Here is a 125,308-nt window from a genome sequence, read left to right on the forward strand (position 1 = left end):
CCCATTTCCACACCTGAGACCTTGGGACAAAGGCCAAGGTCACAGAACTGACAGAAATGAGGCCACTTGTCTGGAATCTGATGTCAAAAGGAAAAGGATATAATACTTCCATGGTTCATAATATTAACTAAGTTCCTATCTTTCACCAATTTCTTGATGCAGGCCAGTGAAAAATATGCAGATTGTTGATCTGACCTGTCAAGGTCACTCCAGGGCAAAACCAGTGTTCCCAAATGAAAGCTCATATATGACTTCCTATTCATGGTTAATAGTAACTATGGCCTTATCTTGCTCCGTTTTTGAGATATACCGGTAGGCCATTGAAAATATGTGACCTAATATTGACCTAGGTCAAAGGTCAATCATCAAAACTATAAATATTCATTAAAACATGTTTTTCTATGGCAAAGGAGCAAGGCTAGCTCAAAGACCATGAAAAATAGACAAATCTCTGACTTTTTGCTATAGAGTCACTAATTGACAAGTTCAAGGTCATGTAACTCAGTGAAAATATGTCAGATCACTTAACTGATGTGAACTATTTCGAAGTCCCCCAAATAGGCTCTATGTACCCAATTTGGTGAAAATTCATGAAAAAATGAGGGAGGAGTAGCGATTTAATGCATAAGTGACCTTTGACCTAACTCTGGCAAAGGGCCAAGGTCAGAGGTCAAATGAGTGCAAAAAAATTAAGTTATAAGGGCCATAGAAGATGGCATGAAAGAATTTTGTCTAGCTTGTCCTGGTACTGTACCAGGTGGTCCCATTCATAGCCATTCCTGAAACTTTTATGAAGTCATAAAATGCCGTCATGCGGTCATGTGATGTCATGCATGATATTGAGATCACAGATGGTCACTACCTATATACACACCAAGTTTCATCCAAATATCTTGAAAACTGAGTGAGAAATGACCCTTGTTTAACTACTACTACTACTACTACTACTACTACTACTATGACGTGTACACTAAACCTAAGCAATTTTTTGATAAGGTGTTGTCAAAACATAACATTCACTCCATGGGGTTATAAATTGCAAAGGGGGTAGATGAGTTCTTTCTTCTTTAGTTTCTTCACTCCGTTGCTTCCATAGCGACTAATGAAGCAAACAATGATGTCATTATGTCCATCACTACTTAAGTTGGCCTCGTGGTTAGCATGTCCACTTCTTGATCAGGAGATTGCAAGCTCTACTCGTGGTCATTATCAAAATGGTACCGACTCCCAACTGATGAGGCACGCTGCAATGCAGATGTGAGTAGGAAGTCAAACTCACACAGTTACCAGGGGACTGGCCCCCCACTGTAACCCTAGCTATGTAATAGGCAAAAGACTGAGGGTTATGGAAATGAAGATTGGCACCACCCAGTGTGCTAAGTGCCTGGTTAGTACTGGGACGGGAGACTGCCTGGGAAGATCAGGTCCTGACATGGGAAGGACTTTGGCTTTTGACTGAAAAGTCTTTTCATTGGAAAGAGAAATCCTTCATTATGACAGCACGTGGATGCTTGACAATTGATCAGCCGGGCTCTCTTCTTGGGTTCTCCGATGTACAACTGATCTTCATGCAGGAGAGACAATAAACAACTCCTGTGCTGTTGCAGGGAGTGAGGATGGAGTGATGAGTGATAGAGAGTGATACTGATTCTTCTTCAATCTTTTCTACAAAGAGTCTGTATGGCTGCAGGGTTTCCAGCCAAGTAGGAGTCACACCTGATTTTGCTTGTTTAATAAATTCATCCATTCATTACCTCCAATCCACAGCCATATTAAGTGTGACTCCTCTTTGGCTGTAATGAAAGCCTGGAGCCTGGAGTTTTGCAGATAAGAGGGAAGAACCCTGCTTTAGAGACCGATTTTAGTGCCTGTTTTAGTAAATTTGCATCTAGAACAGTTACAACAAGTGTTGCCAGGCAAAACAAACCTCGCCTGGCAGCACTTATTTTATGCCTATATGTTGATAATGGTAATATTTCTCAATCATCAGCTGTCAGGTTACAGTCCTATGAAAATCCATGACCTTGAGTTTGACATTTCAAAGTCATTCAGGGTCAAAGGTCATGGTACCAAATGAAAGCCTATATGGTACTTCCTGTAAGTTGATAATGGTAAACATCTGTCTACCATCAACCCAAGTTACCGGTACAGCCCTCTGAAAATCTGTGACCTTGAGTTTGACCTTTCAAGATCACTCAAGGTCAAAGCTCATGGTGCCAAATGAAAGGCCATATGGGAGTTCCTATATGCTCATAATAGTAAATATTTGTCTATCGGCAATCATTTTTGAGTTCTAATAGAAAATATGTTATTTTGACCGAAAGGTTGATCTTTACAGCAGGGGCGATTTCTCAGAGACAACAAGGGAAGCCGAACTTCCCCTAAAATTCTCTCCCTGAACTACGGCGTCTATGACGTTGAATTCTCATTAAAACAATAACTTGCATAACATATGCCCAAGATTGTATTTACGTTCATAACTATCCCTATGTCATCCTGTAACTTATTTGAGTGATGTCTGACGAACTTGCAGTTTGCTACGAGAATCACCTTTGCTGCCAGGCTGTAACCTTTCTTATTTCAATGGGCTCTATGGACTGGCAGCCGGGTATCCATTGCAGTCTACGAGACGGCTCTGAACAGCCAATTTCGGCTAGTTGTTATTGGTTAAAATCGACAAAATCGTCACTTCCAGGGAAGCCGGGTATCTCTGGGGGTAAACGGGACATGGGAGGGCCAAGAAGCCGGGCTGATAAAGGATTATTGGAGGTGGTGTTTGAAAGACATGGGGAGGGCGGTCGCTGTACTTCGGCGAGGAACACGGTAAGAATGATCAGTCAGTCCCTAGCGGATGTCGAGAAAGTGTAGTCGTGTGCCAAAGTGCTGTCCGAATTTATTTTCATATAAACGTTTCTTCTCATTGATGTCTCTGTACATTACTCTGTAAATGAATGTAAATATTACTCGTTGTGCTCCGTTAACTTTCATCCATTCTATCAGTTTGATCATTCGTGAATTCACTCGTTTATTTCATTTGTAGTTCAATCAGCGTGGTTGTAGGCTAGCTTGAGCCTTATTGGGATCTGCAGTGCTAGCTGCTAACAGCTGGTATCTATCTGCTATAATGGCAAACGTCGTGGACATGCTTTTGTCAAAACGTTTTGACACTCTGCCATATGAGGAGAAAGTGAGAATTAAAAAGCAAGGCAGACCAAAGCCCAAGCTTAATCTCATTCAAAAATCAGCAGGTCATAACAGGTCTTTTCAGGGGTCTTGGTATGAAAATGTGAACTGGTTGACTGGGTCTCCTGTGACTAATAAAATGTACTGTTGGCCATGTCTTTTGATGAAGCCCTCTCAGGGAAATTTAGTTTGGTCAAAAGATGGGTTTGGGGACCTGGTGAATTTCAAAAGGGCTTGCAAAAGGCATGAAACGAGCAATGAGCGTGTCACTTCATGTGCAAGACTTAGCTGTCTGGGGAGGGTCAGGGTGGAACATGCCATCGATGAAGGTGCTCGTATAAGCACAACCAGCTGGTATGACAGGGTCACAGAACATTTTCTGGAAAAGGAGTGGAGGGCAGAATTTGTGTATAAATAGTGTGCATCATATAATGTTCATGAATCTGAAGTGTGTATATTGTTCAGTAATGTTAAGAGAATGGTGGGCTCTGTGTTATAGGTTATACCTGGGTATAATATTCAAGGTTCTGTGTGTTGCATAGCCTACCTGGTTATGAATTTCCAGACTGTGTTGCAGAAGATGTTCAAGGATGTGTTGCACAGCTGGGTGTTGTGTTAAAGACTGTGTTGCATATCAGGGTATGATGTTCAAGGCTCTTCATTGAATAGCCAGTGATTTTTGGATGTTTGATATTTTTGATTAAGGATATGAGGCACTAGCCTGGCAAGCCAGACGATAACATGAAATGTACAAGCAAAAATACTTTCTGCCACTAGGTGGGGTTGTCTAGTTCACTATGCTAATGGGGCACACCTTTCTAGGCTTTGATATCCGGCCTACAGGTTTTACGATGAATGCGTAAAATGGGCTTCCCCGTTTTAAAAACCAGCAGCCGCCACTGCTTTACAGTGACCTTGACCTTGACCCGATTACCCCCAAAATTTAATCAGGTAATATACGGACCATTGCTCACCTACCCTGAAAATTTGAAGTCAATTGGTGCAACCGTTGAGACGCTAGATTGTTAACAGACACACAAACAAACAAACAAACAAACAAACAAACAAACAAACAAACAAACAAACAAGGTCAAAGGTCATGGTGCCAAATGAAAGCCCATATATGATTTCCTATATGTTGATAATGATAAACATCTCTCTATCTCTAACTGTTTTCGAGTTAGAATGGAAAATATGCAAATATTAGCAATGGCCTTGACCCCCTCCCCCTCCGACATTTGACCTCCAACTGCTAAGAAACCTATTGCCGCTTTTCCATTACCAATGCGGCTGAGTTGGGCTGAGCCATGCCGTGCTGAGTTGGGCTGAGTTGAGCTGAGCGGGGCTGTTGGAGTTGCATTTCGACTACAACTGCGCTGAACCGTGCTGGCTGGAAGTGGGTGGACACATTGGGTGGAGTTAGCGAAAGTGGGTGGACGTCACGTGATGTTGCTAGGCGGTGCAAACAGTGACATCAGTGACCTTTTAAGCGGTAGTCTCACGACCCGGATAGTAAACAATAAACATGGAGGACATGGAGTCATTAGTGTTGCTGGTCTTGGTGCTGTGGCTTGTTGTCACCGACAACGCCAACAGATACTGGCAAGAGCGTATAGATGAGGCGAGGCGCATAAGGCTTCAGAAATTCTCGTAATTCGTAATTCTTCTTCTTCCGGGTTTACGGTGTTTACAGATCCCAGCGTGCTCGCGGGGCATGTGTGGGCATGTGAGGACACTCCTCCTCACCAATCAGTGCACAGGGGAGTGTCTGCTCACGCCCCTAGCCCCACTCGGCTCGGTTTGGCTCGCTTCAGCCCCACTCCAAAACCGTGCGAGTTTTGGTTGCTAAGCAGGGCTGAAGCGAGCTGAGTCGTGCTGCTCTGAGATAGTCGAAACGCGAGCCGTGTCGGGCTGAAGTGAGCTGAAGCGAGCTGAAGTGAGCTGAAAAAGGGTAGTGGAAAAGGGCCATATGAGAGATACCCCATCATGTAGCATATCACTGGAAACAGAATTGAAAGATGAACATTTCAGAATTGGTTTGAAGTACAGTGGTGCTTGAAAGTTTGTGAACCCTTTAGAATTTTCTACATTTCTGCATAAATATGATCTAAAACATCATCAGATTTTCACACAAGTCCTAAAAGTAGATAAAGAGAACCCAGTTAAACAAATGAAACAAAAATATTAGACTTGGTCATTTATTTATTGAGGAAAATGATCCAATATTACATATCTGTGAGTGGCAAAAGTATGTGAACCTCTAGGATTAGCAGTTAATTTGAAGGTGAAATTAGAGTCAGGTGTTTTCAATCAATGGGATGACAATCAGGTGTGAGTGGGCACCCTGTTTTATTTAAAGAACAGGGATCTATCAAAGTCTGATCTTCACAACACATGTTTGTGGAAGTGTATCATGGCATGAACAAAGGAGATTTCTGAGGACCTCAGAAAAAGCATTGTTGATTCTCATCAGGCTGGAAAAGGTTACAAAACCATCTCTAAAGAGTTTGGACTCCACCAATCCACAGTCAGACAGATTGTGTACAAATGGAGGAAATTCAAGACCATTGTTACCCTCCCCAGGAGTGGTCAACCAACAAAGATCACTCCAAGAGCAAGGTGTGTCGGCGAGGTCACAAAGGACCCCAGGGTAACTTCTAAGCAACTGAAGGCTTCTCTCACATTGGCTAATGTTAATGTTCAAGAGTCCACCAACAGGAGAACACTGAACAACAATGGTGTGCATGGCAGGGTTGCAAGGAGAAAGCCACTGCTCTCCAAAAAGAACATTGCTGCTCATCTGCAGTTTGCTAAAGATCACGTGGACAAGCCAGGCTATTGGAAAAATGTTTTGTGTATGGATGAGACCAAAATAGAACTTTTTGGTTTAAATGAGAAGCGTTATGTTTGGAGAAAGAAAAACACTGCATTCCAGCATAAGAACCTTATCCCATCTGTGAAACATGGTGGTGGTAGTATCATAGTTTGGGCCTGTTTTGCTGCATCTGGGCCAGGAAGGCTTGCCATCATTGATGGAACAATGAATTCTGAATTGTACCAGCGAATTCTAAAGGAAAATGTCAGGACATCTGTCCATGAACTGAATCTCAAGAGAAGGTGGGTCATGCAGCAAGACAACGACCCTCAGCACACAAGTCGTTCTACCAAAGAATGGTTAAAGAAGAATAAAGTTAATGTTTTGGAATGGCCAAGTCAAAGTCCTGACCTTAATCCAATCAAAATGTTGTGGAAGGACCTGAAGCGAGAAGTTCATGTGAAGAAACCCACCAACATCCCAGAGTTGAAGCTGTTCTGTACGGAGGAATGGGCTAAAATTCCTCCAAGCCGGTGTGCAGGACTGATCAACAGTTACCGCAAACGTTTAGTTGCAGTTATTGCTGCACAAGGGGGTCACACCAGATACTGAAAGCAAAGGTTCACATACTTTTGCCACTCACAGATATGTAATATTGGCTCATTTTCCTCAATAAATAAATAAATGACCAAGTATAATATTTTTGTCTCATTTGTTTAACTGGGTTCTCTTTATCTACTTTTAGGATTCGTGTGAAAATCTGATGAAGTTTTAGGCCATATTTTTGCAGAAATATAGAAAATTCTCAAGGGTTCACAAACTTTCAAGCACCACTGTAAATATGATGAATACGAAAAAAACGATTTTGACCTTTTTGGTGACCTTGACCTTGACCGGATGACTATCAAAATGTTAGAGGTTCTATTTGAGACCAATGCCCATCTATCCTGAAAGTTTCATGAAGATTGGTCCTGTCTCTAGCAGATGAGTCGAGGCTCAGGATTAAAAGGATGCAGGCTCAGGACTGTCCTGAATGATATATACATATTTTATCTCATCTCATTATCTCTAACCGCTTTATCCTGTTCTACAGGGTTGCAGGCAAGCTGGAGCCTATCCCAGCTGACTACGGGCGAAAGGCGGGGTACACCCTGGACAAGTCGCCAGGTCATCACAGGGCTGACACATAGACACAGACAACCATTCACACTCATTCACACCTACGGTCAATTTAGAGTCACCAGTTAACCTAACCTGCATGTCTTTGGACTGTGGGGGAAACCGGAGCACCCAGAGGAAACCCATGCGGACACGGGGAGAACATGCAAACTCCACACAGAAAGGCCCTCGCCGGCCACAGGGCTCGAACCCGGACCTTCTTGCTGTGAGACGACAGGGCTAACCACTACACCACCGTGCCGCCCACATATATTTTATATATTTTTTTAATTTATTTGAATAAATTTACTTCTATTAAAAGTTTGATCTATGAAAACGTTACTCTAATTATCCTAACGTTTTTAACCTTTTTAATTTTTGTGACAGTGATTCTGGAACTGAGAGTACAAACACATTCAAATCACTCACAGCATGCAGTGACATCATCAAGCAAATTTGGCAACACTTCTGGCCTAGGACTTTGTGACACAGACATAATTGCAGGAAAAAGGCTACCTGGCAAGTCAACCCAATAAACAGAAGTGAAGGTCCCATCAGAAAGCAAATTAGTCCAGGCGCTCAAAAGAGATTTCACAGTAATTTCCAGATAACCTTGCCACTTTTATAAATGTAGTGACGAATGTTATCCTTGCTTTCACATTCTGAACACTTGCATGACGTCCTTCCATGTATTTTTTGCTCTGTATTTCCGGACAAACCCAGACCATGACCAAGATAAAGCAATTACTGAAGACAAGGGCATTTCCAGATATTGAAAAGACCAAAGGCTAAGTCAAGTTTTCCTGGGGCTTGTATTTTTTAAAGGGAGACAGGTTGACGAGGTTATATCTAGCTTTACAAGAAATATTATTACCCACACATTCAAAGCTTATGACATCTTTATCGTTGATTTCTGCACTGCTCTTTTTAAATTTATGTCCTTCAGTTTCTCTCTCCTTATTATTATCATCATCAACACCCATAATGTCTCAGGAAACTGATGCATGCGTCAACTGAGTATTAAATATCACTGGTAAAATTTATCAAAATATATCATTTCTCACTCACATGTCTCTCCTTTAGGAACACAAAGACAAGCTATGTTATTATATTACAACATTCAAAGTCCCAGATGACATCCCATCTCACAAGACTGACCATATAAATATGTCTTCCAGGCTTCTTTCACACACGCACACACATAAATGCCATTTTCTCCAATGTATCCAGGCTCACTTGACTGCAGCAGCTCATGTGTAGTATCTGGACAACACAAATTTATGTTGACATTAATAGTGCATGGCAAAACAAAATGAAAACTACGTGACGTATCCCTCTACGTGACTAATATGCCAAAGGCTGGCTATGGGATGGTCGGCTGGCTGGTTCTGTGTAGGCTACGTGTAGCATTAAAACATGTGATTCAATTATGTCAGGGCAACTATTGGTGTCGACATGAACACAAATTGTTGTTGACCTGTTAAATGAACTTAGTCGGGGCAAATAGAGCACCACGGTAGATATTCATGAAACCACTTGAACTTTTGAGCTCGCCTGGCGCACTAATCATACAGACCCTACGCTGTAAATTTAACATAACGAGGCGACACGGAGCAGTTTTTTGCACATCAACATAATTAGATGGGTTACACTGTTGTTACATTCTATATATACACCCACGGCCGATGACTTACCGTCTGTTTTCATCTTGAAAAATCCAACAATAGTGGATTTTTTTTTAAGTCGTCTTCCAACCAGTTCCGAATGTTCTTATTCTATTGGCGGTTACCAACATTTTGAATGTGCACTATGCAGTGCTCAATGATGTCCCCCCCTTCCATCTTCGGACGCTGCAAGCCAATTTCCAATCTGTTTCAGTCAGTTGCTTTCTATTAATCAATCTCTTACTTTTTTGAGGGTGAAAATACCCGGGGCTAGGCTCAAAATACCCTGGGTTATAGCCCCAAGTGATAGGGCCTAATGACACCACTGACTGAATGAATTCTCTGGCACAGACAGATTTGATAGTGTACACTTCTTGTTTTTAAGAGCCATGCATGAAGCGAGAAAGTTAGAGTGTGTGGAGGATCAAAGAAAGTAAACCAATCAATATTTCATGCGTCTGAATCACAGCACAGCATGAGACCTCCTCCAGCTGTGTTTAACCATCACATTTTGACCAGCCCATGACCCCAGAAGGACCACCAGCAAAGCCATGACTCCAGCCTTTAATACATACAAAACCACTCCAATAAAAATGTATACAATATTATAGACTTAAAACTAAAACTCTACTGAAATCAACAATGGCCCTGATGCTTAAACTGCAGCTCTTTCTAAGGGTAGTATCTCACTGGGCCGCGACAGCCTGCGACTAGTTGGAGACACAACAATTGCGATAAAATATGCAAATTAGCAACAATTTTCACTGGGAATCACACTGAATTGATATTCGCATATTTTATCACAATTGCTGTGTCTCCAACTAGTCGCAGGCTGTCGTAGCCCAGTGAGATACTGGCTGAAGAACTCGCACTTCCTGTCTCACGGAAACTGACTTGAGAAGGGTTCGCGACGGCTTTGCGACACCAGCGACGCATTTGCGGCTATTTTGAAAGAAATTTTGTCGCACTAATTTTTGAACATGTTCAAAATTTCAGCGGCAAAGGAGCGACACTTTGCGACTCATGCGAGGAAATTGAGAAACCCCGCGAATGTTTCAAGACACTTTTGAAACTCACTCGCGAATGACGTTCGCAATTTGTCGCAAGCTGTCGCAGCCCAGTGTAAGAAGGAATGTGTAGAAAAATTACACAAATTTTTGTGTAACTCTCTAGTTTGCACATTGTGTGTCAATATGTCAGCTGTTTTACACATAGTTATGTGTAGTTAGGCGAGGTGGCCAAGTGGTTAGAGCGCTTGACCACTAAGCGAACAGTCCCCGGTTCGAGCCTCGCCTCGGATGGTGATCTGGGGCTTGCCTCCTGTCCACCCAGCAGTGAATGGGGACCTGGTGGAAACACTGGGGAAGCTAAAAAGGTGGCGAGGAAAGGAACTGGCCACCCTACCTCATCATGCCGACGGCCTAGACAAGTGTGCTCTCTAACAGGCACTCCCCGACATACGTACAAAAAACGTATATGGGACTCTTTGACTTTGACTATGTGTAGTTATAAAATTAACACTATCTGTGTATTTGTTCACAACATTCAATACAATGCGTGTAGATTGATTTGCTTTACACAGCACATAATTACATACTTACACATCTTTGTGTTAACCTTCCTGACACATTCACTGTGTTAAAATCATTAACACATTGAACATGCCAAAATTAAGACAAAACTCATCCACTGATGTGTAAGAGTTGAATACAGTTTGTGTCAGTTTCTAAGAGTTTAATATAAAATTGTAGAAGGGTAATGATAGGGTAATGATTTATATTCTTACCATCCGGTGACACCCAGATGAGGATGGGTTCCCTTTCGAGTCTGGTTCCTCTCAAGGTTCTTCCTCATGCTGTCTCAGGGAGTTTTTCCTGCCACTGTTGCTTCTGGCCTGCTTATTAGGTATAAATCTAAATCTGAATTTTTTTTTAGTACACCAGGGCAGCACAGTGATGGAGCGGTTAGCACTGTCGCCTCACAGCAAGAAGGTTCTGGGTTTGAGCCCAGTGGCTAATAGGGGCCTTTCTGTGTGGAGTTTGCATGTTCTCCCCATGTCTGCTCCGGTTTCCCCCACAGTCCAAAGACATGCAGGTTAGGCTAATTATCTCATCTCATTATCTCTAGCCGCTTTATCCTTCTACAGGGTCGCAGGCAAACTGGAGCTTATCCCAGCTGACTACAGGCGAATGGCGGGGTACACCCTGGACAAGTCGCCAGGTCATCACAGGGCTGACACATAGACACAGACAACCATTCACACATCTTCACATTCACACCTACGGTCAATTTAGAGTCACCAGTTAACCTAACCTGCATGTCTTTGGACTGTGGGGGAAACCGGAGTACCCGGAAGAAACCCACGCGGACACGGGGAGAACATGCAAACTCCACACAGAAAGGCCCTCGCCGGCCATGGGGCTCGAACCCAGAACCTTCTTGCTGTGAGGCGATAGCGCTAACCACTACACCACCGTGCAGGTTAGGCTAATTAGTGGCTCTAAATTGACTGTGAATGGTTGTTTGTCTCTATGTGCCAGCCCTGTTATGATCTGGCGACTTGTCCAGGGTGTACCCCGCCTCTCACCCGTAGTCAGCTGGGATAGGCTCCTGTGACCTTGCACAGGATTAAGTGCTTCTGGATAATGGACGGATGAATTTTTCATCAGTGCACCAGTGAACTGGTTCAAGGAAAACAATGGTACAGAAAAGCGAAACTGGAAACAAATGGTACTTTTATAAAAAGAAATACAACCAAAACCTTTTTATTTATTTATTTATTTATTTATTTTATGTAGCTCACTAGCTCAGAGCTGTCAAATTCAAAGTCCCTGAGCTAAATATTGCCTGCTGCCTCAATTCGTTCACTCTGCCCAAACTTGAAAACAATATTCCAGTCTGGACAATTCCAGTGTGAAATTTTGGGTATTTAACATTGGAATTGTATGTTATATTGTTAGCTGCAGGTCGAAGTCAGGCAGTGGGGGTATGTGGCAGTGAGGGTGTGGTCGAGCATCAGCTGTGAACAGCGAGGAGTCAGGGTGAATCAGCAGGTGGTCAGTAACGAGAGAGAGCTGCGTTCTCCTACGTGTGTGTGTGTGTGTGTTCACTGCAAAGTGAAATGAAAAAATAAAGAGCACCTTGAAATGTCACACCTGTCTCTGAGTTCCTCATTAACCCACCATAAAGACCTATTACAAACACCTTGCACAAGTCTCACAGACCTGTTGTGGACTAAAATGCTGATTAAAATGGATGTGTATGTACTATGTGTGCTGCATTTCTAAAAATCCAATTCAGTACTACAACCCCGATTCCAAAAAAGTTGGGACAAAGTACAAATTGTAAATAAAAACGGAATGCAATAATTTACAAATCTCAAAAGCTGATATTGTATTCACAGTAGAACACAGACAACATATCAAATGTCGAAAGTGAGACATTTTGAAATTTCATGCCAAATATTGGCTCATTTGAAATTTCATGACAGCAACACATCTCAAAAAAGTTGGGACAGGGGAGATAAGAAGCTGGAAAAGTTAAAGGAACAAAAAAGGAACAGCTGGAGGACCAAATTGCAACTCATTAGGTCAATTGGCAATAGATCATTAACATTACTGGGTATAAAAAGAGCATCTTGGAGTGGCAGCAGCTCTCAGAAGTAAAGATGGGAAGAGGATCACCAATCCCCCTAATTCTGCGCCGACAAATAGTGGAGCAATATCAGAAAGGAGTTTGACAGTGTAAAATTGCAAAGAGTTTGAACATATCATCATCTACAGTGCATAATATCAAAAGATTCAGAGAATCTGGAAGAATCTCTGTGCGTAAGGGTCAAGGCCGGAAAACCATACTGGGTGCCCGTGATCTTCGGGCCCTTAGACGGCACTGCATCACATACAGGCATGCTTCTGTATTGGAAATCACAAAATGGGCTCAGGAATATTTCCAGAGAACATTATCTGTGAACACAATTCACCGTGCCATCCGCCGTTGCCAGCTAAAACTCTATAGTTCAAAGAAGAAGCCGTATTTAAACATGATCCAGAGGCGCAGACGTCTTCTCTGGGCCAAGGCTCATTTAAAATGGACTGTGGCAAAGTAGAAAACTGTTCTGTGGTCAGATGAATCAAAATGTGAAGTTCTTTATGGAAATCAGGGACGCCGTGTCATTCAGACTAAAGAGGAGAAGGACGACCCAAGTTGTTATCAGTGCTCAGTTCAGAAGCCTGCATCTCTGATGGTATGGGGCTGCATTAGTGCGTGTGGCATGGGCAGCTTACACATCTGGAAAGACACCATCAATGCGGAAAGGTATATCCAGGTTCTAGAGCAACATATGCTCCCGTCCAGACGACGTCTCTTTCAGGGAAGACCTTGCATTTTCCAACATGACAATGCCAAACCACATACTGCATCAATTACAGCATCATGGCTGCGTAGAAGAAGGGTCCGGGTACTGAACTGGCCAGCCTGCAGTCCAGATCTTTCACCCATAGAAAACATTTGGCGCATCATAAAACGGAAGCTACGACAAAAAAGACCTAAGACAGTTGAGCAACTAGAATCCTACATTAGACAAGAATGGGTTAACATTCCTATCCCTAAACTTGAGCAACTTGTCTCCTCAGTCCCCAGACGTTTACAGACTGTTGTAAAGAGAAAAGGGGATGTCTCACAGTGGTAAACATGGCCTTGTCCCAACTTTTTTGAGATGTGTTGTTGTCATGAAATTTAAAATCACCTAATTTTTCTCTTTAAATGATACATTTTCTCAGTTTAAACATTTGATATGTCATCTATGTTCTATTCTGAATAAAATATGGAATTTTGAAACTTCCACATCATTGCATTTCGTTTTTATTTACAATTTGTACTTTGTCCCAACTTTTTTGGAATCGGGGTTGTACTTATATATGTCTATTTATTTATACATATTCATATATGTGTGTCCTTTTTTCAGACTGATTTATAATAACCAGGGGCGTCACTAGGAATTAAGCTTTACTGGGGCACTGCCCCCCCCCGACACACACACACAAAATGCCCCCCACCCCCGCACAATGCACCTTAACGTTCCTGTCCCCAGCCTATGCAAAGTGGATAATTCTCATGCTCTCGTGGATGAAGTTATGCGAGGAATAGGTCAACGAGATGGAAAACACATCCCAGTCCCCAAAAAATTTATTGTTGGCATTTGGGCTTTTAATGCATGCTGATGCTAAACGTGTCACCTCAACTCTCACGATTCACGAACTTAGCTGGTTAGTTATGACTGACTAGCACATAGCCTACAACCTTAATCTTACCTCTCTCACCCTCCTCCTCATCTGTCTCTGTTTCCCTGCCCCTGTCTCTGCTTCGTGAGAAGAATTGTCTGATATCCATCTGGAAAAGTCATTTAATATCGTTTAATTCGATGTAGTTTAATGGGTTTGTTAGAATATGGTTTGCTTAGTTTTGTTGCAAAAACTTTGCACTACCTTAATTCATCCAGAGCCCGTTCTCTGACTCATCCAAAGAGTAGACTCATCTCTCCAGTAGGCTAAATGGACTCATGGCACGCCGCACGCACGCTATGCTTACAGTGAGAATCTCCCAGACCAATCAGAAAATTAGTTAGAAAGAAGAGGCGATAGAAGTTTGAAACACACTCTGTCCTACAACTTACAGTAGATAAATGATCTGCCAAAGAAACTAGTTTGTTATGAAAATCTTTCAACATTTTCTTACTGGGGCATAGCTGATTTTTACTGGGGCACGTGCCCCAGTAAAAAAGGCCTAGTGACGCCCCTGATAATAACAACTTACACTACTGTTCAAAAGTTTGGGGTCACTTTGAAATGTCCTTATTTTTGAAAGAAAAGCACTGTTCTTTTCAATGAAGATCACTTTAAACTAATCAGAAATCCACTCTATACATTGCTAATGTGGTAAATGACTATTCTAGCTGCAAATGTCTGTTTTTTGGTGCAATATCTCCATAGGTGTATAGAGGCCCATTTCCAGCAACTCTCACTCCAGTGTTCTAATGGTACAATGTGTTTGCTCATTGCCTCAGAAGGCTAATGGATGATTAGAAAACCCTTGTACAATCATGTTAGCACAGCTGAAAACAGTTGAGCTCTTTAGAGAAGCTATAAAACTGACCTTCCTTTGAGCAGATTGACTTTCTGGAGCATCACATTTGTGGGGTCGATTAAATGCTCAAAATGGCCAGAAAAATGTCTTGACTATATTTTCTATTCATTTTACAACTTATGGTGGTAAATAAAAGTGTGACTTTTCATGGAAAACACAAAATTGTCTGGGTGACCCCAAACTTTTGAACGGTAGTGTATAATCAATAAGAAATTATTTATAATCAATTATAATGGAGGGCGGCACGGTGGTGTAGTGGTTAGCGCTGTCACCTCACAGCAAGAAGGTCCTGGGTTCGAACCCCGGGTCCGGCGAGGGCCTTTCTGTGTGGAGTTTGCATGTTCTCCCCGTGTCCGCGTGGGTTTCCTCCGGGTGCTCCGGTTTCCCCCACAGTCCAAAGACATGCAGGTTAGGTTAACTGGTGACTCTAAATTGACCGTAGGTGTGAATGTGAGTGTGAATGGTTGTCTGTGTCTATGTGTCAGCCCTGTGATGACCTGGCGACTTGTCCAGGGTGTACCCCGCCTTTCGCCCGTAGTCAGCTGGGATAGGCTCCAGCTTGCCTGCGACCCTGTAGAAGGATAAAGCGGCTAGAGATAATGAGATGAGATGAGAATTATAATGGATAATAATCAATGTATAAGTATTGCCTCAGTTCATTTTAATCATTGGCTTTTATATTGATATATTGCCCCAAAGTGGCTCTGTAGTGTGATGGATAGTGCATTGGACTTCTAAGTAATACTTGGTGGAGTGATTCAAAGGTTCTGGGTTTGAGTCCCACCAGAGTTGCCTGGGTTTGAGCCCAGTGGCTGATGGGGGCCTTTCTGTGTGGATTTTTGCATGTTCTCCCTGTGGGGGTGCTCTGGTTTCCCCTGCAATTCATGTTAGGTTAACATGAAGTGCCCTTGAGCAAGGTACCTAACCCCTGGGTGCTGTAATATGGTGTGTTAAATGCGGAGGATGACTTTCACTGTGCTTGAGTGACAAATAAATTCTGCTTAAATTGTTGATGTGTTACACCCTGATGTGACGTGTGTGATTATAGATCATTTTGCTTTAGTCCCTTAATAGCATGTCTATCTCAGATGAAGAGTCCATTCGTTCATACATATTCAGTAACCACTTTTTCTGAGTCAGGGAGGCAGTGAAGCCGGAGCTTATCCTGTAATGAAGTTCAGGTTTATAATCCTGAACATGTTATCAAAAATTGAAAAACAAACAAACAGAACCTAGAGAAACGGTAAGGTAAGATAGATACAGCATCCCTGTTCAGGGGCGTAGCTAGGATTTTTCAAAAGGGGGGGGGGGGGGGGGTCACACACTGACTGGCAGCCTGAGTACATTATGTAACAAAAAATAATTACCGGGCGGCACGGTGGTGTAGTGGTTAGCGCTGTCGCCTCACAGCAAGAAGGTCCTGGGTTCGAGCCCTGGGGCCGGCGAGGGCCTTTCTGTGTGGAGTTTGCATGTTCTCCCCGTGTCCGCGTGGGTTTCCTCCAAGTGCTCCGGTTTCCCCCACAGTCCAAAGACATGCAGGTTAGGTTAACTGGTGACTCTAAATTGACCGTAGGTGTGAATGTGAGTGTGAATGGTTGTCTGTGTCTATGTGTCAGCCCTGTGATGACCTGGCGACTTGTCCAGGGTGTACCCCACCTTTCGCCCGTAGTCAGCTGGGATAGGCTCCAGCTTGCCTGCGACCCTGTAGAAGGATAAAGCGGCTAGAGATAATGAGATGGGAATGAGAAAATAATTACCATTGCTAGTTTTAGGTAGCATAAACCCGGCTCTTCCATTATTGCTGTTTCTTCCATGTTTTCTTGATGTTGTGTTCTAGAAACAGCACACCAAAACTTAGCTTCGAAGCCACAAAATGCAACTTTGATGGAAAAAAAATATATAATGAATTAACCTTCAAGGTGACCAGGCTCCCAGGGCAAAGATGATAGCCATGAACTCACCTTCCATTTTACAGCATGCAGCCGACTGGGAGTTGCAGGTGGACTTGAGAAGGAAACTTATCTTTTCACAAGCGGTAGCAGTGACCTCACTCCGTCCTGACATGGTACTGATATCCAGGAGCACCAAGACCACCATCATACGGTACTAGCTGAACTTACCGTACCTTGGGAAGACAGACTAGCTATCTCACACCAACAGAAAAAAGCAAAATACCAGGATTTGATTGACGAGGCTGTTATCAAAGGATGGCATGCAAACACTTTTCCCATCGAAGTAGGCTGTCGAGGTTTCTCAGCAACATCGGTGCGCTACTTCTTGCAAAGGCTCGGCCTGGAGCCGAGGCACTTGAAGAAAGCCATCAGGGAAATAGGCCTGGCAGCTGAGACCAGTTCAAGATGGCTATGGTTAAAGAGAGCCCACAGTTGGAACCCTTCTGCAGGTGAAGGCTAACCACCCTTTGCTGCCCCACGCAGGCGAAGCGTACAGGTTAAGGGGCGAAACGCTAGTGAACCTGAGACACTTGCTGATGATGCAGAAGGGTTCTCAACATTGTGGGAGCACAGACCATCCTCTTACTTAGAAGTACCAACGTAGGGAGTTTCCTGTTATTCTCCAGCACCATCATCCTAGTAGCTTCAGGCTTGTAGCAAAGCATCTTTGATGTTTATCTCACCTAGCTTACCTCTCTTCATGTCAAAAGAAAGAGGAAAGTTTCGCTTGTTTTGACATGGCGAATTATTAACACAAGAGGAAATACTCGTAATTCGCAACTAAAAAGACTGCAGCTACACTGGCAACTTGACCATGCTTTCTAGTGCGATCGTATTGCGCTTGCGCAGAACTGTATCAGTCCTGCGCGCCTTGGCTAGTGCACCTGAAGGCGCACCTCGGGCTGGACGTGCGCCTAACAAGCTCCGGCAAACGTGCCGTTAACAAAGAACACCTGTCTTTAATCAATGAACTATGTTTGGGCTATTTAAGGACTGCGCCCATGCAAGGATGATGCGAAGTATTACGCCGCGTCTAGTGTGCCTGACTGAGCCTTGTTTCCTGTCCCTGTTCTTGTTGACCTCCTGGTTTTTCGACTCCTGTTTCTCGTTCCTTGATCTTGTATAGTTTTGCCTCTGATATTCTGTCCGCGCCTCGATTGACCTCCTGCCTGTTTCCTCGATTACAACTTTGCCTGCTGTTTCAGACTGTTTGCCTGTTGTGTGTTTTTCACACACTTTATGCTCATATCGCACTGTGTTATTTAACATATCTGCACTTACATCCGCCTCTCCCGCACACACTCTGACAAACTGGGTTTTCACGCCCAAACCACAGGAAGTCCATACAAGGTTATAAAAACCCTAATGAGGCTGAGGTGACAATCTAGTTTAAAAAAAAAAAGTTAGAAAAATTACAGTGGGCGCTTTTCTAATATTCTTATGCGGCTATGGAAAAATTTATAATAATAGTGACTTTATTCAAATTGCAATTAAAATTGAAAAACTTGAATTTACAATATTCAATACTCAGCAAAAATAAAAACTTGACACTCATTATTTTTCAAATAGTGTTTAGAAACTTTTCTTGAAAGAGTTCTTGTTGTGATTATGGTTAAATGCATTGTCAAGGGCATTACGTCACACATTCATTCTACTGGTCGGGCCTACGTAGCACGTGCGAGAGCACTGCACGCTAAAATCACGTTTCCACGTGACACAAGTGACGTGACCTATTGATACACGTGCAATTGATCTCACGGTAGCAGAGTAGAGTGTCATCTCAGAAAAACAAGGTTTTATGGTTAATTATTTGTTAATTTGCAATGCCATGACTGTCAAACATTCAGCGTGAACGTGCCATTGGCATGCTGAATACGGGAACATCCATCACTGACGTTGCGAGGGTTATGGGATGCAGTCGACAGACCATCCATAATCTCCAGACACGTCTCCATCAAACTGGCACCACAGGAACCACTGGAACCCTCCACAGAACTTGCAGGAGCTTGGTGCCATGTTGGTACAAATATGGCGGCGCATTCCCCAAGCTGTGTTCAGACGCATCATCCAATCCATGAGGAGACGTTGTATCGCAGTTGTGAACGCCCATGGAAGACACACCCGATATTGACATGATTTCATTAAGTTGTGACTCACAGTTTTTGATCATGGACATTGTCATCGCATTTCCGGTGGAACCGATTCCATGACAAACATGATCTGTATGCTATAGCATCTTTAATGACAAGATAATTGAATACAATCGTTATTTCAAACCTATTTTCCAAAATGTTCAAATTATTGACTTTGAAACGAGTGTAAAGTTTTTATTTTTGTTGAGTTTAGATAAAAATATATATAATACAATTAAAACTGTGACAATTCATTAGAAGACGGCATCCCATTTGCTCAATTGATTAGGAAAAAAGCTTGTCATGAATCTTTTCGTCTTGCAATTATACAGGTCGAAAGTTCTCGTTACGTAATGAGTATTTACGTGCATTTTTATTAGGTAGAGTCTTCCTATATTTTTACCAGTGTTCAATATTGATTTAAAAAAATTCATCGAGAAGGATTCGCATCTGTCATTCAACTTGGGTAGATTTAATTTATCTAATCGTTCGTTGTAGTTTAGTCCAGGCAAAATTATTTTGGTGGCTCTTCGTTGGACTTGTTCTATACGATCTTGCAGATAAGATGGCAGTGACGAGTGCCATACTGGACAAGCATATTCAACGATGGGGTGAACAAAACTGCAATACACACGACGGAGATCATCCAAGCAAACACCACTACGTTTTAGTGTTCTTAAGGCGTAGAGACGCTTGCTTGCTTTCTTGCATGTAAATTCAATGTGAGTGTTCCATTTGAGGTCTGATGACAGCCACACGCCTAAGAGCTTTGTTTCATTCACAGTTTCAAGGTTGTTACCATCTAGTTGAAGGGGTTGAAAATGAGGTGTCGACTTAGAAAAGGAAACAGTCAATTCTTTAGTTTTCTTGAAATTAATGCGCATTCCATTATCGATGGACCATTGTTGAATGCTATCTAGTTCCTCTTGAAGTGTGGATGTTCCTGATGGCGAGATAATTTCGAAGACGGTACAATCATCAATATATTTATATATAGGGACTCTGCAGGACATGTATGGTCCGACAAAGGGGGGGGTCACAGGCACCCCAGGACCCCCCCCCCCCCCCCCCCCCCCCGCTACGCCCCTGCCTGTTGTCTTTTCACAAAATTAATCCATGTAGAGCCTTTAAGTGTAACTACAAGGTACAATATTTTAACCACTGCATCATTTTAATGCTACAGTGCTCAGCGTAAATGAGTACACCCCCTTTGAAAAGTAACATTTTAAACAATATCTCAATGAACACAAACAATTTCCAAAATGTTGACAAGACAAAGTTTAATATAACATCTGTTTAACTTATAATGGGAAAGTAAGGTTAATAATATAACTTAGATTACACATTTTTCAGTTTTACTCAAATTAGGGTGGTGCAAAAATGAGTACACCCCACAACAAAAACTACTACATCTAGTACTTTGTATGGCCTCCATGATTTTTAATGACAGCACCAAGTCTTCTAGGCATGGAATGAACAAGTTGGCGACATTTTGCAACATCAATCTTTTTCCATTCTTCAACAATGACCTCTTTTAGTGACTGGATGCTGGATGGAGAGTGATGCTCAACTTGTCTCTTCAGAATTCCCCAAATAATTTCTTTACACCACAAAGGTGAAGGCTCCAAGATCAGCAAAGCTTTACTTATCAATCAGAATACTGTAGCAAAAGTGATACAAAAATTTAAGAAAGATGAAACTGCAACCATCTCGCAGAGACATCCAGGTCATCCACGGAAGTTAACACCTCGACAGGAGCATCTTCTGATGAGAAGGGTTGAAGAAAATCGGCATGCAAGTTCACTGCAGTTATCTAAAGAAGTAGAAAGCCAAACTGGGGTGACTATTTCCCGTGACACAATACGGCGTACGCTGCAGAGGAATGGCATGCGTGGATGCCGTCCACGAAAGAAGCCTCTCCTAAAGCCCAGGCACAAAAAAGCCCGCCTAGAGTTTGCCAGGGCCCATGCTGACAAAGATGAAGACTACTGGGACTCTATAATCTGGAGTGATGAGACCAAGATAAATGTTTTTGGAACTGACGGCTTCAAAACTGTATGGCGTCGCAAAGGTGAGGAATACAAAGAAAAACGCATGGTGCCTACAGTGAAACATGGTGGTGGCAGTGTCCTTATGTGGGGCTGCATGAGTGCTGCTGGTGTCGGGGAGCTGCGTTTCATTGATGGCATCATGAATTCAGACGTATTGCTCTATACTGAAAGAGAAGATGCTACCATCACTCCATGGCCTTGGTCATCGTTCACTTTTCCAACATGACTAAACACACATCTAAGGCCACTGTTGGATTTCTGAAGAAGAACAGGGTGAAAGTGATTCAGTGGCCAAGTATGTCTCCTGATCTGAACCCAATCGAACACCTATGGGGAATTCTGAAGAGACGAGTTGAGCATCACTCTCCATCCAGCATCCAGTCACTAAAAGAGGTCATTGTTGAAGAATAGAAAAAGATTGATGTTGCAAAATGTCGCCAACTTGTTCATTCCATGCCTAGAAGACTTGGTGCGGTCATTAAAAATCATGGAGGCCATACAAAGTACTAGATGTAGTAGTTTTTGTTGTGGGGTGTACTCATTTTTGCACGACCCTAATTTGAGTAAAACTGAAAAATGTGTAATCTAAGTTATATTATTAACCTTACTTTCACGTTATAAGTTAAACAGATGTTATATTAAACTTTGTCTTGTCAACATTTTGGAAATTGTTTGTGTTCATTGAGATATTGTTTAAAATGTTACTTTTCAAAGGGGGTGTACTTATTTACGCTGAGCACTGTAACTGCATGCAGCTGGAGATAATTAGCACATTAGAGAGAAACAACACCTTCCTGGAACACTTTGCCTTAAAAATGTAGAAATTGGCAACAAAATGCTTGACTCGTGCCATTTTCAAATCAATCACTGTGCTACTTTCTATCTGTGTGTTTATGAGCCAAAAAAATCACAAATTGTTTATTCCTAACATTGTAGATTTCCTCCAATGAGTACAAACTCAGAATTTTTTCTCTCCAGAATTGTTATTAATAAAGTATAAATATATTTTCAAATATATCAGAAATTAAAAGGCAACAGTTAAAACATTACCAACCACCACTACTCATTTCCTTGTTTGTCAGTAGTGAAGAGGGAAAAACTAAATGGGGTAATTAAAACACAACAGAACATCTTGTTATAGGAAATTGATCAAGAACAGGGTGCTCTGATGCCCTGACAGTCAGCCCAAAGTGGATTATTGTCCAATAACAGCATATTTTTCCATTTTCTAATACCAAATAATATTTTCATTAAAGCTCAACGTGTACAGTGAATCTGCTTATAGCTTAATGGTTAACTCTGCTAAACTACAACCCCGATTCCAAAAAAGTTGGGACAAAGTACAAATTGTAAATAAAAACGGAATGCAATAATGTGGAAGTTTCAAAATTCCATATTTTATTCAGAATAGAACACAGTTGACATAGCAAAAGTTTAAACTGAGAAAATGTATCATTTAAAGAGAAAAATGAGGTGATTTTAAATTTCATGACAACAACACATCTCAAAAAAGTTGGGACAAGGCCATGTTTACCACTGTGAGACATCCACTTTTCTCTTTACAACAGTCTGTAAACGTCTGGGGACTGAGGAGACAAGTTGCTCAAGTTTAGGGATAGGAATGTTAACCCATTCTTGTCTAATGTAGGATTCTAGTTGCTCAACTGTCTTGGGTCTTTTTTGTCGTATCTTCCGTTTTATGACGCGCCAAATGTTTTCTATGGGTGAAAGATCTGGACTGCAGGCTGGCCAGTTCAGTACCCGGACCCTTCTTCTATGCAGCCATGATGCTGTAATTGATGCAGTATGTGGTTTGGCATTGTCATGTTGGAAAATGCAAGGTCTTCCCTGAAAGAGACGTCGTCTGGATGGGAGCATATGTTGCTCTAGAACCTGGATATACCTTTCAGCATTGATGGTGTCTTTCCAGATGTGTAAGCTGCCCATGCCACATGCACTAATGCAACCCCATACCATCAGAGATGCAGGCTTCTGAACTGAGCGCTGATAACAACTTGGGTCGTCCTTCTCCTCTTTAGTCTGAATGACATGGCGTCCCTGATTTCCATAAAGAACTTCAAATTTTGATTCATCTGACCACAGAACAGTTTTCCACTTTGCCACAGTACATTTTAAATGAGCCTTGGCCCAGAGAAGACGTCTGCGCTTCTGGATCATCTTTAGATACGGTTTCTTCTTTGAACTATAGAGTTTTAGCTGGCAACGGCGGATGGCACGGTGAATTGTGTTCACAGATAATGTTCTCTGGAAATATTCCTGAGCCCATTTTGTGATTCCCAATACAGAAGCATGCCTGTATGTGATGCAGTGCCGTCTAAGGGCCCGAAGATCACGGGCACCCAGTATGGTTTTCCGGCCTTGACCCTTGTGCACAGAGATTCTTCCAGATTCTCTGAATCTTTTGATGATATTATGCACTGTAGATGATGATATGTTCAAACTCTTTGCAATTTTACACTGTCGAACTCCTTTCTGATATTGCTCCACTATTTGTCGGCACAGAATTAGAGGGATTGGTGATCCTCTTCCCATCTTTACTTCTGAGAGCCGCTGCTACTCCAAAATGCTCTTTATATACCCAATCATGTTAATGACCTATTGCTAATTGACCTAATGAGTTGCAATTTGGTCCTCCAGCTGTTCCTTTTTTGTACCTTTAACTTTTCCAGCCTCTTATTGCCCCTGTCCCAACTTTTTTGAGATGTGTTGCTGTCATGAAATTTCAAATGAGCCAATATTTGGCATGAAATTTCAAAATGTCTCACTTTCAACATTTGATATGTTGTCTATGTTCTATTGTGAATACAATATCAGTTTTTGAGATTTGTAAATTATTGCATTCCATTTTTATTTACAATTTGTACTTTGTCCCAACTTTTTTGGAATCGGGGTTGTAGTTCATGACTTTTTTTTTAACAATCTTTATTAATAACATGGAGTATACACACAAATGAGTACAGTAAGTACATAGTATAAGTGTATACAACATTAATACAGAAACATACATTCATCATAAACATAAACATGCCAGGGGTCACAGCAAAACAGAAAGGAAAAAAAGAAAAAACTTATTCAATGAATATTTTGTAAAGCTTACCACGATCGTATGTTTTAACAGCTTTTTTTATTTTCACAATCAGATATTGAGGAGACATATTGTTTCACTATATGCAGACAGTTCCAGAAAATTTGGCTTCTTGCCTGAGAATTTAGATTTGTGTATGTAAAACTTAGACAAAATAATAAGCAAATTAATCTGATAACACTGTGAATTTAATTTCTTATCAAATTCAGTGTAGCCAAACAAGACATTTTTCCAGCATAAATTAAACTGAGGGTAAATATGATCACTGATAAAGCGTGTCAGTTTGCCCCAAAGTTGTCTGGTGTGTGGGCACCAAAATAAATGGACCAAGGTTTCGTTAACAGAGTCACAGTGGGTACAGTTCACATCAATGTCTTTCTTGAGCCTCTGTATATACTGATTAGTTGGGTAGAACCTGTGGAGCATCTTGAAGGATATCTCTTTGACCTTGTTAGTTAACAAAAACTTGAGGTAATAGCCAGACTTTTTCCCAATTAATATCTCCGACAAAGGTAGACCAATAGGATATGGCAGAAGGTGTACTCACAATGTCCTGTTGAAATAGTTGACGAATAAATTTATTCTTATTTTTGTTATTACATGTGAGACAAGCTTTCCCAATGGCGGTTTCAGTTACTGTTAGTGATATGGGCAAATTGTTGTGTATATTAGGATTTTTAAAAAGTGAGATGATGCCCGAAGGTACAGTATCAAAAACAATAGAAAAATCCTTTGGAGTAACAGGAATTCCATAACGTTGCATAAATTCACCATAATCATAAAGACGCCCATGATGGTCAAACAACTGGCTCAGTAGAATAATATTATCATCAAACCACTGTTGAAAGAAAATAGATTTGTTTTTATACAAGATATATCTATTGTTCCAGATAAAGAACCTATGGGGAGTGAAGTTCATCTCATCTCATCTCATTATCTCTAGCCGCTTTAGCCTTCTACAGGGTCGCAGGCAAGCTGGAGCCTATCCCAGCTGACTACGGGCAAAAGGCGGGGTACACCCTGGACAAGTCGCCAGGTCATCACAGGGCTGACACATAGACAACCATTCACATCTACAGTCAATTTAGAGTCACCAGTTAACCTAACCTGCATGTCTTTGGACTGTGGGGGAAACCAGAGCACCCAGAGGAAACCCATGCGGACACAGGGAGAACATGCAAACTCCACACAGAAAGGCCCTCGCCAGCCATGGGGCTCGAACCCAGACCTTCTTATTGTGAGGCGACAGCGCTAACCACTACACCACCATGCCGCCGGGAGTGAAGTTGTGTTTGTAAATTAGACACCATGCTAGAAGCATTTGTTTCTGGAATGAAGAAGATTTAAGGGGAAGTTTGTCAGCATTATAAGCACATAGTAACAGAAATTGGAGCCCACCAACTGAAGAGAAAAGTTTGGGGTCACTTTGAAATGTCCTTATTTTTGAAAGAAAAGCACTGTTCTTTTCACTGAAGATCACTTTAAACTAATCAGAAATCCACTCTATACATTGCTAATGTGGTAAATGACTATTCTAGCTGCAAATGTCTGGTTTTTGGTGCAATATCTCCATAGGTGTATAGAGGCCCATTTCCAGCAACTCTCACTCCAGTGTTCTAATGGTACAATGTGTTTGCTCATTGCCTCAGAAGGCTAATGGATGATTAGAAAACCCTTGTACAATCATGTTAGCACAGCTGAAAACAGTTTCGCTCTTTAGAGAAGCTATAAAACTGACCTTCCTTTGAGCAGATTGAGTTTCTGGAGCATCACATTTGTGGGGTCGATTAAATGCTCAAAATGGCCAGAAAAATGTCTTGACTATATTTTCTATTCATTTTACAACTTATGGTGGTAAATAAAAGTGTGACTTTTCATGGAAAACACAAAATTGTCTGGGTGACCCCAAACTTTTGAACGGTAGTGTAGTGGGGAATAAAGTTCCATATGGAGGTCGGACACTTAAGGTAATGCTTAATCCAATTAATCTTGAAGGTGTAATTTAGCGAGGTGAAGTCCAAGAGATTAAGGCCACCTTTACTGTATTCATTCCTTAACACAGATTTTTTTAAGATAGTGAGTGCGGTTTTTCCAAACAAAGTCAAATAAAATTTTGTCTATTGCTTTACACACATGGCTCTCAACTCCTAGTGATAAAGCAGCATACGTTAACCTTGAGGTACCTTCAGCCTTTGAAAGGAGTATTCGACCTCTTAAGGACAAGTCACGTAAAAGCCACTGATTAAATTTCTTTTTGGTTTTATCAATTATTAAAGTGAAGTTATTATGACACCTTTGGGATTCATTTTTATCAATAGTGATACCTAAATAAGTAACAGTGCTCTTTATTGGGATATTACAGATTGAATCAACACAACAATCTTTTATAGCTAATAATTCACATTTTTTTTAGATTTAAATGAAGACCAGATGCTTTGGAAAATTGTTTAATGATCTCTATAGCTAAAGGTACTTGAGAGCTGTTTTTTAAAAACAGGGTCGTGTCGTCTGCCAGTTGACTAATTAAGACATTTCCATCAGCTACTGTATAGAAATACCTTGCAGATTACTACACTTGATATGATCACACAAGAGTTGGGCAGTTAGTAGAAGTAGTATGGAGATATTGGGCAACCTTGCCGAACACCACGTTTCACGGCAAACCTAGGAGATGACCCATATTTGAGTTTGATTGAAGAGTTGGCATTATTGTATAGAGTTTTGATGGCATTACAAAAGAAATCTCCAAAGGCAAATTTTCTTAATGAGTCAAATAGAAAACTATGCTCCACAGTATCAAAGGCTTTAAAAAAGTCTAAAAATAGCATGAAACTGTTATCAGAAATAAGGTGTGAGTAATCAAGAATGTCTAAGACAAGTCTGATGTTGTTGGCAATGTGTCTGTTGGGCATAAAACCTGACTGCGTTTCATCAATTAGAGTACCTAGTACTTTTTTTGATTCTCTTAGTAAGAGTTAAAGCTAGAATTTTATAGTCATTATTTAGAAGGCAGATAGGATGCCAGTTGTCAATGTAGAGGGGGCCTTTGCGTGGTTTAGGAATTAAGTTAATCAAACCTTGGTGCTTGAAAGTTTGTGAACCCTTTAGAATTTTCTATATTTCTGCATAAATATGACCTAAAACAACATCAGAGTTTCACACAAGTCCTAAAAGTAGATAAAGAGAACCCAGTTAAACAAATGAGACAAAAATATTATAATTGGTCATTTATTTATTGAGGAAAATGATCCAATATTACATATCTGTGAGTGGCAAAAGTATGTGAACTTCTAGGATGAGCAGATAATTTGAAGGTGAAATTAGAGTCAGGTGTTTTCAATCAATGGGATGACAATCAGGTGTGAGTGGGCACCCTGTTTTATTTAAAGAACAGGGATCTATCAAAGTCTGATCTTCACAACACATGTTTGTGGAAGTGTATCATGGCACGAACAAAGGAGATTTCTGAGGACCTCAGAAAAAGCGTTGTTGATGTTCATCAGGCTGGAAAAGGTTACAAAACCATCTCTAAAGAGTTTGGACTCCACCAATCCACAGTCAGACAGATTGTGTACAAATGGAAGAAATTCAACAACATTGTTACCCTCCCCAGGAGTGGTCGACCAACAAAGACCACTCTAAGAGCAAGGCGTGTAATAGTCGGTGAGGTCACAAAGGAGTCCAGGGTAACTTCTAAGCAACTGAAGGCCTCTCTCATATTGGCTAATGTTAATGTTCATGAGTCCACCATCAGGAGAACACTGAACAACAATGGTGTGCATGGCAGGGTTGCAAGGTGAAAGCCACTGCTCTCTAAAAAGAACATTGCTGCTTGTCTGCAGTTTGCTAAAGATCATGTGGACAAGCCAGAAGGCTATTGGAAAAAAGTTTTGTGGACGGATGAGACCAAAATAGAACTTTTTGGTTTAAATGAGAAGCGTTATGTTTGGAGAAAGGAAAGCATTGCATTCCAGCATAAGAACCTTATCCCATCTGTGAAACATGGTGGTGGTAGTATCATGGTTTGGGCCTGTTTTGCTGCATCTGGGCCAGGACGGCTTGCCATCATTGATGGAACAATGAATTCTGAATTATACCAGCAAATTCTAAAGGAAAATGTCAGGACATCTGTCCATGAACTGAATCTCAAGAGAAGGTGGGTCATGCACCAAGACAACGACCCTAAGCACACAAGTCGTTCTACCAAAGAATGGTCAAAGAAGAATAAAGTTAATGTTTTGGAATGGCCAAGTCAAAGTCCTGACCTTAATCCAATCGAAATGTTGTGGAAGGACCTGAAGCGAGCAGTTCATGTGAGGAAACCCACCAACATCCCAGAGTTGAAGCTGTTCTGTACGGAGGAACGGGCTAAAATTCCTCCAAGCCGGTGTGCAGGACTGATCAACAGTTACCGGAAACATTTAGTTGCAGTTATTGCTGCACAAGGGGGTCACACCAGATACTGAAAGCAAAGGTTCACATACTTTTGCCACTCACAAATATGTAATCTTGGATCATTTTCCTCAATAAATAAATGACCAAGTGTAATATTTTTGTCTCGTTTGTTTAACTGGGTTCTTTTTATCTACTTTTAGGACTTGTGTGAAAATCTGATGATGTTTTAGGTCATATTTATGCAGAAATATAGAAAATTCTAAAGGGTTCACAAACTTTCAAGCACCACTGTACTTGCAGGTAAGATACTGGAGAGTAAACTTTCATTAAATACTTGTAAGAGAAAGGGTGCTAACTGCTGGGAAAATAGTTTATAGAATTCAGAAGATAATCCATCTGTTCTGGGGGATTTGTTATCTTTTTTCTATTTGAGATAACGGAAGATCGCAAGAATCAATATCTGACTCATCTAGATGAGAGGGGGCGGCACGGTGGTGTAGTGGTTAGCACTGTCGCCTCACAGCAAGAAGGTCCTGGGTTCGAGCCCCGTGGCCGGCAAGGGCCTTTCTGTGTGGAGTTTGCATGTTCTCCCCGTGTCCGCGTCGGTTTCCTCCGGGTGCTCCGGTTTCCCCCACAGTCCAAAGACATGCAGGTTAGGTTAACTGGTGACTCTAAATTGACCGTAGGTGTGAATGTGAGTGTGAATGGTTGTCTGTGTCTATGTGTCAGCCCTGTGATGACCTGGCGACTTGTCCAGGGTGTACCCCGCCTTTCGCCCGTAGTCAGCTGGGATAGGCTCCAGCTTGCCTGCGACCCTGTAGAAGGATAAAGCGGCTATAGATAATGAGATGAGATCTAGATGAGAGGTGTGTTGTAATGAGTTCAAAAATGATAGTCATTTTCAGAATATTCAGATGTATATAATTCTTTGTAAAAAGTGGAACAAAAGTTGGATATGATTTTCACATCATCTGTTTTATTATTATTAATAATCAGTTCATTAACGGTGTTTAATTTCGCTTGACATTTCTCCAGATTAAAGAAATATATGGAGTTTTGCTCTCCTTTTTCTAACCATTGTTTCCGAGATCTTATAAAAGCTCCTTCTGCCCTTCTCCTATAGATCACATCAAGTTTTTCCTGTAAATTATACAGTTTTATTTTGTCTTCTTCTGTTAAGGTGACTGGTAAAGGTTGAGAAAGTAATGAGATATCAGAGATAATGTTTTGTTCCTCTCGCTTCCTGATTTTAGCTAGATTGCTCCCAAACACTCTCAAATATTTCCCTGATTCATATTTAAATAATTCCCAGTTTGAACCAAATGAGTTATCTATTTTTGCCTTATTAAAGTAGAAGTTTATGAGCCGAGAGATTTTCATTTGAACTTTATCATATTTAAGAAGAGTATTATTGAGTTTCCAATGTATCGCTTTGCAGTTTTTAACAGAGGGGAAAAGGTTAATTGAAATATGGATGGCTTCATGATCACTCAATGGGCAGGGAGTAATGTTTATCGCAACATCTTTTGGAAATTAACCTAACTCTGCTTTAAACTTCTCCAGAACTTTATCCCTGACCTGTCTGGTGAGTTCTTTGGTCTTCATGATGCTGTTTGTTCTTCAGTGTTCTCTAACAAACCACTGAGGCCTTCACAGAACAAGTGTATTTATGCTGAGAGTAAATTACACACAGTAGGACTCTATTAACTAATTAGATGACTTCTGAAGGCAATTGATTGCACTGGATTGTATTTAGAGGTATCAGAGTACAGGGGGCTGAATACTAATGCACACCACATTTTTCAGATTTTTATTTGTTTAAAATTTTGAAGACCATTTATCATTTTTGTTTCACTTCACAATTATGTGCTACTCTGTGTTGGTCTATCACATAAAATCTCAATAAAAAACTTTCAAGTTCGTGGTTGTAAGGTGGAAAAATGTGAAAAAGCTCAAGGGGTATGAATACTTTTGCAAGGCACTGTATTTATTGCAATCGGATTCCAAATACTCTTTAATTCTGTTATGAATCAGAAAAAAAATTATAAATCACAGCACTTTTTTAATTTTATTTTTTAAAGTACTTTCATCGACTTCAAGAATGTGACACACAGATCGATCCATAACAGTTGTAAATGTCACTTAATTCCATAGGGTGTCGATAATGGTGGACACCGGTGAAAGTGATCACTACTGTTGACACCTCACGTGACTTCTCAAACGCGTGTTTAGATACGAAATGGCGACTGATAAATGAAACAAAGTAGGTTTCGACAAGGAGATCATGAAATATCGGTGAATTTGATCAGTAAAAACATGTCCATGATCTTTCCACCACCATGCTTACCTGCGATGATGGCGTCCAAGTTTTCCTCAAATCACGGATCGTGCTTAAAAAAAAAATTTCGTCTCGGGTAACAAGCCGTGTCATCACACGACAAGATCAAAGGGCGAGGAGGATCTTCCGGTTGACTGATTAATCAGTAATAACTTGTGACCGAAACTCACTTTTGTGAAATCGTTTTTTATTGGTAAATCTGAAAAGGTGTCGATAATTGTAGCCGATGCTCTAGTTATTAATGAAAGATTGCAATGTATAAGAAATATCGGATCGTTTAATAGCCTGGTCGTGCAGGAACTCGCCGTGATCATCGAATGTGTGATCCGACAATCAATTATTTCATTTTGCTGCCTATAATTTTTGATGACGCTGCTTTCATTTTGCTTTTTCTTTCCATTAGGGAAACCAGCTGATCTTTACAATTTTACAGATCCAAACTGGGCTCCAACACAAAATATGGGCCAGAACAAAATCAAAGATGGTACTAAAGCGGGAGCTTGAAATATGAGGCTTACAGAGCGCAGAAAGAAACGCAGAATTATTGAAGAACCTTCCCAAATGATCACGGAGTCAATCGAACAAGATTCATGCCAATCCCCGACCTCAAATACTACAGCCTCTTCGCCCGGTGAGTGCTTTTTTAGAACTGTTATACAGTGTGTGTTTTCATTTGCAAAGTGTTCACCCGGCCAGAGAAGTAAAAATTTATAAGCCTCCACTGCTACCTTTTCCTGGAAAGGCTGTTCAGTGAGTTAAAATAAGTTATGTTTTCGCTTGGAACATTGTTTACATACAGTGGTGCTTGAAAGTTTGTGAACCCTTTAGAATTTTCTATATTTCTGCATAAATATGACCTAAAACATCATCAGATTTTCACACAAGTCCTAAAAGTAAATAAAGAGAACCCAGTTAAACAAATGAGACAAAAATATTATACGTGGTCATTTATTTATTGAGGAAAATGATCCAATATTAAAAATCTGTGAGTGGCAAAAGTATGTGAACCTCTAGGATTAGCAGTTAATTTGAAGGTGAAATTAGAGTCAGGTGTTTTCAATCAATGGGATGACAATCAGGTGTGAGTGGGCACCCTGTTTTATTTAAAGAACAGGGATCTATCAAAGTCTGATCTTCACAACACATGTTTGTGGAAGTGTATCATGGCACAAACAAAGGAGATTTCTGAGGACCTCGGAAAAAGCGTTGTTGATGCTCATCGGGCTGGAAAAGGTTATAAAACCATCTCTAAAGAGTTTGGACTCCACCAGTCCACAGTCAGACAGATTGTGTACAAATGGAGGAAATTCAAGACCATTGTTACCCTCCCCAGGAGTGGTCGACCAACAAAGATCATTCCAAGAGCAAGGCGTGTAATAGCCGGCGAGGTCACAAAGGACCCCAGGGTAACTTCTAAGCAACTGAAGGCCTCACTCACATTGACTAATGTTAATGTTCAAGAGTCCACCATCAGGAGAACACTGAACAACAATGGTGTGCATGGCAGGGTTGCAAGGAGAAAGCCACTGCTCTCCAAAAAGAACATTGCTGCTCGTCTGCAGTTTGCTAAAGATCACATGGACAAGCCAGAAGGGTATTGGAAAAATGTTTTGTGGGTGGATGAGACCAAAATAGAACTTTTTGGTTTAAATGAGAAGCGTTATGTTTAGAGAAAGGAAAACACTGCATTCCGGCATAAGAACCTTATCCCAAATGTGAAACATGGTGGTGATAGTATCATGGTTTGGGCCTGTTTTGCTGCATCTGTGCCAGGATGGCTTGCCATCATTGATGGAACAATGAATTCTGAATTATACCAGCGAATTCTAAAGGAAAATGTCAGGACATCTGTCCATGAACTGAATCTCAAGAAAAGGTGGGTCTTGCAGCAAGGCAACAACCCTAAGCACACAAGTCGTTCTACCAAAGAATGGTTAAAGAAGAATAAAGTTAATGTTTTGGAATGGCCAAGTCAATGTCCTGACCTTAATCCAATCGAAATGCTGTGGAAGGACCTGAAGTGAGCAGTTCATGTGAGGAAACCCACCAACATCCCAGAGTTGAAGCTGTTCTGTACGGAGGAATGGGCTAAAATTCCTCCAAGCCGGTGTGCAGGACTGATCAACAGTTACCGGAAATGTTTAGTTGCATTTATTGCTGCACGGGGGGGGGGGGGTCACACCAGATACTGAAAGCAAAGGTTCACATACTTTTGCCACTCCCAGATATGTACTATTGGATCATTTTCCTCAATAAATAAATGACCAAGTATAATATTTGTGTCTCATTTGTTTAACTGGGTTCTCTTTATCTACTTTTAGGACTTGTGTGAAAATCTGATGATGTTTTACGTCATATTTATGCAGAAATATAGAAAATTCTAAAGGGTTCACAAACTTTCAAGCACCACTGTATGCCTTATTGTTTGGTTGTATATCCTCCAACATGGTGGTGGTCAATGACGCAAGTAGTTTTGGTCATGTGGTTGTAAACGAAGAACTGAAAAGAACAGTTTTACCTTTTGATTGTTACAAAGTGCTGGCACTGGAGACTCCTTCAAAGAAAAAAAGCAAAATATGTCTCCTTATAGGAAACGTCACCATATCGGTGACTTTATATACAATTTTTCAATCTGTTTGTGGACCATCCTGTATGCAAACCTTCATGAATTAGTTATTAGTGTAGAAATGATAACCTTTGAATAAGGACATTAATACACAGCTGTAATTTGGAAAATAGAAATAAGATTAAGGAGAGTTTTTTTTTTCCAAAAATAACTTTTAGTGGTCTATGGCAGCGCTCTCAATGCATTCAACTTCCCATGTAATTCTGTATGGATTAAGTGATGTGAAGTTTGTAGGCATACAAGGCTGTGATATAAAGTTTAATCCTAAGCAGTGGTATTTATCAAGTTCTGATCACAAAGCTGACAAGGCCACAAGTTTTAATGCACGGATTATCCAACTGTCCATCAAACAGCTTTGCCATGCGATCAGTGTGGCGTAATGATTATTTTATCTTGGTGAAACAGCACTAGGCATTCCTGAATGCCAGTTTGATTTGATTATTGTGATTTCTCGGATCAGAACAGCTTTTGAGGCGGTATTAAGATGGAACGCTCATTTGTGATCTAGATCAGCATTTCAAAGCGCCATCTAGTGGGCCATGAATTTTTTTTCCCAAGTTTAAACTAATTTTTTTTACTTGTTGTAGGGTATAATTGCTGGGTTGCATCTGACATCACATCCGCCTCATTAAGCTTCGGTCACACTATAGCTCGCGATGGGTTATCAATGAAAATAAGGCATTTTGGCGGTGATGCTCAGCGATACACACGTGAGCCAAAAGCTGTGGTCACACAGCAGGTGAACACTTGACTGTCATGCCTTTGCGCGCTTGAGTCTGCTGCAGCTCGAGCGGCCGCATGGTCTCTTGGGACCCAGTCGTTATGGGAAACATCTGATCCTGATTTGAGCGCAATCGACACACACAGATCTAGACAGATGCTGATTTCATTGAGGCTTTGTGAAGTATTATCATTATCACGGTCATGTTTTGCTTCTAGCGGTTTTAAATCCTCTGCTTTATGATTCTGTTTTGCTTTCATTTTTGTAACCATCACGCCTGCTAATAAACAAACTTCCTGCACTTTGTGCTGTCTACTGCCGTCTATCTGGTAGTGTCTTGATCCTCGGATCTTTAGCCCAGCCACATAGAAAAAGTTGTTCTCCTCCGTGCTCTTCCAGGTTTTCGTCTGTGTGTCCATGTAGAACGATGTCTGTACCACCAGGTAGTTTGAGATGTCGGGGAACTCAATGGATGGATAATTTTCCAACTTGTAGTAAAAATCCTTCTTTGTTAGCGTGTAAGGATCTAATCCCATTGAGTGGTTTTTATATCCACTTCCTTTGAGTGTACTACTTGGTTTTAATAACTTGCTTGTTTGCTGAACACAAACATGGCAATAAGTTCTTGTGTTAATGGACCAGACTCCACTTTTGGATCATTAATCCCTTTTGACTGAGAACGTCCTGCATGCATGGTTTGTCTTCTGGCACATCCATACAGTTTTAAATACAATACCAGTTTGTTTTTATTGCACTTATTTAAATCCTGGGCTCCCATCTGTAACAGGGAGTGATGTCGCATCCCATTAATACACTTTACAGTAGATTATTAGATTCTAATAGAATAGATGAGCTAAAATAATTGGGGATCTTTTTTAATGGGCCCTGACTTGTTACAAGTCTGAATAGGCGGGCCTCAAAGCAGAAAAGGTTGAGAACCCCTGATCTAGATGATGTCTCTTGACCGACATTCAGAGATCGTCATCCGCCATGCAATAAACAGTGAACAACAGCATGAAAGGGTGTTCAGTACTAAAAGTAAAACCCTGAAAAGGCATGAAAGAGACATTAGTATTCGAAGAACACAATGGGTAACAAACCTTGTGTGGTTTTGACATGAGGAGCCTCTGCATAACGTCAGCAGTTTCAAGAGTGCTCATCAAGCCTACGCAGCAGCTCAACCCACTGATCGGACCAATCGTTGCTGAAATGCCCACAGCTCATTAAAAGGTAAGAGATCACAAAAGACCTTTTACACTCCTCTACTCCTACACACAGGATATAATGGTAATTGTAATGTGGCACCTAGGGCTTTAATCCCCCCCCCCCCCCCCCCTTTTCTGTTCAATTGGCGCAAAACTGAATAAGTTGTAATGGAACAGAAGTGCAACAAAGTCCAAGTATGTTCTGTAGACGTAATGGTATAACTCAGAGTAGAGTAGGATGAACCCAGTAAGATGGTTAAATTAAACAGCTTAACCGAGCAGTTCTTCATTGTGTACTGTAAGTATTCAATTATTATAATCATAAATTTTTGGTCCTTCCCACTACAGCTCAAAATCTGGTTGGTTAATTCATCTGTCACTTCCTACATAAACATACACCGCCATGGCCTTCTGTCCCAGCCAAGGGAGTAACTTTGAGTTTGACTTTGGTGGGGACACAAAAGTGATCCAAGGCAGAGCTTCTGAAAGGTGTTTTTTTTCCATTAGCAATCATAATTTCATGTCATGCAGATCTAATAGGTTAATAAGGGCAGCCATGGCCTAATAGTTAGGGAGTTGGTCTTTGGATCCCAGGGTTGCAGGTTGAAATCCCACCCTTACCTCTCCATCCATGGCTGAAGTGCCCTTGAGCAAGGCACCTAACCCAACATTGCTAGAATCTGATGATTTATTACTTTTACACCACACAATTCCTAATTTGTGTTTAAGCAGTCGTTCTGTCTCTTCCACTGAAATACATGAAAATAAGAATTAAAAACTTTAAGCATTTTTAGCATTAAATATTGGGTTTTTTTAATTCAATATCTGTATTGTTTGACATTGGAGGGGGGGGGTGTCTCAAAATTCACTGACTGCCTTATTGAGACACTCATAAATAGGTGCTACTGGTGGCATTTTCTATTCTGTAATTAAGCTCAAATTTAGTTAAAATGATATTTGGATATATAATTTAGTGATTGCCTATTATAGCATGATTATGATTACATTAGTATTGCATTTGTAGTATACCCCCCATTTTTTGTCTTTTTGTTGCCCCTCCATTTTCCATATTATGTCTTTTTGTTGCCTGTTTCTGTGTTCGTAACGTGTGTTATGATTTTCACTGCAGATGTGCTTGTGACTTCTTTTATGTTCATGCTGCAGTTACCAATATTCGTCTGTAGGTGGCAGTAAAGGACCATGGATTTGTTGTATCTAGCCTAGCCTAGTAGTAGTAGAAAGAGGTCTCTGTAAAACGGTGAACGCAGCAGACTCAGCAGCAGACTCAGTGGCTGTCACGCTGTTGATTCTGAAATGCAAGTTGCACATCTGCATGGCCATGCAGTAGCCTACATCTGACTACTTACATTCTGTAAAACCATTAGGTCTATAAATTTAACATTCATTCATCGAGGATATTATCTAACACCAAGTTACATTGCGCCAGCATTCCTTTTCTCTGCAGCTATGCAATAGCCTAGCTCTGATGCGTCCTGTCACGTTGCTAAACCTGCCTAAGGAGCTGCAGCAATACTTTTATGAAGGGTTTCCATACATCAAAAGGATTTTGTTGAGTTTTTAAAGCTCGACGGAAACCCTGCACTTACATTCTTGACTTTGAAGAAGAATGAACGAATGTCTCGTTTCTTGGGAGGGGGGTCGTCGTCCATGATACTCAAGTCAGCATGTGAGTCGCATGGACATCGAAGTCCAGCTCAATTTGTAGGCTGACGGAGAGTGGGGCTGCGTGGGGTAGGTCAGGTGTGTACGTGTGAGATACGGGGGGTTGATGGGCGAGTAGTCACGGCTGCTGTGGGAAGTGTGCTGCTTTTACAGCAGATGGAGTGACAGCTGGGATAGCCAACCATGTAAGTTAGCGAGAAACAGGTAGCTAATCAGAGAATGATATCTACCTTAGAGGGGGGATTATTAGCAGTGTCATACATTTAACCCTTTGTGTGCCATATAATCATTGCTCAGGTTAGGACATTGGTTTTATTGATCGTGATTACACAGTAGCGGCTGAATATTGGTAGGGACACGTCCCTAGCGTCCCGACCCAAAATTACGCCCTGGGTCCCGGCAATGAAGTCCGAACCAATGAGTGAGCCGGCTCTAAACTCTTCTCAGCCTAGAGACGACAAACAAACAAACAACAAAAAATCTCACTGGATAACTCGATTTTAATGTTTTCAGGACAGTAACCCTTTCATTTCTGAAACAAATTTAATAGAAAATGAGGCCGAATTAGAAGAGAATAATTATAATGAAATTATGAAGGAAATTAAAGGAGAACTGAAGGCAAATTTTATCAAAATTCTATTTATCTCATTTTATTAAATATAGGAACGCATTTTTGATCGCTATTTTGTCACTGCGGGTGGCACGGTGGTGTAGTGGTTAGCGCTGTCGCCTCACAGCAAGAAGGTCCTGGGTTCGAGCCCCGGGGCCGGCGAGGGCCTTTCTGTGTGGAGTTTGCATGTTCTCCCCGTGTCCACGTGGGTTTCCTCCGGGTGCTCCGGTTTCCCCCACAGTCCAAAGACATGCAGGTTAGGTTAACTGGTGACTCTAAATTGACCGTGAGTGTGAGTGTGAATGGTTGTCTGTGTCTATGTGTCAGCCCTGTGATGACCTGGCGACTTGTCCAGGGTGTACCCCGCCTTTCGCCCGTAATCAGCTGGGATAGGCTCCAGCTTGCCTGCGACCCTGTAGAAGGATAAAGCGGCTTGAGATAATGAGATGAGATTTTGTCACTGCTATAGCACGTTATGAGTGTTTGAAATATGCTAAGTAACATATCAGTCCGTATGTCAAAGCAATGGCCGTAAACGAGGTTTGTTGAGACCTTTGTGAGACGTCGTAGGACGGAAGTAAAACGTACAGTGGAAATCAAAGTGACCAACATCTGCCAACGTTGTCAAAAGACGCGCGCGCGGCCTCTTTCGAATGCTGACGTAATCAAGCCGGAAGTTTTGTTTGTTTTGATAGCAATCAGGAAAGTTTGAAAAAAGTAGGCAGTAATCGTCATTTAAACTTGTTTTCGTGCAATATTTCGTTTGGAAAACAGTTTTCAAAATGGTGGTGCTGACACGTCACGTTTTGAAGTCTCGCACAAGTCTCGTGAAGATCGCGCGGAGAAGTGACGCCTGCCGTGGACCAAACGAATTAAATTCAACATGGCTAAAAACCGAATAGGCCGATAAGTATAATATTTAATTGCAATTAGTTGCCAATACGAGTCACGATATAAGGTTACTAAAACAGAAAACGTAATTGAATAACACGTTAATTAAGAAATAAAGCAAGTTTAAAAATGACTTCAGTTCTCCTTTTGAAATGCTGATGATATGTTTCGGCCTTCTCTGAAGGCCTAGAAGGCCCTGATGGTTCCCCTCTTTTAGCCTACAGTATGTTATTTATTTATTTATTTATTTATTTATTTATTTAATCATTGTGCGTAGGATGTCTGGAAAATGGGATGCCTGGATTCTTTCCTCTGTCTCCGTGTGTTGATCGCCCTGTCATTCATTGTTCTCCAGAATAAATTTTGACTGATCAATTCTTCACCTCCTCTGCATCTATTAGCCACACAGAGACTTTATTATTAGAGTAACTGACTGATTATTGTCGATTACACACACTCGCCCCAGTATTTTTCACTCGGACTTAAGTATTCGTTTTCCTGTGTAATTTACTTAGTTACTTTTTAAAATCAACATTGACAGCTACATATAGCAGAGCGAGCTGGCACCCTGCTGCTAATCCCTTGCAAAATCCTTTACCCTGTTGTTTTTTTTTTGGTGTGCCTGGCTCAGTTTTGGCTGAGCTCAAGTCCCAGCTCTAATAGGAACTGTTCGCCACTGGTATATAGAGAACGTGTGATATTCCTGACAACATACAGTGGTATACAAAAGTTTGGGCACCCCTGGTCAAAATTGCTGTTACTGTGAACAGTTGAAGATGAAATGATCTCCAAAAGGCATAAAGTTAAAGATGACTCATTCCCTTTATATTTTAAGCAAAAACTATTTTTTATTTTCATCTTTTACATTTTCAAAATGACAAAGGAAAAGGGCCCGAAGCAAAAGTTTGGGCACCCTGCATGGTTAGTACCTACTGTAGTAACACCCCCTCTGGCAAGTATCACAGCTTGTAAACACTTTTTGTAGCCAGCTAATAATCTTTCAGTTCTTACCTGGGGCATTTTCACGCATTCGTCCTTGCAAAAGGCTTCCAGTTCTACAAGTTTCTTGGGCTGTCTTGCATGCACTGCTCTTTTGAGATCTATCCACAGATTTTCAATGATGTTTAGGTCAGGGGACTGTGAGGGCCAGGGCAAAACCTTCAGCTTGTGCCTCTTGAGGTATTCCATTGTAGATTTTGAGGTGTGTTTTGGATCATCGTCTTATTGTAGGACCCGTCCTCTTTTTAACTTCAACTTTTTTACAGATGGTGTGATGTTTGCTTCCAGAATTTGCTGGTATTTAGTCGAATCCATGCTTCCCTCAACCAGTGAAAGTGGCACAGGGCACATGGCTGCAACACAACCCCAAAGCATGATCGATCCACACCCGTGCTTCAGAGTTGGAGAGGTGTTCTTTTCCTGGAATTTGGCACCTTTTTTTTTTTCTCCAAATACACCTTTGCACATTGTGGCCAAAAAGTTCTATTTTGATTTCATCAGTCCACAGGACTTGTTTCCAAAATGCATCAGGCTTATTTAGATGTTCATTTGCAAACTTCAGACACTGAATTTTGTGGCTAGGACGCAGGAATGGTTTTCTTCTGATGACTCTTCCATGAAGGTCATATTTGTTCAGGTGTCGCTGCATAGTAGAACAGTGCACCACCACTCCAGGGTCTGCTAAATCTTTCTGAAGGTCTTTTGCAGTCAAACAGGGGTTTTTATTTGCCTTTCTAGCAATCCATTGAGCAGTTCTTTCAGAAAGTTTTCTTCATCTTCCAGACCTCACCTTGATCTCCACTGTTTCTGTTAACTGCCATTTCTTAATAGCATTACGATCTGAGGAAACGGCTACCTGAAAACACTTTGCTACGTTCTTGTAGCCTTCTCCTGCTTTGTGAGCATCAATTATTTTATTATTCAGAATGCGAGGGAGTTGCTTAGAGGAGCCCATGGCTGTTGATTTTAGGGACAAGTTTGAGGAGTCAGAGAATTTATACAGCTTTGAAATCTGCATCATCTGACCTTTCCTAACGAAGAATTTGAACAAGCCACAGCTCAATAAGCTAATTAAGGTCTGGAACCTTGGTAAAAGTTACCTGAGAACTCAAATGTATTGGGGTGCCCAAACTTTCGCATGGTGTTCCTTTTCTTTTGTCACTCTCCAATTGTACGAAACAAAAATAATACACAAATCTTGCAGAAAACGCTGAAAAGAAATGTCGTCTTTACCTTCATGCCTTTTGGTGATCAGTTCATCTTCTGCTCACTTAACTATTCACAGTAACAGACATTTTCAGTAAGGGTGCCCAAACTTTTGCATGCCACTGTACATGGCATTAGACTAAAGATTATTAACTTGATACCTGACCTAATAAGGTACACATGACTATATGTCTTACATATGGAAGCTGCGAGAGGCCCTTCATATAATCCTTTTTTATTCACCTTGTTATCCCGAGATAACGACATAATTCATTCAGGATCTCGAGAAAACAACACAACTAATTCGAGATCTCAAGAAAACAAAACCGTTATTTCGAGATCTCGAGAAAACAAAACAATTATTCCGTGATCTCGAGAAAACAAAACAATTATTTCATGATCTCAGCCGGATCACTGTATCTCCGTCGGTAGAGACGAAGCCGGGCCAGTCTTCTGCGGAGGTGCCGCGGACTAATTTTGAAATTATCCCTTATTAAAAGACTTAATACAATCTCTCCCTGCGTCAACCCCTGATCAAAATATTGCCTTATTAAGTGATCGATTATTCCAGACATTCTAATGACCAAAGTTGCGTCTATACAGAATGAGAAATAGCCCCAAAGTCAGCATATCACAAGTCTCTTGGCGCACCTGAATGAACCATTTCTCAGCTGTTTACTCAATAATTGTTTTGTTTTCTCGAGATCTCGAAATAACGGTTTTGTTTTCTCGAGATCTCGAATTAGTTTTGTTGTTTTCTCGAGATCCTGAATGAATTATGTCGTTATCTCGGGATAACAAGGTGAATAAAAAAAAGGATTATATGAAGGGCCTCTCTCGGCTTCCGTACTTACAGTACTGTAGAAAAATCTTAAGCACTTTTTTTTGAAGTACAAACTTTATAGATTTTTATTTTATGCTTTCTACATTGAGTCAGTACATAAACATTTTAGATTTCCACACCTTAGTTTTCCAGCACAAAATTAAATGTTACAGAAAAAGGTTTGCATGTCAGTAAAGAAAGCAGCATATTACGTAAGAGACTCTTTTCACACAAGAAAACATAATGAAGGCTGCTGGGTTTTGGTGCAAAATTAAGAAGCGAGTGTGACGGTCAAAGTGTCCAGAAGAACTGTGGCCGGTTCTGCAAGATGCTCAGTAAAACCTACAGCTCATTTCCTTATCCAACTCCACACACTGAACCTGAGACAACTTTTTTTTTTAAAGCACAGGGATGTCACACCAAATATTGCCTTTGTTTTACTGTTCTTTATAATCTCATCTCATTATCTCTAGCCGCTTTATCCTGCTCTACAGGGTCGCAGGCAAGCTGGATCCTATCCCAGCTGACTACGGGCGAAAGGTGGGGTACACCCTGGACAAGTCGCCAGGTCATCACAGGGCTGACACATAGACACAGACAACCATTCACACATCTTCACATTCACACCTACGGTCAATTTAGAGTCACCAGTTAACCTAGCCTGCATGTCTTTGGACTGTGGAGGAAACCGGAGCACCCGGAGGAAACCCACGCAGACATGGGGAGAACATGCAAACTCCGCACAGAAAGGCCCTCGTCGGCCACGGGGCTCGAACCCGGACCTTCTTGCTGTGAGGCGACAGCGCTAACCACTACACCACCGTGCCGCCCCTGATCTTTATAGTATTTATTTAAATGTAGAAATGGTTAATTTCATTAATTTTCATGGCATCTTTGCTCTACAGCATTTTTGTCTGCGCCTACGACCTTTTGTACTTGTACTGTACATGAAAATAATGATAGTTTGACATGAACGTGACCTAATAAGGTACGCAAAACTATGTCTTGTATTCAGTACAATGCAAATGATTGTACTGAAGCTGCAAAATTACGACAGTGAAATCATTTATCGCAGTTGTATCTTCCATTTACAGGATTTTCTTCTAATTTATTTATTTTATTTTACTTTTTTGCAGATTTGTAATCGAGTTTAAGATGCACAGCGCCCTCTAGTGACTGAACTCAGCAGCCTTTACACAAATTGGTGTAAACTATAAATTCAGTTCTCAAAAGTTTTAAGAGGGGCAAAAGTAAATACTAATAATTTAGGGTTATACCATCTGCTGTGATATTTGATGGTCTGAAAAGCTGCAACAATTTGGTCTAATTAAATGAGCACCAGGCAATTTCATGGGACGATGCCCTATTCCTTATAAGGCTGGTTTTCAGACTGCACTGCACATCATGCTTTCAGTCATACCTCCACAACTAGCTTATGTTTTAGAATCGAGAAACAGAAACGCATACATTTTTAAACATTTTTTTTTTGGGGGGGGGTCCATAAATATACCTGAAGTTAGTTTTGGAAATGCCCCAAGTTAGCAGAATATTATAGGCTACATAATTCATAGCAGTCCCACACTTCTAAGTAAATTATTGATTATGTAATTGTCTTCAAAAAGAAGACCTTGGAACACTTTCCTTTATGCATTAGTATGTCTTAGATTAGATCCATATAGGTAATATCGGGGAAAGAAAATGTCAAGTATTAAAATAAGAATAACAAGGTAAAAATAGATAACGAAGCCGTCCTGAGAGACAATCTTTTGCCTTCGGGTTTAAGTCTGTGCCATTAAAAGGGATGAAATTAAACAATCATTAATTCTGTCTTTGAATAATATTACATTTGTTTCAGTGATTTCATACAGGGAAAAAAAACCTCAAACTTCTTCCAGATTAGCTTATTTAAAATCTGAGACAGATAGAGATCTATTATATTAAGTTATATAAAATACATATTTACAGTATGATGATGGATTGTAAGTTGTGTGATAACAGATCCAGATTATAAAATCTAACACGAAATCTGGACTGCCGGTGAGGGTTATTAAAGTCCTGATGTCTTTCTTCACACAGGCACGTACAGTATGCTCTCACTCTCTCTCTCTCTCTCTCTCTCACACACACAGAGTTGTACTGCTATCTTTGTGGGGCTTCACTGACAACACATTCCATAGCCTCTTTAACCTTAACCATCAACTAAATGCCTAACCCTAATTCTAACCTGAACCCAAAAACTAAGTCTTCACCCTCAAACAACCCTTTGAAAAAGTGAGGACCAGCTTTTCCCAAAAATGTCCTCACTCTGTTGGTAAAAAACATATTCTGGTCCTCAATATGTAGCAAGTACAAGTTCTCATTCTCTCTCTCTCTCTCTCTCACAGACCTGAATACACACACACACACACACACACACAATGAAAAGACAATCTCTAATAAGAATCCAGCTGGACCCATATTGTACAGTGGCCGGGAAATGTAAAACAAAATTCATCTCATCTCATCTCATTATCTCTAGCCGCTTTATCCTTCTACAGGGTCGCAGGCAAGCTGGAGCCTATCCCAGCTGACTACGGGCGAAAGGCGGGGTACACCCTGGACAAGTCGCCAGGTCATCACAGGGCTGACACATAGACACAGACAACCATTCACACTCACATTCACACCTACGGTCAATTTAGAGTCACCAGTTAACCTAACCTGCATGTCTTTGGACTGTGGGGGAAGCCGGAGCACCCGGAGGAAACCCACGCGGACACGGGGAGAACATGCAAACTCCACACAGAAAGGCCCTCGCCGGCCCCGGGGCTCGAACCCAGGACCTTCTTGCTGTGAGGCGACAGCGCTAACCACTACACCACCGTGCCGCCCCGTAAAACAAAATTACATTAGCAAAACTTTTTTTTTTAAACCAAGGACAAAAGAAATTTACATCTTAGAAAACAAATTGACAAGATGCGAAACGCTTTTATGAGCACTGAGACGAATTTACAAGTGGCGGAACACTTTTACCAGTCCCAAAACAAATTTACAAACGAAAATCCTCACAGAAGGGGAATGTACCAAATGTCGCAAGCGACCCGGAAGTGATAGAGTGAGCGGTCAATTCGTGTCGTCTTCTATGGAGTTTACGGTGACGGAACGTCGACTGTGACCAAATGATGTTTTACTCCTTTTGTGGAAAACGCACAAACCGCTTTAACGCAGCTTTGCTTTTCGTGTGGACGGTCTCTAGAATTTTTCAAGGACACGGACCAGACAGAAGGAACAAGACAACACGAATTGACCGCTCACTCGATCATTTCCCACCCACCATACTTCTGGGTTGCTTGCGGCATTTGGTACATTCCCCTTCCATGAGGATTTTCGTTTGTAAATTTGTCTCGGCGCTCGTAAAAGTATTTCGCGTCTTGTCAATTTGTTTTCTAAGATGTCAGTTTGTTTTGTCCTTGGTAAAAAAGTGTTTTGCAAAGGTGTTTCACATTTTGTAATTTTGTTTTGCACTTCCCGGCCACCGTAACATTGTCCTCGTGAATTGTTCACACAGGAATGCCACCATTAAGGGGAAAGAAATGTCCTAAACCTTAAAACACTAAGAATCCCTTCTAACAGCCTTCATATAATGTCTTTTCAGATCATTTGCACAGTTTTAATACTGAGGCATGGCGACAAAGAGCAAGCAGATTTACAAAGGCAACGTTCATGTGATTTATGTAATGAGGGGAAGAAAAAAAAAAACCTCCACTTGCACTCCGTTTTCATACCTGTGTAAACTCCTCTCAAACCGGGTTTCGTCTTAATGGTATTTAAATTAATGTGAAGATATTTTCAAGACAACAAAGCAGTCCTGTTTCGGTTGCTCTGAATAAGTAAGGGTGGCTGATTACAAATATTACATATAAAATGCTTGTAAATTAAAATGACTGAAGTTAGACGCGTTTTCTGTGACGTCTAGATAAAAACCGCAGTTGTTTAGCTGTGTGTCACTGTGGCATTCGTTGTGTGTGTGTTCTCATTAACCCCAATCTGTCCTGTTAACTAGCAGGGGGTTATCAGTAGTGCTCCGAGATCACTGTATTCTCTTTCACACACCTGTTTTAGAGGAGGGTTTTTCAGCCACACATTTTTCCTGACACACTCCTAACAAAACAAGCAGTTTACAAAGATTTTGGTAATGCTAACAGTGAGTTTCATCACAGCTGCTGGTGGTTCACACTAGGGCTGAACGATATATTGTTATCGTATCTATATCTAGATATGAACATTCAAGATATTAATATCGAAAAAGCAACGATATAGATTTCCCCTCCCCGCATGTACAGCTCTGGCAGTCACAACAAACATCATTTTTACGATTGCCCTTGAATGCACCGCTAAGCCCAGCCAACCACAAACCTTATTTCATGCTTGCTGTGGATCGACAGCTGAAGCCAACCAATGACAAACATATGAGGGCGGGAGTGAGGGAGACGGAGACTGACGCGCGCGCACACTACAGACACAGCGGGGAAATTAAAAAGAAAGAAAATGAGTGTGGAAGATAATGCGGCCGGTGGCGGTGCAGAATCTGACTTGGTGCCAAAACATAAATCATCCTCCATTATTTGGAGGTATTTCGTATTCAAAAAGGACGATGTTAACCAGAGTGAGGTGTTGTGCAGGTCGTGCTTAGCAAAAATTGCGACGAAGCAAGGAAGCACAACAAACATGTTTCACCACCTGAAACAACACCATCGCGTGCTGCACGAAGAGTGTATGACAATGAGAGAAACACCGGGGACTTCTCAGTCAGCCCAAAATAAGCCAAAGCAAAGTTTGATTGCTGATGCGTTCAGTAGCGTTACGCCGTACGAGTCGACGTCCACCAGACATAAAGAAATTACAGACGCTATAACATACCACATTGCAAAAGACATGGTACCTGTGTACACAGTCTCGAAAGAGGGCTTTAAAAAATGGTTCGGACGCTGGACAAGCGTTATAAAATACCATCCCGCACACATTTTAATCAAGCGGCCATTCCGAAACGCTATAATGAGTGCAAAATGAATGTTGAATCCGAGCTCCGTGAAATCGATCATTTCGCCACAACCACAGACCTATTGTTAAAGCAGAGCTGCAGGAAAATGTTTGATTTGTAATTTATTTATTCGTAATTTATGTTAATGTTGATGACTGGCAGTGAGTTCTTAAAAATAAAACTGCATTTTCCACATTTTTTTGTATTATGATGTTTGTATTTTTCTGAAAAATGCTTGGTTTTCACCGAACCCGTAGTCATATCGTATCGTATCGATATCGATATCGAGATATCTGGCATGAATATCGAGATATGAAATTTTGTCCATATCGTTCAGCCCTGGTTCACACACACAGTACAAGAACTACTCCAGTGTAACGGAGAGTGTATAAGGACACATCGGAGGTTGAACTGAAGAGGGCTTGGGGCGTTTCAGGGTCAGTGTTTTGTACTCGATGTTCTACAGCACAGCCTGAGATCTCTCTTTCGCCTTTTCCTCCTCCCGCCTCTTCATGGCCTGGATCACTGCCATCTCTTTTGCCTCCTTCTTCTGATTCCTGGCCTCGAACAGCAGCCTGGCAGGCGAAAAAGTTTGCTTTGTGAAATGTTTTTTTTTTTTATTTATTATACATAAAAAGAAGCCTTTGTAAGAAACCTTATGAAAGCAGTGCGTATTATCAAAGCTCTTCTGTTCATGGTGCACTGTGGACCGATGTCTATTATGCATTGGTCTGATATTAGTATTACATATTAATTTACTACATATTTAATGAAACTTTAATAGTCTTTTTAAAATATGAAATGGAAAAAGCAATTAAATTGCAACTTTTGAAAATTAGCTTAAAAAAAAAAGCTAAATTCTAAAGAATTACTTTAAAAAGTCAACAAACAAGATTGAACAATGCCCCAAAATAAAGGACAATTATTTCTTATGCAGTGTAATTTAACAGGTGAAGAAATGTACGAGTATGCCAAGACAGAGCAAAACATGAACATTTGAACTAAACTCTAAATAGTGTTTAAAAAAAAAAAAGAGAGAGGAAGCACACGTGTCTCTTCTTAAAGTCCACTATATGGCCAAACATTTGTAGACACCTGATCAACACGCCCATATTTGTTGGCTGTCCATCGCGAGCGATGATGACTGCTTCACTAGGATGCACAGAAATGCAGATGGGCCATGAGGCTCGCCCCAGACTTATTCTCCTCTCCTAATGAAGCACCTTGCACAGTAAGGTAATACAAGCAATGTCGTGCCCCCATCGTGTTGTCTCTTTGGACCTCCAGACCTGATGCCAAGTGGTGCACAAAAGTGCCACAGACCTGATGGGTATGGAAGTTGCCACATAGTGACAACTGACTTGCCGAGTGATGCCACCCGTAGGCCATTTGAGTGGCTCTTCCACATGCCATCTGGTGGTGTGCCATTGACCCTGTTTGGTTTATCTGCCACACTGCACTGAAAAGTGCCCTGCTGCCAGCGCCTTATTGGTGATGTACTATTTAACCCAGGCAGGTGCTACCACTCCGGGTCAGAGTGGACCTGAGAGCAATGGTGATTAAGGAGTAACTCCACTTTCCCCAATACTCAAGTCCTCCTGGACCTGAGACTCACCACCGGTTGCAGTTTAAAGTCATACCCAGGACTACATCATCACACCCATATGTGCTTTTCTGAACATCCATCCTTTTAACCTCCATTCTTCTGGGAAGCTTTTCCATTAGATTTTGAAGTGTAGCTGTGGGGATTTGTGATCGTTCAGCCACAAGAACATTAGAGAGGTCAGATACTGGTGTTAGGTGAGGAGGATTGGGGCACAGTCAGCATTCCAGTTCATCCCAGTGGGGTTGAGGTCTGGGCAGGACACTAAAGTTCTTCAATGTCAACCTTAGCAAACCATGTTTTAATGGAGCTCACTTTGTGCACTGGGGCATTGTCGGGCTGGAACATGATTGGACCTCTTAGTTTTACTGAAGGGAAATTTTAAAGTTACAGCAGACAAATAAATTCTGTATGATTGTGTGCTTCCAACTTTGTGGCACCAGTTTCAGTCAGGTCTGGGAACTTTTACTCATATGTGTAGTGTGCATATCTCATCTCATCTCATTATCTCTAGCCGCTTTGTCCTGTTCTACAGGGTCGCAGGCAAGCTGGAGCCTATCCCAGCTGACTACGGGCGAAAGGCGGGGTACACCCTGGACAAGTTGCCAGGTCATCACAGGGCTGACACTTATGGCCCTTTTCCACTACCCTTTTTCAGCTCACTTCAGCCCGACACGGCTCGCGTTTCGACTACCTCAGAACAGCATGACTCAGCTCGCTTCAGCCCTACTCAGCACCCAAAACTCGCACGGTTTTGGAGTGGGGCTGAAGCGAGCCAAACCGAGCCGAGTGGGGCTAGGGGCGTGAGGAAACACTCCCCTGTGCACTGATTGGTGAGGAGGAGTGTCCTCACATGCCCCGCGAGCATGCTGAGATCTGTAAACACCGTAAACCCGGAAGAAGAAGAATTACGAATTATGAGAATTTCTGAAGCCTTATGCGCCTCGCCTCATCTATACGCTCTTGCCAGTATCTGTTGGCGTTGTCGGTGACAACAAGCCACAGCACCAAGACCAGCAACACTAACGACTCCATGTCCTCCATGTTTATTGTTTACTATCCGGGTCGTGAGACTACCGCTTAAAAGCTCACTGATGTCACTGTTTGCGCCGCCTAACGACATCACGTGACGTCTACCCACTTTCGCTAACTCCACCCAATGTGTCCACCCACTTCCAGCCAGCACGGTTCAGCACGGTTGTAGTCGAAATGCAACCCCAACAGCCCCACTCAGCCGCGTTGGTAGTGGAAAAGCGGCAATAGACACAGACAACCATTCACACTCACATTCACACCTACGGTCAATTTAGAGTCACCAGTTAACCTAACCTGCATGTCTTTGGACTGTGGGGGAAACCGGAGCACCCGGAGGAAACCCACACGGGCACAGGGAGAACATGCAAACTCCACACAGAAAGGCCCTTGCCGGCCATGGGGCTCGAACCCGGACCTTCTTGCTGTGAGGCGACAGCGCTAACCACTACACCACTGTGCTGCCCTAGTGTGCATATATATCTTTTTATTTGTTTCATCTTTTGGTATGGCTAGTTCTGTTTAATTCCCAGACTTTTATGATTTATAGAAGAGTAAAAAAAAAATTGGTATGGTAACTGGCTAAGCTGCTAACAAACTAGCTCAATTTCACAGAAGGTTGTGACAGCAAGATATCTAGACCTACACATCGTGTGTATACTGCCTCCAACCACTTACAATGATAAAATAACAAGCTATAAACATTTGTATTAAAGTTTTACATAAAATGGTTATGGAGTCTATCACATTCAGTGAGATTTGATTTGCTCAAATGTTGAATAGTGATGTATTATCAAGTATAATATAGATTTTAATGAAATTTTATGGGAGGTTGGGGTTTTCCCATATAGTTAATTGTCTCTGACTCTAAGTACAAAGACAAAGTTGCATCACCTCTAATGATTTTGTAATAATAAATGTGTCTTAGATTGCAAAAGTAGGATGATTAGTAAATGTGAAGTTTACGGGTGTACGATATTTGCCCTTTGTAAAAAGGATCTCGCACAGTGAGGAAGGAATACACGATGGATGGTGAAGCAGTAATAGTGTACGTTTACTGCTTCTCTCTGTAGAATTCATATAAATGCTAAATCTAATGACATCAAGGCATTTGAGGACACGCATCATTACTGGTGTATTGTTGGGGAACTAATCCCTGTTAAATAGTTACAGCAATTCAAGTATTTAACTGTAAGTATCGATTCACTCCAGGGCCTAATCTAGGAATTTGAAAATAGGGGACAGATCCCTCACTAGTTGTAGAAACAGGGGACAGAAAATATTAACATGGGTAAAAATATCCCTCATTTGTTCCAGTTAGTGGGGACAGAAAAATAAGTAATACATTGGTAGATATTTTCAAGAGTACATCTATAAACAGAACACTTTTATTAATCTTTACTTTTAGAATATCATTAACATAATACTAAATTGAACTTTCAACAAGAAAAATTAAACAAATTACTCAAAAAAAAAAAACTAGCAATCATGTAGAATGTGTAAGATTACCAGGACTACAAAAATGCAGAAAAATAGGCTTTACTTATCCAAATGCACCTGTTGGTTCAAAAGTTAAAGTGCATAGAACCTCACAGCACAACATGAAGTTACCTTAAAATATAATATAAATGCCTCAGCTTTCATGTAAGAAAAAAAACTATTAATACTAGTACTGTGTGCAGGCAGTCTCTCCTGAAGACTAAATTAAACAATAATTATAAACTAATAAAATAAATGGCTCAGGCTTCATAGAAGAAAAAAAACAATCTGAACAGAATCTCACAGTATGATGCTAAAGCTGCCTAAACAATGGAAAATAAAAATACCATTTTGGCAAAAATGTTGGCATCCATTAATTTCTTGTATTAAGTAAAAAAAAAAATAAAGTGCACACAGTCCTTCACTGTAAACATCATGCAATGTTGCCAGATACTGCTGACGTTTTCCAGCCTAAATATGTTCAAAACCCGCCAAAATGCACTTAAAACCGCCCAATCTGGCAACACTGCGCACATGCTGCTTTTCTTGAACGTATACACGGAAGTAAGGCGGAAGGTAGTTTGTCGACATCACCGCAAGACGACGCCAACGATTGGTCAAATTTGCGGGAAAGTTGCGGTGATTGGATAGAATTGCAACACCGCCCTGAATTCACGGGGATTGGTTGAATTTGCGTTGATGTTGCAAATCGCGAAATCCTGGAGGGTCTGAATGTTATGTTTGGATGAGACAGAACGATATGCCATGTGCTTTTGGGTATTTTTAAAACACTTCACACGATTGGTTGAGATGCACTGTCTTCCGGTTCAGTGACCAATGATATAATAGTTCACAAAACTGTTTTACCCACTAAATAAACCATTCGGAATACTTCGGTCCTTTCCGATATTTTCCGATTGGTGTGTAAGCAACGCTATATTTACCGCAGTGCTTGCTAGCTGGTGCTGACAAATTGACCGCACAAGATTCAGTAAAACGCGACTACACACTCTCTACTTATAAATGCACGACAAAATGAATAGATACGCGATATCACTCTCGTGCCCAAAAAGTGGATGTGCGACAGACAGATAAAAAACGTGTATTATCATGTATTACGCGCCCTAGATTAGGCTCTGCACTCCTCTTCAGTAATCATTTTTGGTCCGGGCAGCAGTACCACAGCATTTCTACCAGGACAGTTTTTATCCACGAGCAGTGCACCGACTGAACTGTTAATTGCTCAATTACTGGACTTATAATTACACTGGGAAGTCAGCTACATACCAGGCAGGCACTTTCAATGTACTACACTGCTCTGCTCACTTACCATTTAATTTATTATTATTGTTGCTTCATATTTTTTTTTCACCAATCCTTTAATCCTTTAATGAAAATACTCCTAAAAACAGCATACACTATACTAGGAGGGAAAAAAAAAACTTAAATAAAAATATAAATAAAATATATAAATATAATGGTCAACAAAATCTATTTACAATATAATCTAAAAACATATAAAATACTTGCTTATGACGTAATGGCTGCAAGAGCAATGGATTTAAAATTATTTAAATCATTTATAGGTAAATTATTCCATGTTATCGTCCTTGGATAAAAAGAAAACTTAAAAACATTTTGATGCACTGATTTGATGAAAAGGACGAGTGTTTGGTAGTCTAGTAGCTCTTGTAATTTGACGCACTTCAGGAGGGAAACAAATGCCAACATGTCCATTTAAGATCTTGTAGAACATACTGGCTTGAAAGAAAAGTCTGCGATCTTCAAGAGAATCCCAACCAAGACGCTCTATCATTGGAGTCACATGGCTAAAACGAGAACAGTCATTGTAGATGAATCGTGCAGTGCGACGCTGGACCATTTCAATTTGGTCGATACTCTGCTTAGTACTCGTATAGGGGTTCCACGCACTACAACCATATCTGAGCTTTGGACGCACCAACGAACGATAGGCTTGATCTTTAACTTTTGGATCACATCCACTAAGGATACAACGCAGTAGCCCAAGAGTTGAATTTGCCTTCTTGCAGATGTTATTAATATGCTCATTCCAGCACAAGGTATCTGCCACAGTGATCCCAAGATATAGTGCTGAAGAGACTCTAGAAATAGACTGTCCATTTAAAATGTATTGGAACTCAGTAGGTACTTTCTTACATGTTACACCAAGATGATAGCATTTCTTCACGTTAAAATTGAAATGCCAAGTTTTTGACCATAGAAACAACTGATCAAGGTCATCCTGTAGGGCCCAGCAATCTTGTACCTCACGAATTTCTCTATAAAGGATACAGTTATCAGCAAAAAGACGAAGATTTGATTTTACCGACAATGAGATGTCATTTATATATAACAGAAATAAAACAGGCCCCGGGCGGCACGGTGGTGTAGTGGTTAGCGCTGTCGCCTCACAGCAAGAAGGTCCGGGTTCGAGCCCCGTGGCCGGCGAGGGCCTTTCTGTGTGGAGTTTGCATGTTCTCCCCGTGTCCGCGTGGGTTTCCTCCGGGTGCTCCGGTTTCCCCCACAGTCCAAAGACATGCAGGTTAGGTTAACTGGTGACTCTAAATTGACCGTAGGTGTGAATGTGAGTGTGAATGGTTGTCTGTGTCTATGTGTCAGCCCTGTGATGACCTGGTGACTTGTCCAGGGTGTACCCCGCCTTTCGCCCGTCGTCAGCTGGGATAGGCTCCAGATTGCCTGCGACCCTGTAGAACAGGATAAAGCGGCTAGAGATAATGAGATGAGAAAACAGGACCCAAAATCGAGCCTTGTGGGACCCCAGAAAGCACAGGCTTAGTAGAGGACTAGAGACCATTTATTGAAACTGATTGGGTGTGATTTGTCAGGAAAGCCTTGATCCACTTGAGCATGTTCCCTCTAATCACCATAGCATTTACATTACATTAATAGCATTTAGCAGATGCTCTTATCCAGAGCAACATACAACATACACAAAGCAGCCTGGGGAGCAGTTGTGGGTTCGGTGCCTTGCTCAAGCCATTCCTACTGGTCCAGGGAATCGAACTGGTGACCTTTTGGTCCCAAAGCTGCTTCTTGCTTCTCTAACCATTAGGCCATGGTCTTACTCAGGCACATAATCCTTCTTAGTCACTTTTTATTGTACTTTTTACTGTATTGCACTCAGGCTTGTAGTACTTGAGTCCGACTCGTGACGTGACTTGACTTGGACTTGAGCACTGATGACTCGGACTAGTGCATTAACTGCATTCAGACTTGTAAATTGGAGTTGAGGACCCGGATTTTTTTTCTTTATTTTTTTGTAATATGCCATAATAATTTGGCACAAGATATTTATATCGACATTAACTTTTGTACTAATTTCATGCAAGAGTGTCACATCTGCATGCCCTAGTGAACTCTCTCAGGCGCGCTCCGTAAACGACTCGCACCTGCATAGAATTAAGGCGTAATCAGTGCGCTTATGTGAAAATGCACTTACTTTGCGAAGTATTGAGTTGCGTTGCTGACACACTGCCAAGCCTTATTTCCTTGTTTGGTTTCCTGATCCCTTATTTCCTGCTTCTCGTCTTTGATTCTGTTGAGTCTATGATGGCCTGTTTGTGCCTCGCTCGACCTATCGCCTGTTTCACCATTTTATGATTTTGCCTGCCATTCTGGAGCGTTTACCTGTCTTCACTTGTATTAATAAACACACTTGCATTCATCTCTGACAGAATACTTCACACTCCCTGACAAAGAGAATGCACGTTCACCTGTTCATACATCATGTTCAGGAACAAACTAATGTTAATGGCGCTGAAACAGCCACCGTCAAATGGTGCGGTTGGAGTCTTGTTCTCAACTCAAAATTTTTTTTTTTTTAATATAAATGACTGACTTGACTCGGACTTGAACACTGGGGACTCCAGACTGGACTCGGACTTGAGGTTTAGTGACTTGACTACAACACTGATTGTGCTGTATTGTACATTTCTACTGTATTTTATTATTTAGTGTTTAGGATTTATGTTTAGAAGTGATACTGCAGGAGTAAGTATTCTGTTGTGCTTGTTACACATGGCAATAAAGACTCTTGAATCATTTTATCCTGGTGGATCCAGATATTGGGAACACTAGATGCGAGGTGGGGACACACTCTGAAGAGCTTGGCAGTCCATCGCAGAGCACCACGCAGACACGTTCACAGAAATAATATTCTTTCTTTCTTTTTTTTTAATGGAGAAATACTTCTCAGTATTTCTCTCCTGAGTGCACGCTGGGACGAATCAGTGTGCACTGCTACTTTTGGCACATAGCCGTGTTCACAAACATACAGAATGTCAGTAAAAACAAAGAAGAAAACCCACCTGTTTTTTATTATCCTCTGCACAATGTCATCGGTGGTAAGTGTGTTTCCACTGTCTACAATCCGTAGTATACCTTTCCTCCTAGGTACCTGTGCAAAAGACCAATACACACATCCAAAATATGCATAAACAGTTCAAATGTTGACAAGCTGAGCATTAAAACTTGTCTGTGAAGGTTCTCAGTCAGTCATCGAGGTCATAGTAAACTGTAGGTGCTATAAAAGGCAACTGGACTTGCTTGAAATTCTCGAAGACATTTCACTTCTCATCTGAAAGGCTTCTTCAGTTCTGTCTGACTAATGTGGAGTTCCAGGTACTTATCCTTGAGTGGACCAAAAGCAACCCTAAGGAGGGTGGTTGAGTCATCCTATAGGTGTAGGTCGCTGGGGGCCAGGTGTGAACGGGGCTGGCAGCCTAGAGGGTTGTTAGGGTGATCTGCTGGTCATTGGCGCTGTCTGCCATCATATGAGTCATTGAAGTCAGCTGAGGCCCTGTCCACACGGCAATGGATTCAGGTGAATCCGATACAATTGTTTATCGTTTCGGCCTGGCGTCCACACAGCACCAGCGTTTTGGGTGTCCCAAAACGAAATCTTTTGAGAACGGGTTCCAGAGTGGAAAGATCTGGCAACGGCACCATTGCGAAGTCGTCTGGATGAGTAGAACGGATTTGTTTACGATGACGGCACAACCACATGTGCTTCACGCCGGGTAGAAGTGTAACGAACTCGATGCGAGTTGTCAACAAATCCTATAACTTGGTTCATGAAATGCGCTTACGAAATATTTTCACTGTGAATATTTATTGTGTAATGGTGCAAAGTGAGAGAGAGAGAGAGAGAGAGAGAGAGAGAGAGAGAGAGAATAGCCCTTAGGGCAGAGTCAATCCCGCCAGCAAAAATAGGGAAAAAAAGGAGCGATCTCACCTCTTCAGATATTGGTTTAAGTCCTACAATACATTCCTTAAAAAGGGCGTAGAAGAACAAATTAATCCATCAACGTGTAGTATTCAATTTATTCCGGACCATTAAAGACGCCGCCTTCCGCGTAGAATCATACGTCATCCTCGCCGCCATATTGGATGGGTCAAAGCGGAGAATAAAGATGCCTCATTCATGTGCTGCGTTTAACTGTACCAACAGGTTTGCCGTCCAAACGAGATCACGTGGGATTACCTTTCACAGGTGAGACTGGAAAAATACTTTTCATTGTATTTGGTCATTATAATGTAATTTTACGAACAGATTTTTCTGACTTTGTGGCTAATATGAAGTCTCACGCATAATAGTTTATGCGCATGCGTCCTTACTTCTTCTATTGTTCTGGTGTCTCTGAAGGGACCGTCTTACAGCGCCCCTAGAGGTGTGGCATGTGTATTGCATCGTTTTCAGCAAGCGTTGCATTGCCATATGTACCTGATATTTTACTGATCCGTTGCCCATGTGGACGCGATTTTTTTTAATAACATCTCGTTGCCATTGTCGTGTGGATGTAGGCTACATCCACACGACAACGGCAACGAGATGTTATTAAAAAAAAATCAATGAAAAGTATTTTTCCAGTCTCACCTGTGAAAGGTAATCCCATGTGATCTCGTTTGGACGGTAAGCCTGTTGGTACAGTTAAATGCAGCACATGAATGAGGAATCTTTATTCTCCGCTTTGACCCATCCAATATGGCGGCGAGGATGACGTATGATTCTACGCGGAAGGCAGCGTCTTTAATGGTCCAGAATAAATTGAATGCTACACGTTGATGGATTAATTTGTTCTTCTACGCCCCTTTTGAGGAATGTATTGTAGGACTTAAACCAACATCTGAAGAGGTGAGATCGCTCCTTTTTTTTCCCTATTTTTGCTGGCGGGATTGACTCTGCCCTAAGGGCTATTCTCTCTCTTTCTCTCACTTTGCACCATTACACAATAAATATTCACAGTGAAAATATTTCATAAGCGCGTTCCATGAACCAAGTTATAGGATTTGTTGACAACTCGCATCGAGTTCGTGACACTTCTACCCGGCGTGAAGCACTCACAGTCATGTGGTTGTGACGTCATCGTAAACAAATCCGTTCTACTCATCCAGACGACTTCGCAATGGCAACGTTGCCAGATCTTTCCACTCTGGAACCTGTTCTCAAAAGATTGCGTTTTGGAGCACCCAAAACGCCGGTGCCGTGTGGACGCCAGGCCGAAACGATAAACAATTGTATTGGATTCACCTGAATCCGTTGCCGTGTGGACAGGGCCTGAGTCTTGGTGTGGATGTTTATTCAGTTTTCTGGGAAGTGTGCTCAGACTGCATTGTAGGTGGCTGATAAGTGGTGTCTCAGACCACCTCCTCTATTTAGTGATAGTCGTTCCTGGTTGATAACCCTAATGACTCGCATGATGGCAGAGCGAGCCAACAACCCATGGATCACCTTAATGACCCTCTAGGCTGTTAACACCATTCACACCCGGCCCCCAGTGACCTACACCTATAGAGATCTTGCAGTCACGTGACCGGAAAGTACACAGACGCCATCTTGTCGGTAAAAAACACCGCTGAATACTGCTGCACTCGTGTACAGAATGGATCAATTTCAACCGACGGACTACATGGCTCATTTTTCTAATGAACAGATAACTAGATATATGTCTAAAATAAACGATCTACAGATTAGTGACCCTTATGGTTTACCGGACGGAGTTTTCACGACCGTGTCAGTGGATATGGAACTGCCAGCGGAATACCCAGACGTGTATAATTACCTCATTAACTTTCCCTCGCTGTTCAGTGGTGAAGCACTGCGTGCTTATAAATCTCTGGACAGTTATCTTTACAGAAATTCAGGATTTGTCAGCCCCCGTAAGATGTGGCATCTTGTAAACAAGAAAATAATCCTCATTGGATGGGTAAGTCACTTAAGTATTACTAGTACTGCACTGACCAGCCGATTATAGAATAGAATAGAATAAGGTAATTCCAGCTGTAATTCCAAATCGTCCGTTTTGTTTACCATGGATCTGGCATTGGAGAGGTAGAGGCTTAGCACTGAAGGTTTGAGTAGCTGTTTTCTGAGCTTAGTCAACAGGCCGGCTCTGCAGCCTCGCTTTTGCTTCCGCTCCCGGCACCGCCTCCTTCGCTTTGCTTCCGATAACAATCCACGGAGACCCCGCTGGTCTCGCTATCTCGTCCGGAATGTTTTTTTTTTTTTCCTCGTCCGGAATGTTGTGCATGCAATGGAAATCGCTACAAACCGTCATTTTCTGCTGGAAACCAATGTCCAGTAAGTCCATATGGTTGTAGTGGATATTGAAGTCCGGTACAGATGAACAACACGCAAAGATACACACAAAAAACATAAAAACCGTGCACAGGTAGGGAGAGCTTGTAGCCGCAGCCGTTGTAGTAGAATTGTATATAGTAGGGTTTTCCAGAAGAAAAGGTAGAAGTAGAAGCAGAAGTAGAAGGCGGAAATATGGCGTTTGCCCGACAAGATGGCGTCTATCACAATCTGGATCGGCTGTGACGTCACATGCAAGTGCTCCATAGGATGACTCAACGACTCTCCTTAGAGTTGCTTTTGGTCCACTAGAGGATAAATACCTGGAACTCCGCACTAGTCAGATAGAACCGAAGAAGCCTTTCGGATGAGAGGTGAAGCATCTTCAAGAATTTCAAGCAAGTCCAGTTGCTGCCTTTAGCACATACAGAGCATTTAAAAGTCAATGTTAAACTATGATACTCTGCTGTAATGAAAATATTACTCAGACCTCATGTTAGAAATGTGTGTACAGTATAGTAAATGTATTTATAGATGACTTACTGGGTTTATTACATCTGTCAACCTTTGTTGGAGGAGGTTATGTTTTCGCCGCTGTTTGTCTGTTCCCAATGTAACTCAAAAAATACGAATACGAACGAATACGAATACTTTATTGTCCACAATGTGGAAATTTGTCTTCAGTTTCACCACAAACATTTAAACAATTAAACATTAAAATCACAATACACGGGCGGCACGGTGGTGTAGTGGTTAGCGCTGTTGCCTCACAGCAAGAAGGTCCGGGTTCGAGCCCCGTGGCCGGTGAGGGCCTTTCTGTGTGGAGTTTGCATGTTCTCCCCGTGTCCGCGTGGGTTTCCTCCGGGTGCTCCGGTTTCCCCCACAGTCCAAAGACATGCAGGTTAGGTTAACTGGTGGCTCTAAATTGACCGTAGGTGCGAATGTGAGTGTGAATGGTTGTCTGTGTCTATGTGTCAGCCCTGTGATGACCTGGCGACTTGTCCAGGGTGTACCCCGCCTTTCGCCCGTAGTCAGCTGGGATAGGCTCCAGCTTGCCTGCGACCCTGTAGAAGGATAAAGCGGCTAGAGATAATGAGATGAGATCACAATACACAAATCAAGCATTCAAGCACTACATTTTGTAAAAACAGAAGAAGAGAAAACTAAGTTATTATAAAAATACATTAGCACTCAAAAGAGTGTTTAAAAGAATGAAATAGCTAAAAAGTAATAAATATCAAATATAATAATAAATAAGTAATCAGACCAATAAAAAGGACTGGGGTGAATTAAGTAAAAATCCCTGTATTATTTATCGCCCTTAGTCCTTTTGGGACGAAGGAGTTTTTAAAGATGTTCTTTTTAGCGCTGGGCACTCTAAAACGCCTCCCAGAGGGTAGAAGCTCGAATTCACAGTGGAGCGGATGGGAAAGGTCATTTATGATTTTCCTGGTTTTGTTTAAAATCTGTTCATCATACATTATACTTAAGTGCTTTTGTGGCTTTCCTATTATCTTTGTGGCCATATTCACTAGTCTCTGTAGCTTATTTTTTCTCTGCATGTTCAAGTTACCATACCACATGATCATATTAAATGATAGAATGCTTTCAACAAGGTTTTTATACACTGTTTGTAGGATGTCCTTGTTCACACCAAAGTTTTTGAGTCTACGGAGTAGGTAAAGACGTTGTGAGCACTTTTTAAAAATAAAATCTGTGTTTTCTTTAAAAATGAGTTACTGTCTATAAAAGTGGCAAGATATTTAAAATCATTCACAACTTCCACTGTCTGTCCCTTGATGATTATTGGAGATAACAGGTCCTTATCATTTTGAATGACAAGTTCTTTAGTCTTACGTTCATTTCTAAAAAGCTATTTTGGCACCATTCTTGAAGAGATGATGTATGGCAGGCGTAGGCATATTCTCTTTCCATATCACCCTGCTGCAGTAGACCAACCAGAGCCATGTCATCAGCATATTTAAATAACCTAAAATGTTCTTGGATTTTGAATTCGTTCGTATATATAGAGAACAGTAAAGGAGGTAAAATGGTGCCCTGCGGTTCCCCAGTATTCAAAACAGTGAGGTCTGACTCAATATTCCCCAAAATAACCCGTTGAGGGCGGTCAGAGAGAAAATCCCTAACCCAATGAATTATTCCACCATTAACCCCTAAACCAGACCTGGGCATTTTCCGGCCCGCGGGCCGCATCCGGTCCTTTGGTTCATTCTGACCGGCCCGCGTAAGGTTAATTAGAAATTACAAAATAAACGTATTTTCTAGTTTTACCTCATGCATGGACTGAATGTGCATTGCTTTTATTTTGAAGTTGTGTTCAACAAAAACGCAATGCGCGTGACATGAACATGACATGAAATCCCACGAAACCTAATCCCGCGATAACTACTTCCGTAATTTGTCCAGACCAACCACAAACTTGTACGTCATCCTTCAAACGGTCCAGCCAATCACATAGTGTGACGTCACCAGCAGGCGCCGGAGCCGATCTGTAGATCTGATCCCTACACCGAATCGACTGATGATCATCTGTCACCTGTGCTTCGCATCTCCACCTCAGACATTCAACCTGACTCTGATGCACTCGTTAAAGACCAACAGAGACTAGATTTCTCTCACTGAACAAATAAAAAACACCAAATGAGGTGATTAGACTACAAATGTGGGCATCATTATTATATGATGTATCTTGTTTGATATTTGGAGTAGAAAGACAATATTGTGATGTCTTTATTGTATTTTGGGGTGAATGTGACTGAAAAAAAAATGGTACAAACGCTCACATTTTGTTAACCATTGTTTTGGGAAATTTGATTGAATAAATGACATTTTTTGTAAGGCAACCTCGTTTTTTCCATACTCTTACCAGTCTTAGCAGCTTGTAAAAACAATGATATTTATTGCTTTATATAAAGAAATACAATTAATATTATGCAGAATTTAGTTCAGCCTTATGGTCCGGCCCTCCACAAAATTTTCTGTTTCTCATGTGGCCCCATGGAAAAAATAATTGCCCACCCCTGCCCTAAATCAACAAGTCTTTGCAACAGTACATGAATTTGCATAGAATTAAAAGCAGATGTAAAAATAGTGATGAAAATTTTGAGAAAAGATGGGCCAAGGACCAATTGATTTAGATTTTGATGCAAATCCGGATATGTGGATCCAGAATTTTTTTTTTTTTTTGGTCTGTTTCCAATGTAACTCTCATAGTGAACAGATTTTGATGAAATTTGGTGTACAGGTTTAGTATTATCCAACATTCAAGCAATTTGATTTTGATGTTGATCCAGATTCGTAAACATCTGGACGTTCTATGTGGCTTGGTGGAGGTATCTACTCTACCAAGTGCCCTTCTCATTGGTATATTGATGATTTCAGTAAGTGGTGGTATATATTTTGAATGAGGTGTCAGAAAATGTGTAGTATAAATATAATAATAATTTTTCTTTGCTGCATGTAGCACCTTCCCTAAACGGTTCTTCGTTGAAGCGTGTTCATTTATTGCATGAGCAGTTGGTAAAACAGAAACACCTGGTGGTCTTACTGAAGATGAGCTAATGTGTGATCTGGGGAGATATAATGGGCTGGGAATGGCGGTGATTTAAATGTGGTGAAAAAGGTAAAAGAAACTGTTGTTCAGACACTGAGTACTCACAGCATAGGGGTCTGAGCCATCTCTGTCTGGAAACACTTCCGTCTTTCCGTGACAAACAAGATCCACCTGCGCAATGAAAGGATTAGGCAAGTTCTCGAGCTCAAACTGATGTAGCTCTGCACACAATCACTGCAATGCATAGATCACCCATAAATAGTTGACTCATACTTTGAAATGGTCCAGCAAATCCTTTGAAACTGTGTATGGGGCTCCAATCACCACCTCTGAGACATGCTTCAAAAAAGGCAAACAATCACAAATTAAAAATGTCATTTTATTAGTTCAAATAGATAAAAGTAACAAAAATGGCCCTAACAAAGCTAGTGTGAGAGGAGAGCAGACTCACCCGGCAGGCCAGAACGCTCAGCGTTCTCTCATGGATGTTCATGATGGGATAATTCTTTCCTTTGTAACGGTTCACCTCCTAAAAAGGGGGGGGGAATCGTGTATACCATTCCAGTGTACATCATACTGAGTGTTTTTATAAAAGGGACTGTTACTGCATGAAAAACAATATTACTACTATTTAATAGGGATGAGCGAGTACAGCATTATCTGTATCTGTATCTGTTAACCATAAAAATTATCTGTATCTGTATCCGTACTCGGAGTGGGCAGTGCCTAACCCGGAAACGGGCGGGCTTTAACCCAGAAGTGGGTCTGGTTGTCTTGAAACGGGCGGGGCTTTAACCAGTATGTTATTTTAAGCATGCAATTGATATGGGTTGTATTGGTTAGCGCTATCGCCTCACAGCAAGAAGGTTCTGGGTTCGAGCCCCGGGGCCGGCGAGGGCCTTTCTGTGTGGAGTTTGCATGTTCTCCCCGTGTCTGCGTGGGTTTCCTCCGGGTGCTCCGGTTTCCCCCACAGTCCAAAGACATGCAGGTTAGGTGAACTGGTGACTCTAAATTGACCGTAGGTGTGAATGTGAGTGTGAATGGTTGTCTGTGTCTATGTGTCGGCCCTGTGATGACCTGGCGACTTGTCCAGGGTGTACCCCGCCTTTCGCCCGTAGTCAGCTGGGATAGGCTCCAGCTTGCCTGCGACCCTGTAGAAGGATAAAGCGGCTAGAGATAATGAGATGAATGAGCATCAGCATTGAGCTTCAGATCAATGGTTTTGATCACGATAGCAAACGAACTATTTACAGAACAAGTTTTGCAACAATGAATACAATACATGCAGTTGCAATAATGAAATGTAATGAACAAGAGTTTTCATACTCAACATAACTTTCTTTTTTTAATTTTTAATTTTTTTATGATCAGTGTGATTTTTTTTTTTTTTTTGGTTCTCATCTCATCTCATTATCTCTAGCCACTTTATCCTGTTCTACAGGGTCACAGGCAAGCTGGAGCCTATCCCAGCTGACTATCGGCAAAAGGCGGGGTACACCCTGGACAAGTCGCCAGGTCATCACAGGGCTGACACATAGACACAGACAACCATTCACACTCACATTCACACCTACGGTCAATTTAGAGTCACCAGTTAACCTAACCTGCATGTCTTTGGACTGTGGGGGAAACCGGAGCACCCGGAGGAAACCCACGCGGACACGGGGAGAACATGCAAACTCCACACAGAAAGGCCCTCGCCGGCCACGGGGCTCGAACCCGGACCTTCTTGCTGTGAGGCGACAGTGCTAACCACTACACCACCATGCCGCCCTGTGTGTGTGTGTGTGTGTGTGTGTAGCATAATTTGTAATACTCATACCACTACTGCCTTTATTTTTACATGAAATTACAGCAAGAAAGTGTCAGACACTCAGTGTGTGAAGTCAAAAAAACTGTTTTTAACCGATGGTTAAAAAAAGAAAAAAAAATCTCCGACAGGCAGAGACGCAACGCGAGTCGCTTTCTACCAAGCACCACGTCTGAACGAACCCACGTTTACCAGAACTCTACTGGTTATAAGTACAACCCCGATTCCAAAAAAGTTGGGACAAAGTACAAATTGTAAATAAAAATGGAATGCAATGATGTGGAAGTTTCAAAATTCCATATTTTATTCAGAATAGAACATAGATGACATATCAAATGTTTAAACTGAGAAAATGTATCATTTAAAGAGAAAAATTAGGTAATTTTAAATTTCATGACAACAACACATCTCAAAAAAGTTGGGACAAGGCCATGTTTCCCACTGTGAGACATCCCCTTTTCTCTTTACAACAGTCTGTAAACGTCTGGGGACTGAGGAGACAAGTTGCTCAAGTTTAGGGATAGGAATGTTAACCCATTCTTGTCTAATGTAGGATTCTAGTTGCTCAACTGTCTTGGGTCTTTTTTGTCGTATCTTCCGTTTTATGACGCGCCAAATGTTTTCTATGGGTGAAAGATCTGGACTGCAGGCTGGCCAGTTCAGTACCCGGACCCTTCTTCTATGCAGCCATGATGCTGTAATTGATGCAGTATGTGGTTTGGCATTGTCATGTTGGAAAATGCAAGGTCTTCCCTGAAAGAGACGTCGTCTGGATGGGAGCATATGTTGCTCTAGAACCTGGATATACCTTTCAGCATTGATGGTGTCTTTCCAGATGTGTAAGCTGCCCATGCCACACGCACTAATGCAACCCCATACCATCAGAGATGCAGGCTTCTGAACTGAGTGCTGATAACAACTTGGGTCGTCCTTCTCCTCTTTAGTCCGAATGACACGGCGTCCCTGATTTCCATAAAGAACTTCACATTTTGATTCATCTGACCACAGAACAGTTTTCCACTTTGCCACAGTCCATTTTAAATGAGCCTTGGCCCAGAGAAGACGTCTGCGCTTCTGGATCATGTTTAGATACGGCTTCTTCTCTGAACTATAGAGTTTTAGCTGGCAACGGCGGATGGCACGGTGAATTGTATTCACAGATAATGTTCTCTGGAAATATTCCTGAGCCCATTTTGTGACTTCCAATACAGAAGCATGCCTCTATGTGATGCAGTGCCGTCTAAGGGCCCGAAGATCACGGGCACCCAGTATGGTTTTCCGGCCTTGACCCTTACACACAGAGATTCTTCCAGATTCTCTGAATCTTTTGATGATATTATGCACTGTAGATGATGATATGTTCAAACTCTTTGCAATTTTACACTGTCGAACTCCTTTCTGATATTGCTCCACTATTTGTCGGTGCAGAATTAGGGGGATTGGTGATCCTCTTCCCATCTTTACTTCTGAGAGCCGCTGCCACTCCAAGATGCTCTTTTTATACCCAGTCATGTTAATGACCTATTGCCAACTGACCTAATGAGTTGCAATTTGGTCCTCCAGCTGTTCCTTTTTTGTATCTTTAACTTTTCCAGCCTCTTATTGCCCCTGTCCCAACTTTTTTGAGGTGTTGCTGTCAAGAAATTTCAAATGAGCCAATATTTGGCATGAAATTTCAAAATGTCTCACTTTCGACATTTGATATGTTGTCTATGTTCTATTGTGAATACAATATCAGTTTTTGAGATTTGTAAATTACTGTATTCCGTTTTTATTTACAATTTGTACTCTGTCCCAACTTTTTTGGAATCGGGGTTGTAAGTACAAACTGAAATAAAAACAAACTTGAAGGTGAAGAAACCTGAAACGTCACCTGAGTGACTGAGGGAGAGACACAGAGCTGTTCTCTGTGTGAATGAGCAGAGCGGTGTGTGTAGGAGAGGGGCGGTGTATGTAGGGGAGGGGCGGTGTGTGTAGCGGAGGGGCGCTGTGACGCTGTGTGAGTGAGCAGAGCGGTGTGTGTAGGGGAGGGGCGGTGTGTGTAGGGGAGGGGCGGTGTGTGTAGGGGAGGGGCGCTGTGTGAGTGAGCAGAGCGGTGTGTGTAGGAGAGGGGCGGTGTGTGTAGGGGAGGGGCGCTGTGTGAGTGAGCAGAGCGGTGTGTGTAGGGGAGGGGCGGTGTGTGTAGGGGAGGGGTGGTGTGTGAGTGAGCAGAGCGGTGTGTGTAGGGGAGGGGCGGTGTGTGTCGGGGAGGGGCGGTGTGTGAGTGAGCAGAGCGGTGTGTGTAGGGGAGGGGCGCTGTGTGAGTGAGCAGAGCGGTGTGTGTAGGGGAGGGGCGGTGTGTGTAGGGGAGGGGCGCTGTGTGAGTGAGCAGAGCGGTGTGTGTAGGGCAGGGGCGGTGTGTGTAGGGGAGGGGTGGTGTGTGAGTGAGCAGAGCGGTGTGTGTAGGGGAGGGGCAGTGTGTGTCGGGGAGGGGCGGTGTGTGTAGGGGAGGGGCGGTGTGTGAGTGAGCAGAGCGGTGTGTGTAGGGGAGGGGCGGTGTGTGTCGGGGAGGGGCGGTGTGTGAGTGAGCAGAGCGGTGTGTGTAGGGGAGGGGCGCTGTGTGAGTGAGCAGAGCGGTGTGTGTAGGGGAGGGGCGGTGTGTGTAGGGGAGGGGCGCTGTGTGAGTGAGCAGAGCGGTGTGTGTAGGGCAGGGGCGGTGTGTGTAGGGGAGGGGTGGTGTGTGAGTGAGCAGAGCGGTGTGTGTAGGGGAGGGGCAGTGTGTGTCGGGGAGGGGCGGTGTGTGTAGGGGAGGGGCGGTGTGTGAGTGAGCAGAGCGGTGTGTGTAGGGGAGGGGCGGTGTGTGTAGGGGAGGGGCGCTGTGAGAGTGAGCAGAGCGGTGTGTGTAGGGGAGGGGCGGTGTGTGTAGGGGAGGGGCGCTGTGTGAGTGAGCAGAGCGGTGTGTGTCGGGGAGGGGCGGTGTGTGTAGGGGAGGGGCGGTGTGTGAGTGAGCAGAGCGGTGTGTGTAGGGGAGGGGCGGTGTGTGTAGGGGAGGGGCGCTGTGTGAGTGAGCAGAGCGGTGTGTGTAGGGGAGGGGCGGTGTGTGTCGGGGAGGGGCGGTGTGTGAGTGAGCAGAGCGGTGTGTGTAGGGGAGGGGCGCTGTGTGAGTGAGCAGAGCGGTGTGTGTAGGGGAGGGGCGGTGTGTGTAGGGGAGGGGCGCTGTGTGAGTGAGCAGAGCGGTGTGTGTAGGGCAGGGGCGGTGTGTGTAGGGGAGGGGTGGTGTGTGAGTGAGCAGAGCGGTGTGTGTCGGGGAGGGGCGGTGTGTGTAGGGGAGGGGTGGTGTGTGAGTGAGCAGAGCGGTGTGTGTAGGGGAGGGGCAGTGTGTGTCGGGGAGGGGCGGTGTGTGTAGGGGAGGGGCGGTGTGTGAGTGAGCAGAGCGGTGTGTGTAGGGGAGGGGCGGTGTGTGTAGGGGAGGGGCGCTGTGTGAGTGAGCAGAGCGGTGTGTGTAGGGGAGGGGCGGTGTGTGTCGGGGAGGGGCGGTGTGTGAGTGAGCAGAGCGGTGTGTGTAGGGGAGGGGCGCTGTGTGAGTGAGCAGAGCGGTGTGTGTAGGGGAGGGGCGGTGTGTGTAGGGGAGGGGCGCTGTGTGAGTGAGCAGAGCGGTGTGTGTAGGGGAGGGGCGGTGTGTGTAGGGGAGGGGCGCTGTGTGAGTGAGCAGAGCGGTGTGTGTCGGGGAGGGGCGGTGTGTGTAGGGGAGGGGCGGTGTGTGAGTGAGCAGAGCGGTGTGTGTAGGGGAGGGGCGGTGTGTGTAGGGGAGGGGCGCTGTGTGAGTGAGCAGAGCGGTGTGTGTAGGGGAGGGGCGGTGTGTGTCGGGGAGGGGCGGTGTGTGAGTGAGCAGAGCGGTGTGTGTAGGGGAGGGGCGCTGTGTGAGTGAGCAGAGCGGTGTGTGTAGGGGAGGGGCGGTGTGTGTAGGGGAGGGGCGCTGTGTGAGTGAGCAGAGCGGTGTGTGTAGGGCAGGGGCGGTGTGTGTAGGGGAGGGGTGGTGTGTGAGTGAGCAGAGCGGTGTGTGTAGGGGAGGGGCAGTGTGTGTCGGGGAGGGGCGGTGTGTGTAGGGGAGGGGCGGTGTGTGAGTGAGCAGAGCGGTGTGTGTAGGGGAGGGGCGGTGTGTGTAGGGGAGGGGCGCTGTGTGAGTGAGCAGAGCGGTGTGTGTAGGGGAGGGGCGGTGTGTGTAGGGGAGGGGCGGTGTGTGAGTGAGCAGAGCGGTGTGTCGGGGAGGGGCGGTGTGTGTAGGGGAGGGGCGGTGTGTGAGTGAGCAGAGCGGTGGGTGAAGGGGAGGGGCGGTGTGTGTAGGGGAGGGGCGCTGTGTGAGTGAGCAGAGCGGTGTGTGTAGGGGAGGGGCGGTGTGTGTAGGGGAGGGGCGGTGTGTGTAGGGGAGGGGCGGTGTGTGAGTGAGCAGAGCGGTGTGTGTAGGGGAGGGGCGCTGTGTGAGTGAGCAGAGCGGTGTGTGTAGGGGAGGGGTGGTGTGTGTAGGGGAGGGGCGGTGTGTGTAGGGGAGGGGCAGTGTGTGAGTGAGCAGAGCGGTGTGTGTAGGGGATGGGCGCTGAGCAGAGCGGTGTGTGTAGAGGAGGGGCGGTGTGTGTAGGGGAGGGGCGCTGTGTGAGTGAGCAGAGCGGTGTGTGTAGGGGAGGGGTGGTGTGTGTAGGGGAGGGGCGCTGTGTGAGTGAGCAGAGCGGTGTGTGTAGGGGAGGGGCGGTGTGTGTAGGGGAGGGGCGCTGTGTGAGTGAGGAGAGCGGTGTGTGTAGGGGAGGGGCGGTGTGTGTAGGGGAGGGGCGGTGTGTGTAGGGGAGGGGCGGTGTGTGTAGGGGAGGGGCGCTGTGTGAGTGAGCAGAGCGGTGTGTGTAGGGGGGGCGGTGTGTGTAGGGGAGGGGTGGTGTGTGAGTGAGCAGAGCGGTGTGTGTCGGGGAGGGGCGGTGTGTGTCGGGGAGGGGCGGTGTGTGAGTGAGCAGAGCGGTGTGTGTCGGGGAGGGGCGGTGTGTGTCCGGGAGGGGCGGTGTGTGTAGGGGAGGGGCAGTGTGTGTAGGGGAGGGGCGGTGTGTGTAGGGGAGGGGCGGTGTGTGTAGGGGAGGGGCGCTGTGTGAGTGAGCAGAGCGGTGTGTGTAGGGGAGGGGCGGTGTGTGTAGGGGAGGGGCGGTGTGTGAGTGAGCAGAGCGGTGTGTGTAGGGGAGGGGCGCTGTGTGAGTGAGCAGAGCGGTGTGTGTAGGGGAGGGGCGGTGTGTGTAGGGGAGGGGCAGTGTGTGTAGGGGAGGGGCAGTGTGTGAGTGAGCAGAGCGGTGTGTGTAAGGGAGGGGCGGTGTGTGTAGGGGAGGGGCGGTGTGTGTAGGGGAGGGGCGGTGTGTGAGTGAGCAAAGTGGTGCATGTAGGGGATGGGCGCTGAGCAGAGCGGTGTGTGTAGAGGAGGGGCGCTGAGCAGAGCGGTGTGTGTAGGGGAGGGGCGGTGTGTGTAGGGGAGGGGCGCTGTGTGAGTAAGCAGAGCGGTGTGTGTAGGGGAGGGGCGGTGTGTGTAGGGGAGGGGCGCTGTGTGAGTGAGGAGAGCGGTGTGTGTAAGGGAGGGGCGGTGTTTGTAGGGGAGGGGCGCTGTGTGAGTGAGCAGAGCGGTGTGTGTAGGGGAGGGGCAGTGTGTGTAGGGGAGGGGCGGTGTGTGTAGGGGAGGGGCGGTGTGTGTAGGGGAGGGGCGCTGTGTGAGTGAGCAGAGCGGTGTGTGTAGGGGGGGCGGTGTGTGTAGGGGAGGGGGGGTGTGTGAGTGAGCAGAGCGGTGTGTGTCGGGGAGGGGCGGTGTGTGTCGGGGAGGGGGCGCTGTGTGAGTGAGCAGAGCGGTGTGTGTAGGGGAGGGGCGCTGTGTGAGTGAGCAGAGCGGTGTGTGTAGGGGAGGGGCGCTGTGTGAGTGAGCAGAGCGGTGTGTGTAGGGGAGGGGCGGTGTGTGTAGGGGAGGGGCAGTGTGTGAGTGAGCAGAGCGGTGTGTGTAGGGGGGGCGGTGTGTGTAGGGGAGGGGTGGTGTGTGAGTGAGCAGAGCGGTGTGTGTCGGGGAGGGGCGGTGTGTGTCGGGGAGGGGCGGTGTGTGAGTGAGCAGAGCGGTGTGTGTCGGGGAGGGGCGGTGTGTGTCGGGGAGGGGCGGTGTGTGTAGGGGAGGGGCGGTGTGTGTCGGGGAGGGGCGGTGTGTGTAGGGGAGGGGCGGTGTGTGTAGGGGAGGGGCGGTGTGTGTAGGGGAGGGGGCGCTGTGTGAGTGAGCAGAGCGGTGTGTGTAGGGGAGGGGCGGTGTGTGAGTGAGCAGAGCGGTGTGTGTAGGGGAGGGGCGGTGTGTGTAGGGGAGGGGCGCTGTGTGAGTGAGCAGAGCGGTGTGTGTAGGGGGGGCGGTGTGTGTAGGGGAGGGGTGGTGTGTGAGTGAGCAGAGCGGTGTGTGTCGTGGAGGGGCGGTGTGTGTCGGGGAGGGGCGGTGTGTGAGTGAGCTGAGCGGTGTGTGTAGGGGAGGGGCGGTGTGTGTCGGGGAGGGGCGGTGTGTGTAGGGGAGGGGCGGTGTGTGTAGGGGAGGGGCGGTGTGTGAGTGAGCAGAGCGGTGTGTGTAGGGGAGGGGCGGTGTGTGAGTGAGCAGAGCGGTGTGTGTAGGGGGGGCGGTGTGTGTAGGGGAGGGGTGGTGTGTGAGTGAGCAGAGCGGTGTGTGTCGGGGAGGGGCGGTGTGTGTCGGGGAGGGGCGGTGTGTGAGTGAGCAGAGCGGTGTGTGTCGGGGAGGGGCGGTGTGTGTAGGGGAGGGGCGGTGTGTGAGTGAGCAGAGCGGTGTGTGTAGGGGAGGGGCGGTGTGTGTAGGGGAGGGGCGGTGTGTGTAGGGGAGGGGCGCTGTGTGAGTGAGCAGAGCGGTGTGTGTAGGGGAGGGGCGCTGTGTGAGTGAGCAGAGCGGTGTGTGTAGGGGAGGGGCGGTGTGTGTAGGGGAGGGGCAGTGTGTGTAGGGGAGGGGCAGTGTGTGAGTGAGCAGAGCGGTGTGTGTAGGGGAGGGGCGGTGTGTGTAGGGGAGGGGCGGTGTGTGAGTGAGCAAAGTGGTGTATGTAGGGGATGGGCGCTGAGCAGAGCGGTGTGTGTAGAGGAGGGGCGCTGAGCAGAGCGGTGTGTGTAGGGGAGGGGCACTGAGCAGAGCGGTGTATGTAGGGGAGGGGCACTGAGCAGAGCGGTGTGTGTAGGGGAGGGGCGCTGAGCAGAGCGGTGTGTGTAGGGGAGGGGCGCTGTGTGAGTGAGCAGAGCGGTGTGTGTAGGGGAGGGGCAGTGTGTGAGTGAGCAGAGCGGTGTGTGTAGGGGAGGAGCGGTGTGTGTAGGGGAGGGGCGGTGTGTGAGTGAGCAAAGTGGTGTATGTAGGGGAGGAGCGCTGAGCAGAGCGGTGTGTGTAGGGGAGAGGCGGTGTGTGTAGGGGAGGGGCGGTGTGTGAGTGAGCAGAGTGGTGTATGTAGGGGAGGGGCGCTGAGCAGAGCGGTGTGTGTAGGGGAGGGGCGGTGTGTGTAGGGGAGGGGCGGTGTGTGAGTGAGCAGAGCGGTGTGTGTAGGAGGGGGCGCTGTATGAGTGAGCAGAGCTGTGTGTGTCGGGGAGGGGCGCTGTGTGAGTGAGCAGAGCGGTGTGTGTCGGTGAGGGGCGGTGTGTGTAGGGGAGGGGCGCTGTGTGAGTGAGCAGAGAGGTGTGTGTAGGGGAGGGGCAGTGTGTGTAGGGGAGGGGCGGTGTGTGTAGGGGAGGGGCGGTGTGTGTCGGGGAGGGGCGGTGTGTGTAGGGGAGGGGCGGTGTGTGTAGGGGAGGGGCGGTGTGTGTAGGGGAGGGGGCGCTGTGTGAGTGAGCAGAGCGGTGTGTGTAGGGGAGGGGCGGTGTGTGAGTGAGCAGAGCGGTGTGTGTAGGGGAGGGGCGGTGTGTGTAGGGGAGGGGCGCTGTGTGAGTGAGCAGAGCGGTGTGTGTAGGGGGGGCGGTGTGTGTAGGGGAGGGGTGGTGTGTGAGTGAGCAGAGCGGTGTGTGTAGGGGGGGCGGTGTGTGTCGGGGAGGGGCGGTGTGTGTAGGGGAGGGGCGGTGTGTGAGTGAGCAGAGCGGTGTGTGTAGGGGAGGGGCGGTGTGTGTAGGGGAGGGGCGCTGTGTGAGTGAGCAGAGCGGTGTGTGTAGGGGAGGGGCGGTGTGTGTCGGGGAGGGGCGGTGTGTGAGTGAGCAGAGCGGTGTGTGTAGGGGAGGGGCGCTGTGTGAGTGAGCAGAGCGGTGTGTGTAGGGGAGGGGCGGTGTGTGTAGGGGAGGGGCGCTGTGTGAGTGAGCAGAGCGGTGTGTGTAGGGGAGGGGCGGTGTGTGTAGGGGAGGGGCGCTGTGTGAGTGAGCAGAGCGGTGTGTGTCGGGGAGGGGCGGTGTGTGTAGGGGAGGGGCGGTGTGTGAGTGAGCAGAGCGGTGTGTGTAGGGGAGGGGCGGTGTGTGTAGGGGAGGGGCGCTGTGTGAGTGAGCAGAGCGGTGTGTGTAGGGGAGGGGCGGTGTGTGTCGGGGAGGGGCGGTGTGTGAGTGAGCAGAGCGGTGTGTGTAGGGGAGGGGCGCTGTGTGAGTGAGCAGAGCGGTGTGTGTAGGGGAGGGGCGGTGTGTGTAGGGGAGGGGCGCTGTGTGAGTGAGCAGAGCGGTGTGTGTAGGGCAGGGGCGGTGTGTGTAGGGGAGGGGTGGTGTGTGAGTGAGCAGAGCGGTGTGTGTAGGGGAGGGGCAGTGTGTGTCGGGGAGGGGCGGTGTGTGTAGGGGAGGGGCGGTGTGTGAGTGAGCAGAGCGGTGTGTGTAGGGGAGGGGCGGTGTGTGTAGGGGAGGGGCGCTGTGTGAGTGAGCAGAGCGGTGTGTGTAGGGGAGGGGCGGTGTGTGTAGGGGAGGGGCGGTGTGTGAGTGAGCAGAGCGGTGTGTGTCGGGGAGGGGCGGTGTGTGTAGGGGAGGGGCGGTGTGTGAGTGAGCAGAGCGGTGTGTGAAGGGGAGGGGCGGTGTGTGTAGGGGAGGGGCGCTGTGTGAGTGAGCAGAGCGGTGTGTGTAGGGGAGGGGCGGTGTGTGTAGGGGAGGGGCGGTGTGTGAGTGAGCAGAGCGGTGTGTGTAGGGGAGGGGCGCTGTGTGAGTGAGCAGAGCGGTGTGTGTAGGGGAGGGGTGGTGTGTGTAGGGGAGGGGCGGTGTGTGTAGGGGAGGGGCAGTGTGTGAGTGAGCAGAGCGGTGTGTGTAGGGGATGGGCGCTGAGCAGAGCGGTGTGTGTAGAGGAGGGGCGGTGTGTGTAGGGGAGGGGCGCTGTGTGAGTGAGCAGAGCGGTGTGTGTAGGGGAGGGGTGGTGTGTGTAGGGGAGGGGCGCTGTGTGAGTGAGCAGAGCGGTGTGTGTAGGGGAGGGGCGGTGTGTGTAGGGGAGGGGCGCTGTGTGAGTGAGGAGAGCGGTGTGTGTAGGGGAGGGGCGGTGTGTGTAGGGGAGGGGCGGTGTGTGTAGGGGAGGGGCGGTGTGTGTAGGGGAGGGGCGCTGTGTGAGTGAGCAGAGCGGTGTGTGTAGGGGGGGCGGTGTGTGTAGGGGAGGGGTGGTGTGTGAGTGAGCAGAGCGGTGTGTGTCGGGGAGGGGCGGTGTGTGTCGGGGAGGGGCGGTGTGTGAGTGAGCAGAGCGGTGTGTGTCGGGGAGGGGCGGTGTGTGTCCGGGAGGGGCGGTGTGTGTAGGGGAGGGGCAGTGTGTGTAGGGGAGGGGCGGTGTGTGTAGGGGAGGGGCGGTGTGTGTAGGGGAGGGGCGCTGTGTGAGTGAGCAGAGCGGTGTGTGTAGGGGAGGGGCGGTGTGTGTAGGGGAGGGGCGGTGTGTGAGTGAGCAGAGCGGTGTGTGTAGGGGAGGGGCGCTGTGTGAGTGAGCAGAGCGGTGTGTGTAGGGGAGGGGCGGTGTGTGTAGGGGAGGGGCAGTGTGTGTAGGGGAGGGGCAGTGTGTGAGTGAGCAGAGCGGTGTGTGTAAGGGAGGGGCGGTGTGTGTAGGGGAGGGGCGGTGTGTGTAGGGGAGGGGCGGTGTGTGAGTGAGCAAAGTGGTGCATGTAGGGGATGGGCGCTGAGCAGAGCGGTGTGTGTAGAGGAGGGGCGCTGAGCAGAGCGGTGTGTGTAGGGGAGGGGCGGTGTGTGTAGGGGAGGGGCGCTGTGTGAGTAAGCAGAGCGGTGTGTGTAGGGGAGGGGCGGTGTGTGTAGGGGAGGGGCGCTGTGTGAGTGAGGAGAGCGGTGTGTGTAAGGGAGGGGCGGTGTTTGTAGGGGAGGGGCGCTGTGTGAGTGAGCAGAGCGGTGTGTGTAGGGGAGGGGCAGTGTGTGTAGGGGAGGGGCGGTGTGTGTAGGGGAGGGGCGGTGTGTGTAGGGGAGGGGCGCTGTGTGAGTGAGCAGAGCGGTGTGTGTAGGGGGGGCGGTGTGTGTAGGGGAGGGGGGGTGTGTGAGTGAGCAGAGCGGTGTGTGTCGGGGAGGGGCGGTGTGTGTCGGGGAGGGGGCGCTGTGTGAGTGAGCAGAGCGGTGTGTGTAGGGGAGGGGCGCTGTGTGAGTGAGCAGAGCGGTGTGTGTAGGGGAGGGGCGCTGTGTGAGTGAGCAGAGCGGTGTGTGTAGGGGAGGGGTGGTGTGTGTAGGGGAGGGGCAGTGTGTGAGTGAGCAGAGCGGTGTGTGTAGGGGGGGCGGTGTGTGTAGGGGAGGGGTGGTGTGTGAGTGAGCAGAGCGGTGTGTGTCGGGGAGGGGCGGTGTGTGTCGGGGAGGGGCGGTGTGTGAGTGAGCAGAGCGGTGTGTGTCGGGGAGGGGCGGTGTGTGTCGGGGAGGGGATGTGTGTGTAGGGGAGGGGCGGTGTGTGTCGGGGAGGGGCGGTGTGTGTAGGGGAGGGGCGGTGTGTGTAGGGGAGGGGCGGTGTGTGTAGGGGAGGGGGCGCTGTGTGAGTGAGCAGAGCGGTGTGTGTAGGGGAGGGGCGGTGTGTGAGTGAGCAGAGCGGTGTGTGTAGGGGAGGGGCAGTGTGTGTAGGGGAGGGGCGCTGTGTGAGTGAGCAGAGCGGTGTGTGTAGGGGGGGCGGTGTGTGTAGGGGAGGGGTGGTGTGTGAGTGAGCAGAGCGGTGTGTGTCGGGGAGGGGCGGTGTGTGTCGGGGAGGGGCGGTGTGTGAGTGAGCTGAGCGGTGTGTGTAGGGGAGGGGCGGTGTGTGTCGGGGAGGGGCGGTGTGTGTAGGGGAGGGGCGGTGTGTGTAGGGGAGGGGCGGTGTGTGAGTGAGCAGAGCGGTGTGTGTAGGGGAGGGGCGGTGTGTGAGTGAGCAGAGCGGTGTGTGTAGGGGGGGCGGTGTGTGTAGGGGAGGGGTGGTGTGTGAGTGAGCAGAGCGGTGTGTGTCGGGGAGGGGCGGTGTGTGTCGGGGAGGGGCGGTGTGTGAGTGAGCAGAGCGGTGTGTGTCGGGGAGGGGCGGTGTGTGTCCGGGAGGGGCGGTGTGTGTAGGGGAGGGGCAGTGTGTGTAGGGGAGGGGCGGTGTGTGTAGGGGAGGGGCGGTGTGTGTAGGGGAGGGGCGCTGTGTGAGTGAGCAGAGCGGTGTGTGTAGGGGAGGGGCGGTGTGTGTAGGGGAGGGGCGGTGTGTGAGTGAGCAGAGCGGTGTGTGTAGGGGAGGGGCGCTGTGTGAGTGAGCAGAGCGGTGTGTGTAGGGGAGGGGCGGTGTGTGTAGGGGAGGGGCAGTGTGTGTAGGGGAGGGGCAGTGTGTGAGTGAGCAGAGCGGTGTGTGTAAGGGAGGGGCGGTGTGTGTAGGGGAGGGGCGGTGTGTGTAGGGGAGGGGCGGTGTGTGAGTGAGCAAAGTGGTGCATGTAGGGGATGGGCGCTGAGCAGAGCGGTGTGTGTAGAGGAGGGGCGCTGAGCAGAGCGGTGTGTGTAGGGGAGGGGCGGTGTGTGTAGGGGAGGGGCGCTGTGTGAGTAAGCAGAGCGGTGTGTGTAGGGGAGGGGCGGTGTGTGTAGGGGAGGGGCGCTGTGTGAGTGAGGAGAGCGGTGTGTGTAAGGGAGGGGCGGTGTTTGTAGGGGAGGGGCGCTGTGTGAGTGAGCAGAGCGGTGTGTGTAGGGGAGGGGCAGTGTGTGTAGGGGAGGGGCGGTGTGTGTAGGGGAGGGGCGGTGTGTGTAGGGGAGGGGCGCTGTGTGAGTGAGCAGAGCGGTGTGTGTAGGGGGGGCGGTGTGTGTAGGGGAGGGGGGGTGTGTGAGTGAGCAGAGCGGTGTGTGTCGGGGAGGGGCGGTGTGTGTCGGGGAGGGGGCGCTGTGTGAGTGAGCAGAGCGGTGTGTGTAGGGGAGGGGCGCTGTGTGAGTGAGCAGAGCGGTGTGTGTAGGGGAGGGGCGCTGTGTGAGTGAGCAGAGCGGTGTGTGTAGGGGAGGGGTGGTGTGTGTAGGGGAGGGGCAGTGTGTGAGTGAGCAGAGCGGTGTGTGTAGGGGGGGCGGTGTGTGTAGGGGAGGGGTGGTGTGTGAGTGAGCAGAGCGGTGTGTGTCGGGGAGGGGCGGTGTGTGTCGGGGAGGGGCGGTGTGTGAGTGAGCAGAGCGGTGTGTGTCGGGGAGGGGCGGTGTGTGTCGGGGAGGGGATGTGTGTGTAGGGGAGGGGCGGTGTGTGTCGGGGAGGGGCGGTGTGTGTAGGGGAGGGGCGGTGTGTGTAGGGGAGGGGCGGTGTGTGTAGGGGAGGGGGCGCTGTGTGAGTGAGCAGAGCGGTGTGTGTAGGGGAGGGGCGGTGTGTGAGTGAGCAGAGCGGTGTGTGTAGGGGAGGGGCGGTGTGTGTAGGGGAGGGGCGCTGTGTGAGTGAGCAGAGCGGTGTGTGTAGGGGGGGCGGTGTGTGTAGGGGAGGGGTGGTGTGTGAGTGAGCAGAGCGGTGTGTGTCGGGGAGGGGCGGTGTGTGTCGGGGAGGGGCGGTGTGTGAGTGAGCTGAGCGGTGTGTGTAGGGGAGGGGCGGTGTGTGTCGGGGAGGGGCGGTGTGTGTAGGGGAGGGGCGGTGTGTGTAGGGGAGGGGCGGTGTGTGAGTGAGCAGAGCGGTGTGTGTAGGGGAGGGGCGGTGTGTGAGTGAGCAGAGCGGTGTGTGTAGGGGGGGCGGTGTGTGTAGGGGAGGGGTGGTGTGTGAGTGAGCAGAGCGGTGTGTGTCGGGGAGGGGCGGTGTGTGTCGGGGAGGGGCGGTGTGTGAGTGAGCAGAGCGGTGTGTGTCGGGGAGGGGCGGTGTGTGTAGGGGAGGGGCGGTGTGTGAGTGAGCAGAGCGGTGTGTGTAGGGGAGGGGCGGTGTGTGTAGGGGAGGGGCGGTGTGTGTAGGGGAGGGGCGCTGTGTGAGTGAGCAGAGCGGTGTGTGTAGGGGAGGGGCGCTGTGTGAGTGAGCAGAGCGGTGTGTGTAGGGGAGGGGCGGTGTGTGTAGGGGAGGGGCAGTGTGTGTAGGGGAGGGGCAGTGTGTGAGTGAGCAGAGCGGTGTGTGTAGGGGAGGGGCGGTGTGTGTAGGGGAGGGGCGGTGTGTGAGTGAGCAAAGTGGTGTATGTAGGGGATGGGCGCTGAGCAGAGCGGTGTGTGTAGAGGAGGGGCGCTGAGCAGAGCGGTGTGTGTAGGGGAGGGGCACTGAGCAGAGCGGTGTATGTAGGGGAGGGGCACTGAGCAGAGCGGTGTGTGTAGGGGAGGGGCGCTGAGCAGAGCGGTGTGTGTAGGGGAGGGGCGCTGTGTGAGTGAGCAGAGCGGTGTGTGTAGGGGAGGGGCAGTGTGTGAGTGAGCAGAGCGGTGTGTGTAGGGGAGGAGCGGTGTGTGTAGGGGAGGGGCGGTGTGTGAGTGAGCAAAGTGGTGTATGTAGGGGAGGAGCGCTGAGCAGAGCGGTGTGTGTAGGGGAGAGGCGGTGTGTGTAGGGGAGGGGCGGTGTGTGAGTGAGCAGAGTGGTGTATGTAGGGGAGGGGCGCTGAGCAGAGCGGTGTGTGTAGGGGAGGGGCGGTGTGTGTAGGGGAGGGGCGGTGTGTGAGTGAGCAGAGCGGTGTGTGTAGGAGGGGGCGCTGTATGAGTGAGCAGAGCTGTGTGTGTCGGGGAGGGGCGCTGTGTGAGTGAGCAGAGCGGTGTGTGTCGGTGAGGGGCGGTGTGTGTAGGGGAGGGGCGCTGTGTGAGTGAGCAGAGAGGTGTGTGTAGGGGAGGGGCAGTGTGTGTAGGGGAGGGGCGGTGTGTGTAGGGGAGGGGCGGTGTGTGTAGGGGAGGGGCGGTGTGTGTCGGGGAGGGGCGGTGTGTGTAGGGGAGGGGCGGTGTGTGTAGGGGAGGGGCGGTGTGTGTAGGGGAGGGGGCGCTGTGTGAGTGAGCAGAGCGGTGTGTGTAGGGGAGGGGCGGTGTGTGAGTGAGCAGAGCGGTGTGTGTAGGGGAGGGGCGGTGTGTGTAGGGGAGGGGCGCTGTGTGAGTGAGCAGAGCGGTGTGTGTAGGGGGGGCGGTGTGTGTAGGGGAGGGGTGGTGTGTGAGTGAGCAGAGCGGTGTGTGTCGGGGAGGGGCGGTGTGTGTCGGGGAGGGGCGGGGTGTGAGTGAGGAGAGCGGTGTGTGTCGGGGAGGGGCGGTGTGTGTCGGGGAGGGGCGGTGTGTGTAGGGGAGGGGCGGTGTGTGAGTGAGCAGAGCGGTGTGTGTAGGGGAGGGGCGGTGTGTGAGTGAGCAGAGCGGTGTGTGTAGGGGGGGCGGTGTGTGTAGGGGAGGGGTGGTGTGTGAGTGAGCAGAGCGGTGTGTGTCGGGGAGGGGCGGTGTGTGTAGGGGAGGGGCGGTGTGTGAGTGAGCAGAGCGGTGTGTGTAGGGGAGGGGCGGTGTGTGTAGGGGAGGGGCGGTGTGTGTAGGGGAGGGGCGCTGTGTGAGTGAGCAGAGCGGTGTGTGTAGGGGAGGGGCGGTGTGTGTAGGGGAGGGGCGCTGTGTGAGTGAGCAGAGCGGTGTGTGTAGGGGAGGGGCGGTGTGTGAGTGAGCAGAGCGGTGTGTGTAGGGGAGGGGCGGTGTGTGTAGGGGAGGGGCAGTGTGTGTAGGGGAGGGGCAGTGTGTGAGTGAGCAGAGCGGTGTGTGTAGGGGAGGGGCGGTGTGTGTAGGGGAGGGGCGGTGTGTGAGTGAGCAAAGTGGTGTATGTAGGGGATGGGCGCTGAGCAGAGCGGTGTGTGTAGGGGAGGGGCACTGAGCAGAGCGGTGTATGTAGGGGAGGGGCACTGAGCAGAGCGGTGTGTGTAGGGGAGGGGCGCTGAGCAGAGCGGTGTGTGTAGGGGAGGGGCGCTGTGTGAGTGAGCAGAGCGGTGTGTGTAGGGGAGGAGCGGTGTGTGTAGGGGAGGGGCGGTGTGTGAGTGAGCAAAGTGGTGTATGTAGGGGAGGAGCGCTGAGCAGAGCGGTGTGTGTAGGGGAGAGGCGGTGTGTGTAGGGGAGGGGCGGTGTGTGAGTGAGCAGAGTGGTGTATGTAGGGGAGGGGCGCTGAGCAGAGCGGTGTGTGTAGGGGAGGGGCGGTGTGTGTAGGGGAGGGGCGGTGTGTGAGTGAGCAGAGCGGTGTGTGTAGGAGGGGGCGCTGTGTGAGTGAGCAGAGCTGTGTGTGTCGGGGAGGGGCGCTGTGTGAGTGAGCAGAGCGGTGTGTGTCGGTGAGGGGCGGTGTGTGTAGGGGAGGGGCGCTGTGTGAGTGAGCAGAGAGGTGTGTGTAGGGGAGGGGCAGTGTGTGTAGGGGAGGGGCGGTGTGTGTAGGGGAGGGGCGGTGTATGTAGGGGAGGGGCGCTGTGTGAGTGAGCAGAGCGGTTTGTGTAGGGGAGGGGCGGTGTGTGTAGGGGAGGGGCGCTGTGTGAGTGAGCAGAGTGGTGTATGTAGGAGAGGGGCACTGAGCAAAGCGGTGTGTGTAGGGGAGGGGCGGTGTGTGTAGGAGAGGGGCGGTGTGTGAGTGAGCAGAGCGGTGTATGTAGGAGAGGGGCACTGAGCAAAGCAATGTGTGTAGGGGAGGGGCGGTGTGTGTAGGGGAGGGGCGGTGTGTGAGTGAGCAGAGAGGTGTGTGTAGGGGAGGGGCAGTGTGTGTAGGGGAGGGGCGGTGTGTGTAGGGGAGGGGCGGTGTGTGTAGGGGAGGGGCGGTGTATGTAGGGGAGGGGCGCTGTGTGAGTGAGCAGAGCGGTGTGTGTAGGGGAGGGGCGGTGTGTGTAGGGGAGGGGCGGTGTGTGAGTGAGCAGAGCGGTGTGTGTAGGGGAGGGGCGGTGTGTGTAGGGGAGGGGCGGTGTGTGTAGGGGAGGGGCGCTGTGTGAGTGAGCAGAGCGGTGTGTGTAGGGGAGGGGCGGTGTGTGTAGGGGAGGGGCGCTGTGTGAGTGAGCAGAGCGGTGTGTGTCGGGGAGGGGCGGTGTGTGTAGGGGAGGGGCGCTGTGTGAGTGAGCAGAGAGGTGTGTGTAGGGGAGGGGCAGTGTGTGTAGGGGAGGGGCGGTGTGTGTAGGGGAGGGGCGGTGTGTGTAGGGGAGGGGCGGTGTGTGTAGGGGAGGGGCGCTGTGTGAGTGAGCAGAGCGGTTTGTGTAGGGGAGGGGCGGTGTGTGTAGGGGAGGGGCGCTGTGTGAGTGAGCAGAGTGGTGTATGTAGGAGAGGGGCACTGAGCAAAGCGGTGTGTGTAGGGGAGGGGCGGTGTGTGTAGGAGAGGGGCGGTGTGTGTAGGGGAGGGCGGTGTGTGTAGGGGAGGGGCGGTGTGTGTAGGGGAGGGGCGGTGTGTGTAGGAGAGGGGCGGTGTGTGTAGGGGAGGGGCGGTGTGTGTAGGGGAGGGGCGGTGTGTGTAGGGGAGGGGCGGTGTGTGTAGGGGAGGGGCGGTGTGTGTAGGGGAGGGGCGGTGTGTGAGTGAGCAGAGCGGTGTGTGTAGGGGAGGGGCGCTGTGTGAGTGAGCAGAGCGGTGTGTGTAGGGGAGGGGCGGTGTGTGTAGGGGAGGGGCGGTGTGTGTAGGAGAGGGGCGGTGTGTGTAGGGGAGGGGCGGTGTGTGTAGGGGAGGGGCGGTGTGTGTAGGGGAGGGGCGGTGTGTGTAGGGGAGGGGCGGTGTGTGAGTGAGCAGAGCGGTGTGTGTAGGGGAGGGGCGCTGTGTGAGTGAGCAGAGCGGTGTATGTAGGGGAGTGACGAAGTGTGACGAATTGTGATGTTATAGGAAAATCTTCAGCGACTGGATGATGTGGTGATATTAATTTCCTACAATCTATAATTTAATGAATGATGTCATTTTGCTTGTAACCATTTATAGTTATATTTAATACTGCGAACTTCCACAAAACAATTTAGTTCATCTTATAATAATATAGTAGTTATAAACAGTTGCTTCAATAGAATCTCTCTTATATCTGTTTCTCATGTTATTGCAACTGCTTATAGAAAGCAGAATTATATTGTTGGTAAGACATTTTTCTTGACTTTTTTAATCCATTTATTATTAGTCTTAGGTAATGTGCAGTGTTTGTCGTACTGTGAATGATCTGTTCCTATAGAAATATTAGATCAAGCACATTAAATAAAGCTGTTATCTGAATTACAGTCACTACTGTCAATAGATGGGCAATAGACAAAAACATCTCATCTCATTATCTCTAGCCGCTTTATCCTTCTACAGGGTCGCAGGCAAGCTGGAGCCTATCCCAGCTGAATACGGGCGAAAGGCGGGGTACACCCTGGACAAGTCGCCAGGTCATCACAGGGCTAGACAAAAACATAAAATAGAAAATTAATTAAAACCTACTGACTCATTAGGTTTGAGAATTCAGCAGCACTGTAGTATAATCTTTAATCATTGTACATACGGGCCACTTTTTCCGTGGAATAAAAACATGTATTCTAGTCCATTCTAGTGGGTTTATTGATAGCATGCAATATTATAGTATTGCTTATGCTCCATGTATTATGCCACTCTCCCCAATGGAGAATAAGCATGTAATACTGTTATAATATTGCACGTTGTCAAGACAACACGACGTCACACGTCGGAGCTCATGCGAAGCTCCAATGACCCTGTGCATGCTGGGAAAGAGAGGAGACGAGGCTAATCCAGTGCTAGGTTTAAGCACTAAATAAATAAACTGAAACTAAAGACACGCTGAACACCCGAAAGGCTGCCAAAACTTCATTATATATTCTTCATGCGTATTTACAAGAGAAAAGCATACCAACGGACATTGAAAAACTGGAAAAGGGACACATCGGAGATGTAAAACTTGCGTGCTAGCGAGTGACTGTGACTATTTGTAAACAAACATGGCTGCGAAGTTTGCTTCATTTAAAAGCGGAAGATTTTGAGAGAATGTTGGCTGCCAGGTCGCTCCGTTGTGTGTAGTTGTCGATGCTTATTTTAAAAGTAGCTCAGTAAATTACACAGTGATGATGTTGATTTATTATTATACATATACACTTCATGGGGCGGCACGGTGGTGTAGTGGTTAGCGCTGTCGCCTCACAATAAGAAGGTTCTGGGTTTGAGCCCCGTGGCCGGCGAGGGCCTTTCTGTGTGGAGTTTGCATGTTCTCCCCGTGTCCGCGTGGGTTTCCTCCGGGTGCTCCGGTTTCCCCCACAGTCCAAAGACATGCAGGTTAGGTTAACTGGTGACTCTAAATTGACCGTAGGTGTGAATGTGAGTGTGAATGGTTGTCTGTGTCTATGTGTCAGCCCTGTGATGACCTGGCGACTTGTCCAGGGTGTACCCCGCCTTTCGCCCGTAGTCAGCTGGGATAGGCTCCAGCTTGCCTGCGACCCTGTAGAAGGATAAAGCGGCTAGAGATAATGAGATGAGATACACTTCATATTGGCATTCTCGAAGGCCAACGCTAGCTTACCCGCAACTCGTTGCTGTTAGCGCAGCAGTCCAGTTAGCTTTTAGCTGGTGTAATGTTAGCACAGGCCAATGCTAGCGCAGTCAAGCCGATTATTATTATTAATAAAATAATAATATTATTATTATTATTATTATTATTAATGGCTTGACTGCGCTAGCATTGGCCTGTGCTAACATTACACCAGCTAAAAGCTAACTGGACTGCTGCGCTAACAGCAACGAGTTGCGGGTAAGCTAGCGTTGGCCTTCGAGAATGCTAATATGAAGTGTGTATGTATAATAATTAATATTGGCTGGCTTTTTTTCATGGTCTATCAGATATATTCCATTCAGCTACTCCTCTTCGACTCGTTCAGTATCATGCTAGCTGAATGGAACATATGATAGACCACTCAAAGCCAGCCAATATTAATTAAATAATACTTTACTACAAGAAAGCATTAAAGATGTTCTGAAATCACCCTTACCTGATCAAAATGTAACCCCACAATAACATATGGCTTGTCTGAAAGCTTGTATACTGCCTCCAAAAAATCCACATGGCCAATATCTGAAGAAAGTCAAGTCAAATGAAGCCACGTTTTACAAGGAAAAGATAATAAAAGTCATATCAATTCAACTGTGCATGGATTTCTTGCGAGTTTGAGAGGATACGGAAAAGGTCAAAGGCTCCAGCCACATATATAATGGTGTCCCCCAGCTGCGGCTCCTTCCCCGAGGCAAACTGGATGATTTTTTGGGACGTCTGCAGAAACTGAGACACCCCTGTCCAGGGGCTGTGACCCTTTGGACCCTGCAGGATCAAAATGAGGAAAAATAGTCAGGAGCTTTAGTGTCCTCATATGCTACATACTGCATATCATGGAAGTTTAACATTAATTAAGGTTGATTACAAACTGTAGAGTCTTTGCTTTACTTTTTACTGTTTTATAAACTATGCATTGTTGCCTTCATTGAGGCCCTCTTGTAAAGAAGATTAAAGTACAGTACCATTCAAAAATCTTACACTTTCTACTCATTCAATGGTTTTTCTTTATTTTTATTAATTAAAAGACACTTCATGTCTTAAAGTAATGATGGAAGTCATTTCTCTTTACTTAGTCGAGTGGTTCTGGACATAATCTGGATTAGTACAGTTGTGCATTAGGGCTGTTTACTGTAATGTTTATTTACTGTTTGATCTTAAACGCAGTAAGAAATTGCACTAATTAACTTTCGACCAGGGCGGCTACAGGTTTGTCCAAGTTAAATTTAAGACTCTTTAAGACTTTTCATACCATGTTCCAAAAAAAATTAAGACCAAATCTAAAGTCACGCAAAAACGTACTCTTTTGAAAAAAAAAACCAACTATATCATTTAATGTAACTTATTGTTCTTGTAAACATTCACCAGAAAACACTATTCTAGTAGAAGTACTTCATTTCTTTTCCTTGACAGGCATTCACACACTCAGAACACAATATAAGGATACGATAAACTTGTAACTATGTGACAATCAGAATGCAGTCACAGCGTTTGAATCCAATGTGAAAATGTGAATGAAGTCACACACACAGAATCCAATGCAACAGTTTTTTTAAATTATTATTTTCTCTGCTTGGGGAGTCACACTGTAAGCAGAATTGTTAAATTCCATCTTTGGTCAAACAACAATGCAGAAAACAGTTAAACAATGTGAATGCACATACACCTGAAACTTCGGCTCACTCACTTGCACTTCTTAAAACACTTGGAACGATACCCACACACAAACAATACTATTCTCTCACATGCACGCAATAGAATATATTCTCTCTCTCTCACACACACACACACAATATTCTCTTACACCTTGCAGATCTATCCTCTTCTCCACGACCGTTAGTGGTGGCAGCGCTGAAGTCGGATATTTGAGGCTGATGCTCACGGCCTTTAGCAAAAGCAACGTGCTTGGCGCTCTTCATATGAGAGTCCACCGCTCTTATCCCCATTGTCTCATCTCATTATCTCTAGCCGCTTTATCCTTCTACAGGGTCGCAGGCAAGCTGGAGCCTATCCCAGCTGACTACGGGCGAAAGGCGGGGTACACCCTGGACGAGTCGCCAGGTCATCACAGGGCTGACACATAGACACAGACAACTATTCACACTCACATTCACACCTACGGTCAATTTAGAGTCACCAGTTAACCTAACCTGCATGTCTTTGGACTGTGGGGGAAACCGGAGCACCCGGAGGAAACCCACGCGGACACGGGGAGAACATGCAAACTCCACACAGAAAGGCCCTCGCCGGCCCCGGGGCTCGAACCCAGGACCTTCTTGCTGTGAGGCGACAGCGCTAACCACTACACCACCGTGCCGCCCTATCCCCATTGTGCCCAACTTAAAAGTCTTACAGCATGCTACACAGTATGCCTCGTTGGCATCTTTGGGTACAGCTTTCAGCCACCACGAGTATTTTGCATCTTGCAGCCAGTTATCATTAAATTTGCATTTACCCATTGTGGCTCGGACTACCCTCCATCAACAGATCAGGCACTGAGTGGTTGTCAAGCACACGTGTGTCTAGCAACTGGTGGATTCAGAGCCTGCACGGTATAATTGTGAGCATCAAAAACGATTAAACTTTTTCCCCATCCAAAGTGTACCACATTTTAAAGATATGACTGAGGTAAAATCTCCATAAATTTAAGATTCAAAATTTAAGATCACGGGGTTTGAAATTTAAGACAATTTAAGACTTTTTAATGGCCTTATTTTAGGAAAATCAAATTTAAGACTTTTTAAGGACCCGCGGCCACCCTGTGCAAAGCATCATTAAGGTGAATGTTGGACAATTTGAAGAATCTAAAATATGAAACTTTTGTTTACCACGTTTCATAGTTTTGATGTTTTCAGTATTGTTCTACAATGTAGAAAATAGTCAAAATACAGAAAAACCTATGAATGAGTAGGGGTGTCCAAACTTTTTGACTGGTACTGTATATCACAGTAGGACCTGAATAAATGATCACAAATGGCTCTCTGTCTTTATTCTGAATGCACCTGTCCCCTACAATGCCCCACATGCGCATACAGTGATAAAGTCGCTTGCTGGTTTGCTCAATTACCAAATTCACATAAATCAATTTCCACAAAAATCAAATGTCGTTAATTGTTTTTACTGTGCTGATGACACTGCATGATGATAATGCCCATTATATCCATCCATTATCCGTAACCGCGTATCCTGTGCAGGGTTGCAGGCAAGCTGGAGCCAATCCCAGCTGACTATGGGCGAGAGGTGGGGTACACCCTGGACAAGTCGCCAGATCACTGCAGGGCTGACACATGGAGACAAACAACCATTCACACTCCCATTCATGCCTACGGTCAATCCTTGACTTGCAAGTGACGTCAAAGCAAAACAGAAACCCGGATATTGGCCACGTTGGTGGATATACAAATGCGAGGGTCAAGCGACATTCCGTACAAAAGTGTGCAACTCTCTTTTTCCCATTGCTTTAAGCGTTCTTTTAGCAATGCAATATCTTTGTGCTGTGTATATGGTCATGGTCACAACAGTACTTGTAACCATGGCACGTTCTGATCATTGTTTTTTTTTTTGTTTGTTCGGGTTTTTTTTTTTTTGAATTCCGTCCGTGATTTGGAAAGAGGGCGAGGAAACTCTGAGGCTTAGTACGGAGAGGAGACTAGCACCGCTGAACATCGGCAGGGCTGATCTAACAGAGATTAAAACCAAAACAGCTCGTGCTTGCAGTAATCATTTTATCTCAGATGCAATTCAAAAGCTTTCTTGATAATATTGTGGAAGAATTTTATTTCGTGTTGCTAGAATTTTGCTACAAAATGAGCGTTCTCTTGTCATGGTTCACTCGGTCGTTGTTCTAATTTGAACACGTACAGTATATTACCATTTCGCTTCTAGGAGCGCCAGCAAAATTATACGATAGAAACAATCTAGGGGCGGCACGGTGGTGTAGTGGTTAGCGCTGTCGCCTCACAGCAGGAAGGTCCGGGTTCGAGCCCCGTGGCCAGTGAGGGCCTTTCTGTGCGAAGTTTGCATGTTCTCCCCGTGTCCGCGTGGGTTTCCTCCGGGTGCTCCGGTTTCCCCCACAGTCCAAAGACATGCAGGTTAGGTTAACTGGTGACTCTAAATTGACCGTAGGTGTGAATGTGAAGATGTGTGAATGGTTGTCTGTGTCTATGTGTCAGCCCTGTGATGACCTGGCGACTTGTCCAGGGTGTACCCCGCCTTTCGCCTGTAGTCAGCTGGGATAGGCTCCAGCTTGCCTGCGACCCTGTAGAACAGGATAAAGCGGCTAAAGATAATGAGATGAGAAACAATCTAGACTGGGCACCCACTCAGAAAATGGGCTCTGTTTCATCCAAGGTCAGACTTGATTCTTCGGTAGCCAAGCAAGATAGAACGTGATATCTGGGTACTCGATGGTCGGTGAAAGTGTCTTATCTTCAGAAAAGTCAGACTTTTTTCAATAATATGGGTCAAAACCACACACATCTATCTTCTCTTTGTATTGAACCTTCGCTCGACCGTTCAAATCGTGGTAATACTGAGAAAATTCAGTGTTTACAGACACGCTTTCAGCGGCCGCCATCCTAGTTGCTTTGTATATCCCCCATCATGGCAGACGCTCATGACGTAGCACATTTTTGATCATGTGGTTGCAAGTCATTTATTTAGAGCCACCAATTAGGCTAACCTGCATGTCTTTGGACCGTGGGGGAAACCGGAGCAAAGAGATTTGTGTCTGCACGGTCGTGAAAAGAGAGCTGTGTCACAATAAATCCAGAAAATCGGATTTGTCACTTTTGCCTGATAATGTGAATGCAGCCAAGTCCATGTTTTTATCACTTGCTCCCTTGCTAGCAGGCTAATTCTCTAGAATTTTGAAGCACTGAAAATGTACTGCCAAATACTCTGAAGCTCCTCTCGAGATGGTAGTTTTAATAAAGACTAAATCCTCTAGGAAAATATCCCAGCACTGCGGTCACTTTCTTCCCTCCCTTTATAGAGTTATGAATGAATTGGCAATTTTATGCAGCTAAGGCAATTCAGTAGTGTCCTGTTTGGGAACACTTCGATCTGAATCACTGTTGTGGCCTTCAAGTTTTTCTAGCTGCGACCCACAATAAAGTCCAGTGTTTATGCCAAGCTGGTGCTCTTGGGTGAAAGCACAATGCAGAGATGGATGGATAAGGGGGAAGAGAGAATACGTGGGTAGAAAGACAAAAAGTACAACAGAGGAAGAAAAGGCCTATGATGTCTAAACACATGTACAACACCAAGTAACACAAAACGTGATGTGGAATATTTGCTAACCACAGTATTTTTGCAAACACACAATCACTCCAAAAGCAAAAACTGATCTTAGCGTAAAAGCATGCAAATTTGGGGGAAGGTCTTCTGAAGGTCTCACTTACAGAAATGCACACTATGGACAAAAGTTTGCGGACACTTGACCATCACATCCATAAGTGCTTTTGAAACATCCTATTCCCAGATTTAGCCCATCCCCCACTCCACCCCCTTTGCTATTATAATGAGCCTCCACTCTTCTGGGAAGGCTTTCAACTAGATTTTGGAGATTTTTACCCAACGTTAGTGCTTGACCTCATTTAATGCTCTTGTGGCTGAATGAGCAAATCCCCACAGCCACACTTCAAAATCTAGTGGAAAGCCTTCCCAGAAGAGTGGCGTTATTTTAACAGCAAAAGGAGGAACTAAATCTGGAATATGTGGAATATGTTCAACAAACAAATATGGGTGTAACAGTCAGGTGTCCACAAACTGCTGACCACACGGTGTAGTGTATGTTATTAGAAACCACTCGATATACAGTGTCTTGCAAAAGTATTCATCCCCCTTGGTGTTTGTCCTGTTCTGCTGCATTACAAGATGGAATTAAAACGTATGTTTTGGAGGGTTAGCACCATTTGATTTACACAACATGCCTACCACTTTAAAGGTGTAATTTGTTTTATTGTGACGCAAACAATAATTAAGATGGAAAAAACAGAAATCTGGAGTGTGCATAGGTATTCACCCCCTTTCGTATGAAACCCCTACATAAGAGCTGGACCAACCAATTCACTTAAGTCACATAATTAGTTGATTACGGTCCACCTGTGTGCAATCAAAGTGTCACATGATCTGTCACATGACGTCTGTATAAATCCACCTGTTCTGGAAGGACCCTGACTCTGCAACACGACTAAGCAAGCAACATGAAAACCAAGGAGCGCTCCAAACAGGTCTGAGGCAAAGTTGTGGAGAAGTATAGATCAGGGTCGGGTTATAAAAATCCAAAACTTTGAATATCCCACAGAGCACCATTAAATCCATTATAGCAAAACGGAAAGAATATGGCACCACTACAAACCTGACAAGAGAAGGCCACCCACCAAAACTCACAGACCCGGGCAAGGAGGGCATTAATCAGAGATGCAACAAAGATGATGCTGAAGGAGCTGCAAAGATCCACAGCAGAGATGGGAGTATTTGTCCATAGGACCACTTTAAGCTGTACACTCCACAGAGCAGGGCTTTATGGAAGAGTGGCCAGAAAAAAGCCTTTGCTTAAGAAAACATGTTTGGAGTTTGTCCAACAGCATGTGGCAGACTCCCCAAACACATGGAAGATGATTCTCTGGTCAAATGAGACTAAAATTTGATCTTTTTGGTCATCATGGGAAACGCCATGTGTGGTGCAAACCCACCACCCTGAGAACACCATTCCTACAGTGAAGCATGGTGGTGGCAGCATCATGCTGTGGGGATATTTTTCATCTGCAGGGACAGGAAAGCTGGTCAGGACTGAAGGAAAGATGGATGGCACTAAATACAGGGTAATTCTGGAGGAAAACCGGTTTGAGACTGGGACAAAGGTTCACTTTCCAGCAGGACAATGACCCTAAACATACTGCTAAAGCTACACTGGAATGGTTTAAAGGGAAACATATTTAAATGTCTTGGAATGGCCTAGCCAAAGCCCAGACCTCAATCCAGTTGAGAATCTGTGGCATCACTTGATTGCTGTCCACCAATGCAACCCATCTGACTTGGAGTTGGAGCAGTTTTGCCTTGAGGAATGGGCAAAAATCCCAGTGGCTAGATGTGCCAAGCTAATAGAGACATACTGCAAAAGACTTGCAGCTGTAATTGCAGCAAAAGGTGGCTCTACAAAGTATTGACTTTGGGGGGTGAATCCCTTTGCACACGCCAGATTTCTGTGGGGGTTTTTTTCTCATCTTGTTTGTGTCACAAAAAAACAATTTACACCTTTTTAAGTGGTAGGCATGTTATATAAATTAAATGGTGCCAACCCTCCAAAAACCCATTTTAATTCCAGCTTGTAATGTGACAAAACGGGATAAACACCAAAGGGGATGAATACTCTTGCAAGACACTGTACATTTAAGGAGTACTGAATTATTCATGACTCCGCAGTGATTTTTCATCAAGAACCCTGTGGCAGCGGGGGTGTGGTCAAGCGCCGGTCTGTGACAGGAGGGCGGAGTCAGGGAAGGTAAGTGGCAGAATCACTACACCTGATGTCAATTAACCTGTGTTTGTGTGTGTCTTCCCAGTGACCGCGCCCTATTTAAAGAGGGAGAGCAGAGGAGAGCTCATCCCCGAACAAGACACCAGTCGTGTGTGTGTGTCTAGTTGAGTAAAGATTGTTAGGCTGAAAAGTGTAGCAATAAACGCTATTTTGAACCTGATCTCTGTCCTGCCATCCTCTGTGCTCCACCCACCCACCCTGAATCGCCACAAACCCCTACAACAAACAACCCATTTGAATGTGTGTTCTGGTTTTCTTACACATAACATTGTAAAAGTATTAATTCACTTTGGATACACCCTGGATATGAAGCCAGTCCACTGCAGGGAATCATGCATACACATTCACACCCTTATTCATCAAAGTCCTTTCCATACCAGGACCTGGTCTACCCAGGCAGCGTCCTATCCTAGCACTAAACAGACTCTTAAGGTGCATCGGGCAGCGCCAATCTCCGTTTCTCTAGCCTTCGGTCTTTTGCCTATTACATAGCTAGGGTTACAGTGAGGGGCCAGTCCTCTGGTAACTGTGAGAGTTTGACTCCCAACTCGCATCTGTATTGCAGCGTGCCTTGCCAGATGGCAGTAGGTACCATTTTTATGATGGTCTTTGGTATGACCCGACTGCAAGTAGAGCTCATGATCTCCACTGTTTCACATGTGATACTTGTTTCTATTTTAACATAAAAACCTATTACATGTTTACGTTAGGACGGCACGGTGGTGTAGTGGTTAGCGCTGTCGCCTCACAGCAAGAAGGTCCGGGTTCGAGCCCCGTGGCCGGCGAGGGACTTTCTGTGCAGAGTTTGCATGTTCTCCCCGTGTCCGCGTGGGTTTCCTCTGGGTGCTCCGGTTTCCCCCACAGTCCAAAGACATGCAGGTTAGGTTAACTGGTGACTCTAAATTGACCGTAGGCGTGAATCTGAGTGTGAATGGTTGTCTGTGTCTATGTGTCAGCCCTGTGATGACCTGGCGACTTGTCCAGGGTGTACCCCGCCTTTCGCCCATAGTCAGCTGGGATAGGCTCCAGCTTGCCTGCGACCCTGTAGAAGGATAAAGCGGCTAGAGATAATGAGATGAGATGTTTATGTTAGGACGGCACGGTGGTGTAGTGGTTAGCGCTGTCGCCTCACAGCAAGAAGGTCCGGGTTCGAGCCCCGTGGCCGGCGAGGGCCTTTCTGTGCAGAGTTTGCATGTTCTCCCCGTGTCCGCGTGGGTTTCCTCCGGGTGCTCCGGTTTCCCCCACAGTCCAAAGACATGCAGGTTAGGTTAACTGGTGACTCTAAATTGACCGTAGGCGTGAATGTGAGTGTGAATGGTTGTCTGTGTCTATGTGTCAGCCCTGTGATGACCTGGCGACTTGTCCAGGGTGTACCCCGCCTTTCGCCCGTAGTCAGCTGGGATAGGCTCCAGCTTGCCTGCGACCCTGTAGAACAGGATAAAGTGGCTAGAGATAATGAGATGAGATGAGATGTTTACGTTAAAACTGGACAACAGAATTAGGCAGAATTAAATACTGAGGAGGAGTTCCCATCCTTCTAATCGTGCCATACACTCACCCTTCCAAAGTTGTCTGTGTGCTGCTGATAATCTGAACTTCCCTGAAAGGATGGCAGAAAAAAAAAACAGGGACAGTCAATCATTTCTTTAGGGAAAGTAGTAAAGGCTACAGACTGGAATGATGTGAAGAAGAAGAAAGCGAGACCAACTATGTTGCTGTGGTGAGCTTTAGTCATCAGGAGCATGCGTCCAACCAGGTCTGTGGTGGACACACCTTGAGTCCTCTTACACTCTCTGCAAAAGACATTTAATTCAGCACTTGAAATGGGATAATCTGGTCAGAAGTCCTACTATGAAATGCTTAGGAGTGAATGGGTGTACAAATATGTATTCAAAAGAGTATTCCTGCTTCATTCCCGGTTTTCCCAGGACAGGCTCGGAGTCCACTGCAACCCTGACCAGGATAAAGCAGTTACTGAAGATGAATGAATGAATGAATGAATGAATATGGATCATGCATCCTGGAAAACTATTGCAATATTGGATTCTATGTTTATCACCGCATGGATATTTTATACCTTTGACTAGTTTGACACTTGCCTGTATCTGCCAGATTTTTTCACTTCTTCATATGTGTCCTTTCCATCCACTGTCAGAGTGATGTCATCTGAAAAGACGATTAACGGTTAAGAACAAATATGTGCAAGAGGTTTCTCCCAAAACAAATTATAAATCAAAACCTAGCCCACAAAATAAATTATTCCATAGCCAACAAATCCTAAGAAACAAACTTCTCTATATTTTCAATATCAGTCACCTTAATAATCTGGCATTCCAGAAGACAAATAAGCTCTGCATTAAGTTGGGGCCAAACACAGCACTGTAATCATTCTGAACCTGTATTGCACCATGACTCAACACTGGAATGGAACTGTCTCACAAAAGTCAAAGTCCCTTCCATGCCAGAATCTGGTCCTCCCAAGCAGTCTCCTGTCCCAGTACTAACTAGCTCTTTTGAGGCGCATGGATGCTGCACTGATCTCCATTTCCATAGCCCTCGGCCTCTCGCCTATACAGCTAGGGTTACAGTGGGGGGGCTAGTCCTCTGGTAACTGCGAGAGTTTGACTTCCCTACTCGCGTCTGTATTGCAGCGTGCCTTGCTAGATGGCAGTAGGTACCATTTTTATGATGGTCTTTGGTATGACCCAACCGCGAGTAGAACCGCGAGTAGATCTCCCAGTCGAGAGGCAAACACGCTAACCACTAGGCCAACTCGCGGTCACAAATGCATACCAAAATTAAATTTGACTCAAGCTAATGAAAATCTGGCTATAATGCTGTATGTAAAATGACATACGGGTCATTCTAGAATTCAGGGTACACATCATGTCTCAAAGATATACCTTTTTGTTGTTTTCCACAAAAGTCTTTATTGAATCAGTTATGGAACAATAATGCAAATTATGACACATTTTCACCAATAGCAATGCTTGATTGTACATTTTGGACCCAATTTATCCATAAAACATTACCTAAATGACTTGTGCTCCTCCCCCCATATTATTGACTGTCTTCGATTACTGATTCATACATTCAACTGGAATAGACACGAAGTGATTAGTCTAACAATCTGGTTTTTGGGGCTTATTCTATTATAAAATCAATTGCATAGAAAGCCTATTTTCAGTATTACCGTATGTGAAATTTCAGGAATAAAAACAAAACATTTTTTACCCGTCCCAATGTTCTTGTCAACTCTTATAAAACCGCATAAAATCCACAAAGACTTTAATAATACGCATGACACCTGCACCAAGAGGGGTCACTTCCTCTGGTCGGAAACTTCAGAAAGGCAGTGAGGTATGTTGTTTCTTCCCTCATGAATTTGTACAAAATGTTGAGGATACACCAACAGTAGATTTGTCAAATCTGTTATTGGAGCGAACCTCTCACTCTAGTGGTTTGTTTTTATACATGCCATGTGGTAGCTAGTGTGAGGTTAGCATGTGGAGTTAAGACACAATGGTGGGAAATGTCAACTCTGTTATCATCGGTTCTGTTAATAGATCGCCCAGTTTAATGATAAGAGTTGACGACAGAGCCAACACTTGAAATGTACCCGCAATTATAGAATGGGCCATACACATGCAAATTTGATACGATACAATACAATATGGTGGTGTCTCGATACAAAACATTTTTCAATACAGTACAGGGATGAGAATGGGACATTTAAAAAAAACTCTGAAATGTCTGCCAACTTTCCTACACACATACATACATACACATACACACATATATAAAAATCATCGTGAGTGATAATGGAAGTAACCGTAACGATATATTAGATTCCTCCTGACTCTATCTTTGACAATTTAAGTAAAACGTACCTTTGTGCTTTTTTGTTTTGATGTGCTCCTGGATGTTTCTAGCTCCTCTGTTTCCATAATTGATCATATCTGAGCACAGAATACACAGAACCTTTCCCGGCACGTCCACTTTTCGGATATGTTCCGTCAGGCACGTCGTCACAGTTTGTGTCCCTATCTGCAAAGTAACGCTACTATCGAGCCATGCCCATCGGAAACAGTTCTTTATCCCGTTCGATTTATCGATTTCCCTGGCACAATCCTCATTTTTGCAGTCCAAAACTTTCGCCATATTGGCGAAGTAACTTTGAAAACTAACCAAAATAACTAGAACTTAATAAGTGATCAAAACCATGTACGTCTAGCTTGTTTCTCCGTTAATTGTAGAAGTGAGATGAAACTAGCGCCAAAACGTTGCCGGAAATCGTCGTGAGTTGTCGTTAGCATAAATATTGAAGAAAGTAATGACGATTTCCGTTATCACAGCTGCAACTAATTTTGCGATGAGCGTTGCCGAAAATGCTGGCGAGCGGTCGGTTGGTCCTGCCTACTTGTGCCGCCACAAGCCTTGCCTCGCCTCGCGCCAACCCCCCCCCGAAATTTTCTCAACGGATTTACAAGTTTCACAAAAATGACATTTTCAGCGGGAAAAACTCGGAATTCCGCAGATCCGCGGAAAATTCTCATCCCTGACAGTAAAACTTCCTGTTTCAAAAGCAACCAATAATATGACTCCTTGCTAATTTAAAAATGTTCTTTCTGTTAACGGCTATAACCTCTCCCTGCCCCCCTTCACACACACACTGGTCTTGGTTTTGACTTGGTCTCAACCCCTCAAAGTCTTGGTCTTGATCTCAATACACTCTAGTCTTGACTTGGTTTCAGTTTAGGTGGTCTTGACTACAGCACTACCCCATAGTCTCTCCTGTTTCGTGATAAAGAGAAGGCTTTCTTTCTTTCTTAGAGACTGTGTTTGATTAAGTTTAAATGTTTGTTATACCTGACATAATAAAAATGGTATTTTTATGATGAATAATCTACTTTAATATGCATTCTGTTGAATGTATTGTTTGATAACCAGATGCTATGATGCTGCATGGTTACACCCCTAATATGGTATAGATTTCTCTAATGCAATTTGGTATGATGTTTTATAGATGCGTTCTGAAAGTGTGTTCAGTGCTATTAATGGCCTGAATGTCGAATTCCATAGTCATTGCAAAAAATATTAATCTACAACTTGAAAGGAGAAATTGTAATTGTTAATCAGTGCACGTTGTAATGCCTGCTGCAAACATGAATATACGGTGGTGCTTGAAAGTTTGTGAACCCTTTAGAATTTTCTACATTTCTGCATAAATATGATCTAAAACATCATCAGATTTTCACACAAGTCCTAAAAGTAGATAAAGAGAACCCAGTTAAACAAATGAGACAAAAATATTATACTTGGTCACTTATTTATTGAGAAAAATGATCTGATATTACATATCTGTGAGTGGCAAAAGTATGTGAACCTCTAGGATTAGCAGTTAATTTGAAGGTGAAATTAGAGTCAGGTGTTTTCAATCAATAGGATGACAATCAGGTGTGAGTGGGCACCCTGTTTTATTTAAAGAACAGGGATCTATCAAAGTCTGATCTTCACAACACATGTTTGTGGAAGTGTATCATGGCACGAACAAAGGAGATTTCTGAGGACCTCAGAAAAAGCATTGTTGATGCTCATCAGGCTGGAAAAGGTTACAAAACCATCTCTAAAGAGTTTGGACTCCACCAATCCACAGTCAGACAGATTGTGTACAAATGGAGGAAATTCAAGACCATTGTTACCCTCCCCAAGAGTGGTCAACCAACAAAGATCACTCCAAGAGCAAGGTGTGTAATAGTCGGCGAGGTCACAAAGGACCCCAGGGTAACTTCTAAGCAACTGAAGGCCTCTCTCACATTGGCTAATGTTAATGTTCAAGAGTCCACCATCAGGAGAACACTGAACAACAATAGTGTGCATGGCAGAGTTGCAAGGAGAAAGCCACTGCTCTCCAAAAAGAACATTGCTGCTCATCTGCAGTTTGCTAAAGATCACGTGGACAAGCCAGGCTATTGGAAAAATGTTTTGTGTATGGATGAGACCAAAATAGAACTTTTTGGTTTAAATGAGAAGCGTTATGTTTGGAGAAAGGAAAACACTGCATTCCAGCATAAGAACCTTATCCCATCTGTGAAACATGGTGGTGGTAATATCATGGTTTGGGCCTGTTTTGCTGCATCTGGGCCAGGACGGCTTGCCATCATTGATGGAGCAATGAATTCTGAATTGTACCAGCGAATTCTAAAGGAAAATGTCAGGACATCTGTCCATGAACTGAATCTCAAGAGAAGGTGGGTCATGCAGCAAGACAACGACCCTAAGCACACAAGTCGTTCTACCAAAGAATGGTTAAAGAAGAATAAAGTTAATGTTTTGGAATGGCCAAGTCAATGTCCTGACCTTAATCCAATCAAAATGTTGTGGAAGGACCTGAAGCGAGAAGTTCATGTGAAGAAACCCACCAACATCCCAGAGTTGAAGCTGTTCTGTAGAGAGAAATGGGCTAAAATTCCTCCAAGCCGATGTGCAGGACTGATCAACAGTTACCGGAAACATTTAGTTGCAGTTATTGTTGCACAAGGGGGTCACACCAGATACTGAAAGCAAAGGTTCACATACTTTTGCCACTCACAGATATGTAATATTGGATCATTTTCCTCAATAAATAAATGACCAAGTGTAATATTTTTGTCTCATTTGTTTAACTGGGTTCTCTTTATCTACTTTTAGGACTTGTGTGAAAATCTGATGAAGTTTTAGGCCATATTTATGCAGAAAATAGAAAATTCTCAAGGGTTCACAAACTTTCAAGCACCACTGTAGATAATATAATCTGTACCTCCATGTACACAGAAGTCACAGTTGTATTTGTCCAGAGTCTCCAGAGTGGTAACATAGGGGGCACCCTCCACTATGTCATCCACCCATTTGATGGCGCGCACCATCTTGTACCTCTCAGCCTGTGTGAAGACGGGTGGGCCTTTGTGCTTCGAGATCTCTTCTGTAGTAAGGGAGGACAGAATAAGAAATGACGTGTGGCAAGGACATGATATAATGCCATTAAAGGAAAATGTGAGCAATAAAAAAAATCAGTGTGATGAATTAAAATACTCCCTTGTTAATGACCTCTATTGAAAACCAACACAGTCCAAGTCAAAACTAGATCCGGAAGTCATACTTGTCATAACTGGCCAATGCCTACATACACACCTACTTGAATTCCCTACAGCTTTAGCCTTTGTATGTGCTTGTTTGTCTGTTCTCATCTTCAGCTATGAAAGTTCCATAGTGTGTGTGTGTGTGTGTGTGTGTGTGTGTGTGTGTGTGTGTGTGTGAGAACACTTACCATCAGTATGCACTCCCACTATGAGATAATCCCCCATAGCCTTGGCTTGTCGTAGTTGGTTTGAATGTCCATAATGGACCATGTCATAGCTAAGAGGAAGTCAAACAAGGATAATTATTAAATCATAACACACACATGACAGGTGTGTGACCATCCAACAACACAAAGCTCTTCTTTAAACACCTTTTACTAATAGCGGAGCTTTCGCACGGGCCTTCAGCGGAGCTCCATACTTAAGAAAATATGGTAACCCATCGAGTTGATTTTTCATGGACACACAGGGATCCCAGCCGTGTGCGTCTGTCCATCCGTGCCCCTCGCGATTCTGATTGGCTGTTTGATTTTGGCGGGAACTAGAAGCGCGAGTGTGCCTACATAACTTATTTTTGTCAACAGATGACTTCATATTTATCGGGTTTTTCCACCGAGAACAACTCAAAGAGCACAACAAAATAATCATTTTTACAAACTTTAGCCCTTTGGTGACTGACCCCTTGAAAATAGTTCCTCCAGGAACGATGACTTTTCAGTTGTCAAGACAACGGAAAAACTAAAATACAAAAACAGAAAGATACGTCACAATGCTCTTGTGCACAAAACAAAATGCTCTTGTATTTTAGTTTTTCCGTTGTCTTGACAACTGAAACGTCATCGTTCCTGGAGGAACCATTTTCAAGGGGTCAGTCACCAAAGGGTTAATACAAACTTTAAAAAGATGTCGGAACAAGTTAACCAAGGAGAGAAAGATGAAGTCAAAACCGGGAAGAGAAAGAGAGTTTTGACAGAGGAAGAAAAGGAAAGAAGACGTGAAAGAGCGAGAGAAAGGCGAAGAAATCTTTCACAAGAAAAGTGACAAGCTGAAAGAGAAGGAAAACGTGTAAAAAATGAATTAATAGAAATGATGAGTTGTAGGAATTTAATTCTAAATAGTGATGTTGGATTTGAAATCACTGCGAAATCCTTCGGGATCTGACAAGTTGACCTGAATCCAGTCAGTGTTTTCATGAATCGTGTATCTTTTGTTTTCAAAACATTTTGCTATAAATCCCTAAAGCACACTGTAGTTTATAGTAATAAAAAGAATAATATACATGTGAGTTTGGAGAAATGTATCTTCTCGTGATAAAATTGAAAGAACACATTGAAGTACATCATCTGTTGCATGTTTGTTTTCATTTGAATGGAAGCTCTGCTATCAGGTAGTACCTAATTTTATATTACATTTGGTCTGAACAAATTAAAATCCTTCAAAGTCCAAATGTTATTAGTTATATTTTGATACTTGGCATGACCTGATCCTAAAATGAAAATGGTCTGATAGCAAAATGCTAATATTTCATAACAAACTACACATGAAAGACTGGGTATTCTGTGAAATCTAAATACAAAGGGTTACTAAACCAGACTATGGAGCCCTTCCATCCAGATTAGCCACATGGCCTAATCAGATTAACTAGACCGGATTCGAGATATTATGTCAAATGTTATTTACAACCTGCCATACAGAGTAATGGCTAGTAACAGAGTGTGTTTGTCTGTTTTATTCTGGTCTGGGCTGCTGTGTATCTGGAGTCTTTCACAAGAATACTACATGTGAGGCTGGAATACAACCTCAAAGAGCACCATCAAGTCAAAGTCCTGCTCACACCAGAATCTGGTCTTCCCAGGCAGTCTCCTGTCCCAGTACTAACGAACTCTTTAAGGTGTATGGGTGCGGCGCCGATCTCCATTTCCATAGCGCCTCAGCCTCTCACCTATACAGCTAGGGTTACAGTGGGGGGGGCTAGTCTTCTGGTAACAGTGAGAGTTTCACTTCCCTACTCGCATCTGTATTGCAGTGTGCCTTGCCAGACAGTGGTAGGTACCATTTTTATGATGGCCTTTGGAATGACCTGACCACAAGTAGAACTCGCGATCTCCCGGTCGAGAGGTGGACACGCTAACCACTAGGCCAGCTTGCAGTAAAGGGTACCATGAGCGTGCACACGCATTCACACACTAGTCCACCTACTGGCATGGTTTTGGGAGTTGGGAGAAAACCCAGACAAATGCATGAGATGAACATCATCAGAGAAAATGGGTCTTAAGGTTCGGCAACCTTCAGCTCAGAATTGGATGAAAACTAGTGCCCTTATTCTGAACTCTGGGGTCTACCTTTTATGATGGTATCTTTATCCAAACAAGAACAAACTTCTTAGGCCAGAGAGACATTTATGAAAAATTCCTAATCCCTGCGAATGCTGGGGTCAGTGGTGAAACTTCATCCCTGCAATATTATCAGGAACCAGTGATCTGATGATGCTGTTCGATGAGGAATATTTTCAGTAAAACATCCTGCTTGCTCTTCACTGGTGTGCTCTTCACGGATGTGCTCCACAAAAGCCAATCAATGCAGAGATACTGAGCACATAGCTGGGGCCTGTCTTTGGTTTCCAGCATGAGGAAAATGAAAGGTAGGGTGGCACAGTGTAGTGGTTAGTACTGTCGCCTCACAGAAAGAAGGTTCTGGGTTCGAGCCAAGTGGCCGACGGGAGCCTTTCTGTGTGGAGTTTGCACGTTCTCCCTGCGTCTGTGTGGGTTTCCTCCAGGTGCTCCGGATTCCCCCCCACAGTCCAAAGACATGCAGGTTAGGTTAATTGGTGGCTCTAAATTGACCATAGGTGTGAATGGTTTTGTCTCTGTGTCAGCCCTGTGGTGATCTGGTGATTTGTCCAGGGTGTACCCCGTCTATCGCCCATAGTCAGCTGGGATAGGTTCCAGCTTGCCCATGACCCTGCACAGGATAAGCGGCTACGGATAATGGGTGGATGGGAAATGAAAGGTGAGGGTCACTACTGAGCAATAGCACAGCAAATGTGTAGAGATAACAAGGAAACTGAGAAGTGGATATCTCCTTATGGTCTACTTGTCATAATATGGTTGTTAGACAGTGGTACTTATTGCAAACCCTGAAAGTAGAAAGTACTTCCAGGTACTTTCAGGTAAACAAAGTATCCAGGTGATTCTCACTGCACTTGGAGGTTAGGGGAGGTGAAGCAGAATCACTGTTTAAATGGTTTTGGTCTGTTTTGCAATTAAAATAAAATTATGCAATTGTGCTTAACTCATCAGTCATGTGGCACTAAAATAAATAACCATGAGGCCTAATATGGGGTGGCACGGTGGTTCATTGGTTAGCTCTGTTACCACAGAGCAAGAAGGTTCGGAGTTTGAACCTCATGCCCAATTGGGGCCTTTCTGTGTGGAGTTTGCATGTAGTTCTCATGTTTGTGGTGTTTTCCTCCCACAGTCCAAAGGCATGGGATTAGATCAACTGGCTACTTTAAATTGCCCATGAGTGTGAATGGTTGTTTGTCTTTGTTGCCCTGTGATAGTTTGGCAAACTGTCCAGAGTGTACCCCTCCTCTCACCCAAAGTCAGCTGGGATTGGCTCCAGCTTCCCCATGACCTGAATGGATAAGCAGTATAGAGGATGGATGGAGACCTAATATCACTTTACATCTATGTAATGCCTTTCATCCTCACAGTTCCCCCCCCCCGCAAACACACACACACACACATACATACATCTCATCGTTCATTAACACACTGAACTCAGGGACCGCACATCTCACTTTACCTCGCTCATTTGCACTATTCCGCACTACCTCACCTTAAAGGTCCCATGGCATGGTGGTTTGTTGATGCTTTAAACGGGCTCGTGGAGGTTTCCGGATGTTATATCCGCAGCCTTTCTCGAAATGAACCCTCGGCACGTAGATATAGCCTCCTGGGAGAAAGCCCCATTTCAGCGCTTTTCCCAGTGCGTCGTTTTGCTAATGAGAAGCAGGAGGCGGGGAAGGGTAGAGGGTGAGGGCGGGTCTTATCATTAATATTCATGAAATGTAAACGTGTTACCTCTGATTGGCTAACAGCACTGTGACGCTACCTCCAGTGGGTCAGAACAAACAGATGTGGGTGTCTTACTATGGCGAGAGAGAAGGAACAAACCGCGAAGGGAAAAATACCGCATACTGACGTCATTAAGGTGCGACGCGAGGAAATAAAATTAATTCAACAAATGTTTGGGTTTTTACTGAACAAACAAACAAATAAAATGAACGAGTGACTTAAAAAAAAGAATGTGGGTGTCTTTGTAAAAACTGTTTTGATTGGCTATTATAACAGAGCATGCTGCATGCTTTTTGGTTTTGTAGCGCAGAGTACCTGGCTAACTGCAGGAAGCGGTTAGCTGCACAGCTAATGTAGCCATTGCAAGGCTAACGCACCGATTTTAAAACACGGCAAAACATAAGCTCATAAGTTACAGTCAATTTCCAGACTAAACTCAGTTTAACAGAGCATGCTGCATGCTTTTTGGTTTTGTAGCGCAGAGTACCTGGCTAACTGTAGGAAGTGGTTAGCTGCACAGCTAATGTAGCCATTGCAAGGCTAACGTGGCACCGATTTTAAAACACGGCAAAACGACTTAACAGTTATACACTTACTTGTTCACTGTTTGTGGCTGATGCGGCAGGGATGCTTGGTACGGACCCAGGCTTCAGTGACAGTTGATGTGCAAAACTTGCCCTGTACTGTCCCAAGTTGTGGAAACATTCATCAGGAAAATGCTTCCGACAAACATACACCGTCTTAGGTAGACTCGATGGCGTATTATTGAAGTAAATAAAATTAAGCCACTGCGTCTTCAGGGGCTCTCCCGTCGGCAGTAAAAACAGACTCTTTTCTATGTTGTCACATCCATGTACATGTTTCCATGTTTCGCTCGCTTAGGTGACGCCATGTTGTGTCCTCTATGGTCTCCTCACTACAACTGGGCGGGGCAATCCATACAGTGGGTGTGAATCCAGAGGGGGGGGCGTGGGGATCATCTCCCTTGCTGACGTAGTAAAGGGAAGAGTTTATCAACGTGCCGTTTTGACGCGCCATTCTCAAATGTTGGGCATAGTTTGGTTTACACATTATGAAATTTCTAGCCACTGGGGTGACTTAAGAAGGTCAGAGGAACTCATTTTAACGTTAAAAAACCTCAGAAAGTGAAAATGTCATGCCATGGGACCTTTAACAGCTGCTAGTTTGTTTATACTGCTTATTTCATGTTTACCTGCTATACCTCAAGTGCCCTTGACTGTTTGTTTATTTGCACCAATTTACGTGTGTGTGTGTGTATATATATATGTATGTATATATGAGTGTTTAGTCTATGTCTAGTTCTTATCTAGTGTTTATACTGTTTATTTATACTGTTTATATTGTTTGTCTGAGTGTTTAGTCTATGTCTAGTTCCTATCTAGAGTGTTTATACTGTTTATATTGTTTGTTTTTTCAATTATTCTATTTTTATTTATTGCATTGCCTGTTTGCACCGTGGGTCAGAGAGGACTGAAATTTCATCTGTGCTGTATGTCGAGCACGTACAGCATATTTGACAGTAAAGTTGACTTGACTTGACTTGAAGCAAGTTTTATTCTCACAAACACAAGAAACATGTGACCAGCCAGAGGGTTTTATGTTTGTATGTTATCTTTATCAAGCTAAGTCAAGACAAAGCCACACGCTCCCAGAACCACTACAAGTCACTTTGCACAACAGCATATGGTGGCGTTTCCTATATGGTTTAATCGCTTTGCAACAACATGAGCATTTTCTGGTGAAATGTCCCTTTAAACTTTGCCTCAGGAACACAAATTGGGCAGCGCACAAGTCTTTCTATTCGTGATCGTGAATCAACATTTAAAAAAACAAACCCTGAGTTGTGAACCAAGATTAGGCTGCAGATGCAGCTCTATGTGAAGAGTTGTTTAGAGGCTGGGAACAGAATGGAAGGGGTTGATGTTACCGATGCTTAGTTATGGTTGGAATTTGTGTGCGTGTGTGTGTACGTCATGGAGAGGAAGACCTTGCCAATCAGGTTCCACTGTTCCTTTAAGAAGGCTTATGGTTACAACAGCATCATCAAAGGACCATGAAATATTAATTACTGGAACTGGTTAGCAGACACCCAAATAACACCTGAGCTCCTTCTCCACTAATCAAGAAAAAGATCACCTCCAGAAAGAACATTTAGAGCTTTGCACAATAATCAGGTAACTGATCTTGCATTAGTTTATTGCTAAGGTTTTGAAATAAGGACTGAACAAGCAAGTAAAAATTATACATTGAAAAATTAACATGTGACCCAGGGGCCTCAGTCACTTTTACGCTGGCAATAGAAGATCAATTACATGGTACTTTTTCTGGTCCCGTTCAAAATTTTTCCATTCATGGAGTTGGAGATGAGCCAGCCCTGAACAACCAGAGATAACCACCTTACTCACTTTCTAACTTGTCAATGTTGGCTCATCCTGCACTTTGCCCAGACCTGATTGTCAGCGAGGGAACAGGAATGTTTGGGATGAGCAGACTTTGGTCTTCTGGATGTTTCTGTGGCGATGAGGGAGACTTTGACCCTGATTGCTTCGAATACTCAAATGAATATATTATGCAATACGCATGCCATGTGAAGTGCTAAAAGCTCTGTGTATCACATCATGTACTGTTCAGCCTGTGCAGACCACTGCCATAAAAGGAACAGTTTAGCTGATAATTCAAGATATTTACCTCAAGTGTGCCAAGATAATACAGTGATCTAGTGATTAGCCTGTATAGTTTTGTGTAAGATCTTGATAAGATGTTGAAGCTATAGGTGATAAAATTTCCCCTGATCTTGAAATTTCACCCCATTGTATTTCCATAACTCACTCGCTGTCTTTTGGCCCGGTTTCAAATTTCAGCTTAAAAAAAAAAAATTGTCCTCAAACACTGTTTCCTCTTAGCCTGGCCATGATCTTCTTTTTGGCCTTCTTTACTCTACATTTTAAAATGACCATGACTGTGAGAGAGCTGTTTAAATTCTTATTATTATAACTATACTCTAGGGTGCATCAGTTGCCCTCACTTTCATAAAATCTGATGCATTTTTGTTTGGGTGTTCCTTTTCACCAATAAAGACATCCTGTAAAATTATTTGACCATATTCAAAAGTCTAATGGTGGCACCATGAGATTCATTTTTTGCCAAAACACGCTTATTTTATGTTTTCGCATAAGGTTTGACTCACAATGTTGGACTCCATTTATTGATTTCTTGTGACCCAGAGATCATGTTAAGAACCTTTGCAAGGGATTGAGAAGCATTAATGTGATTCATAATACATTTGTATTGTTTAAAAGTAGTTGAACAATGATTCAATGAACAGCTAAAACTCAAACTGTGCTTGATAATATATTTAGAATATGTACTAAAAATGTGTATCGAAGATATTTGGTATACTCTATAAGGTGCCATAATGTTTCATGAAAAGTGATCGAAATTTTGTCATAAAAGTCATAAAATAGCAGCTTTTTCCATAAATTTGAGCTCCTGGTGCCACCATTAAACTTTTGAATTTTGTCAAAATATTTCACCCAGTGTGTTTTCTTACCAAAAGGAACATAAAAACAAAAATGCATCATGATCGGAGGAACTTTTCATTTTTGGGGGGCAACTGATGCACCCTACTATACTCGTTGGGTGGTGCAGTGGTTAGCACTGTTGCCTCACAGCAAGAAGGTTCCGGGTTCGAACCTCATGGCTGACAGGGGCCTTTCTGTGTGGAGTTTGCATGTTCTCCCTGTGTTTGTGTAGGTTTCTTCCGGGTGCTCCGGTTTCCCCCACAGTTCAAATACATGCAGGCACGGGCGCAGATAGAGGGGGGGACGGGGGGGATTCGTCCCACCCAGATTTAAATTCACCTCGTTCGGTCCCCCCCACTTATAGGGAGGAAAAAATGTCTATGCTGTCTTTCTTTGCATAAGGCAAACCTCACGGAAAAATCAAAAGACTAATTACCATTCGGTTTATTGAGGTGCACAGCAGTACAGACATAGCTGCAACTGCACAGGTTGCGAGCTCAAGCTTGGTTGCTATGGTTACCCACAAGTTTGACAGGTATATCGGGGACAGCGCCTCCTAGTTCAGGACCCCAACACGGCATGATGAAGGGTGCCAAAAGGCAGAAAACGATTGCATCATTTTTTTAAAAAAAAACCGACTGTAAGTAAACTGTGCCTTACTTTATCATATCACTTTGCAATTTTTTGATAGTCTGTTCAAAGTAATGTCGTAGTGAAAGTAAAATCGTACGGAGTAGAGATGCCTTTCTGGTAGCCTCCTTCTTTCGGTGGTAGCCTGTAGATACAGTGCTCAGAAGGCAGTTTTAATGTTTAATCTGGCGTTCCCTGCCATAATTTCAGCGAGCATATTGTTTCATAAGGAAACTTTGCGAAGAGTTGTTGACTGACTGCCGCTCACGCAACACACAGGCATAGTTAGAAAGTCAGGATGCACTGGTTTACACTTTACACACACACACACACGTAGCCCAGCCTCTCACTATGTTTAACAGTTGGAACTTAGCGGTTTTAAAACTAGTTTTGCAGTTTTGCAATTTCTGTGCATGATGATAATGTGCAAACTTTGGATTTCCATAGGCTATGTTAAAATGTTATGTCACACTTTTATTTACCACCATAAGTTGTAAAATGAATAGAAAATATAGTCAAGACATTTTTCTGGCCATTTTGAGCATTTAATCGACCCCACAAATGTGATGCTCCAGAAACTCAATCTGCTCAAAGGAAGGTCAGTTTTATAGCTTCTCTAAAGAGCTAAACTGTTTTCAGCTGTGCTAACATGATTGTACAAGGGTTTTCTAATCATCCATTAGCCTTCTGAGGCAATGAGCAAACACATTGTACCATTAGAACACTGGAGTGAGAGTTGCTGGAAATGGGCCTCTATACACCTATGGAGATATTGCACCAAAAACCAGACATTTGCAGCTAGAATAGTCATTTACCACATTAGCAATGTATAGAGTGGATTTCTGATTAGTTTAAAGTGATCTTCCTTGAAAAGAACAGTGCTTTTCTTTCAAAAATAAGGACATTTCAAAGTGACCCCAAACTTTTGAACGGTCATATATATATATATATATATATACACAAAATTGAATCATTTGCTGACAGCTCAGTCCCCCCCAGTTCAAAATTCCTATCTGCGCCCCTGCATGCAGGTTATGTAAAAATACCCTGAGGTTCTACAAATCAGTGCACGCTTGGTGCCGGTCCCAAGCCTGGATAGATTGGGGAGGGTTGTGTCAGGAAGGGCATCCGGTCTAAAACCTATGCCAAGTCAAATATGTGCAACAGATCCGCTGTGGTGAAAAGTTAGAACTAGTTGTTATTAATGGATAATAGTGCCCAGTTAGCATTAGCTAGACTATGTTTTACAATCTATTTGAATTGAATAAGACAGATAATAGGTAGCAGTATCTAGAAAAAGTCTGTAGAAAATACATTACACCATTACACCATAGGTTTATTGAAATAAAGCCTGAAAATGACCACCACTAAACTTTTAGGCAGTTTGTATTCCCCGCTGGCTGAAAGGCCGGAAGGGGGATTGTTGTGGCGATTTCTGTCTGTCCCGGGAAGCCTCTGAAATCAACTCCACTCTCAAATTTTTTTTTTTGAAGAATTTCACGAAACTTGGCAAAAGGCATTGTTATATGACGGTAATATACATATTGCGATTTAATTTAGTTTGTGAAAATTTGACCAGAGTTTTGACCCTTGATTAAATAACTTTGACAATTTTTTATGAGGGTGTACGGTCTTCTGAAATCAACTCCTCTCACAATTTGTGGAGGAATTTCACCAAACTTGGCAAAAGGCATTGTTGTCTGACCGTTATATGCATATTGAAATTTTGTTTAATTTGGGCAGATTTTCCCAGAGTTATGCCCTTGATTATTAACAAACTTTGGCAATTTCATCAAGCTGTGCTTGCTTTCTGAAATCAACTTCCCTCACAATTTTTGGAGAAATTTCCTGTCATTTGGCAAAAAGATTAAAATTATTATTATTATTATTATTATTATTATATTTAATTTTTTTTAAATCCCCCGCTGGCCGAAAGGCCCAAAGGGGGATTTATGTCATGGCGATGTCCATCCATCCCAGGAAGGGTGCTCACCTTCTGAAATCAACTCCTCTCACAATTTTTGGAGGAAATTCACGAAACTTGACAGGATTCTTTGTTATATGTCGTAATGCGCGTATTGCAATTTCGTTCAATCCAGTCGCATTTTACCAGAGTTATGGCAGAGTTGCCAGCGGGGGATATTGTACGATATCAGGTCAGTCTGACTAAACTTTTGTGGATTAAATTATTCTGTCAAAAACAGTTAATGAGATCAAATCTCAACTTAAGTCCAGAACTTTGCGCTGTAATATTATAAACTGACAAACTCTTCAAACTCAGGTCTGCACTTGTCATGGCACACAGAAAGAGCTGCAATTTATTTATTCGCAAAGCAACCTTGAATGTGTGCGTGTGTGGGGGGGAAACAAAACAAACAAGATAAACTAATAGACGAGAGCCAAATGTGATCAACAGGCCCTGAAGTTATACTGATGCTCCATGTTTATTCTGCTGATTCCACCGTTTAATATTTCGGCATGTGAAAAATTCCACAACATTCCAGCGAAGTACAATAGGGAGATGGAGAGAAATGGCTGGAATTCTCCAAGAGAAAGCCACCATAATCCTGGTGTGCATGTGCATGAATTCAAAGCATTTCCCCAACTTTTTTTTGGTTTTCATATACAAGCCAGATGCACCAGGTGACGGTGAAACAGCCTGCCCTCAAAACACGGGTCATTCTGACACAAACCCATTCTGCAAACATTCTGGCTCGCTTGTTTGCGTTTTCACTGTGGGCCAAGACACCAAAAACGTCAGGCTTACACTACGGCCTGCATGATGACTTGAACTTGCTCACTGGTGACCTGGATGTGAGACAATGCTACTTGCCTGAAATTCTCATAACTCACCTGGAAATCCCTCCCCACCCAGATTCACAAACGCAGCAAATTCTCTGGTGTTGAATGAGCATCCAAAGGTCATATTTCTGCTGTGTGGACATATTTGTGCGTGAGAGACCATTACAATAGTTAAATATAGAACAGTAAGGGAACCTGTATCCATATGCCTGGATGACTGACTGTAAGCAGAGTCCAACGTTTTATTTAGTGTTATTTACATCATTTTGTACTTATGTAATTATTTGATAATAAACACTGACAGTATTTTGTCTCCTTTGCAGTTGTGCATTCATGAAGACTTGTGTTTATAGACTGATTTCTGACATTATAATATACATTTTTAGTCTATAAGCCAGGCTTGGAGTACTCGAGTCCGGCTCGTGACTTGACTTGGACTTGAGCACTGATGACTCGGACTCGTGCATTAACTGCATTCGGACTAATTTTTTTCTTTTTTTTTGTACCATGCCATAATTTTGGCATAAGATATTTATATCTCCATTAAATGTTATACAAATTTCGTGCAAGAGGATGCACATTCATCTGTTCATACGTCATGTTCAGGAACAAACTAACGTTAATGGCGCTAAAATGCCTGGAGAGAACGCTCCTAGGATTGTCCGCTTTGCTTATACAGACTTCTCGTGCAGTGGGGAAAAAAAATGCACTGCTATGTGGTCCATATTGTAGAACTATCGAGGAGACGACGGGGACAACCTCGAACTTCAATCGTCATTTGGCAAGACTCCACCCAGAGAAGGAAGTGACACGCTATGTTCATTGCTCTGTTGATAGCGGGGCTTGCTTGCTGAGCAATGAACTAGCTAGTGTTGTTAACCCTCCCTCATGTTATTTGCCCTGTTGATAGTGGGCGGGGCTTGCTGAGCAATGAACAACCTTTTTATCTGTAGCCTATTAACTAAAATGGGGAAGTCGAGCAGTAACGTTAGTCCAACACAGTAGCAGAGACGGTAGCAGAGCACAGCAAACATGTAGATGGTGTTAAATTGCTTCCATCCCCTACTACACATTTTAGGCCCTGTCCACACGGCAACGGATTCAGGTGAATCTGATAAAATTGTTTATCGTTTCGGCCTGGCGTCCACACGGCACTGGCGTTTTGGGTGCCCCAAAACGAAATCTTTTGAGAACGGGTTCCAGAGCGGAAAAATCTGGCAACGGCGCCGTTGCGAAGTTGTCTGGATGAGTAGAACGGATTTGTTTACGATGAAGGCACAACCACATGTGCTTCACGCCGGGTAGAAGTGTAACGAACTCGATGTGAGTTGTCAACAAATCCTATAACTTGGTTCATGAAACACGCTTACAAAATATTTTCACTGTGAATATTTATTGTGTAATGGTGCAAAGTGAGAGAGAGTTAGGGCAGAGTCAATCCCGCCAGCAAAAATGGGGGGGAAAAAAAGGAGCGATCTCACCTCTTCAGATGTTGGTTTAAGTCCTACAATACATTCCTCAAAAAGGGCGTAGAAGAACAAATTAATCCATCAACGTGTAGCATTCAATTTATTCCGGACCATTAAAGACGCCGCCTTCCGCGTAGAATCATACGTCATCCTCGCCGCCATATTGGATGGGTCAAAGCGGAGAATAAAGATGCCTCATTCATGTGCTGCGTTTAACTGTACCAACAGGTTTGCCGTCCAAACGAGATCACATGGGATTACCTTTCACAGGTGAGACTGGAAAAATACTTTTCATTGTATTTGGTCATTATAATGTAATTTTACGAACAGATTTTTCTGACTTTGTGGTTAATATGAAGTCTCGCGCATAATAGTTTATGCGCATGCGTCCTTACTTCTTCTATTGTTCTGGTGTCTCCGAAGGGACCGTCTTACAGCGCCCCTAGAGGTGTGGCATGTGTATTGCATCATTTTCAGCAAGCGTTGCGTTGCCATATGTACCTGATATTTTACTGATCTGTTGCCCATGTGGACGCGATATTTTTTTAAATAACATCTCGTTGCCGTTGTCGTGTGGATGTAGCCTTAGAGACAGGTTACCAACGGTCGTTACCACCATTACTCTTCATTCAATACTTTTCCAGTTTACTGATGACTGATGGTAGTAACGAGTGTTGGTCATCTGTGTCTACATATAATGTCTATCAGCAATTAAAATGTTTTAGGGAAGTGAAACCAGAAATCGCCGGGTAACTACAGTTGCCGTTGTATAAATGGCGACTCCCAGTATCACCTCCCTAAATCATCATAATGGAGGAAGCTTTCCTACATGCAAACAGTAAAAACTTAAAAAAAAAACAAAAAACACAAATGCTTACCTGTGTAGTGGGGATGTTGTGTTCCACGAGAAATTGGCAGAACATAACTTCTGCAGCCATCACAGAAGTCTGGGCAGTCCGAGCCAATAAACTTAAATGACCGAGAAAACCATGTGCAACTATAAAACCACATAAATCGAAAATAGTTCCGTTTCATTGGGTATGCGTGTTTTGAAAAAATAAATGGTGGATGCTAAGAAATTTTTCTCGGAGTAACGGAAGAAAATCTCTGATACAAAACATAATTTTCCCGTATGGAAATCAGTGTACGCCGTATTAGCCAAAAAATTGCATATTCCCGTACAAAATACGAGGAACCCGTATAACTTGACATGTATGCTCTCTGGACTTTTATCAGAAATAACATCGTACACACAGCTTGCAAATTCATAAAAATTCAAGGGTTAACTCATGGAAAGGGGGGGAAAGACAAAGCTGGTGGACTCATGAGTTCCCTGGTAACTTCATTTGTATGAAATTCAGCGAAATTTACCTTGCTTCTTAAAATTTCTACAGGATTTGTTTTACACTGACCCAATGTTAGTTTATGCAGTGTTGTAACTTACACCTTTAGAAATAAAGCGTACTAAACTGTACATTTCCTTGCTGCTGGGGCGGTATCCTCGAGAGTGGGGTGGTGGTGGTATACTTTTTTACAAATTTCGTGTGCATCTTTTACCTGGAAAGACGTGACGTATAACTTTGAACTATTACTCTAAAGGTACAACAGTGGTCCAATTATTATTATTTTTTTTATTATTTAAAGGGTGCACTACATTCAGAGTAAAAGATGCATACTGAATGGACAAAATATGTACTTTTCAGTGTGGCCTACCTCCTCAGCAACAAGGGAAAGTAGAGTTGTTGGAGATGGTTTTGTTTTGTTTTTTTTCCATTTCTGAGGCTGAAGACTAGTCTATTGCAGTCATTGCTTTAGTAACCTGGAATTTATGCAGAAAAAAAAAGTACAGCGGTCTCAAAAGTAGCCGGTCACCAGCGGCAAATCGCCGGCTATGGCTTGTTATGCCGCCGGCTATTGTCAGTCGAGTCACAAAATTTAATATTAAATATTTCTGACAGCAAAAAAAGTTGTGAACGTAAATTACATCCACTATGTCACGTATGTCCGTTGCCGCGTCAACTGTTTACATCCTCGACACGAGTGCAGCCATTACTGCCGCCTGTGTTGCCAGATTGCGCGTTTTCCCGCACAATTTGGGCGGTTTTAAGTGCATTTTGGCGGGTTTTGAACATATTTTGGGCTGTAAAACGTCAGCAGTATCTGGCAACATATTTTTTTTTACTTAATACAAGAAATTAACGGATGCCAACGTTTTTGCCAAAATGGTATTTTATTTTCCATTGTTTAGGCAGCTTCAGCATCATACTGTGAGATTCTGTTCCAATTGTTTTTTTCTTCTATGAAGCCTGAGTCATTTATTTTATTAGTTTATAATTATTGTTTAATTTAGTCTTCAGGAGAGACTGCCTGCACACAGTACTAGTATTAATAGTTTTTTTTTCTTACATGAAAGCTGAGGCATTTATATTATATTTTAAGGGAACTTCATGTTGTGCTGTGAGGTTCTCTGCACTTTAACTTTTGAACCAACAGGTGCATTTGGATAAGTAAAGCCTATTTTTCTGCATTTTTGTCGTCCTGGTAATCTTTTATATTGGTAAAGTTGTTTATAGGACCATTTCTCAGTGTCTGTTTTTTTAATCAATAGTTTTTCAGTAATTAACTTAATATTTAACATATCACTCAATTTTAAACAACCCCCGCACCTCCCCCATAGTCTCCAAAATTTCTGTGGGAAACACTGGCATGCGTAACAACGCTAATCAAGCTTAAGCTAGATGACTGGTCTCAAATACCCGTCCCGGGTAAATGTTATCCCAATTTTAGATGGCCTGTTCCAAACTATCCCGCCCCATGAAAAATTCGTACTTGCATATCTCTCTCTCTCTCTCTCTCTCTCTCTCTCTTTATATATATATATATATATATATATATATATATATATATATATATATATATATATCCCTGCATGCTTTGCGTGCATTACTGTATGTCTGCCGCTGGCAGACATTTTACCATTTTGCACCCTGATGTAAATTATTTGTACCCTGCTATTCTCCCAAACTTTGAAGCCCCTGAAAGTAATAATAAATAATCCAAGATCTGAGAGTGGCAATTGAGAGACTATGGGAAAAGAAAGCCACAGTAGTGCCAGTTGTAGCAGGGTATCTGCACATTTTTCAAGTACAAATTTAAAGACTTTTAAGACCTTTTCAAGACCTCTAAATGGAAAAATTAAGAATGTTCTATGGCAAAGAAAATGATAAATATGACAACTTAAAACTGTTTTCTGCAATAGTTTTTTTTACTAACTATAAGAAGAATGCACACAACTGGTGAACAACAGGGTGCATCAATGGCAACTGTTAGACATGCAAACAGCTGAAGCAAAGGTGGTGTTTACATTAGACCGTATCCGTCTCGTTTTCGTCGCGGATGCACTGTCCGTGCACATTAAAACACCGGGAAACGACTCCACAGGCGGAACAACTTGAATCCGCCAGGGCCCACGTATTCAACCCAGTTCGTATCTGATCCGGTGCTGTGTAAACATTGAGGAACGAGGAAACGCAGTGCTGAGCTCTAGCTGACGTCGTCATTGGACAACGTCACTGTGACATCCACCTTCCTGATTCGCTGGCGTTGGTCATGCCACATTGGTCATGTGACGCGACTGCTGAAAAACGGCGCGGACTACAGGAAACGACACACAGCGGCTCAGTCCCGAATCACTGCTCGTGCGCTTTACTCGCGCGCTCTGTGAGCTGCGCAGGGCCAGAGTGCGCACCCTCCAGAGGGCACTCGCTGTTCAGGGCGGAGTGATTTGGAGCGCAGGAGGAAGCGCTGAGCCGCACTGAGGTTTATTTACACATTTCAACTTATTTACCTCCTTCAGGCGCTTAAACTCAGTGAGAACATGAACATCACAGCCAGGTGTGTTTATCTGCTGGAGAAGGTGTTCGCTTGCCATCCTTCCACTTGCAAGTGGTGAGTGACTTGCGCATGCCCGATATGCACTGGGATCATGTGACGTGCCGTCTAATTAGTCATGTGATTAGCGTATCTGTGTATTGGCGTTGCTGTGTGCACGCGAATCGTTTTAAAAACGTTAATCTGATGATCCGCTGATACGGTCTAATGTAAACACCACCAAAGTCGTGTGTTTTGGGCCTGCAGAACTACTGTAGCAGCAAGGAGAAGACTGGTGTTTACTGGAGAAAACACCATGAATCATTTCAAAAACGAAAACAATAAACAACAAGTAGAACCAGCTGAACAACCTTAGCTGGCATTATTTCAATCCCCAAAGATTATCTTTGATGTGTGATTTTGTGTCCGACAGCAAAATCAGTCTGAGTGTCGTACAGTATACAGCTGGCTGAGGAAGTTCTCGAGTATCTTCTGCATTATAGCAGGTAACAGCATAAACCTGTTTATGCAGTCATACAATCATCAGAGCATTACATTATCTCATCTCATCTCATTATCTCAAGCCGCTTTATCCTTCTACAGGGTCTCAGGCAAGCTGGAGCCCATCCCAGCTGACTACGGGCGAAGGGCGGGGTACACCCTGGACAAGTCGCCAGGTCATCACAGGGCTGACACATAGACACAGACAACCATTCACACTCACATTCACACCTACGGTCAATTTAGAGTCACCAGTTAACCTAACCTGCATGTCTTTGGACTGTGGGGGAAACCGGAGCACCCGGAGGAAACCCACGCGGACACGGGGAGAACATGCAAACTCCACACAGAAAGGCCCTCGCCGGCCACGGGACTCGAACCCAGGACCTTCTTGCTGTGAGGCGACAGCGCTAACCACTACACCACCGTGCCGCCCAGCATTACATTAAACACAGAAAAACAACTGTCACCTTTCATAACCATTATCAATATTAATCAATGTGTTGTAATAACTAAACTAATTATCATCAGTGCAATTGTTATATCAATGTTCATTATTCAAAAATAATCATTAATTATTGTCTATAATCCATGAATAATTGTTTGTATTACTACTGCTACTACTACTAATAATAATAATAATAATAATAACTACTTTTTTAATAATACTTTTTTAAAAAATAACTCAATTTTATAACATTTTAATAATCACTACTTATTAGCTATATTAATTAATAGAGTAGCAATTATTATAATTCAGTATTATTAATTACTACTTAATAAGCAGTGATTATCAAAATGTAATTTAATAATAAGTAGTAATTATTATCAACTACTAAATTATACTAAGAAATAATAAGTAGTGATTATTAAAATGCTATAAAATTGAGTTATAAGATTAGTTAAAATTATTATTAAAAAAGTAGTAATTATTAGTAGTAGTAGTGATACAAACAATTATTCATGGATTATAGATAATTTGTTATTAATAGTGAACATTGATAACAATTGAACTGATAATAATAATAAGTATTACTAGTAGTGTTATTGTTTATTATTATTATTAGTAGTAGTAGTACAGTTATTTTATATCAATGTTCACTATTTAAAAAAATTATCTATAATCCATGAGTATTTGTTTGTAGTCTACCAATTACTACTTGTTAATAATTCATTGTAATAATTTTAATAACTTAATTTTATAGCATTTAATAATCCCTAGTACTTATTAATCACTAATTCATAAGTAGTAATGATTAATAATCAATAATAATTACTATTACTACTAATTATTATTAGTGGTTGTTAATATTATTCTTATTATTATATTAAAAACACTGTTATAGACGATAAGTAATAAAACTAAAAAAACTTTTTGTACAAATTATTTATATTGTACTATATTTAGAATTATTGTATTTTCTGGAGTTCTTTTTAACTGAGTTTTGAAATAAAGGTTTTTTATATATTTATATTAAACTTAGTACAATAAACAATGTTAATTATGGAAAAAAAATTATGCTAATCATTATTATTATTAGTAGTAGTAGTAGTATTTCCTATAAGTCCCATTTTCCACCTGACTCTTGTGCGCATGCGCGAACCCCCCTGCGTTTCACTCTGGAGCGCTTGACCTCTAACACACACGCGCGCGCCTCGTGTCCGTGAAAAACCAGTTTCCCAGTCCGCCGTGTCCCCAGCGCTGCGTTACCATCTTTAAACACATTTGTGCAATCCAGCGCTTTTTATCGCAAACGATTCTTCTCCTTATTGTGGGGGTATTTGTCATCCCCCAACCACTTGTCGTTAAACAGACATCTTCCCATAATTATCAACGCTTTCTAGCGCCCACGTAAGCTACCTGCGTATCTCTCAGGACCTCTGCATGCTCTTGCGACAAGGCTTTCGCAGATAGCTTTTCGCAGACAGTTGTAATTTATCGTTGAGCGGGGAGTAATAGGCGTGCGCGATGTTATTCACCGCCACAACGCAAGGGGGCGCGAAGTCGCGAAATCGCTAGGAGTAGTTGGTGGGTGTGGTTAGTGGAGTGTTTATCCTCCGGTTACTTATAATGACTAGAACTGGAGTCGTATAGATGTACGTACTTCCTCGATCAACCGCTCTTCGTGCTGCTCCATCTTCGCTCGTGTTTTTAAAAATGGCGGTCATGAAAACAAAACAAACCGGGAAAGTAGGGAAGCGGAAGTGCGTGTACAGCGGATGTAGAGTGGACCAATCAGAGCCCTCTTGTCTGCGACGCTGTCTGCGAGGCTTCTGCGGTGGTCACAATTTTTGGGAGGTGCGCGCAGAGCGTCTGCGAAGGGGGGGGCTACGCAGACGCCATCTGCGACACCATCTGCGAGGACTGCGTTGTCAGCATAAATTAGCCTTCACTCTTCACAACCACCAGACCACACCACACTTCCTCCAGTAGCCTCCTAACGTTAGCTCTTGATCTACGGAACGCACAGAACACACAGAACCAATGCTTCCCCCAAAAGGTACGCTGGTCACTTTTAAAATTACAGTTAAAAAAATACCCCAAACCGGATGGAGACATTTCACTCGTTCGGTCCAATATTAAATTTAATACCTCCCTTTCGAAAATTCCAGTCATTCCAAACAATTTAAGACGTTTTTAGGCCTTGAAAACCGAAAGTTGTATTTAAGACTTTTTAAGGACCCGCGGGAACCCTGTGTAGTTGGAGCACTGGGAGCAACACCCAAAGACCTTGGAAAAACATCTGAGGACATTGGCGCTCAACAAGATCACACCACGACAACTTCAGAAAGCAGCACTACTAGGAACTGCACACATCTTGCGCAAGTACCTTCAAAATTCATAGGACTCAAACTCGGGGGTCCAAAACTGCCAGACACCTGGTGGACTGAGTTTAGCAGATGATGATAATGGGACGGCACGGTGGTGTCGCCTCACAGCAAGAAGGTTCTGGGTTCGAGCCTTTCTGTGTGGAGTTTTCACATTCTCCTCGTGTCTGCATGGGTTTGCTCCGGGTTTCCCCCACAGTCGAAATACATGCAGTTAGGCTAACTGGCTACTCTAAACTGTCCAAGCGTAGAGAGGGATGGGCTCTGCCGAGTTTAAAGCCAGTATCTCACTGGGCTGCGACAGCCTGCGACTACTTAAAGACCCAACAATTGCGATAAAATATGTGAATATCAATTCAGTGTGATTCCAAGTGAAAATTGTCACTAATTCGCGTATTTTATCGCAATTTGTTGTGTCTCCAACTAGTCACCGGCTGCTGCAGCCCAGTGAGATACTGGCTGTCTCACGGAAACCGGCTTGAGAAGGGTTCGCGACAGCTTTGCGGCTATTTTGAGAGCAATTTTGTCGCACGAACTTTTTGAACATGTTCAAAACAGGGGCGTCACTAGGAATTAAGCTTTACTGGGGCACTGCCCCCCCCCGCACAGTGCACCTTAACAATGCACCTGTCCCCAGCCTATGCAAAGTGGATAATTCTCATGCTCTCGTGGATGAAGTTATGCAAGGAATAGGTCAATGAGACGGAAAACACATCCCAGTCCCCAAAAAAATTTATTGTTGGCATTTGGGCTTTTAATGCATGCTGATGCTAAACGTGTCACCTCAACTCTCACGATTCACGAACTTAGCTGGTTAGTTATGACTGACTAGCACATAGCCTACAACCTTAATCTTACCTCTCTCACCCTCCTCCTCATCTGTCACTGCTTCGTGAGAAGAATTGTCTGATATCCATCTGGAAAAGTCATTTAATATCGTTTAATTCGATGTAGTTTAATGGGTTTGTTAGAATATGGTTTGCTTAGTTTTGTTGCAAAAACTTCGCACTACCTTAACTCATCCAGAGCCGTTCTCTGACTCATCCAAAGAGTAGACTCATCTCTCCAGTAGGCTAAATGGACTCATGGCACGCCGCACGCACGCTATGCTTACAGTGAGAATCTCCCAGACCAATCAGAAAATTAGTTAGAAAGAAGAGGCGATAGAAGTTTGAAACACACTCTGTCCTACAACTTACAGTAGATAAATGATCTGCCAAAGAAACTAGTTTGTTACGAAAATCTTTCAACATTTTCTTACTGGGGCACAGCTGATTTTTACTGGGGCACGTGCCCCAGTAAAAAAGGCCTAGTGACGCCCCTGGTTCAAAATTTCAGCGATGAAGGAGCGACACTTTGCGATGAAGCCTGGCGAATGTTTCAAGATACTTTTGAAACTCTGTCATGAATGATGTTTGCAAGCCAGTGAGATAATGGCTTAAAATGCCCTATATATATATATATATATATATATATATATATATATATATATATACACACACACACACACACACACACACACACACTGGGGTCACTTTAAAATGTCCTTATTTTTGAAAGAAAAGCACTGTTCTTTTCAATGAAGATCACTTTAAACTAATCAGAAATCCACTCTATACATTGCTAATGTGGTAAATGACTATTCTAGCTGCAAATGTCTGGTTTTTGGTGCAATATCTCCATAGGTGTATAGAGGCCCATTTCCAGCAACTCTCACTCCAGTGTTCTAATGGTACAATGTGTTTGCTCATTGCCTCAGAAGGCTAATGGATGATTAGAAAACCCTTGTACAATCATGTTAGCACAGCTGAAAACAGTTGAGCTCTTTAGAGAAGCTATAAAACTGACCTTCCTTTGAGCAGATTGAGTTTCTGGAGCATCACATTTGTGGGGTCGATTAAATGCTCAAAATGGCCAGAAAAATGTCTTGACTATATTTTCTATTCATTTTACAACTTATGGTGGTAAATAAAAGTGTGACTTTTCATGGAAAACACAAAATTGTCTGGGTGACCCCAAACTTTTGAACGGTAGTGTGTGTGTATATATATATATATATATATATATATATATATATATATATATATATATATATATATATGACACATACACTAGGGTGCATCAGTTGCCCCCTAAAAATGAAAAGTTCCTCTGATCATGATGCTTTTTTGTTTTTATGTTCCTTTTGGTAAGAAAACACACTGGGTGAAATATTTTGACAAAATTCAAAAGTTTAATAGTGGCACCAGGAGCTCAAAGTTATGGAAAAAGCTGCTATTTTATGACTTTTATGACAAAATTTCGATCACTTTTCATGAAACATTATGGCACCTTATAGAGTATACCACATATCTTCGATACACATTTTTAGTACATATTCTAAATATATTATCAAGCACAGTTTGAGTTTTAGCTGTTCATTGAATCATTGTTCAACTACTTTTAAACAATACAAATGTATTATGAATCACATTAATGCTTCTCAATCCCTTGCAAAGGTTCTTAACATGATCTCTGGCTCACAAGAAATCAATAAATGGAGCCCAACATTGTGATTCAAACCTTATGCGAAAACATAAAATAAGCGTGTTTTGAAAAAAAAAAAAAAAATGAACCTCATGGTGCCACCATTAGACTTTTGAATATGGTCAAAAAATTTTACAGGATGTCTTTATTGGTGAAAAGGAACACCCGAACAAAAATGCATCAGATTTTATGAAAGTGAGGGCAACTGATGCACCCTAATATACACCAGTGATGGACTGGACTGTTAAAATGTCATCCTTGGTGCCTCACGGCCCTTACAGGCTATGGGATGAAGAACAAGATGATGATGATGATGATGATGATGATGAAGAATGCAGCAAAAGTGATTTCCATCTAATAATTTGTACTGCAAGAAACCCTGGAGAGCTTTGTGTTTGCAAGGTATGTTTTCAGAGAGCCAGTAAAGCGTGTATGTGTGTGTGTCGGATCCTGAAGGAAATACCGCAGTGAGACGCGGCGGCGCACTAAAGTGCCGCATTTGATCTCTAAATGGAGTTCAGCGAGCTGCTTTTAAAACCAAAAGCGCGTGTGTTCCAGCGTGCAGATGTGTGCAGATGTGTGCATGTGCTGGAAAGTGTAGAGAACGGATCTGTGTGGATGAACTCACCATCCGTCACACCACACTCGCACAACCCGTCTCCTCTTCTCGGGACTGCAGGACACCGACACCGTCCCCGGCCTCCCCTGCGCCTCCTCTCCGGCTCGGACCGCCGCATGGTGTCCGTTCTTCATCATCCTCTTATTTCTGTCCGCTGCTGCTGCGGCCGAATGTTTACGGTGTGAAGGTGTGAAGTGGCCGGGAGAGCCGGTTCTCGGTATTTACAGTGACGCCTGTTCTTGCCGGGGAAATGACGTCACGAGGACCGCAGAGTCGTACGATGGCTGAGCGCATCCACACCGCCGGACTGCACAGCGCGCCGTGATTGGCTGCTTCTTTACACCATATAGTACCCGGCTGTAGTGTGCGCGAGCCCACGGATTTATTTGATAGCGTCACAGTCACGTGACCTTCAGTCACGGTCTCACGCGCAGCTCTGATACAGTAGAAGTGATTGTAATAATAATAATAATAATAATAATAATAATGGCATACTTGCCAACTTTTTCAAAATTCTCACGGGGGAGAAAAGTGCGTGAACGACATTTTCAATTAGATGAGGCTATGATGCGCGGTTGAAACGATAAAAACAGTGGATCCCAATTAATTGCAAGCCATTTGAAATTTTTACAATTAAAGAGTTTTTGAATTGTCTATATTGTTCTATCAATTACTATAGGTTATGGGATTCATGCATCAGGCATGAGAGAGCTCAGAGTGAAAAATCTGAAATAATACTCATCTTGAATTTTAATATAATAACACTGAAAGGGAAGTGTGCTTAAATCAGATTTTTAGCTGAAAATTCTCATTCCTGAATATTGTATCCATACAGAGACCCACAGAAAATAACACAAGTGATGCTTTAGAAGAATGTTTATCATTTCTTAAAATAGTCACCAGTGAATGAAAGAAGTATTATTGGTAGGCGGGGGGGTGTTAGACCAAAAGATTTTTTTCTACCCCGTCCAAAATATGGAGATAATCTATCTAACTATGGAAATACCAATATTTGGCCAACTGAAAAATGCTAACCCCCCTGTACATACCCTCTGAAGTTAATAACCCCTCCAAATAGTCAAAAACTGCCTTTTTCACTAATATAAGCATTATAACAGAAATAACTCTTAAATATAACATCAAAAATCACAGTAATACCATTTATTTCTCACAAAAAGAGTTGTTTAAGGCACTGGAAATGTTTCAGATGCAACAGATAAGGCGAAGTGGCAGAAATTGTGTCTGAAATGTCCATTTTGACAATCAGTAGAGAATTACATACAGTAGTTTGCACTGATTTGTCAGTGATTAAACTTGTTTGTCTAGAATAGCATCCATTGCTTGAGTGAGGTCATCCAGAGTAACCTCTGCATTGGAAATGATGTTGTACAGATATAGTTTCAGATTGACTGCATATGAATTAAGGGGGAGCTTCCTGTGGTCCTTCATTAGGCGAAACAGATCACTTGTCTTAGGCAGGGAAAGAGATGTGTCTCGGACATAACGCACCTCCAAGTAGAGACGTCCTATCTTGGTATCCTTATCTATATCAGTTGCAGCTAGGTACTGATCACTTAAAACTTGCTGAAAAAGAGCAGAATTACCATATGTTTAATTTACTTGAATGTAAGGTTACTTACCACTAAGCTTATTACCTTAAAATAATGATCATCTGCACTGAAAATGTTGTAGTCGTACCTAGTGGCATACCTGAAGAGGTTCGCATTCATCGATAACTTGAAAACACATTTAAAAAAAAGCAGCATTCTAATATCAAACAGCACTGTAATGTATTTTGTCATATTGTAAGAATGAAAACTTTCAGAGGGTATATACAGGAGGGTTAGCAAGGTTCAATTTAATAAAATTTGACATTTTCCCACATAGATGGACCATCTCCATATTTCTAGGGGGGTAAAACATGGAAAAGTCAAAATTCTTAAAATAACAAGCCCCCCATTATTGGACTGCATCAAATGTGTCCTCCTTCTGTAAGCTCATGTAAAAATACAGAGAACTATATCATGTATATAAATTAAATTTTAATAAGATTTAACCAAAATAGTAACAACTCAATTAAATAAATCGTCGCTGTCAGTTCAAAACCTGCTATATGACAATTTAGGTCAAATTGGGTTCTCTATGCTGATTGGTCAGTTTTGACCTCATGTTTCCATTTATGCTAATTAGAAAATGGAAGGATCAATGGATAATCCAGAAGAGACTAGATTCAATCCCTTTCATGTGATGGGTCCAAATAAACTGTGTGAAATATCAATTATGTGCACCTAGTGGCACACATAGCAGATTCTGCACACAATACTCTTAAGGCCCAGTCACACAGCCAAAACTTACGATTTACGCATGAATTGCGCATAAATTTCGAGTCGTGCGCGATTCATCAGTGCTGCGCGTAATTCATAAGTTTTTTTGATGTGGAGCATCAGTAGTTGTCAGTGGATGTTCGACGAATCGGGTTTGTGCGCGATTCCAGGTTTTGAGCTGCTCAAAAATATTGATCACGCACAAGTATGCGCGATTGTGCGCCGTTTAACATAATTCGTGCGTCCTTTGCCGTAGTTCTGACGCGGAAAATGCGCGACATATGCGTGGACCGTTAGTGGTTGATCGCAAGAAATTTACCGCTACCGCGCACGTCGATGACTTTTCACTAACGAATAACGCACATATCACGCATGTCTCGCTGTAGTAACACGTACATTTCACTGATATCCACTGACATGCGCGCTCTATGCGTCGTTCATCAGTGCTAGTGTGCGGTTCATGCGTGCTTATACGTGGTTCATACGCAGTTTATGCGTGGAGTGTTCGTCAATAAAAACCAGAAATTGTCCCTCTTTTGACCCTATGCGCTGATGTGCGTGATTTGTAAGTGATTGTAAGTGATTTGTACGTAGTTCATGTGCAATTAATCGGTGATTTTCGACCACGCACACCCCAAAAAAATGGTCAATTTCTCCATTGACAATCACGCACAAGCCAACTTTATACGTGATTTATACGTGATTTATGCGTGATCGGCTGTGTGACTGGGCCTTCAGTCACTCAGATTGCACACGGGAGGTTTTGCATGTCTAAAACCTTATATGTGCAAATATCTGACATGCAGAACCTCTTATGTGTTCTCAAGGATGATTTTTTTTTGCAATTTACGCTAATATAATGCTGCAATTAGCTATTTTGATGGATATTTAACTGACCAAGCTAATAGTAGAACAAGTAAACTTTTACTGGCTTCTCAGCTTGTTATTTCAGAGTTTTATTCAGTTTTTTACGTCTCCTGTAAAAAAGGAAAAATGTCACATAGCAGGTTTTGACCTGACAGCGACGAAGTACTGCACTGTCTTAGGCCCTGTTTACATTATTTCGAATCAGCGGATCATCAGATTAATGTTTTTAAAACGATTCGCGTGCACATAGCAACACCAATACACGATTCGCGTGCACACAGCAACGCCAATACACGGATACGCTAATCACATGACTAATTAGACGGCACGTCACATGATCCCAGTGCATATCGGGCATGCGCAAGTCACTCACCACTTGCAAGTGGAAGGATGGCAAGCGAACACCTTCTCCAACAGATAAACACACCTGGCTGTGATGTTCATGTTCTCACTGAGTTTAAGCGCCTGAAGGAGGTTGAAATGTGTAAATAAACCTCAGTGCAGCTCAGCGCTTCCTCCTGCACTCCAAATCACTCCACCCTGAACAGTGAGTGCCCTCTGGAGGGTGCGCACTCCGGCCCTGCGCAGTTCACAGAGCGCGCGAGTGAAGCGGTGATTCACTCATGAAGAAGTGATTCGGGACTGAGCCGCTGTGTGTGTGATCCCAACGCCAGCGAATCAGGAAGGTGGATGTCACAGTGACGTTGTCCAATGACGACGTCAGCTAGAGCTCAGCACAGCGTATCCGCGTATTCTCAATGTTTACACAGCACCGGACCAGACACGATCTGGATTGAATACGTGGACCCTGGCGGATTCCCGTTTCCCGGCGTTTCCAGGCGTTTTAATGTAAACGGACAGTGCATCCGCGAAGAAAACGAGACAGATACGGTCTAATGTAAACTTGGCCTTAGTACTACTAAAATGCATCTCTCTCACTAAACACTTTCCAACAGAATTTTTAAAAAGCACTAGAAATCCTATCAAAATCCTATCGGAATGCATCCAAGGAATTTGCTCATTTGCAAACTTTGACTGAAAGTTTTCAAACAAAATTTAAAAATGGCACTATAAATACTACCATACTATCAAAATATACTCCACAAAGAAATTCACTCGAATGCAAAATTTTAGTACGACCAAAATACACTCGCTAGTAATCTTTCACTTAAAACCTCAAAACTGTCAAAATCAATCACTTTCCAGATAATTCGCTTGTAAACTTTCACTTCAAACTTTCAAACATAAATTCAAAATAGCACTAAGACACGACCACACTATTCAGATACACTCATCAAACAAATTCTCTGTCATGCAAAATTTCACTAAACACTTCAGAAGTTGTACAGTTTGTTTCTGAAATGGAACGGAAGACTAGTTTAATTTCACACTCAAATGTCCATTATATTCTGATTTAAGGTATCTTTACCTTAAAATGTGTAACTGGCTGGTCGAACATTTGCTTATCCATGGAAATTCATTCTCCCATGCAACCTGGTATTTGCATTCATATTTTTGCCGTGTGGTATTGGGTTTAGTGGCCATGATGAATGACTGCTTGTAAAAAAAAAATATCAGACAGCCTGGGTAAATCCTATGTTACGGAAGTGACTGTCGTTCTGTTCGTTGATTGGTTAAAAATCAGTTGACATCAGCAGTGTTTCTCATACGATTCTGATTGGTCATAATCGGGAGTATTTTTAACTTGGCGGTAGGGATTCCCCAAACCAGGAGATTATCCAGTTTTTAACAAATATGATCGGGAGACGGAGGCTAAAATCGGGAGCCTCCCGCCGAAATCGGGAGGGTTGGCAAGCATGCTCCCCCCCCCCAAAGATAAATGCTTCCAGTAGCCTATTCACCAAGCACTGTGCTTCCACAAACCCAACTTATTAAATTTGTCAAAACAATTTTTAGATAACTTTTTTATAATATCTTAGAGAGTGGCGACTACAACTATCGACACCTTAACGATCTTTTGGCCGTTGCAAAAGTAAAGACT

The 125,308-nt window shown here is 44.4% G+C and overlaps 1 protein-coding gene across 1 annotated transcript; it reads right to left on the reverse strand.

The window, feature by feature from the left end:
- Positions 1-45,143: 45,143 nt before the first annotated feature.
- Positions 45,144-120,354, reverse strand: LOC132869195 (ethanolamine-phosphate cytidylyltransferase-like). The gene is made up of 13 exons (XM_060902527.1): positions 120,125-120,354; positions 97,437-97,525; positions 96,930-97,091; positions 92,230-92,296; positions 91,839-91,923; positions 91,689-91,730; positions 83,217-83,355; positions 83,030-83,112; positions 62,477-62,554; positions 62,299-62,364; positions 62,131-62,196; positions 55,183-55,271; positions 45,144-47,294 (listed from the first exon to the last, which is right to left on the reverse strand). Exons 1-13 carry the CDS (start codon positions 120,250-120,252, stop codon positions 47,180-47,182), a joined length of 1,209 nt encoding a protein of 402 aa, XP_060758510.1. The 5' UTR covers positions 120,253-120,354; the 3' UTR covers positions 45,144-47,179.
- Positions 120,355-125,308: the final 4,954 nt, after the last annotated feature.

Source organism: Neoarius graeffei, chromosome 20 (assembly GCF_027579695.1).
Source record: "Neoarius graeffei isolate fNeoGra1 chromosome 20, fNeoGra1.pri, whole genome shotgun sequence".
NCBI classification, from domain to species: domain Eukaryota; kingdom Metazoa; phylum Chordata; class Actinopteri; order Siluriformes; family Ariidae; genus Neoarius; species Neoarius graeffei.

Excerpts from the sequence above, each read along its gene's own strand:
- LOC132869195 (XM_060902527.1), bottom strand. The coding sequence starts at position 120,252 with ATGATGAAGAACGGACACCATGCGGCGGTCCGAGCCGGAGAGGAGGCG. Across the intron at positions 62,365-62,476 it reads TGAGCGTTCTGGCCTGCCGG|CATGTCTCAGAGGTGGTGAT; the intron begins GTGAGTCTGCTC and ends CCTTTTTTGAAG. Across the intron at positions 47,295-55,182 it reads CAGAGGATAATAAAAAACAG|GCTGCTGTTCGAGGCCAGGA; the intron begins GTGGGTTTTCTT and ends TTCGCCTGCCAG.